Here is a 136,839-nt window from a genome sequence, read left to right on the forward strand (position 1 = left end):
TATTCAGAGGCATGTACTTTTCATCTTCTCACTCACACCTATGGTGAATGTAAGGTTTTTTGGAATGGAATGTGCATGGAGCTGGCACCAGAGAGAAACAGCTTAAGATTTTTAACCAGCTTAAAAGATTAAATGCAGATGTTGTCTTATTGCAAGAAACCCATAAATCAGCGACAACTGTAAGTGATCTTAACTCCCCTGAGTTCCCTGATGTGTTTGCAGCCTGCTATAACTCTAGACAGAGAGGAGTAGCTATTTTAATCCACAAAAACCTCAGTTTTACTTTATTAGACAAAATTATTGATCCTCATTCATTCATCATAATTAAAATATCTATTCATAACCAAAAGTTGTGTATTGTCAACATATATGGTCCAAATGTTGACGACCCCTCATTCTTCCACAAAGTTTTTCATGCACTTTCAAAGCACGGGGATTGAACTTTGGTCTAAATGGAGAAACAGACAGGTTGAGTATAACAGGGACTCAGTTGGCAATCATTAAATATAGTCAAACAATACATGAGTGATTTCAGTCTTTGCAATGCATGGCGATCTCTTCATCCTAACAGTAAGGAATACACTTTCTTTTCTAATGTCCATCATTCCTACTCTCGTTTGGACTATTTCCTAATCAGCAGCTCGCTGCTGTCTGATGTCTCAGATGCTGTAATCCATCCTATTGCTGTCAGTGATCATGCTCCTGTTACTTTAACCCTAATAAATAAAAGTTACAGACTCAATTGGTAATATATTACAGGATCCGGGGGGTATTGACAATGCCTTCCGAGTTTTCCATAAATCTTTATACACATCAGATAATGATATCAATCAATTTATGGTTAAAATAACTCTTCCTAAATTATCATAGAGTCAAAGAGCGACCTTGGACTCACCGCTGTCTACAGCTGAAGTTCAGGAAGCATTAAAAAGCCTGCTAAAACAATAAAGCGCCAGGTCCAGACGGGTTCCCTACTGAGTTCTACAAAGAGTTCTGGAACATTCTGGCCCCAACGTTCCACAGAATGCTGCAGGAAACTCAAGATAATGGCAAATTTCCAGTTAATATGAATTCTGCCACCATTAGTCTCCTGCCTAAACCAGGCAAAGATCCTATGTTTCTGACCAGCTATCGTCCCATATCCTTAATTAATGTGGATATTAAAATAATCTGTAAAGCTTTAGCAAAACAATTAGATAAAGTCACTCCTCTCATAATCCACCCAGATCAAACTGGTTTCATTAAAGGGAGGCAGTCAGCTGCTAACACACGCAGACTGCTGAATTTAATAGATTATTCCTACAGCAAAAATCTTAAATCCTATATATTGTCTTTAGATGCAGAAAAAGCATTCGATAGAGTAAACTGGACATTTTTATTTGCTACTCTACATTAATTTGGTTTTGGCGCTTCCTTTATAAATTGGTTAAAAATATTATACAGCTTCCCAACAGCCTGTGTCAGGACAAACAATCAAACATCTTCCAGCTTTTGTCTCCAGAGGGGCACCAGGCAGGGATGCCCGCTCTCCCCCTCACTTTTTGCTATTTTTATTGAGCCTCTGGCTGCAACAATCAGACAAACAAATATGATGTATTACTTTATCTCCAGCTCTCTAACACTCGCCTCTCTCAAGTGATTTGTTTACTAGAATCTTTCTCAAAAGTCTCAGAATACTCTATAAATTGGTCTAAATCTGTAATACTACCAATTAATTGCTCTCTACAGAATCCCTCAGGTCTACAATTGCAATCAGGAAATATCAAATATTTGGGAATTACTGTGTCATCTAAACTAGCTGAGTTACCATAACTCAACCACATCCCTCTTTTAAAGAAAATAGAAGAGGACCTAGAAAGATGGAAATCGCCTTCGATCTCCCTTTTGGGTCGGGTAGCCTCAATTAAAACGATGGTCTTACCCAGAATTAACTACCTATTTTCAATGATCCCAAATAAACCATCAACCGAATGGTTTAAATCTCTAGATTCTTCCATCTCTAGATAAACCCCCTCATATCAGCTTAAAGACACTACAGAACATTAAAGACAGAGGGGGACTAGATTTACCGTCCAACACTACTGCTTAGCAAATAGATTACAATACATCTCTAAATGGATAAAACATCATCCCTTAGATGAGCCCTGGATAGACACAGAACAGGAAATATGCAGATTTGTCGTTTATTAGCTCTAAGATCAAACGGCACCCATGTTTCAAAAATATTAACATCAGCTCTTTCCTGACAGCATGGTGGGAATTTCTAAAAATAACGAAGTCATCACTTATCCCGTGCAGTCGTACACCCATCTGGAATAACCCTGACATTCTACAAAACAATAATGTGATAAACTTTCCGAACTGGAAGAATAAAGGTATTACATATCTGGATCATTTATTTGAAGGTACGGAGTTTATCACATTTGCTAGATTAAATTTGCAATATGGCATTAACAAAAAAAAATTCTTAGAATATGAGCAAATTAAAGCTATAATTAGAAATTAATTTATTATAGATGGAGGTTTAAAAATTCTAACTATTTATATAATTAACCCCCCCCCAAACTACAGTCTAAATTATACAGGACACTGACTAAACTGGATGATCCAATATCTCTTCCTATTACTAAATGGGAGGAGGATTTATCAGTCAGCTTTGAACAAAACATCTGGGCTCAGATATGTCTAAGAACTTTTAACATGACTAGAAACCTCAATTTACAATTAATACAATACAAAATCCTCCACAGAGTGCACTATACAGGTCAAACATTATTCAAGATGGGTTTTGCTCAATCTAACATCTGTCCACAGTGCACAGGCAATCAACTTGATAATTATTTTCACGCGTTATGGTTATGTACGCCGGTTCAGAGGTTCTGGGTACAGGTCTGTAAGGATCTATCACTGTGCCTGGGTTGTAAAATTTCACTTTCCCCTTCAGTTTGCTTGCTGGGTGACTTTTAGGGAAGCTCTCTGGAAAATAAAAAATCAGTTTGCATGGCCTTTACTGCATTATGTATCGCGAAGAAAACTTTCCTCATGAATTGGAAAAGTAAGGATAAACTCAACATCAATCAGTACAGAGATCTGTTGTTGGATTATATTAATCTTCAGACAGCATCTGCATCCCCATCAGACCGATCCCTCTGGGCTCCCTTGATCGGCTCCATCACTTAGTGTAGTGGGGGGCTGTGGGGCGCATCCTACAGGGCGCGGGGGCTGGTTAAGAGGTCCTTGTGGTCCTTGTGCCCCAGCAGGGTGTCGGGGGTTTGGTTTTTGTGGAGAATGCTGTTTGGGGTCTGGGCCGGTGTACGCCTAGCTGTCCAGCCCTGCAGGGGCCTCTGGTGTCAGGACAAATAATCAAACATCTTCCAGCTTTTGTCTCCAGAGGGGCACCAGGCAGGGATGCCCGCTCTCCCCCTCACTTTTTGCCATTTTCATTGAGCCTCTAGCTGCTACAATCAAACCCCCCAAAGGAGGATGGAGGGAGGGGCGTGTAGCAATTGAGGGGAGGAAGTGGCTGGGTGAATTACATGGAGGGGTGGGTGGACTCTGGTTGTGGGGCCTGTGCGGGCATGTGGGCCCCAAACCCGGGGAGGCATTTGCTGGGGGTGGTCTTGTCCAGGTGCAGGGCAGGGGACCGGGCCAGGCCGGAGGCAGGAACGAGATGGGTTGGTGTGGCGTAGTCACCACTCCCCTGGTATTATTGGATGTGAGTGTTATGCGTGAATGTGTGTCCACGTTTTTTTGGCTCATCTCTACAGAGCCTGTGTGGTGGACGTGGGGGCACTAGGGTGGGAAGGCGTGATTGAGACTGTGAGATTTTTTTTTTTTTCAGGTTGGGGTCTGAACTGCTCCCTCTCCCAAGAACATTTCAAGTCTCCGCCAAGTGCGGAGCCCATTTCCCCCGTCCTGCTTTTCCTCCGCTGAATGGCGCCTGGGCTTGCCGGTGCACTGTTGGAGGTCGGGGGTTTGGGGGTGGATGCCCAGGTGGCTACTGGCTTATTTCTGGCAGTATCTCCGTGGGGCCTGGCCGGCTGGGGCCAGGCTGGGGCTCCCGCCCGGGAGTGGGGAGTCCCTGGGGCCTCGGATCCCTGGGTCCCATGGCTGGATTCACTTCATCGTGGCTGGCATGCCGGCCGGGGCTTCGGCATTGCAGTGGCATGGGGACCTCCTCAGTGCTGTCTCTCCCCCTCCCTTGGTGGGGGGTCGGATTTCCTGGGTTGGCCCCTCCTTGGCGCCTTCGCTCTTGGGGTCCCTTTGGGTGTCTGGGGCTTTGGGTCTCCCAGTACTGGACTCAGTGCTCTGGGAGGACACCTCTTCGGCTCTCCACAACCACTATTGAGCATTTTTTCTTTGGATAAACTTTACATGCACAAGTGCATTTTCACAAACAACTACAGGTGCTTGGTTCCAGGTACTTAGAGATTCACTTCCATACAGAAAGTCCATATTGTTATCTTCAGGTAACATATCAGATTAAATAATAGGACTTATGCTTCAGCCATAGTATCTGTGTTACTTTATGTCTTGTACCAAGTCCGTTGGTTGTGCTGTTCTTTTTACATCTCTTTGCATTCTCCTGGACATTCTCCTTGCATTCTTCCTGGACGGGGCCGCCTTTTACAGCTGCTTTTTGTATCTCTGCTTCTGTCTCCTTGAACCCCAGTCGGCCTCGGCAGATGGCCGCTCACACTGAGCCTGGTTCTGCTGGAGGTTTCTTCCTGTTAAAAGGGAGTTTTTCCTCTCCACTGTCGCTACAAGCATGCTTAGTGTGGGGGATTGTATTTGAGTCAATGAGTCGATGCAATCAACTGGTTTTCCTTAGATAGAAAACTTTGTATCAATTTGACTGTATGATCTGGTTGAACTGTAAAGTGCCTTGAGATGACATGTGTTGTGAATTTGGCGCTATATAAATAAACTGAATTGAATTGAAATTGAATTGCAGATGATGAAGCAGACTGAAAAAGTTGTATCATTATCTCCATTTTAACTCCTCTTTCTTTCATCTTCTGTCCTTTTTTTTCAGTTTTTCCTTTCCTGTTCTACTTACATTGCAGTGTCCATATAATCTGTAAATCTCCCTGCATAATTATAATAAATCAATTTATATGCATAAAATAGCGGAACACTATGGCGATAGCCGCACTGCTCCACTTGTGAAAGTAAAATCTGTTGGGCTCGTTTTGGCTTCACGACAATTATTCTTATTGCCACATCGCCAGACAGGATACTGTTCCACCCCTTTGGAATGAGGGTTGTTTGGCTTCTTGCATTACAACAATTGTCAAACCATTGTTGAAAAATTGAAGCTTTCAGAAATTAATCCTGCAGAACTACAGATCTATCTCAAACCTCCCATTCATTATTTCAATTATTTCAAAAAGTTGTGTTTCAACTATGTAGTAATTAGGGCGTACGTTCAGACAGAACCTCAGTGTCATGATGGACACATCGGCGCGGTTCTGAAGTCCTTCCACTGGCTCCCTATAGCTCAGAGAATAGACTTTAGAATCCTTCTGTTAGTCTAGAAATCCCTTAATAGATCAACACCTCAATCCATAACAGATCTGTTGTCAGTAGATCAACCTCCCAGACCACTCAGGTCTTCTAGTTCCAGCCTATTCTGTACACCCAGAACTAGAACCAAACAGAGACACATCATTTAGTTCCTATGCTCCAATCGTCTGGGACAAACTTCTAGAAGACTGTAAAAGAGGTGGAAGACTAATTTTTTTCTTAGTCAAAGTTAAAACTCTAAACTTTGTTAAGAGCTGCATATGATTTGATATTAGTTTAAGGTTGTGGTCCAACTGTTATATTTTCTGTTCTACCTGCTTTTTGTCATGTTTTTTATTATTTTATTCAGTTGTTTAATTTGTTTAATTAGTTTTACAAATGTTTTTGCTTTTATGTTTCTTAAATGTTATCTAATTAATTGAATTGTCCACGTACCGAATTGTGCTATACCAATAAACCTGCCTTGCCTTGCCATATTAGTGATTATAGCCTTATTTCACAAATCGACAATAACATAATGTTCATATGTATGAAAACTTTAGCTATATTATATGGACAGGCCAACTTCAGTAGCACGTTGTGTTATATATTAGCAGGTATTTGTGTGAAGACTGTGAGCATGGATGTCAGTCAGAGCTGGATTGAGCACTTTGAGATCATTAGAACATTTCACTCCAGGATGCATTCAGAGACTAATCAGAGTAATCACTTTAATGGGGCCTCTTTGTAAGCCAAACCACAGAACGCCAGGGAGCTTCAAACTTCCTGTGTGGTCTGTGTTTATTTTGCATAATGAGTTGAAAGTTGGAATTAAACCCAGACAAGCCAGAATGCTCTAGAAGAAAATACTTTTAATTTAATTCTAATACACCAGAATGGTAGAAAATGTGTGCCAATAATCTGTGTTATGTATGTTAATGTTGTGTTTTATGCACTTTACCTGTAGCGGTCAGTGAAAGTCTTCATGGTATGTCACCCTGATATGTTTTTTTGATGCTTATGCTTCAGAAAGTTTATATGTAATGGGCACATTTCATCAAACTTATTAATGATATTTTTTAATGTTAAAGGTTAGGGGTAGGCAGCTATTCTTCATTCACTTCTGTGCACTGTTTAGGGGGTTATGAAACAGTAACGCTACGGCCCAGTCCAGTTCCTTTCACTTTGCTCTGAGAACACTCCAGTGAGTTCCCTGCACAGTGAAGTCCACTTAATGAGGGAAGTACAAGATTTCCTCCCTCAAAAATGAGACACCACTTTCTTGTTTTTGGTAAAGCAAGTTTGTTTGCATATTACGTTTCAGCAACAAGATATGCTTCAACATTCTGCTTCTTCAGAAGTGTGAACTGAACAGATCAGAAACATTAATTCCTTTCAAAAATATATATTTAAAATTAAATGTATTTCAATATATTTCTTTCTTTAAGAATATATACAACAACTATATATATATATATATATATATATATATATATATATATATATATATATATATATATATATATATATATATATATATATATATATATATATATATATAAAAGGCATAATGTTCTGCGTATAAGAGAATTTTTTTTATAGGCAGAAGTTAAATTCCTTTTCTAATATTGACAACAGAATTAGGACAGTAGAGCAATGCATAAAGTATTGCTATTAAGAGCTTAACATGTGCTATTAAGCATGTAAAATGTCTTGCATCATATATGACACAATGCAAAGGTTGACTCTGTTGCAGACACAATGACTCAGAATCCATTTTAAGATGTTTTATTCAGTTCAAAGAAAGAATTGATAAGGGTGGTGTGGGAGTTCAACATAATGGTGGCTTAAACTGGAACTGCACAGGGAGAGAGATACTGGCTGTATTTGAAATCATCGGCTGCGTCCTCCAAGGAAGTGGTCTACCTGGACTGGTTCCTTTGACCTGTGAAATTAAGGGCAGTTTCCTATTCAATAGAAGGTGAGTATGGACTTGTGTCCTCACCAAGTATGTTCTTGAGAAGAACACAGGAAAGTGTGGACTTGGTGAGAACGGCAGCACACAGCATAAATATGGGTCAATTGGAACAGAAGGGTGACGTCACCACATGCCTGGCTCATCTAGAGCCGCATTTCACCTCCTGTTATTAATAGTCTCTATGTACCACGGGGGAAGAACCCGGATTGTTACCGAGGACGTGGCCCTAAAACCAACTAGTAGACCTCTAAAAATAACATCAAGTGGCCTAGGGTCTCCCAATTAAAAGTACATAGGTAGGTCTGGCTTAAAACGATGAAACAGAAATAGTATACAAAACATTTTTTATTTATACATTATTTTACAATAAGAAGAGAAACTGTATTATTCTAATTTAAAATCCAATAAGGCACAGGAACCCAGGACAAAACTAGAAGCAATCTGTAGACTCTAGAAATACACTGCAACCTAAATTAGTAACACACAAGGTAATGACACAAAATAATATTAAGTCAGAAACACAAATCTCACGTTGCTTCACCCAGTCCTGTAGAGCTGTGCCCAATCAGCTAATTCAGTAATGAATGGTCGTTTTGGTTCTGTAGTGCTTGTGCTACAACTCCAACTCTAGAGAAAACCTATTAGTCTGTTAGCCAAGAGCATCTATAAAGTTCCATTGGTGAGAGTATAATATGCAACAGCAGCAATTGTTAATAACCAAAAATGACAATAAACTGTCTGCCGACAATAATAAAGCAATAAGGTAAAATGAAAAAACATGTACCTTCATCAGCCACACAACCGGGTATATTCAGACTCTGTAGTGAAAACCCCCAATTCTTCCAGCAGCACGAATTTCCAGAATCCAAATCCTGCTGTAGGAGCACGGCTGCCAATGCTAATTTCACAGAAAATCTACTGCACTACAAATGGGCCGACTCTCATAGCTTGCTGGGCACACCAGGTGCCTATATACACTAATGAGCACGTCAATGCTGTAGACTTGAAGGTGGAGAAACAGGGCATTGATGCATTTAAGGGCCTGAAACGGGTGGAAATTTACACCTAATAAACCACCTGCTTTGGTTGAGTTTTGAGTACCCAAATGCAGAGGCAGAGGTAATTTCTTGCAGTTTTAATTAGTGAAAACAGTAAACAAAGACAGGAATCCAAAATCCAACTTGAAATGTAACACAAACCAGAATCATGGAGACCGTTACAGTACCCCCCACATAAGGGCCGATTCCAGACTCCCTAAAATGCCCAAAAACAAAAAAAAACAACCCACCACAGGGTAGGGGGAAGCAGGAAGGCGGGCAAGAAGGCAACCGAAAGACTCTGGAGGCCGGCCGTGGGGCCGGAGACGAGGCAGAGTTTCTGGAGGCCGGCCGTGGGGCCGGACACGAGGCAGAGTCTCTGGAGGTCGGCTGCGGGGCCATAGATGAGGCAGATGAGGCGACGGAGGAGGGCCTCTGGAGGGCGGCTGTGATGGCAGAGGCGACAGAGGAGGGCCTCTGGACGATGGCCCTGAGGCCGGCGATGAAGGAGGGCCTCTGGAGGACGCCATCTCTGCTGCAGGAGCCTAGGAGGATGCTGTCTCTGCTACAGGAGCCTTGGAAGACTGTGGCACAGGAACCTCGGTGGGGGCCACCTGGACCACCGCCTCGAGGACACAGAAGAGCAGACTTGAGGCGGGTCCACCTGGACCAGCAACCATTGCACCCTCGCAGGCTGGGGCACCAGCGACTGTCGCACCCTGGCCGGATGATTCAGAGGCAGCAGGAGCAAAACCCAAGGTATCTGCTAGACCCTTGGAGACAGGAGTGGAGGCGTCAGGCTGACCCGCCGGAGAGGGAGTGGAGGCGTCAGGCTGACCCGCCGGAGAGGGAGTGGAGGAGTCAGGCTGACCCGCCGGAGAGGCAGTGGAGGAGTCAGGCTGACCCGCCGGAGAGGCAGTGGAGGAGTCAGGCTGACCCGCCGGAGAGGCAGTGGAGGAGTCAGGCTGACCCGCCGGAGAGGCAGTGGAGGAGTCAGGCTGACCCGCCGTAGAGGCAGTGGAGGAGTCAGGCTGACCCGCCGGAGAGGCAGTGGAGGAGTCAGGCTGACCCGCCGTAGAGGGAGTGGAGGTGTCAGGCTGACCCGCCGTAGAGGGAGTGGAGGTGTCAGGCTGACCCGCTGGAGAGGCAGTGGAGGAGTCAGGCTAACCCGCCGTAGAGGGAGTGGAGGTGTCAGGCTGACCCGCCGTAGAGGGAGTGGAGGTGTCAGGCTGACCCGCTGGAGAGGCAGTGGAGGCGTCAGGCTGACCCGCTGGAGAGGCAGTGGAGGAGTCAGGCTGACCCGCCGTAGAGGGAGTGGAGGTGTCAGGCTGACCCGCCGTAGAGGGAGTGGAGGTGTCAGGCTGACCCGCCGTAGAGGCAGTGGAGGAGTCAGGCTGACCCGCCGTAGAGGGAGTGGAGGTGTCAGGCTGACCCGCCGTAGAGGGAGTGGAGGTGTCAGGCTGACCCGCTGGAGAGGCAGTGGAGGAGTCAGGCTGACCCGCTGGAGAGGCAGTGGAGGAGTCAGGCTGACCCGCCGTAGAGGGAGTGGAGGTGTCAGGCTGACCCGCCGTAGAGGGAGTGGAGGTGTCAGGCTGACCCGCCATAGAGGCAGTGGAGGTGTCAGGCTGACCCGCCGTAGAGGGAGTGGAGGTGTCAGGCTGACCCGCCGTAGAGGGAGTGGAGGTGTCAGGCTGACCCGCCGTAGAGGCAGTGGAGGTGTCAGGCTGACCCGCCGTAGAGGGAGTGGAGGCGTCAGGCTGACCCGCTGGAGAGGGAGTGGAGGAGTCAGGCTGACCCGCCGTAGAGGGAGTGGAGGTGTCAGGCTGACCTGCCGTAGAGGCAGTGGAGGCGTCAGGCTGACCCGCTGGAGAGGCAGTGGAGGCGTCAGGCTGACCTGCCGTAGAGGCAGTGGAGGCGTCAGGCTGACCCGCTGGAGAGGCAGTGGAGGCGTCAGGCTGACCCGCTGGAGAGGCAGTGGAGGAGTCAGGCTGACCCGCCGTAGAGGGAGTGGAGGTGTCAGGCTGACCTGCCGTAGAGGCAGTGGAGGAGTCAGGCTGACCCGCCGTAGAGGGAGTGGAGGTGTCAGGCTGACCTGCCGTAGAGGCAGTGGAGGCGTCAGGCTGACCCGCTGTAGAGGGAGTGGAGGAGTCAGGCTGACCTGCCGTAGAGGGAGTGGAGGAGTCAGGCTGACCCGCTGTAGAGGGAGTGGAGGAGTCAGGCTGACCCGCCGTAGAGGGAGTGGAGGTGTCAGGCTGACCTGCCGTAGAGGCAGTGGAGGCGTCAGGCTGACCCGCTGGAGAGGCAGTGGAGGCGTCAGGCTGACCCGCTGGAGAGGCAGTGGAGGAGTCAGGCTGACCCGCCGTAGAGGGAGTGGAGGTGTCAGGCTGACCCGCCGTAGAGGGAGTGGAGGTGTCAGGCTGACCCGCCATAGAGGCAGTGGAGGTGTCAGGCTGACCCGCTGGAGAGGCAGTGGAGGAGTCAGGCTGACCCGCCGTAGAGGCAGTGGAGGAGTCAGGCTGACCCGCTGGAGAGGGAGTGGAGGAGTCAGGCTGACCCGCCGTAGAGGGAGTGGAGGTGTCAGGCTGACCCGCCGTAGAGGGAGTGGAGGAGTCAGGCTGACCCGCCGTAGAGGGAGTGGAGGTGTCAGGCTGACCCGCCGTAGAGGGAGTGGAGGTGTCAGGCTGACCTGCCGTAGAGGCAGTGGAGGCGTCAGGCTGACCCGCTGGAGAGGCAGTGGAGGCGTCAGGCTGACCCGCTGGAGAGGCAGTGGAGGAGTCAGGCTGACCCGCCGTAGAGGGAGTGGAGGTGTCAGGCTGACCTGCCGTAGAGGCAGTGGAGGCGTCAGGCTGACCCGCTGGAGAGGCAGTGGAGGCGTCAGGCTGACCCGCTGGAGAGGCAGTGGAGGAGTTAGGCTGACCCGCCGTAGAGGCAGTGGAGGAGTCAGGCTGACCCGCTGGAGAGGGAGTGGAGGAGTCAGGCTGACCCGCCGTAGAGGGAGTGGAGGTGTCAGGCTGACCCGCCGTAGAGGGAGTGGAGGAGTCAGGCTGACCCGCCGTAGAGGGAGTGGAGGTGTCAGGCTGACCCGCCGTAGAGGGAGTGGAGGTGTCAGGCTGACCCGCCGTAGAGGCAGTGGAGGAGTCAGGCTGACCCGCCGTAGAGGGAGTGGAGGTGTCAGGCTGACCCGCCGTAGAGGCAGTGGAGGTGTCAGGCTGACCCGCCGTAGAGGCAGTGGAGGAGTCAGGCTGACCCGCCGTAGAGGGAGTGGAGGTGTCAGGCTGACCCGCCGTAGAGGCAGTGGAGGTGTCAGGCTGACCCGCCGTAGAGGCAGTGGAGGAGTCAGGCTGACCCGCCGTAGAGGGAGTGGAGGTGTCAGGCTGACCCGCCGTAGAGGCAGTGGAGGAGTCAGGCTGACCCGCCGTAGAGGGAGTGGAGGTGTCAGGCTGACCCGCCGTAGAGGGAGTGGAGGAGTCAGGCTGACCCGCCGTAGAGGCAGTGGAGGAGTCAGGCTGACCCGCCGTAGAGGGAGTGGAGGTGTCAGGCTGACCCGCCGTAGAGGCAGTGGAGGTGTCAGGCTGACCCGCCGTAGAGGCAGTGGAGGAGTCAGGCTGACCCGCCGTAGAGGGAGTGGAGGTGTCAGGCTGACCCGCCGTAGAGGGAGTGGAGGAGTCAGGCTGACCCGCCGTAGAGGGAGTGGAGGTGTCAGGCTGACCCGCTGGAGAGGCAGTGGAGGAGTCAGGCTGACCCGCTGTAGAGGGAGTGGAGGAGTCAGGCTGACCCGCCGTAGAGGGAGTGGAGGTGTCAGGCTGACCCGCCGTAGAGGGAGTGGAGGTGTCAGGCTGACCCGCCGTAGAGGGAGTGGAGGAGTCAGGCTGACCCGCCGTAGAGGGAGTGGAGGTGTCAGGCTGACCCGCTGGAGAGGCAGTGGAGGAGTCAGGCTGACCCGCTGGAGAGGGAGTGGAGGAGTCAGGCTGACCCGCTGGAGAGGGAGTGGAGGTGTCAGGCTGACCCGCTGGAGAGGCAGTGGAGGAGTCAGGCTGACCCGCTGGAGAGGCAGTGGAGGCGTCAGGCTGACCCGCTGGAGAGGCAGTGGAGGAGTCAGGCTGACCCGCTGGAGAGGCAGTGGAGGCGTCAGGCTGACCCGCTGGAGAGGCAGTGGAGGAGTCAGGCTGACCCGCTGGAGAGGCAGTGGAGGCGTCAGGCTGACCCGCTGGAGAGGCAGTGGAGGTGTCAGGCTGACCCGCCGTAGAGGCAGTGGAGGCGTCAGGCTGACCCGCCGTAGAGGGAGTGGAGGTGTCAGGCTGACCCGCTGGAGAGGCAGTGGAGGAGTCAGGCTGACCCGCCGTAGAGGCAGTGGAGGCGTCAGGCTGACCCGCCGTAGAGGCAGTGGAGGCGTCAGGCTGACCCGCCGTAGAGGCAGTGGAGGCGTCAGGCTGACCCGCTGGAGAGGCAGTGGAGGAGTCAGGCTGACCCGCCATAGAGGCAGTGGAGGCGTCAGGCTGACCCGCTGGAGAGGCAGTGGAGGCGTCAGGCTGACCCGCTGGAGAGGCAGTGGAGGCGTCAGGCTGACCCGCCGTAGAGGCAGTGGAGGCGTCAGGCTGACCCGCTGGAGAGGCAGTGGAGGAGTCAGGCTGACCCGCCGTAGAGGGAGTGGAGGTGTCAGGCTGACCCGCCGTAGAGGGAGTGGAGGTGTCAGGCTGACCCGCCCAAAAGGGAGTGGAGGTGTCAGGCTGACCCGCCGTAGAGGGAGTGGAGGTGTCAGGCTGACCCGCCGTAGAGGGAGTGGAGGTGTCAGGCTGACCCGCCCAAAAGGGAGTGGAGGTGTCAGGCTGACCCGCCCAAAAGGGAGTGGAGGTGTCAGGCTGACCCGCCGTAGAGGGAGTGGAGGTGTCAGGCTGACCCGCCCAAAAGGGAGTGGAGGTGTCAGGCTGACCTGCTGGAGAGGAACACTCTAAAAAATAATATGATGGTTCAACTTAAAAAAATTGAGGTAACAATTTGCATGGACCTTTTTAAGTACTTACAACTCAAGCATTATCAAGTATATATCAAGAAACTTTTATAGTTCAACAAACTTAATTTTTTTAGTATAACCAATATGATTTAGATTGATGTATAAATGCTTAATAATGCTGATTGAACTTATTACTAAAATTTTTGAAGGAAAATAAAGTTTTGGTGTTAGTTATATAAGCTATCATAACTTCTTTGCTTTGAGTCAATTCTACTCAGAAAGGTCTATGTAGATTGTTACCTCAATTATTTAGAGTACTATGAAATTGTTTCACCCAAGTTTGGGGGAAAAAAACAGGAAATTTTATTATTTTGCTCTTTTTATTGCAAAAAACGAACATGCATTCAAATGGTCATTTTCACCATAACCGTTTTTTTAAAATATAGTCTTTTTTTAAATCTTGAGGATGTCATGAGCAGCAGCAAAACGAGACAAAAAATCAGGTTAATCCAGGTTTATTAAAATTATTCTTAACATATTCAAATGAATTATCTGGATTTTGGTGAGATAATCTTAACTGAATCCAGCCATCTCCAGCTGGCTTTCAAACCATCCAGCCCAAGGAATATCTTCTGAAATGCTTCCAAAGTATTTTTAAGGACTTTTGGGTAGTTGAGGTTAAAGGTGTACATAAGTCCCATCAGTAATGCACAGGCTCTGGGTGGATCAAGGTCTTGAAGGACTTCTGTTCCCTCAATCACAATTTGTGCTCTGGCTCCGTCAGATGCTGTGGTCCCTCCAATGATTATCCTTATCACTTCACTCGTGATGCCCTCTTCATCCTAAGTCATAATCAGTATCAATATTTAAAGTCCATACATCTTTTAAGCCTGCTAAATACAGATTCAAATATCTACATTTACTAACAGTTGTGCTTGAAAGTTTACATTCTCTACCATTAAATAAAAGGCTAAAATCAACAATAGTAATTCAAATAACAAGAAACCGAAAGAAGTAATAATAGATAAACATCTGCTTTTCCTGATGTTTCAAACTTGCAATTTTTACATGTCCAATTCATAGAACAGTGTTTCTAAAACTTGAGTTTAACTTTAAAGTGACTGCTGTTTAAGTGTGATAATAAATCTAGATGACTTATCTAAAGCCCATATCGTCTCTCTTTTGACAATGGCAACATCTAAATGAAAGAAAAAAAACTATGGCTTTACAAAATGGCTTTGTGGGTGAAACTTAATGAAACTCTCAAGTGATTTAGAAAACAAAAATGTGCCAGCTGCCTCACTATGAAATGTAGATTATAATGCACAAACAAAACAGAACAAAAAAGATATGTAAAAATGAACTACTACCCTAAATGTTTAACAATTTAGGAAAACTAATCTTGAGACGGTTAAAATGAGAAGAAAAAAAAAAAACGTGTCAGTGTGCTGGCTTCACAAACTGCTTTCACTGACTTGAATACAGAATTTTGTTTCACAGGGATGTAAAAATCACTTTCAAAACAATGTGAGGTGCCACCACGTGCAAATTTGCACCATTTAGAAAGCTAAATCTAACCAACATGCTGCATACAGAATATGGCATGAACTAGCTAACATTTCTTCTGTGTTTCATGTGTATCGTAGCAACTGTGGATTAATATTGCGTGGCTTTTCAGAAATTTCAAAAAGACACTTACCAGAAATGTAGTATGACTTCAAATGATGCAAATAAAGCCTCTTTCGTTTCCCCGTCCTTCTGTTACAGGCGTGGTCTTGTCTGCAAGACGTGTCTGGGCAAACTAACCTTGTCTTCAGCTTTTTAAGTAAGCCTTGTAAAAATATGAGTTTTATCAACTTAATTATGTTACCTTGTTGAGTAAACTTAATTCTATTATCTTAAAAATGAGTAAATTATCAAGTTGAGACAGTTTATCTTCATTTCTATTTCGACTAACACCTTAAATCAAGTTAACAATTGAATAATATGTGTTCATCCAGCAAACATAATATTTTGTGTTGAAAATATTTATTATTAATTGAGCTTTGCATACTAACCACTTGAACCATTTCTTAGAGTGAAGTGGCCTTCTTCCCCCGGCGGCGGTGCTTCCACCTGGAGGAAGTAGATGGCAGAGAAGGACCAACAGCTGGCAATGGTGGAGGAACAGGATTGGAGGCAAGAAACAGCAGAGCAGGTTGGTGATGTAGTGATGATTTGGGGGTTGAAGGTTTATTGAAAAGCTGAGCAAAAGCATCCTGAATATTCAACTCAGCTTCGGCAATGTTACCAGCCTCAAGAAAAAATCTATGGAGCTCAGGAAAGTTCTCCATCTTCTTCTTCACCTGCTCCACTGCACTCGACTGCTTCCAAGGAGGACTGATGAAGGGGAGACTGTCCAGTGTGGATCTAATGAGTGAGAGTAATTTCTTGCCTTATTGGTTGGCTCTGCGGGGTCCATGATGGCTGGTTCCTTCTGTCAGGCTTTGGTTGAGGTTTAAGGACCCAAATGCAGAGGCAGGGAAGCAGAGGTGATTTCTTGTAGTTTTAATTAGTGAAAACCATGGAGACATCAGGGGAAACAATCATGAGGAGCCAGGGTAAGACAAGGAAAGACAAGGTATGACGAAGTAGGACGAGGAACCAGCACTGAGGAACTGCACAACTGCCATCAGAGCCAGCGGTCCTTTACACACTGCTATGCCGAGAGAGGACTGCTGCAGACAGGCAGGGATTAGCCCTGGCTGCCGTTAGCCTCGGAGGTCCGCTGGTTGCAACTTTGGAAATTTATTTTTTAAATTACGCATTAAATCTGTAAATGGACCATGTAGTGACACTTCAAAGTATAATATTCTCGCCTCAAATGATCTTAAAACATACTTTTATTGAAAAACAGCAACAGAAAAGAGAACCTTTTACTTTCAATGGAGCGCTCCATTGAAAGCTGGTGCTGCCGCAGTGCATGCTGGGAAAGCTGTCAATCTCAAGAGGAACAAAGAGCAGTTTAAGAAGTTTATTTAGGCTATACAGAAATATGAATACCTCACAAAGTGAGCTGCAGGCAAGGTTTGGAATGTCTGCGTTTGGAGCACTGCGGGAGGAAAGAGGATACTGCTTAACACTAAGATAGTAAGGGAGATCTGCGCTGATGCTGCTTCGCTTACCGCCACATACGGATAACCTATCCGGGGAGGGTAAGTGGATGAAAGGGTTCTGCAACTCACTGCTTTCCGACGGGAGGAGATGTGTCCAGATTTTTACTGAACTACCTGCTATAGCTCACTTAACTCCCCTCTGGAAGGGTTTCAAGACAAGTACAGCAGATACAACTCAAGTTGCTTTATGGATTTTTATTGTGCACACATTCACAATAAGCATCCACACACACTAGGTAGCTTAACTGCTAAACTACGCTAGCCTGTCGGCTTGATAATTAGTAAGTTAGTTAGCTACGTTAGTCAGGTTGTAAACCTGCAATGAAAACTGTCGAGTTCATAAAATGTAGGTTTTTTCTTAAAAAGAACTGAAATACACAATTTCTGGATACAATTCCTGCAGGAAGGAGAGACAGTTGAACCCCAGACTCAAACGTCTCCCACTGGACCTCCTCCGCAGAGCGTTTATTAACGGAACATGACACATGGTTACAAACAGAGTATTGTTCTGACAGAACAATTGATCAGTTCATGAAGACAGAATGCTCCATCAGAATGACAAGTCAGGATGGTCTCCTGAATCATGAGACAGGAGTGGAGCATCCCCTTACAAAAATGTTTCATAAGCACACATTAATTTTATAATCATCATTAAATAAACCTAACAAAAACATAAACGCAAAACCCGCAATTAACCAATGTCCTTATACAATTACTCATGAGATATTAATGCTTGATTTGGATTATCACTAATGCTAGTTTATAGCCACTCACCGGCAAGGCATACCAATCCTGACCATCAATCAAATGAAATGACGTAAAGACGAGCCACCTGCGCACCTTGACTACTAAAACATACACAGACACGCAGTCTGGAGACCAGGAATTATAATAAACAAACCTGTAGCCTGGTATGATTATAAAATATGTAAAATATAACATAGAATATGCATTAATTTAGAAGAAAGTGGTAAATGTACACACTTATTTTCTCAAGTACCCCAGGACATACTCATAACGCCCGCCACTTCTAATACATGTATACAAATATGTATTAGAAGTGATTGAAAGCTCCTCTTAAGCTCCAGCGAGAGCAATAAGGAGCCGCAGGTGTGGGGCCACGCCCACCTGTCAACAACAGCCCCCAGTGGAAGAGAATCAGCAAAGCACAGAACACAGAATCCAGACAACAACCACCGGGACAATGAACAAATAAAAGCAAATGTAATATAATCAAAATATGAACCTTTACCGGTTAAATAACCTGCTGCTGACATTTTGCTCATCTCTGATGATGCTGCTATTTTCGAATATCCATTATTGTAAAAATGTCCATAGATGTATATTGGTTATTTATTCTCCAGGTGCACAGTTTTATATTGTTAAAACACTTTACGGTATTTTATTGCTTATCTTTTAACTCTTCTCTGTTATGTTATTCTTATAATAAAATTTTTTTCTTATACAAGGTCGACATTTGTGTGACGATTTTATTCTATAATCTTTTTGCTGCTGTGACACCAGAATTTCCCCATTGTGGGACAATAAAGGGATTGTCTATTCTATTCTACTCTGTTCTATTCTATTCTATCCTCTAAAAGGGGTAGAAAGATATAAGTAAATCTAAACAATGTAGAAATAAAAGATATATATAAAAAATCTCTTATATTTAACAACAAAAAATACTTACATAAGCAGATTGTGCAAAATTGCAATAAAAAATAAAAATCCGATCAGATTTTTAGTCCCCACACTGTAGATATATTAGAATCTGTCCTTAAATTTCAGCCAAATCGAGACATTAACAGATAAAAACCTTTAGTAAAACCAAACATTACCCGCCATATAATTCAATAACCATTAAAACAACTATTTTCGTTCATTTTAGACGGATCTATTCACAGGCTTGTATTATAAAAAACTGAACTTCCAATATTCAACACTGTTCTGCACCAAGTACCTTTTTCCTCTAAATCACAGAGCAGCCGGCTTACTTGTTCTCGCAATGAGTCCTGGGATATCCAAGGCTACGTAGGATACATCGGACCGATCTTTCTAATCGGGCAAAAAACAAGGATGCATTTGTAGGCCGCATAATGAGGAGTCTTTGGCCGTTTCTCAATATGCGTTCTTGAGCGTTCTCGTGTACTCGTGACACGTCATCAGCCTCAGCCCGAGTACCGTTCTAATTCTCGAGAACGCCAGATCGAGAACGCATAAAATCCCCGGATGTTGTTCTGGCCCCGCCCTCTTTATCGAGCATGCATCAGAGCAGACTTGTGCGTTCTTCAGACTGGCCGCTTCCCCAGAATGCCCCGCGGCCGCAGCTTGATTCCAGACAGCGCTCACAGTGGTAAGTTAAACATTCCCTTTTCTGCTGCTGTTGTTCTTCAAAAGTACGTTTTTGAAATCGTTTGAGGCGATAACATTATACATTGAAGCCTCCCTGTGTGGCCTGTTTACAGAGTTAGTGATAAATTTTAAAAAAAAAGTCCGACGTTGAGCGGACCAGCGTGACCAGCAGACCTCCGAGGGTAACCGCAGCCAGGGCTAAATTTACCCCGTCTGTAGTGCACTTCCCTCGGTCTAGTTATGTATGAACTACCGCTCGTTCTGATGGCGGTTTTTTGCGGTTCGGTAATTTTTTTAAATGTTTTTTAAGCTTTAGAAATTAAAAATATTGTTTTCAAAATGTTTTGTGTAGGGAATAAATAGTTTTGACTGTTAAAGAAATGCTAAACAACGTTGCCTGTGATGATGTCACGAGTACGATTCTGCTCCAATACACATACGTGCTTGCGTGCTCGCGTTCTCGTCAAGTCCGATCTTCCTGCGTTCTCGCCAAGAACGGACTTGACGAGAACGCGAGTACGTACTCGCGTTCTCATCAAGTGAGAAACGCCCTGGGAATCCGACCCGACATCGGCACCGCGTTATGACGTAATCGGCCTTCAAATTTGACACAGTCCATAAATTAGAATTTAGACAAGAGGGATTGAGTTTGTTGACTGAGAGGGTGTAGCAGCTCAGCAGCATTCGAGGAAAGACCCAGCAGGATAGCGTGGAGGACATGGTGGAGGACCAACTTGGAGGTGACCAAACTGCAAGGGGGGAAGGAGGACAAGGTAAGTCTTCAATAAAAGCCTTATACTCTCAGAAGCTATGGAGCTAGCAGGTAGGTTACCACAGTGTGGATATTAACCGTCTGGCGTCTCTCCCAGGCAATCAACTCCTCTAAATATTGCCCTGTGAATGCATCCAGCTGGAAGTTCGCCTGGCCTGAAGATGTTCTGAGGAGGAGAAAAGTAAGACACCCTCACACAGCTCAGCACACAACCCTTTTTTTTTTCTTTAAGCCAGTTAAAAAGACATACAGTCATATCAATTTCATCATGCCATTTCTAGTTTACTAAAGCTTAGACTCTCTGTTTGGAATAAAGTGGATCAACCACAGTGTGGGAAGTGGAAGCTTATGCTCAGGTCAGAATTAGCTTCAATGTATCTCATTACTCAATTCACAATGTGAATGGGCTCAAAAGCATAAGCAATGCTCCAGTGTCCATTCAGCTTCCTCTTCCATCATATCAGATGTTGTAAAAGTTTTATGGTTGTGAGCTATCATCGGGACATCCAATGTATTCAATTCCTAGCTTTAGCATTAATCAGACCTGTGATGCCACCGTTTGAGGTACTACAACATGCCGGCGCCCTTACTAAAACATTTTAAAACAAAGCTTTTTTTTAATTACGTTTATATTTTTCATATTTGTAATATAATTATCGAAAATAGTAAAAAACATTCTCATGAATGAAGTTATTTTGGTTGAATGTTTCATTTCCCCTTAAGCCCAGTGTTAGGACTCCAGTCTGTGTTTTTGTGTGTTTGTCTTCCTTCCTCCACCAGGTGGCGCCTGGTTCTGATTCTCCTCCGCACACACCTGCAAGGGGTTACCTCGTTAACGGAGTCTTCTTAAGCTGCTGACTGCCAATAGCTCGACGCCAGAGTGTTTGCCAGTTTTGGGTTCTCTAGCCAAGCTTAGGTTTGCTGAGTCAAACTGAGTTTTTGTCAACCTGAGTCTTAGCGTTGTTATTTTGTTTTTGCCTCTCGGCAGGAAGTCATCCTGCAAACTGGATCCACTGAGCTTCAAACTGAGCTGGGGATACAAACCGGAGGTTTGGATCCACTTTTTCTCCGAGGAATCGTTTGAGCTTCACACTGAGCAAGGGATTCATCTGCACAACAGTCCTTTCAAGTACCGCAGGAAATCTGAGTGACAGTCAATCTTCTCCGTTCATCTACAAGCAAACGGATTCTGGGTAACCCTGTCTGCCCTCCACCGTATGAGACAAACACCAGAACACATTCCTCATCTACTGGAGTCTAAGAGTCAACCTAATCTCTGGAAACGTGAGTCTGCCTACCTTTTCTCCTCTTCAAGTTCGAGAATCAGTTCTCCCACTGAACCTGAACTAACCGCAGTGTCTTCTCCTCACCTTTCAGTTCCCGTTGAGCAGTGTTCAGAGCAACACTGGAATCTCCACAAAAACTTCTCAATAAACCTGTTAAACTTTTCCCCTTGTCTCTCTGGATTGGTTTATCTGCATGTGGGTCCGAGCTCTTGATAAAATCATGACACCCAGAATGTCTGAGGAGCAAATTCCACCTGAAATTACATATGTGACATAAAGAAACTTCCACTCCCAAACTATAAATTAGAAATACAATTGTTTGTATTTGTATGACAGAAAGGCATTGAGGAATATTTTTCAGGTGGAACCACTATTTTAAAGTTCAACATGTCTGAATGAATCTATTGAATAAATGAAAAATATTTAGCCTCGCCAAATTCTTTTCCAAAATAAACAATTCAAAACACCATGAAAGCTCATTAGAAACTTTGGAGGAACCCTCAGACTTTATAGATCCACATCTGGACTATAACTTAAACAAATTTGGACTGAATAAGGTGAAGGGTTTGTTCCACAAAGGTTTTAGTAGGAAGTGTGCTAGTGTGATTTTGGCACAATCTCAAAAGTGGCTAAATGCATTTTTCAACACATAAAAGGGAATCTGGACAGATAAATATGCTGATTTATATTATTGGAGACCTTCTGCATAAGGCAAAGCCTTTGCTCCTAAGATTTAGCCGTTGTTTCATTGAAATTTACCAATAATATCACCAAACTGAATAGAAAATAAGAATAGCAGAGCAAGCTTTTGTAGCACATGCCATTTACATAACCTGAAAGAGTCGCACAATTACCTCCAACCCCTCCATGGAAAAGTCTGAGCTTCTAGTTTCCAATTATACTGGCCATTAGGGGGTGTGGCTAAAAATTAATACCTGCTGTTGCATTAGTCCTGCAGCGTCAAACATGTCAGGTGGAATTTCAAATCTCATTTTAGTTGTTTACACAGGTATGGAAGATACATTTTTTGTGAAAAAACATGTTTTAGAAATTTGGAAGCCCTATTTGAAAGGCGTTGTGGATGAAACACCACGTGACCTTGTTTTGGCCATGTCTATAAATAGATAAACATGAGCAGGTGTCAGTTGGGCTCGGTACCGGGCCCACTGGGCTCAATCAAACGCTTCAGCATTAAATATGTGCTGTTCCATCAGGTTTCCACCTCTTTCATCAGATTCAGCTCTTATAGCCCCAGATGATGCTGCGATGTTGTGAAAGCTTCTCCTTTTAAATACCCAGATAAATAGACAATAAAATCTCAGTCGTAATAACATAAAAACTATTAGATTAGAGCTCTAATAATTGAGAAGAGCATACCTTAGAAGTGGTGCTGCTTCTTTAGTAGCCAACCAGCTTCCATGATTTGACCCTGATGACAGAGAGCACAGGGTGCTGGTCAAGTGACTTTTTTACCAACACATCCATCGTGTGGGCTTTGTAATTATGATGCCAAAGCTTCAGCTCCCTCACATAGTTAACCATATTAGGAGCACTGTCAGTAACCTTATTATATATCGCCCAATCCTCCATCATAGATGTTTTCACAAAAGCCATATTTTCAGCAGTGTGTGATTGGGGGAAATGACTGCACTCCCAGCAGCACTACATTGACCCTAATGTTGTCATCCAGAAAATGGCATGTTACAGCCAGGTAGGCACCCATGATGATGGATGTCCACATATCAGTAGTAAAGATAACAGCAGATACCTTTATACTTAGCTTTAGCCTTCTCCTTAAAGGGGTGATAGAATGATTCTATAGGGTATCTGGGGCTTGCAGGAAAACTGAAAATCTCTGGGACATCTAGTGTTAAGGTCTTTAAATAGGGTGTGTAACATTGGTTGGGCTGAAAATGGCATATTTGCTGTTATGTGAGCCCTAATGCAGCCTGGTTATAAGCCCTAGAATGAAATGGTAGGGTTTCTTCCTTTTAGATCATGAATATTTAGGTGAGCTGTGCGGTGATTGGTTGGTTTACAACGAGCGAAACTGCTGAATGCTCTATTCTCCCACTCTGCAGAATCTGTTAGTTCAATCTCTAACGTTCTGCTCTCTCTGCTTTTTCTCATAGTAGCTTCATCTGGTCTGTTCCTGTTTGGCTGTGACTCCATCCTGGAGAGAAATATCAGCTGTGCTGCTGCCATCAACACCTTTGTTTCTAGATGTTGGAGCTTGGCCTGTTTTCCAGTGTAGTCCTGTTTCTCTGACTATGACTAACTGGATGTGCTCTCTTCATCCTCTGACATGGGAGCTGGCTCGGAGCTCGTCTGCCTGGCTGTGTGTTTCCTGGACGGGGCCGCCTTTTACAGCTGCTTTTTGTATCTCTGCGTCTGTCTCCTTGAACCCCAGTGGGCCTCGGCAGATGGCTGAGCCTGGTTTTTCCTCTCCACTGTCGTTACAAGCATGCTTAGTGTGAGGGATTGTATTTGAATCAATGAGTCGATGCAATCAGCTGGTTTTCCTTAGATAGAAAGCTTTGAATCAATCTGACTGGAAGATCTGGTTGAACTGGAAAGTGCCTTGAGATGACATTTGTTCTGAATTGGCGCTATAGGAATAAACTGAATTGAAATTGAATTGAATTGGTTAAAAATAAATAAATACAGTGTCCATTACCTGTTTTGCTAGTTATTAGTTTGCGAACAAAATACAATCAAGAAAAATAGTGGTTGTGTGTGCATACAATTCTAATAACTTAGCAGTTATTAGTTATCAGTTAGCAGTTATTAGTTATCCAACGTACGTTCACTGGATAACAAAACTGACCATCTTCAACTCGAGCTCTCAGCAAAGAGGGAGTTTAGGGACTGTTGCGCTCTCATTCTGACAGAGACGTGGCTCACATCATCAACCCCGGACAACGCCATTAGCCTGGAGGGGCTAGCTACTTTCCGCGCCGACAGAAACAAAGAACTCAGCGGTAAGAGCCGAGGAGGCGGACTCTGTGTTTACATCAATAACAACTGGTGTAAAAATGCTAGAATAGTCTCAAGTTTTTGCTCTCCGGACATAGAGCTTCTGACTGTTAGCTGCAGACCCTTTTACCTGCCCAGAGAGTTCACTGTTGTTACCATCACAGCGGTGAATGTCCCCCCCAGCGCTGATACAAAGGAGGCCATGAGTGTTCTCTATCGGACTGTCTCTGAGCTGCAATCTACACACACAGAGGGCGTTTTCATCATTGCTGGAGATTTTAATCAGGCGAATATGAAAACTGTTCTCCCTCATTTTTATCAACACGTGGATTTTGCTACTCGTGGAGAGAACACTCTGGACTTAGTTTATACAAACATAAAAGACGCATTCAGAGCAGCCCCCCGCCCCCACATCGGCTCCTCAGACCACCTTTCTGTGATGCTAATTCCTGCATACAGACCCCTGCTGATCAGAGCAAAACCTACAGTGAAGCAGGTGAGGGTCTGGACGGAGGGGGCCATGGATGCACTCCAGGACTGCTTTGAATGCTCTGAATGGGACATGTTCAAATCAGCAGCAACATATGACAACAAGATCAATGTTGATGAGTACGCCATGACTGTTTCAGCCTACATCAACCACTGCATCGAGGACGTCAGCACAACAAAGACCATCACCACCCGAGCCAACCAACGGCCCTGGATGACTGAGGAGGTCCGCCACGCGCTAAAAGCACGGAACTCAGCCTTCAAGTCTGGTGACAAGGAGGCACTGAGGACAGCTAGAGCCACCCTGAACCGTGCCATCAGGTTAGCAAAGCGGAACCATAACCAGAAAATCCAGCATCTGTTCCACGACGCCAACAACACCAGGAGCATGTGGCAAGGCATACGGGCGATCACAGACTACAACACGCCCCCTGCCCCGGTGGATGAAGTTGATGCTGACTTCCTAAACGGACTAAATAACTTCTTTGGGAGGTTTGAGGCACTAAATCGCACTCCAGCAGTGAAGGCTGTCCCACATCAGGAAGAGGAGGTTCTCTGCCTTGACACAGCCGACGTGTGGAAGACTCTGAGGAGGGTCAACCCGCGGAAGGCCCCAGGTCCCGACAACATACCTGGGCGGGTGCTCAAGGAGTGTGCAGGTCAGCTAGCTGGTGTCCTCACGGACATTTTTAACACCTCGCTGGAGCAAGCCACAGTGCCAGCATGCTTCAAGTCTGCCTCCATCATCCCAGTGCCAAAGAAACCTCAAGTCACCTGCTACAACGACTACCGGCCCGTCGCACTGACTCCCATCATGATGAAGTGCTTTGAAAGGCTGGTAAAGGAACACATCATCTCCAGTCTCCCCCCAACACTCGACCCGTTCCAGTTTGCCTACCGGCGAAACCGCTCCACTGAGGACGCCATCTCCTCTGCTCTTCACCTGAGCCTGGCCCACCTGGAGGAGAAGAACACCCACGTGCGGATGCTGTTCCTGGACTTCAGTTCAGCGTTTAACACCATCATCCCACAGCACCTGGTGGGAAAGCTGGAACATCTGGGCTTCAACACACCCCTTCGAAACTGGCTGCTGGACTTCCTCACCAACAGACCTCAGTCAGTCCGGGTCGGTCAGAACACCTCTGATGTCATCACCCTCAGCACGGGCTCCCCTCAGGGCTGCGTCCTGAGCCCCCTGCTGTTCACCCTGATGACATATGACTGCGTCCCCAGGTTCACCACCAATCACATCGTGAAGTTTGCGGACGACACCACGGTGGTGGGCCTCATCAGGGACGACAACGACCGGGACTACAGAGAGGAGGTGGAGCAGCTGGTGGACTGGTGCAGTGAAAACAGTCTGATCCTGAACGTGGAGAAGACGAAGGAGATCATCGTCGACTTCAGGAAAAACCGCCCCCACCATGCTCCACTGCTCATCAACAGCTCAGCTGTGGAGGTGGTCAGCAGCACAAAGTTCCTGGGGGTGCACATCACGGACAACCTCACCTGGACTGTAAACACTTCATCTCTAGTGAAGAGGGCACAGAAGCGCTTGTACTTTCTGCGGAGGATGAGGAGAGCCCGCCTGCCCCCGCCCATCCTCACAACCTTCTACAGAAGCACCATAGAGAGCATTCTGACCAGCTGTCTCTCTCTGTGGTGTGGAGGCTGCAGAGCTTCTGACTGGAAGAATGTGAGGAGGGTGGTGAGGACAGCGGAAGGAATCATTGGGGCTCCTCTTCCCTCCATTAAGGACATTTCATCACAGCGCTGTGTGTCCCGAGCCCGTAATATCATCAAAGACCCCTCACACCCCCACCATGGACTGTTCTCCCTGCTGCCCTCTGGAAAGAGGTTCCGCAGCATCCGCTGCAGATCCACCAGGTTGTGCAACAGCTTCTTCCCCACTGCCATCAGACTGTTGAACCTTTGATCCACAATCCGAACTCTGCACCTATTGCACATTATCGGGCATCAAATGCTGCTGAACTTTTAACTTTTAGCCCTTTAAATTGTTCATCTCATTGTATTTTTCAATAACGCATTTTTTGCACAAATGCCATTTTGCACTGAACCACTGCAACTTGCACACTGTCTCTTATCCTCTGCACTGTTCACACTTTGACCACTGCTGCACTTTTTGTATTTTTCTATAACTCGTGCCATTTGAAATATCAATGCAACGTTCATAAGCTGTATGTAACGCAATTTCGTTCTGTATGCACCCTGTGCATACAAAATGACAAATAAAGAAGTCTAAGTCTAAGTTGCCTCCTTTTTCTCATGCAAGGCATGAGAGGAGTTATTGTATCCCAACTCGTTGGAACACAACAAACACTTCACCTACAACTATATGAGGAAGATGAAAATAAATTGTTGTCAAAAAAAATCAAATGAATCTTAAATGGGTTTGACTCAATATGTTTGCATTGCCTTAGTGGGAGAAAACAGGTTGAAATGCCACATAGGTGACACATAGGTGACATATCCTCCTCTTTCTCGCCAGCTCCATATTTATCCTCTCCACTATCTCCAAACTCTATCCAAACTCTCAACTGACTGCAACTCTCCCACATCTGTACTGAGTAATGAGGCTGTTAAAATGCCTGTTGAAGTTTGCAGGTGATTTGAATCTCTTTCCGAAGCCATCATGTGGTATGGCGGTAGCGAGGCTTTGGACGTCATCGATTTGGGCCCCTCCCCTACATTAACTAAGCCTCGATACGCACTTCGTGGAAACGCCCCCTCCACTTCCCAACGCACGCCTAGAAGCCTTGTTTTATCTCATAACATCACTAATTTCTGCACCCTCATCTCTGCAATTGGGTTCTTCACACATTGAACAATTCAAACATACATTTACACACTGGTGATGGCAAGATACACTGTAGCCACAGCTTCCCAGAGAGCAAGCCTGCCGACACAGAAACCACAAGACCCTTTGACAACCATCAATAGGCAATGAGGTATCGCGCCCCAAGACACAACAGCTGTGAAGAGGAGCAGGACTGTACTCTCCCAGTTGTGAAATGAACGTCTGCATTCTTGGCCATTGTTAACTCATAAACCTTCGAATTCGCTCATTTGCATCATTCTTAATAATCTTTTTAATTAAAACTTAAGTTCTTCATCTAGCCTAAACCATTAACATGTAGAAAGCGCTATTCTGTAGTGATATGCAAATGCTTTTCATGTTTCTAACAAATATTAAGAGCAGTAGAAGTCTAACCTTTGAAAAGGGTTCATTACCAAGTCTATCTTACATTATATTGTGAGGTACGCTTCAGTCATGAGTCCCTGAGAACTGCTTAGTAGTAGAGGGTGCAGGAGACAAAAATCAGTTTGAACTGTCCAGGACTAAATTAATTATCCAATTACTTCTAACCGAATGACTGTGCCACCCAGATAACTTCAGAGCTATTTACAACAGACTGACTTGCCAAGATAACAAAATGACCAGCTGCCCTTTGCATATTAAATGACTGGTGAAAATCCTTGAGACTGACAGAAACTACACAGACCTCTTAGAAGTTATAAATATATTGTACTTTTTCTCTGAGAAACCTGTACACAGTAATGTGGAAAGATACACAAACATAATTGAGACAATATAATTGAAAAACACAGGGGGATGATTTAATACGGCATTCTCTTACCCTGCCTCAACAGCCATTTTTAAGCTATCCTCAGCATTGTAGTCAGCTATTTCATTACCATTACAGCCATCCATTTCTTTTTATCTTTCACTGACGAGTAAAGAAGGAGCGGTAGAAAAAGAATGGCTGTGGAAACAAATACTGCTTGACAATGTAAACTCTTCATCCACTCATCACCTTGTAGGAGATAAAAGCAAGAACCCTTTAATCTGTTTTTTACTGCAGCCACGGTGGTAGGCCAGGCACAAAAAATACCACTAATGGAACAACCTTGATGAATCAAACTCAGAACAGTTGATACAGCCCTGCAAAGGTGCTTCTAATTTCTCAATAGAAATTCCTGCATTTAAAGTAACTAGAATGATCGTAATGGAAAGTCAACAGCGTTGTTGACAGTGTCCTTATTTCCTGCAATTGTTCCTTATTTTGGATTTTTCTTTCCCCTGTTAGTAGTACTAATTTCACTGTTTAGAAACCAAACTTTTATTGGGAAATTTAATGAAAGTAGTCTTGAAGACTATTCATTGGATTTTGAATCATTTGACTTAGTTGGCTTTTGTGTGTTTCATGTAACAGTACACCATAAACACGATGTCACATATACTGAACACATAGGTTTTTTGAGGTTTTTTTTACACCTGAATACATGCAAAATACCCTTGTATAAAATTAAGTGTGCAATGCTATCTAGAAAGTGGCACCAAACAGAAGCAAAAAGGACTCCTAGCTCTCACTAAGCAGAACATTGAGATTTTAGCTTAATGTTTCAGCTGCGCTGGAGGAAGACAGGTAGCCTCGTGAGACCATCCTGATCTTGCGAGCTTTCAAGGTTTCACTCGCAGATCACACTGGAGACTCTCCGTTAAAGAAAATTTGGAGCCATTCACGAAACGAACGTCCAATCAGTGTTGGCTTTGAGGCGGGTTGAGGTGTGACGCAACGAGAAGCGCAACAGTTCAGTTGAGTTGTTCAGTTCAGTTGAGTATTTCTTCACTGAAAGAAGAGCAAAACACTGCTCTGGAGGCTTTTCTCAGAGGAAAAGATGTCTTTGCTCTTCTCCCGACTGGTTTCTGCAAGAGTTTGATCTATCAATTGGCTCCTCTTCGTCGTCGCTCTGTTAGTACGTCATATGCTTCATTGATCTGATTGGTTTATTTGGCCCGTCTATCACCAACATAGGCCAATCAGCTAACCAGTATTTTTGCCCCTTCCCAAAATTACTTCAACGGAAGGTTTCCAGATGGATATGCGGAGCATAGGTGGACTTAACCGCAAAGTTTTCTCAGCTCAGCATTTAGCAGCCACTACTGTATGCAATACTGTATGTAGATACTATTTTGCCCAACAACTAACTGAATTAACTACCTTTATGCCAATCTAAATGTGCCACTGGTATTTATCAGAAAGCGCAGAATGTTGGACCCAGAATACAAGCCAACAGATCAGTTTTTGCAGCAAGCATTTATTTTAAAAAATGTGCGGCTGCTCGTCAGCTGGGTTAGGCTCACTGGATTCTCTGCAGAATACTCATGTAAGTGACTTTAGAACTCAAACGGGGGAGCAACAAATGAGCATGAAAGCAGAAAACCTGGCAAAGTTTAGTCTAAGCCCAGAAGAAGGAATGAAACAGAACATGCAAGGGAACCGATGGATCCAGAAGGACAAATCCATGTTATGGTCAGAAGACAGGTCCAAGGTCAACAACAGGCGGAATCCAGGTAACAGTCCGGAAAACAGGACAGGCAAACAGAGCAGAGCAGGGGCGGCCAAAACTCAGAAGTTCGAGGGGCAGAAGATGGTCAGAATTAGGCAGAACTAAACACAACATGGTACGCTAGAATTAGTCTCACTGGAAGCTCAAATAATCAGGCACCAATGCTTGGGAACAGGTGGATCTGCCAAGATCATGACAGTGTTAAAGAAAAACCAACTGATTTCCACATTCCAACCTGTACTGCTTGGACTCATATGCCTCTTCAAACTCTGTGCGTGGATGAGATGATAATCAGAGGAATCCCTGTTGATGAATCCAGATGAAGCTAACCCATTTCTTTGATTACAGGCATGTTTTGAAAAACATTAAAACCTGAATAACTTTCTGCTCCTGAATGCAGACAAAACAGAAGTTACAGTCTTTGGACCAGAGTCTTTGATAAAGAAGCTAATTAGCCAGGACCTGTCATTTAAATCGCATATCAAAACAAATGTCCAGCATTTGCTTACTTCATCTGCGGAATACTGCAAAAAATTTGAAATATCCTGTCCAGGGGCAAAGCTAAGACTTCTAGTCAATGCATTCATGTTTCCAAGTTGGAAGACATTTTGCTTCCTATCCAGGAAGCTTTTTCAATTCAAAATGTCAGAAATAGCGTTGAGTTTGAGTCTTTACAGACTATACTAGTCCATGCATTTGTTACTTCAAGGCTGGACTATTGTAATTCTTTACTATCAGGAAGTCCACGAACTGTAGTTAAAAGCCTTCAGCTGATCCAAAATGCTGCAGCCAGAGTTCTAATGAAAATTAAAAAGAGAGATCATATCACTCCTATCCTGGCTTCTCTTTATTGGCTTCCTGTTAAATCCAGAATAGAATTTAAAATCCTCCTTCTCACACTCACAAACATAACTGATTGCTTTTGAGTCAATGGGTCAATGTAATCAACTGGTTTTCCTTAGATAGAAAACTAATGAAAACTATTTGACTGTATGATCTGGTTGAACTTTAAAGTGCCTTGAGATGACATGCGTGTATTATTTATATAAGGACCACATGTCCTGAGAGGGCCGGAGGTAAATGAGACGTTGTTTATGTTACTCGTGCTGTAGCGGCTAAGTTGTTAGCTGGGAAGAACTTCACAGTACTGCGAACATTTATTTTGTTCCACAGGGTTGTTCCGTTACAGGAGTGATCCAAGGTTAAACCACGGTTGTCAATGTCCAAAGTTGGCTGATACTGCCCTAATAAACTTATAAAAACGGCTACGGCTACAGTACAAAAACTGTTTAGCCTCCGTCTCTACCCTTTACTTCCGGCGCATCCTGAAAGACAAACGCTGCCGAAAAGCATGTGAGGACAGTACGCAGGCCTCTTAAAGAAGCAGCAAACCAATAGTAGACTAATATAAGTCTAAATTAAACATTTCCTCAAACTTAATATATCAAAATAACACAGCAAATAATATTATTACTTTTTTTATTATTTTTGATATACTCTAATAATCCCAGAGGGAAATTACTTCTCTGCATTCAGCTGCCATTGTGAGGCACCCGGGGAGCAGGGTGAGGTTAAGGGTCTTGCTCAGGGACCCAGAGTGGCAGTCTATGGGAGTGTGGGATCAAACTCACAATCTCAGGATTGAAAGCCCTATGCCCTAACCGATAGGCTGCCACTCCCCCCTTATTACTGAAATCAGGCTCTTGACTGAATAAAACTGAACATATAAACACAATAAAGGTAAATATGAGCCTCTTACAAATGAAAATACCATTTAGTGGCTCCTATATGTCCTTAATGACAGTTGAGGATTTCAATTTCTTTAAAAACAATTAGTGCAACTCATAAACATTGATTTCTCTCAAAATTCTGAGACTTATGAAGAATCATAGGAGTATTACAGAAGAAACATGAAAACATGGATGGCTGTGTTTACATTCCTGTTGAAAGAATGTGCCTTAAGAAGAATCCAGCTTTGGAGGATTCTTAAGTGGATAAGGAAAGCGTTGGATTTCCTTTCTGGAGAAACCTCGGCCTTTCAACCCCAGCAAAAGTCCATTCTGGATTTGGTTGAAAGAGTGAGGGCTTTGCAACTGCTGAATCAGGAAAAGGAGTGGCTTTCTTGGAACGGTACACCAGAATGAATGATGTGATCATCACCGGACTGCGTGTCAGGCCTCTCTCTTATGCTGGCGCTGTGGCAAGGCCCTGTCTGGCTGGTGGGCTGTCACCCAGCAAAACAAAGTCCGCAGGGAACAGGTAGCCTCTTTTCTCTTGTTTAAGGGGATAAAGCTGGAGTGTGACTCCATTGAAGCGTGCCACCAGAGACAAGGGAACAACCACAGACCTGCGATTATCATGAGGTTCAGTGACAGGAAACAAAAAAGTGCTCTGCTGAAACAGGACAGGTTGCTAAAGGGGTCAGATGTGTTAATTAATGAGCACCTGACCAAAAAGAACACCAACATCGCAAGGAAGTCTCCTGAGGAAGCAGAAGAAGATCCAGTCCACATGGGCCACGAACTGTAGGGTCTTCCTCACGCTGAATTGAACACCGGAGGAGGCAAATGTTTTGGTCATTCGGAACATCACAGAGCTGGATAAATATGACTGAACTCTTTGAGGAACATTTGGAGCTCAGGTAATATCCAGGCGCGCTGGAAGCTGTTTCAAGCGAGGGGGGCTGATGGCTGGGTTGGAAAACACATGACGTCATTATGTTGAGGGCTGTGGCTGGCGTTTTTAACATAATATTGTAGGCCTACATTTGTCGCCAAAAACTGCCATTTAAAATGCATCGGAACAAAGCATGAACATTTTAAACTTTATTTCTTCTATTTTAATCATTCAAAACAAACAACAGCTCCCAATCAACAGGATCAGGAATGAAACATGGCCTAAATATAGCCTAAACTGAGCATTGAACGTCTTGAAAGTCCATTCGACTATGGATATGGGGAATGATTTCATTTCTGAAACAAAAAACACACACAAAAAAAATTAACTAATTTCATATTTTATCACTAAATAGCTTAATACAGACATAAAATTTAGTGATATGCAGCCTTATTCTATCGTAGACTTCTTCAGCCACAGGACTAAGATGAATAGGCACATAAATAACGCTAAATGCGGCAGTATAGGGGAATTAAAACCATTTCTTACCTCGAAATAGTCAGAAATACGTTTCTGCTGCCTATTGCTAGCCATGCCTGAACGAATGTGAGGTGGCGGAAGCTTCCGGGGGAGTAGCCTAGTTTTTTATGAAATATTAAAATAATGAATCATTAGTTTATATCTTATACACAGCCCATCATTTTAATCCCATATCAAACACAGTCTTTTAAAAAATAAATACATAAATAATTTCAGGTTTTTAAGTACAATATTATGTTACTCCACAGCCCCCCACCATGGGGGGCTGATGCTATGACGAGGGAGGCTGCAGCCCCCGCAGCACCCCCCTTCCTGTGCCACTGGTAATATCATGTACTTTCACCATGCAACAAGTTACAAGAACTGTTTTTTCTTCACTTATGGACACAACACTAACACTTACAACTGTTACTGCCGATAAACTGGAACTCAACATTTTCAGCTGTACGGATTATAAAAGTCCGGACATGGAAGACAATCGGGATCGAGTTAAAAACTTCTTCTAGGATGGATGAATTTTATTCTGTGTCTTTTTAGTTGTTTTTCTATCAGTTTGGTATTTCTTTAGTTTCTCTGTTGCCCCCTTGTGCCTGTTCCTTCCCCTTGACTCCCTCCTAGTTAGTCGTATTCACACCTGCTCCATATCAGCTCAGTAGCCAATTCTTTGTTCTGTTTGCCATATATACACCATCCCTGCAGCTCCTGTTTGCCGGTTCCTTGTTGTTTTGTTGCTTCCTCGTCTCCTGCTCCCAACCTGTATTTTCCCTGTTTATTGAATTTTGTTTGGTTTTCAGCATTTTCACATTTTTGTTGGATGTTTGCCTCAGTTGCCTGTTAGTCCTTAATCAGCAAAACTCATCTCAGCATGTGTGCCCTCTAAGCCTCCACCCAACCTGACAGTATTATAACAAAACTGGTTACCCCAGGTTCAATTATTAACAAACATTTTATATATTAAAAAATCCAGTTTTTTTATTGTTCATCAAAAGACATAAATGCACACAATTCACCTGCCCAATGAGTTATAAATGTTATCTTTCCTCAGTTGTAGAAAAAAAGGCAATTGTTTAGAAGAATAGCATCTCTAAACAAGAAATACGCTATCGACCCAGGGTCAAACATCTGAATTAATGTCAAATGGAAGGGGAGAGTTTCGCTGTAGAAACATGATTACTGTTTGACAACTGACCCTTCAAAAACAACCCAGCTCTGATGTGTATTCATGACTGTCAAGTACAAAGAGCAAAGGTCAGCGTGAAAGAGATTCCAGAGACACCTACACAAAGAAACAGATTTTAAAGTGGTTTATCTGCACTTGGTTGGCCTGACCCCTTCACAGCGCCTTGAGGCAATGTAGAAAACACATGTAGGGTGATCTTCACAATAACCCTGGCCTACCCTCTGAGACCAAAGCAAGGGAGGAGTAGGTGGAGAATCTCTGAATTGAAAATGAACACAGGGCATTTACACTCCGCACCCCCCAAGCATCCTTTGATTCATGTAGAAGCCTTAATTTAAAGCCAATCAGTGCCAGCTTTTCAAATTATTTTATCAATCATTTATTCTTTATGTCCTTACCGTGTAACATCAGATCTGTTCTTTGGTTTCTTTGGTTATTGTTGTTGCTTGGAAAACTTGTTCTTAAGCTTAGTTAGATTCAAGTCTTCTTCCTACACAATTCCCTTTCTTACATAGAAAATGCAGGAAGAGCTGAGCTCAAACAGGGGAATCTGCTGCCCCATTTAAGAGCCAAGACTGCAAAGAGTTAATGAAAAGTAATATGTTCTTGAAATAAATGTTTTGCTCCTAATATTAGTATGTCAGTAAAATGATCTGCTAATAGAAGGTTTGTCCACATAAAACGAGAGAAAATATAAACTCTCCAGTTTCTTGACCTGCATATAAAAGTATCTTATTTTAGGGGCCATTGTGCTCATCTCATTGGCAACATATTTTACTTACCTGCTTAAAAGGGTCTAATCTAATTATTCCAAGACAATGTTTATTAAGATTTTTATGTCTTCAGACATGCCTGTAATCTATGTAATGGGTTAGCTTCATCTGGATTATAGACAGATATAGCTGGGTATCATCAGCATAACAGTGAAAATTAATCCCATGCTGTCTAATAATTCTACCGATTGGGAGCAGGTATAAAGTAAAGAGAATTGGTCCTAGCACTGATCCCTGTGGTACTCCACAGGTAACCTTTGAGGAAGATCTGTCATTAACATGAACAAACTGAAATCGATCAGATAGATCAGATTTAAAACAATTTAGTGCTGTTCCTTTAATTCCTATGAAATATTAAAGTCTTTCTAGGTGAATATGACTAATGACTACAAAATAAGCAGAGATGGGAAGTAACGAAGTACAAATACTTCGTTACTGTACTCAAGTAGATTTTTCTGATATTTTTACTTTACTTTACTACTTATTTTTATGGCGACTTTTTACTTCTACTCCTTACATTTTAAAAAATTGGCTCGTTACTTTAGTTTTGAATCATTTCAATGGAGTTACCGTTATTATTTTTCACGTCATCAATACCAAATTCAATCTAATTGGATGGGAATCTACGTTGCATTTGACGCACCGCTACAAGATGAATCGACAGATTCGGCGGTATTCATTGGCGGCAAATCATTGCAGCTTGGTGGCGGTGGCGTTAGCATAGTAGCATGGACGACGAGATGATTGAAAATGAACACAACGGAGATCTAGTCCTATTGGCAGACATCCATTTAAAATGTAGGCAACGGCATGAAAAAAGTGGTTTCTACTTTTACTTTTATACTTTAAGTAAATTTACAAGCCTGTACTTTGTTACTTTTACTTGAGTAAAGAAGTTTAATCAGTACTTCCACTTTTACCAGAGTACTTTTTACCACAAGTATCTGTACTTTTACTCAAGTACGGAAAGTGAGTACTTTTACCATCTCTGAAAATAAGTCATGACCAAGGGGAAAACTAGAGGATAAGAGTAGGAACTGGAGATAACTGAAGCCATGGAAAAACACAAACTAAGGATAATAGTAAGAATAACAGACTTAAACTAGACTAAGAAATAAATAATAGCAGAAATGCTGAAAATAGAGTAACAAGGAAGACTAAAACTAAAAATTTTAAAATGATATAAATCTTGACGATACAGAAAAATAACTGAGAACCAAAAATGAAAGCTTAAACAGCACCAGAAAGTGTAGAATGGCAGATCATGACACTGCAGGACATGCAGCACTTTGTCAGCTGGCCACTTCTCCGCAGGGCCAGTAGTCTGCTTTGGGGTAGAAAAGTTGCAACGCTGGAGGAACCATTGGCCATTGCTCTCATACGAAAGAAAGATGGAACCTTAAGGTCCAAAACTTCACTTCCACTTCTCATTCTTATAGCCTGATGCAAGCTCTCCTCCTCGTTAGGACATGTGTATTCAATTTAGTTCAATTCATCTTATTCATATAGCGCCTTTTCATACAATATATAATCTCTGGGCACTTTATAGAGAGTTTAACCATTTCATACAGTCAGATTGGTTCAGAGTTTTCTATCTAAAGATCAAACAGCAAGTTTACCTCTACACCAGGCATCCCCAAAGTCGGTCCTCGAAGGCCGCTGTCCTGCAGGTTTTAGAGGTTTCCCTGCTCCAGCACAGCTGATTTACAGAACAGTGGGATAAAGGAGGGAATGCTAGATTTTATTATAGTATTCAAAAAAAGGTTGGAGAATTAAGAAAATGTAATAGAATTAAAAAAGAAGAAGATGTTATATCTAGACTAAGGTTTGGACATACAGGATTAAATAGTACTCTTAAAATAATGAATAAGCCTAATACAGGGTGTTGTATTTGTGGGAAATTAGAAACTGTCCAACATATTTCTTTAGAATGTAATAAATATACTCATGAAAGAGAGATGTTGCGTAGAGAGTTAGACAGGAATAAAAGTAAACTAGATATAAGGGAATTGTTTTAAAGGTCATCTGGGGATGTAGTTTTTGGGAGTATTTTTAATTTTCTAAGAAGAACGGGTATTTTAGGGAGAATATAATAGTTTGTCTGATCCATACTCCATTCTGGAAGGTGGCGGTAATGCACCTATAAGTTATGCACCTATATATGCACCTGACTGTATGAAATGCACCTATAAGCCAACCGCCATTAAAAAAAGAAGAAGAAGAAGACCTGCAGGACAGCGGCCCTCGAGGACCGACATTGGGGATGCCTGTTCTACACCTTTAACCTGCTCCAGCTGATAGTGAATTCATTCCTCTTTTTTCATCCAGATCAATCAATCAATTCATCAATCAATCAATCAACTTTATTGTCAAGTACAATTTACATTGCAATCAACATTTCAGTTTCAGTACAAACCGTTCATCACAATACATCACATACATTGAGGTGGGGGGGCTGAAAGGGGGAACAGATCTACTGAGGCCATGTATGCCACAGGATGCTGCCTTTGGCGCGCTCTTATGGCTTCCCAGGTCCCAGGCGGTTACCTGGCTTCCCATGTCCCAGGCCTACCTTTAGTGCTGACTTTATCTCTGTGGAAAGATAGGAGGCACATTGGGGAAGACAGGGGAAAAAGCATATTTCACACTTTATCCTTGACAGGATACAGTTTGAGATATCAAAATAGCCTAAGCACAAGAAAAACACATTTAACACGAGACAGACATTTTAGCAGAGAGTCACTAATCGGAGGTAGAGTCACATGAAGACATTTGAGACATTAGTTGTGTGTGTATGATGAGTGAGTTCAATTTGTCCTTGGATGCTGTCCACAAGCAATTTTCCTTGATGAGATGGAAGTTTATCAACAGTTCTGGGCACATCCTAAAATGTTTGTGGGTAGGGGGGCAGTTCTCCTGAGCCCTTTTGTCACATCCAGGGGAGGGGTGCTGAATCAAGAATAACCGTCAGCCTTCAGTCTTTTACTTGCTGGCTCTTACATGGCGGGTCTAGTAGTCCAGATTTGTTGTGCTTTTCTTCCTTGAAGCGAGCGTGCACATCCAGGATATTATCCCATCTCACCTTTGAGTTCAACCACTCCAGCCTGAGTTCAGTGGCACCCAGCATACGGCTCAGCTCCTGGTCGTTCACAGCCTTTATGAGGGTGTCCACTGCTGCCGGCAGCCTGATCGATGCCCAAATTTCCACCGACATCCTCTGTAATTGAAGAAACATCAGGTATCCTCCAAATCCAAACAGAACAAGTCTGAGTATCATAAATCCAAATATCTATACGTCTTCTACGTCCTCCACTGACATTGTAAAATACCCCATCCTCCAAGCCTTCCAGGAGTCCATGGTGTATCCCGTGAAGTATGTCCCGGCAGGACAGGACGGGTCCCCTTTTCCCTGACTTCTGTCCCTGCATTGAGAGACCAGATGACCAGATCCATTGTTTGAATTAGGGTGATATGAAGAGAGAGCTCAGAAAAGACAAGACACAGCAAGGCAGGGAAAGAGCAGGGAGGTGCAGGAGCAGCAGGAAAATGGGACTGCCTCCTTCAAGAGTCAGAACAGTTCTGTCCCTAGTTCCTGTTTTTCTTTTGACGTGTGCTAGAATATGTTAAGTTGCTACTTTGGTTGTTTACTCCTAAAAAAGCATGACAGTGGGAAGAAAATATGGATGACAATGCATAAATAGAACAACACACCAAAGAGCAGGTGAACGGGATAAATTAGGGTTCTAAGCTACGCCCCACAAAGATTTCAACATTGAATGTCTTTTTGGGAACATTATGTATTTTGAATTGAATTGAGTTGAAATGCAAAGAAAAAGGGGACAAAGGATAAATGTTGACCAAATAAAAATGAAGCAATGATGTTACAGGTGAGTGTGGTTGTTTAATTTGGGAAGTAAGTTCATCTTAAAGTATATCTAAAACAACTGGTATTTAAAAAAAACGATTTAACATTGCAGATCAGAGGAGTAGATCAATTGTTTTTCATAACATTTTAAATCCTTTTTTGAACAAATTATGAATTAATAACTTTTTAGACATGTGACTTTTAATGTTGTGTTAAAAAGCCTGGTTGTTTTCCAATTTAAGGCTGTTTTTCACACGCGTGTTAAATTGCTTCTGAATGTGGCACAGTTGGTAACGCTGTTGCCTTTCTGCAAGAAGGTTCTGGATTCTGCACATTGTTGGGCTGCATAGAGTTTGTGTGTTCTTCCTGTGCAAGAACCTGATAAAGAAGTGGAAACACCTCTGCAGGCCAAAAACAATTCAAACAACAAACATTTCAGAGGAGCAAATTCTTATTTTCAGAACAACATAAATTTTACAGTTTGGAAAGGAGCCTCAGCAAGTAGAGATTTTATCAGATACAACAAAAGGTCATAGAGACTCCATAGTTTGGAGTGTTGTTTTAAGAAGATGTAATGACATGTGTTGTATGGCGCTATAGAAATGAACTGAATTGAATTATTATTTTATATATATTATTTTATATATATATATATTTATATTATTTATTTCGAACACTTAATAAAAAGCAAATATAAGTAAATTATTAAAGTCATACAAAACAAAACAAACAAAAAAGAAGAAAAAGAAAGAAAAAAACATATGTACATCCCATCATGTTCGAAAAGGAGTAGGAAGAAGTAATAAAACTTATTAAATCCTACCCCTGTTCTATATTAACATCTACCTATGTTTAAGCATACATACATATCTATATATACACACACACACACACACACACACATACATATATACACACACACACACACATACATATATACATATATATATATATACATACACATACTCAGATACCTATACAATAATATACACACATGCATACTTACACATACACCCGTATCTCAAACACATACACACATATACATACACACCCCAATTACTATAGACAGTATACACATATCTCTATCTACATATACGTACACATATATCCATACATATCCATGGTAAATGGTAAATGGCATGTACTTATATAGCGCCTTTATTCAAGTTAGGAGACTTGACCAAAGCGCTTTACACTACATTAATTCACCCATTCACTCACACACTGATGGTGGCAAGCTACATTGTAGCCACAGCTGCCCGGGGGCACACTGACAGAAGCGAGGCTGCCGTACACTGGCGCCACCGGGCCCTCTGACCACCATCAGTAGACAATGCAGGTGAAGTGTCTTGCCCAAGGACACAACGACAATGAAAGTCGGAGTCGGGGCTTGAACCGTCAACCCTTCGATTACCGGGCAAACTCCTCCATCCAACGCCACTGTCGCCCTTTTTACATATCCATAAACCAAAAACCCTTTTCTCTCACCCTTTTTTTTAATTTTTTATTATTTCATCTCTCTTGACTTCTTATCGATTTTAATTCATAGTGGCAGAGCAAGTTCTATTCCCCCTCAAGTCCCCTCCTCCCTGTATCTTATAAAAATCATTTGTTTATATTTGTTTTTAAACTGGTTGATGTTTGGACATTGCTTCAAATCCATGCTCAGTCTGTTCCATAGCCTCACTCCACTATTTGTTATACAAAATCTTTTCCTTGCAGTTCTGTATCTTTGAATCTTAAAATTAGTTATCTCCCTTAAATCATACCCCCCCTCTCTCTCATAAAACAAATTTGTCAAGTGACTTGGTAATAGCTTATTTCTAGCTTTAAATAGAAATTGTGCTGTTTGGAATTCTATCATATCATAAAGCTTCATGATTTTAGACATTATAAATAGTGTGTTGGTGTGTTCTCGATATCCAACTTTATGAATTATTCTCATGGCTCTTTTTTGCAATATGAACAGTGGCTCTAGTGAACTTTTATATGTGCTTCCCCATGCCTCTATACAGTAAATTAAATGAGGTAAGACCAAAGAACAGAACAGAGCATGGAGTGATTTGTAATCTAAAAAATATCTTACTTTGGCTATTACAGAGATGCTTTTAGATATTTTAGTGCTGATGTATTTAATATGAGACTTCCAGCAAATCTTGTCATTTATTATCACCCCGAGAAATTTAGTTTCATATACTTTCTCTATATCAACCCCTCCTATCTGTACCCGTGCATGATGATTTATTTTTTTGTTACCAAATATCATATATTTTGTTTTACTCAAATTTAGTGACAGTTTATTTTTATTAGGCCAGTATTTAATATTAATGAATTCTGAGGCGATAGTGTCCAAAAGTTGCTGTAAATTCTCACCTGATCCTATTATATTTGTGTCATCCGCAAATAAAATAAATTTGAGTTTTTGTGATATCTTACATATGTCATTAATGTACATGATGAATAATTTAGGACTCAAGACCGACCCCTGTGGTACACCACACACAATGTCCAAACATCTTGACTGATGAGCTCCCATCTTCACAAATTGCTTCCTGTTTTTTAAATAACTTCTTACCCACTCTAGTGCCAGTCCCCTGATCCCATATTGCTCTAATTTGTTAATTAATATATCATGATTTATAGTATCAAATGCTTTTTTTAGATCAATAAAAACCCCAACAGAATATTTCTTGCTATCTATGGAATTTGTTGTTTCTTCTATTAGTTCAATTAATGCTTGTGATGTTGATCGATTTCTTCTGAATCCATATTGATTATCTGAGAGTAAATTATGTCTTTCTATGAAATTGTCTAACCTGTAATTGACAACTTTTTCCAGAATTTTTGAAAACTGTGGGAGAAGAGAAACCGGTCTGTAATTTGTGAAATGATGCTTGTCCCCAGTTTTGTACACAGGAATAACTTTAGCTATTTTCATATTATTGGGAAATTTACCGGTTTGTAATGATAAATTAAAAATATACATTAATGGTTTGGAGATCCCATGAATAACCTTTTTTTATTATTTTCATATCTATTTCATCATAATCAGTAGATGTCTTGCTTTTACACTCGCTAACAATATCTATGATTTCCTTCTCATCCACAGGTTTAAGGAACATTGTGCTTTGATTTCTATCTATTAGATTATCTTCATTGAATGTCACTGGATCTTCAATTTCATTTGCAAGTTTTGGTCCGACATTTACAAAAAACTCATTAAACTTGTTAACCGCATCATCTATGTTATTTATATTTTTTTCATTTTCTATAAAATACTGTGGATAATTAATATTTCTAGTTTTATTTCTAATTATACTATTTAAAATATCCCATATACCTTTTATATTGTGCTTATTCTCATCCAGTAACTTCTTGTAATAATCTTTCTTACAGTTCCTCATAATATTAGTTAACTTATTTCTATACTTCTTGTATTTATCTTCTGCTTCCTTAGTTCTATGTTTTATAAATTCTCTATATAGTGTATTTTTCTTTTTGCAAGCATTCCTCAGTCCCTTTGACATCCATTGATCATTCATATACTTTTGTTTTCTGTAGTATTGTTTAATTGGACAATTTTTATGATATGATATTTTAAATGTTCTTAAAAATTCATTGTATGCTTTATCAGTATCATTTTCTTGATATAAGAACTCCCAATCTTGTCTTAGTAACTAATTTTTGAATGCATCCATGGTTTCTTCAGACCTCACCCTTCTGTACAGTGTTATCTTACCCTGTTTATTTTTAATTTGATCATCATTATAGATTGTAAAGACTGGAAGGTGATCACTGATATCATTTACTAATAATCCGCTTACTGTATTATTATCCATTTCATTAGAAAATATATTATCAATTAACGTTGCGCAGTGAGTTGTGATTCGGCTGGGTCTGGTAATCTTGGGATGTAACCCAATACTATACATTGTATTTATAAATTCATCCGTCATCTTATGTTTATTTGGATTTATCAAATCTATATTAAAGTCGCCACCAATAAACATGACTTTATTGTTTGCACTTGTGTAGTGATCTTCCATCCAGTTTTTAAAAGTATCTATATTTGAACCTGGTGTTCTATATATACAGCTTACAATGATATTTTTCTTTTTTGTCCGACTTATTTCTATTGTTATACATTCAAGCACATTATCTATCACAGTTGACATATTTTCTATCACCTTATAATTATAATTCATATCCACATACATAGCTACACCACCACCATTTTTGTTCTTCCTGTTCACACACAACAACTCATATCCATCAAGTTCGAAATCCCAAAGCCCCTTTTTATTATTTTAAACCATGTTTTTCTGAACCAAAAATTTTATTAAAAAGGGCTGTGTAAAAATTTATTTAAATAGTCCCCCTTTAATTTTTACGAAGTTACTACAAGTTTTAAATATTGATTTTGGATTAATGAGATTTTTTTTTCAGCTTAAAATTTTTCCCTTATAAAATTTGGCCATCAGTATAAATTGGGGAGTCAAAAATTATTTAAAGAAAAAAATTTATATCTGGGTCAATATCAATTTGATTGGCCTGTGATTTTATGCCGTATTTTTTTTAAGAATTTTTAAATTTCCCGAAGGGTTTTTAACCCAAATTTTTTCCATTTTTGGATGGGGTAAAATTTAAGTGTCATAAAGAAAAGGTTTTTTCAACATACCCTTGTCCAATGTTCCCTTTTCATTGTTTTGGTTTTGCAAGTGCGTGGATGAAAAACCAATTTGGGCTAGAAAAGGGACAATGCCCCTCTCCTTTTGGCAGGCTTTCAGCTCAGGCATCACTCTTTCCCCTTTTGCTTTGACTTTTTGTCTGTGAAACCCCGTTGATTAGATTTTTTTCCTCTGAGAAATTTGCCCCTTGTAATTTCTCTCTTTTATCCCAAATTTCAAATTGGGGCCCAGGCCTTTGCCCCCGCCCTTTCCCCACGGGCCCCCTTTCCCCCAATTTTTTCTTACCCGATAATTCCCTTACCCTTTTCCCAAATTTTTCAAATGGTTTAAAAAACCTTGATAAAGGCCTTTTTAAAACTGGCCACCCCATTTGGCAACCAGAATTTCGTTTTAAAGGCCCCGGGTTTTCCTTTTGGGGCCTCAGGCTCCCCGAGGGGTTCCTCCCTTTCCCTTTTCCCAATTTCTTTTTTCGGACCCTTTCCCAAACCCCCTTTATTTCGGCCTGTTTTCCCCATTTTTGTCCCTTTTATAAACCTTTTTTAAATTTTTAAAAAGTAGGGGCCTTTTTTTGTTCCTTTTCGCCCCCCGGCCGGGTTTTTTCCCCTTTTTTGCGGTTTTTCTCCCATCCCCCTTTCTGTTGGGTTTTTGCCCAAACCGGTTAATTCTTCCCCCCCTTATTTTCCCTTCATTTCGCCGGATTCTTTGGGTGGCCCGGTAACCCGGGCCCTTTAAATTGGGGTTGGGGGGTTTTTGCCCCGGCCCTTCCAAGGGGATTCCTTTTATCCCCCTGGGGTTATTTTCCGGCCAACTTTCCAACAAACCCTTTGGGGGGGAACTGCTATGGGTGGTTTAACATCCGGCCCCTTAAGGGGTTTTTTTTCATGCCCGCCTTTAGGTCCTCCATTCTTTTGGGGGTGGGAACCCGTGGCCCCCCTTCCCTTTCAACCTTTTTTTTCCTTTGTAATGATTCCTCCCGGTGGGGGTTTCCTTCCGGGGGGCCAAATAATTTTCCCCTTTGAAAATTTTCCCCCGGGGGGTTGGGGGGAAACGGGGCCTCCTGGGGGTTTTATCCTGGGTGGGGTTGGGGGATCCTCCGGTTAAATTGGCCCGGGTGGGAACATCTCCTTTCATCCCGGCCTTTATTTCAGCCCTTTTGATTTCCTTTAAAGGTGGCCCCCCTTTTTAAGGGGTCCTGCCTTTGGGGGAAAGGGTTGGGCCGGGGGTGGTGGTGGAGTCCGATTTTCCTGGGCCGGTGGTGGGGGCTGGGTGCCTGGGCCCGGGGTTTGAAAGGGTGATGCCTGGGCCGGTGGTGGGGTCCCGATCCTGGCCCCGGTGGTGGGGCCCGATGCCTGGCCTGGTGGTGGAACTGATGCCTGGCCCCGGGGGGGAAACTGATGGGCCGGCCTGTGGGGAAGGGCTGTTTCCTGGCCTTGGGTTTAAGGCTGATGCCCGGCCTGGGGGGGGGGAGTCTGATGCCTGGCCTGGTGGTGGGTCGATTCCTGGCCTTTGGGGGTATTGGTTTGGGGTCTGATGCCTGGCCTTGGTGGAAACTGATGCCTGGCCTGGGGGGTGGAAAAGGGTGGGTGCCGGCCTGGTGGTGGGGAACCCGATGCCTGGGGCCCGGTGGTGGAAATCGATGCCTGGGGCCCGGTGGTGCCCGGCCGGGTGCCTTGGCCCCGGGGGTGAAAGGGTGATGCCTGGCCTTTTGGGGGGAAAACTGATGCCTGGCCTGGTGGGGGAGCTGATTCCTGGCCTGGTGGTGAAAAAATTATGCCTGGGCCTGGTGGGGAAAAGGGTGATGCCTGCCTGGGTGGGTTTAAGGGCCCTTTTATTTTGCCTGGCCTGGTGGTGGGAGTCCTTTGGGAAAGCCTGGCCTGGTGGTGGAGTCCCGATGCCGGGCCCGGTGGTGAAGGGTGATGCCTGTGGCCCAGGGGGGGTTTAAGGGCCTTTTATTTCCTGCCTGGTGGGGGGAAAAAGGGTGATGCCTGGCCTGGTTGGGGGGAGTCCCCGATGCCTGGCCCCGGTTTGGGGAAGGGGTGAAGCCCCCGGCCTGGTGGGGAAGGCTTTATGCCCTTTGGGGGCCTTTGGTGGTGGAGTCTATTGCCTGGCCTGGTGGTGGAGCTGATGCCTGGCCTGGGGGGGGGTGAAGGGCCCGAATTGGGGGGCCCGGCCTGGTGGTGGAGTCTGATGGGCCCGGCCTGGTTGGGGGAGTCTTTATTCCTGGCCTGGGGTGAAGGCGATGCCTGGGCCCGGGTTTGGGGAAACTGATCCTGGCCCCGGTGGTGGGTCGATTTCCTTTCCTGGGGTGAAAAGGGTGATGCCTGGCCGGTGGTGGAGTCTGATGCCTGGGCCTGGTGGGGGGCTGATGCCTGGCCCGGTGGTGAAGGCTGAAGCCCGGCCTGTGTGGGAAAAAATTCCCCGGATTTGGGGCCCGGCCTGTGTGGGGGATCTGAAAGCCGGCCTTGGGGGTAAAGGCTGATGCCTGGGGCCCGGTGGTGAAGGCTGAAAGCCTTGGGGCCCGGTGGTGAAAAGGCTGATGCCTGGCCTGGTGGTGGAGTCTGATGCCTGGCCTGGTGGTGGAGTCTGATGCCTGGCCTGGTGGTGAAGGCTGATGCCTGGCCTGGTGGTGAAGGCTGATGCCTGGCCTGGTGGTGGAGTCTGATGCCTGGCCTGGTGGTGAAGGCTGATGCCTGGCCTGGTGGTGGAGTCTGATGCCTGGCCTGGTGGTGGAGTCTGATGCCTGGCCTGGTGGTGAAGGCTGATGCCTGGCCTGGTGGTGAAGGCTGATGCCTGGCCTGGTGGTGAAGGCTGATGCCTGGCCTGGTGGTGGAGTCTGATGCCTGGCCTGGTGGTGAAGGCTGATGCCTGGCCTGGTGGTGAAGGCTGATGCCTGGCCTGGTGGTGAAGGCTGATGCCTGGCCTGGTGGTGGAGTCTGATGCCTGGCCTGGTGGTGAAGGCTGATGCCTGGCCTGGTGGTGGAGTCTGATGCCTGGCCTGGTGGTGGAGTCTGATGCCTGGCCTGGTGGTGAAGGCTGATGCCTGGCCTGGTGGTGGAGTCTGATGCCTGGCCTGGTGGTGGAGTCTGATGCCTGGCCTGGTGGTGGAGTCTGATGCCTGGCCTGGTGGTGAAGGCTGATGCCTGGCCTGGTGGTGGAGTCTGATGCCTGGCCTGGTGGTGAAGGCTGATGCCTGGCCTGGTGGTGGAGTCTGATGCCTGGCCTGGTGGTGGAGTCTGATGCCTGGCCTGGAGGTGAAGGCTGATGCCTGGCCTGGTGGTGGAGTCTGATGCCTGGCCTGGTGGTGAAGGCTGATGCCTGGCCTGGTGGTGGAGTCTGATGCCTGGCCTGGTGGTGGAGTCTGATGCCTGGCCTGGTGGTGAAGGCTGATGCCTGGCCTGGTGGTGAAGGCTGATGCCTGGCCTGGTGGTGGAGTCTGATGCCTGGCCTGGTGGTGAAGGCTGATGCCTGGCCTGGTGGTGAAGGCTGATGCCTGGCCTGGTGGTGGAGTCTGATGCCTGGCCTGGAGGTGAAGGCTGATGCCTGGCCTGGTGGTGGAGTCTGATGCCTGGCCTGGTGGTGGAGTCTGATGCCTGGCCTGGTGGTGAAGGCTGATGCCTGGCCTGGTGGTGGAGTCTGATGCCTGGCCTACATTAAAAAAATTAGATATCCTGTCCAGGAGTGATGCTGAGAAACTAGTTGCTGTATTTGTTACTTCAAGACTGGGATATCATTATCCTTTACTATCAGCAAGTCCAACTGCAGTTGAAACAAGCTAATCAAAAATTAAAAGTTTAGATGGAAAATTTTATATTTCTATAGCTTCCTTCATTGGCTTCCTGATCAATCCTAAATAGAATTTAAAGATACTCCTTCTTGCATATATAGCCCTAAATAATCAAGCTCCATCTGATATCAGGGATCTGATTGTTTCATATAATCCTAACAGAGCACTTTGCTTACTGCTTACACACCAAGGTTGGGTATAGGTCTCTGAATCCAGTGTGATAAAGATGTACTTACAACTCTTATAGAAGTCCCTTGACATTGCTATGCCTCGGAGAATTCTGTTGTTGTTATTTTATGTTAAATTATATTCCCAGCCAACTGGAAATTAATATTTCTGATACTTTAGGATGTTTATTGCCCTCCCCGGTAGGGGTGGTAAATATCTTATTTAATCAGATATTATTTCAGCTGTTATATACTGTTTATGACACCCAGTCCTACTAACTGTGTGTTAGAACAATAGATGAAAGAGTGATTCGAGCACTAATCATGGTCAAACAGTTATTTCTGCACATACATGGAATAAATTCACCACAACTTCTGTTCAAAATATAAGATTTTATTAACAAAATTCATTCAGCTCCAAGTCAAACATATTCCAGTTTAACTTTCTCAACTAAGACTAGTAAAACTGAACTAAACTAAACTACTATATACAAAGAAGAAGGGAAACATGGTTGAAAACCAGATTACAGTTTAAGATGGATTTTGTGTTTGAAAACCAAAGTTTTTCTGGAAGAATTTGGGATCTGATCAAATTAGCTCTTCACTAATTGAGAAAAATTGGAATGTTTTCAGACCAATTCACAATGCAAATCCATGAGGTGAATAAAACATTATTTGGCCAAATAATGTTTTATTAAAGGATTTGCTTAATCAAGAACCAATAACCTTCAGTTAAATGAGCGGTCCTCTTTGTGGATAACTGCAAAGATCTGCCTAGTACTTCACAATAAAGCTTGTATCATTTTAAAGATTTTTTGGCGGTTTATGGGGAATGTTAACTGGGTTTTTTCAATTGTACCTTTAAGATGTTTTTTATTTGCAAGTATTCTAACTAAAGATAGATGGTTTTGACTATAAGCAGCAGATTAGAATATCCTGACACATTCTGAATATTTAGGCCTGACAATGTAGGCCTTTACTAAATCTGTTTCCATGGTTGTGCCTTTACTCACTCCCTGCACTCCCCAGCAGCCAGAATTAATAAGTGAAAGCAGTACCTGTAACAAGAATGCCAGAGCACATTAAGGTTGCATCCCAATCCCAGTAAGCAACAGTGAGGGTTGCAGTCTGCTTCAATGAAGAGCATCAGATCGGGGGAGCTGGAGAGCAGATAAAGGTGGAGAGGGAGAAGACTTTGAAGGGATCAAGCTGATAACAAAGAAAATCTAATGCAAACACCACCTGCAGGCCAAAAACAATTCAAACATTTCAGAGCAGCAAAGAACAGAAAAAAAACATACATTTTACAGTTTAGAAGAGAGCCTCAGCAAGTGGAGATTTTATCAAAAACAACAAAAGGCCATAGGGACATTGAATTTGGAGGATTGTTTTGTAAGACTATTCATGCTACACATATTTGAAAATACATGAAAAATATCTAAAACCATGACTTTTAGTGTCGTCCAGTCAGTCGAGTCCCATTGGCTGTTTTTATTGCATCCCATCAGACAAATGAAAACAAGGTGAAATAAAGCACAAACATTTTCTCACTATTGGTGTCATTTTGATTGTTTAGCAGCACTAACGATGTACAAAGATGATAAATATGTGTACCACTGTTTTAATTATTTTCTTTTATAAACCATTTTCGACCCAAAGCCAGCAATAAGGCTGGGACTTTAATGTTTAGATTTCAATAATTTAATTAGAAACATTTCAAAGTGTTTAAAAATTAACACACTTAATTGCATTTTTCTAAATAGATACAAACAGAGGGCTGTGACTCATAAAATCATGTATAAATGAAATATTTTATGTTTAGGTTTTCCTTTTTTAACATAACAGTAGGCTGTACACAGTGGCTGGTTTATTTTCCTGAAAATCTCTCTCCGTCACGTTACTGTTTAACAAAGCTAGTTAGCAAAGTGGACTAACCTTCAGAGGGTGTAGAACTGGTCCAGAGAGCCAAGCTGGTGGAGTTTTCTCCAAAGACATGTTATCACAGCAGTATATTTGAATGCCACAACAACAACAAAAAAACATTATATAAACACATCATGAAAACAAAACATTGTTTCATGCACAGGTTTAGTATGTGTACAGAAATCTTTCCCTTCTGAGGCTTTGTGAAGGTAAATCTGTGTTTTGCATCGTCTAATGTTCGGTACACCAAGCAAAAAAAATAATATACCAGTTTGATAATGGAGAAGGTATTAGCCAGCTTTATATTCTTTTAATGTATAAAAACTATTTATTTTCTGAGAATGTATTTATTTAAGCAACTATTCAAATTAATAAACATTATTTTCCATGTGAATCCCAAATTGTTTATTCTTCTTTGCCTTTTCTAAAAAGTGCTTTAAATCAGTCCTAGCTGTCTTTATCCATGCTGGATCAGATCCTGACATTTGAAAAAGGAGGCAGGAAAAGCAGAATAAAGCCTTAGCCTCGCTGCATGCAGTTAGCCTAGCCTTGGAGCTAAACCAGGTCCTGGAAAAAGACGTTTCTCGCAGCATTTCTCTCACTCTCCAATGCGTCTCCAACTCCCACAACTTGACCCATCAATCAACCTCAAAACATCTGCGCTGTGGTGAGAAGTGGTGAGCAAATACACTTCCTGTCACCTCAGGTCGCTGCTTAGCTGGGCCCTGGGCCAGCCTATGTTTGTATTGCAGAGGAACTACTGCGGATGTACAACTTTTAACGAGTCACTGGGTAAAAATTCTTTCACCCTCTCGTGGAAATATGTCACCAATCCGAGAAAAAATGAAATGACACTTTACTCGTCAATAAAGATTATTTTTTGTTTTGCACATCTAAAACGTATATATCAATATATTTTGAAACATTGTAAATAAATAAAAAAAATATCTATATATATTCTATGTCTGCTTCTGTCTCCTTGAACCCCAGTGGGCCTCAGCAGATGGCCGCTCACACTGAGCCTGGTTCTGCTGGAGGTTTCTTCCTGTTCAAAGGGAGTTTTTCCTCTCCACTGTCACTGCAAGCATGCTATGTGTGAGGGATTGTCTTTGAATCGATGCATTCAACTGCATTCCTTAGACAGAAAACTTTGAATCAACTTGGCTTGAGATGGTGCTACTGTATATAAATAAACTGATTTGAATTGATCTGCTTGAATTGTCTCTGTAAGGTGCCCTGAGGTGGGACGTGTTGTGAATTTAGCACCATAGGAAAAAACTGAATTGAATAGGTCCTGCTACAATGGTATTTAGTCCAAAATAAGGTTATGTTTCCTGTAGTTGGTTCTGATTGAGCCCAGTTTGCATTCATAGCAAAAATAAAGTTTATCAGAGTCTGGAGGCCCAGTTTAAAGCGGGGCCTTGGTTCACTGGAGAATATTCTCACCTAAACAAGTCAGAACCAAAGGAAACAAACTCTGATCCAAAACTAGCAGGTTAAAAAAATAACAAATCCTGCGCAGATCAGGGGAACAAACTCACTCAGATTAGGAAATCATTTCTTTATTGGATCAAACCTAAATACATAAAGTAAAATACACTATGCAAGGCTGAGGAAATGTACAGTACAATATTTATAAAGACTTATTTACATTGAACAAGATTGTGTTTCCATCAGCATTCCAGCAAGGAACTGAAAACAACACTTAAACATTAACCGATAAAACAAATAAACGCCCGATTTCCCTTTAGAGAAGAAAAGGAAGGATGCAACACATTCATCATCACATTGGAAACCTTCTTCAGCATGATTATTTTCATCAGTATCATAAGGAATGTATAAAGGTTTCACTGTTTTATGGCACTGCAAGCAGAACATTTGGGCGAAAACAAATAAAAAAGGTTTCACTCCGAATATTGATGGTCAGAACACAGCAAAACATCAAATACAGTACGACTCTGTGAAGTCATCCACATGACACCATGTGTGGAGTTTGATGGGAGAGCTCCAGGGGCTGTGGAGAACACTTTGGACCCCCATCAACACAGTGCACAGCCCATCGTCTCCATCACAGTTAAATGTTCGGTCTCTAGAAACGGCCAGAAGATTTTCAGTCAGAAATAAATGGAGAGATTGAGTTAAACGGCCTCATTTCTGTCTGCAAAATGTTCTGTAGACGGAAATAGCAAAGTTTAGGTATAAAAAGGTATATTTACAGCTCAACAGCAGCAAAACAGAAGCCATTCTCATTGGCACCCCACACCAAACCAAGTCCTTCTCCCTAAACAGTATCCCTATCTTCGGTCAAAACATCCCTCTGTCCTCATCTGTCACAAACCTTGGTGTCAAATTGGATCCACATCTCACGTTTGACTCCCACATACGTCACCTCTGCAAGGTCTCTTTCCTCCACCTCAGAAACATCGCCAAACTCCGCCCCTCCCTTTCCCAACCCGACGCAGAAAAGCTAATCCATGCCTTTGTCTCCTCCAGATTGGACTACTGTAATGCCCTCCTCGTCGGGGTCCCTGGCAAAAGTCTACAAAAGCTGCAGCACATCCAGAACTGTGCTGCCCGGGTCCTGACGAGGAGGCGCAAACACGAACACATCACTCCAGTCCTCAGGTCCCTTCATTGGCTGCCCATCCAACACAGAATAGATTACAAACTTTGCCTCCTCACTCACCAGTGCATACATGGAACTGCCCCTGCTTACCTCAAGGAACTCCTCACACCTCACACCGCCTCCAGAACCCTCCGCTCCACCACCTCCACCCACCGACTGCACCAGCCAAGAGTCAAGCTCTGCACAATGGGAGATAGGGCCTTCCAGGCAGTTGCCCCACCACTCTGGAATGGCCTCCCAGAGTCCCTTAGGGTCCCACAGAGTGTGGAGGCCTTCAAGAAAGGCCTCAAGACATTTTTATTTAAAAAAGCCTATGAACATTAGTTAGTATTTTATCTGTGTGGTTTTATGGTTATTTTACTGTTTTGTTTTTACTACGTATGTTATTTTACTGTAATGTCTCATTTTAACTATGTATACCGTTTTTATTATACGGTTTTGTTTTAACTATGAATTTTGTAGCACTTTGAGATTTTTTTTAAATGTAAAGTGCAATACAAATAAAATGTATTATTATTATTATTATAAACATAATGACTGATGTTTGATCGGTGCTGAGATGTGTTTAGTTTTATGTTTTATACTTAAGCTTTGCTGCTTTTCAAAGATTAATTTAATGTAAGGGCCAAACTGCTTCATTCTACACTGGCACCCAAGGCAGAACTTTGTTTCTGTTAATTAAAAAACCCTCCTTGAATAACTTTGCTGCTTCACTGCAAATATTAAAATCTAGATAAGTATTTTTTTCTTAAACTAAGTGCATTTTTTCTTGAATTGAGGAGGTAAGTGAGACACTTTGCCATTGGAACAAGACAATTTACATTTAAAATAAGAAACATACATACCACACTGGAAAAAATCAAAATCTAGATAAGTCCCTTTTTCTTAAAATAAGTGCATTTGTTCTCGAATTGAGAAGGTAAAAGAGACCTTTTGCCAATAGAACAAGACAATTTACATTTAAAATAATGAAACATAGTTGCATTTTCTTATTTCAAGTGCATTTTATCTAATTATCCTATTTTAAGAGTTAAAATACTCATTGCATTGGCAAATCATCTCATTTACCTACTCAAATTAAGGGTAAATACACTTAATTTAAGAATTTCTTACTAATTTCTAGATTGTTTTTCCAGTGTATTCAATTATCTTATTTTTAAGATTTAAAATACTCATTCCATTGGCTAATTATCCTATTTACCTACTAAAATGAATCAAAAATACAGTTGATTTAAGACATTTCTACTTATTTCTGGCTTGTTTTTTTGCAGTGTGCCGATCTGATCCAAATCAAAGGAACAGGCTTCGTGTTAAATGACGATGGGGAAAACGTTTCTTAAGCTCAGTGAATAAACCGCCTCTTGGATTGAGTGGTAAGAACAGACAAATCTTCTCAGACAGGTTAAGGATGAGTTGGACCAATTTTCTGAATAACTTTAATTTAAAAAAAAAATAAAAAAATCAGCATTTTTCTTCCATCCATGTTGTCCCTTTGTTCTTCACATCTTTGCAATTTGAGTAATTTTCCACTGCAAAACTTTAACTTAAAGACAGTTAAGAAGAAAAAACTAACTTTTAAATATGTGCATTTTCCCGTCCTTTGACAGTTAAGTAAACCATCTCCCAGAGAAATTAGTATTTCGGCCCCAATTATAACAATATAGACACTAGAAATGAGATAATGGAGATTTTTTATTTATTTATTTTTTCTAAACTTTTTTCCATTTTAGATACGTTTAGTTCACTTTTTGTGGTGTTCAAGATTTGTCAAACCAGGATTAAATATGTTTTTTTTCTCTTCCTCCTGCAGAATACTTTACATTTAGTCCATAATGGAAAATAGTGATACAGTATTTTAAACGTACAGATCATAAACAGTTTCATTATTCATTCAGCGCCCTAGTTTCACATGTAATTTTTCATCGTTACTCTGTGGACCAACCTTTCAGTTATCTTTTTAACAAAAATGTATCTAAAGAAGTATGCATGACAGTAAGAACACATGAAAATAATGTTAAAAATAGACAAGGTGGGCAAACAGGGGGAATATTGGTCATAAATAGAAGTAGGAAGGGACACAATGTTAATGCTAGGGTGAAGGGGCAAAATCACGTGAAAACAGTCCCTATGTAATAGTTTTGGCAACTGACTTGGTTTTACAATAGCAAACAGTTTAACTTATATGGAATGAAAACATTTTTTTTTTTTTTTTAAACCTGGTTTCCCGGCAATGTTTTAAAGTTGAATTCTTTTTCCACTGTAGTAGAAACGGTTAGAAACAAACAAGATTCCCTTTGTTCTGTTATTTTGGCTAAAGCTCCTATTAGCTCAAACCTTTAATATGACGAAGCTGTAATGATTGGACAGACGACTGACCACCTCCTGGAACATACAGAATCCTCTTCAAACACATTTAGCATCATTCCTTCTAATGCTGATACACCTTAAGTGATAAATAAGTGATGTAAACAATACTAACTGATGAGTAAATAAAATTAACAAATAATAGGATTCAAGTTCTGGCACAGATGTGTGCAGATTTTCAGTTTTCCCAGCATTTTGTTACAACTTAATGATAATAACAGTGATAATAATAATAACAGTACAAGCAAATATGAAGAAGATGAAAACCTAGCAGCATGGGATGTTTAGGCCATGGTGTAGCCATAGCTCCCACAGTGCAGAGCCACCAGTAGTCTGTCTCTGAGGACGTCCTGGCTTGGGTATTCTGGCAGTTTCAGCATGTTGATGCTAAGAAAAAAAAAAGCATCATAGGTTATAAAGTGATACATGAGAGAAACTTTTTTTTTTTTTTACCTTTATTTTTAAAGGAAAAGTTCTTAATGCCTGAAAGTGGAGTAACCACTTAGGAAAAGGGAAGTAGGGCTAAAATAAATACAGTAATACGTACATAAAATACAATATAACACTAGATGTCCCGGAGAATTCCAGTTTTCCTGCAAGCCCCCCTCCCCTCTTCTAGTTTGTGTATTCACTCTACCTTTCTAAATGTCCTTGTTGTGATGGTAATAACCTGTGATATGACCAGCCCTTCTACATGAGACTGAATAAAGGCTGAAACAAACTGGCATCATATAGAGAGAGGAGAGATTGCTTGAGTTATATTTCCCCCCAAATAAATAATGCTCATTATCGTATAAATATTGTTGCTTTCTACAGCGTTCCAGCTCATGCAGCTATTTTCATTGTACGGATCAGTTATCGTCTGATCGCTGCGCTGGTGGCTGCACTGAAATCATTGCACTGTTGGGGACACTGATGACGTAGAACTAGTTATAATTAATTACAAATATGATCCCCCCCCCCCCGCTCTCGGGTAAAACACTCTCAAAGAGAGAGACTTTAGCTAAAACCGAAACTGAAGGGGGTGGAATGGTTCTACACCCGCAGCGATAATGGGGCATTTACATCTGAAAAGGATTCATGAGTTGATAAGTACTGCGGGGGGATTGCAGGCTGTCAAAAATTCTCGTATCTGTGGGATTTCTAGTGTTAAAATACAACAGAGAACCCAAAAATGATTATTTAAAGAAGCAGCTGCAGATGTGAACAAGGATGATAGAGTTGTTTTGAAGGATGAAATTGAACTTAGTTTATCCAGGTTAAGAATATTTAGCAGAGCGTTCCAAGACCAAAAGTAGTGTTGGTTTTTGGAATAAGTAATACTATGTTCAGACTGCAAGCAGCAGAGGCAGAAGAAGTAGCTGGTTTACATGCAAAGTCAATGGTTGACGCGCATAAAGATGCAGAAAAAGTTGGAGTTGGAGAAATGTAACTTTAGCTGCTGGACGCGCCGCATCAACCAATGAGAGAAGCTGATCTGGGAGCTGGCAGGGAGTCAGACGCAGCCCTGCTGATGCAGAGCGCTATGATCACTCCTCTGAAACAGTTTATTAACGCCTAAATTAACTTCAAATGTAGAAACCTGCCGAAAAATATGTTCGATATTATTATTCTGCTGCCTGCAGTTTGGATTATGTACGTGAAAAACGGCTTCCAGTCGCTGCAAACATAACGGGAATCCCAGTGACAGCTCACCACCGGTTTACAGGGGTCTGAGCGGCTCGGACCAAAAAAAATTAATAAATGAGAGCAGGATGGTAATCTTTATGAACTGACTGCACAGACCATGTTTTCAGGTGAACTTCCTCACTTCAACATAGATTCTAACTGCTTTTTACCCGCTGATCACAGCTAATATAGCTGCCATTGTTCCAGGCAGAGAAAGGATAGCTCCGCCCAATGCGCATCAGACCCACTTTTCGACCACAATGCCAGAGTAGTAAAGATACCAGCTGCACGTCAGAACTAAACTTGGACAGGCATCAGAAATGAAGCAACATGTGTGTTTTTGCTGCTTCTGCTGCGTGCGCTCTGAATGTAGCATAATTGCAGATGAAGTGAGGACCGGGTGTTGGTGTGACAGGCTTTGCTTGCAGCATGTGACCTAATAATGAAAATGAACCAGTGGAATTTGCATTGTTGTGAAGGGAGGGCCAGTTGACAGATCAATACAGGTCGCAGGTGTGTGTATTGAAAGGAGCATTTATGGGAAACCTGATGGCGGAATGGTGCAGACAGTCAAGGTTTGATAAAGTGGACTTCCAAGCAACCCTTCATATATATAGTGTCTACATAGTCTAAAATGGGTAGAATGGTCATTTGGATAAAGGTAAGTTTCACAGAAGTGATGAAGGAAGAGCGGTTTCTGTAAAGGAAGCTTTACATTCTGCTCTCTCTGCTTTTTCTCATCGTAGTTTCGCCTCGTTTGTTCCTGTTTGGCTGTCAGCTGTGCTGCTGCCATCAACACCTTTGTTTCTAGATGTTGGAGCTTGGCCTGTTTTCCAGTGTAGTCCTGTTTCTCTGACTGTGACTAACTGGATGTGCTCTCTTCATCCTCTGACATGGGAGCTGGCTCGGAGCTCGTCTGCCTGGCTGTGTGTTTCCTGGACGGGGCCGCCTGTGGAGCTGGTTGACAGTTGCCTTTTGTATCTATGCTTCTTTTTCTATGTCTGCTTCTGTCTCCTTGAACCCCAGTGGGCCTCAGCAGATGGCCGCTCACACTGAGCCTGGTTCTGCTGGAGGTTTCTTCCTGTTCAAAGGGAGTTTTTCCTCTCCACTGTCGCTACAAGCATGCTTAGTGTGAGGGATTGCTGAAGAGTCAATGAGTCGATGCAATCAGCTGGTTTTCCTTAGATAGAAAATGTTGAACTAATCTGACTGGATGATCTGGTGAACTGGAAAGTGCTTCAGATGACATATGTTGTGAATTGGCGCTATAGAAATAAACTGAACTGAATTACGTAGCCAGAGCTTAGAAACTCTGGATTCTCTCTCCTTTCCAACGATCACCACCAAGATAAATGGAAACGGTCAGACTTGAGAAGTTTTTAGTTTTGCTTCGCAGCTGGCAGCATGTAAACTGTTACCATAGATCTATATTAAACCTCCATAAAGACAAAGTGGAAGATGTTTACCAATGATGGCGTTTATAGCGATTCATACCAAAGATTTTATTTTATAGAAGCACTATCATTAACCATCAGAATTAGACAAAGTTCTGCCAAATGAACTAATTAAATATCCAAATGCGTGTCTAAAGCATGCGCTACATTACATAAACATAACTATTTAATTCAGGGTCAGTGTGATTGTAGATATCAATCCAATCTTCCAGAATAAAAGAAAAAGAAATCCTTTCATCTGGTTTTAGCAGAGAATCAGTCAATCTGTCATTCAAAAGACATTTGACTGAAACTGACATCTGATTTTGTTTTAAGCTGATTTTAGACTCGTCCACAGAGATGAGTCTAACAGATTATCAATTATTTCTATAGAGGTCCTTGAAAAGTTGCTGCTGCTAGATTGCAGATGTGAAATTCAAGAATGTCACTCTGGGTCCTTAACCTCACATTACGCCTCCCGGAAGACTCAGAGTGGCAGCACACTACTCCCGAAGGTACGGCGTAAATTCAGAGGAGAAATTCCCCCATTAATGGACTTTCAAGGGATCTTAATTTATCGCAACTGTTTCTACTCTTTATTTTGACCTTTTTCAGCATGATTAAATAAACAAGACAAACAATAAAGAGATTAAATATAAAAAAAGGAAATTGTAGTGAGAATTTTAGTTCAGTCAAAGCCGTAAAAATAAAAGTCTTCAAGTTTTTGGCCTTTTTGGTAGATCCAATTAAAGGCATTCAATTCAAATCTTCATTACTTCCATCCGTTGCTTTACCTAAGGTGGCTTCTTTTTCACCCAGTTCCCTGTGATAGCTTCCTTCAGAGCCACAATCATTATTTTTTTAAAGGCTTTTTTTAATCATACCCTCTGGGATAACTCCACGGCATAGAAGCTGTGGGGCTTTACACAGAGGAAGCCAATCAATTAACCCAACAGCATCAGAAGAGAATTGCTCTAATTCATCACATGACCAGAAAACATGCAGGTGAAAGGAATTAATGTGACCACATCCGCTCCAGCACTGTTGGTCTGCTTCAGATAGCTTTAATCTTTTAAAAGTTTGTAGTCAGCTTTTGTTCCTTTTTATTAAAACTATACTTGACTTGTTTTTATGTGAATAATGCCAAACTAGATGATTAGCGGGGGGGAGAGCAGGACTGAAATTTTAAGCAGTTTCTGGTAGCCAGGACATGTGCCTGCTAAAAAACTTTCTTTAAAATATCTTCTGAACAACTTGGCGTGTGCAACAATGAACTCTACATCATTGTGTGCAGGAATCCATGCAACCGTTGACCAGCCATTAAAATGTGCAGCAGCTAAACCCGGGCTCTACTCAATTCTATATAAATCAGGGGGGCATCAAACAAGATTTTTTTTTTTTTTAGTTAAACCCTAACAGTTACACTGAAACGCATTCAACTTCATCCAATATCGTAACGCATCACAAACAATAATGGAAACAACTTCAGTTGGATGTAAACTGTACTTAAAACTGGATTCGACAGTATACAGGGCCCGATCTCCCGGGGCAAGTCCTTTCTATTGTTGGGAGAGTACAAATGCGATCATTACACTTGCCCGATAGCAAAAAAATTATTTATCACTCAAAGTTACTTTAAAATCACCGACATTCGATGAAAACGACCCAGAAGCGCTGCCGGCGCCATTTTTGTTGTTTTGTACACATTCTCGCGTGATTTGAAAAAGCCGGGTGATTTTCCGCCAGTGTGATTTTTGTCCAACTAGCGGTAATTTTGATGTAGTTACCCAAACGACAAACAAGCTAGAAAGCGCTATCATGTGGCAGCCTTCTGTACAGTGATGCAGGTCATACAGTAAAAAATGTTCATTAAATTTTTGTCTCTTAGACATTGGAGAGGTGCATTTAAATGTTATAGAGCTAAACATGTTAGATTGGTGACCTGTTATGTTATTATTATTGTCTTGTCGCTGCATTTACTTTGTCAGGGAAAACTGATCCTGAGTCAGTTAAAAGTCAGGGAATTCTGAAATGATGTCAGACTGTGGAAACCCTGAATAAAATAACCATCTATAATGATTCTCTAGAAAAGTCACATTATATTAATAGTATTATCTTGTATAAACATACCGTGACTCTAAAATAAGTTATTCATTTGTGACATTGACTTCTGTCTTGTGATTTATCTTAAGTTTTTAACCTGTCAAGTTTTTTTATAGATTTTTAACATTACAATTTATATTTTTTCAAGCACACAACAGTTTAAAGAAAAGTTTAGTTTGAAAAGAATGTGCAGGAAGGATTGAAAAGCATGTTAACACGGTAATGTAGGCTTGAGTTCATTATCTGACGCATGCAGATACACACCAGGAACCTGGAAACTTAAAAAATACTGAATTACAAAAAACATTAAAAAAACAAACATGTTTCATTGATATACATACAAAAATTTATATTAGGAACTAGAATTATCAAACATTATACTGGGCAAGTAAAAGTTGTTTCTGGGCAAATGAAATGTGAAAGTCACTTGCCCGAAGGGCAAGTGGTAAAAATCCTTAACGTCACCCCCTGGTATAAATAAAAATGCTGAAGCTGTAAACTTCCCTTTGATTCTGTCTTTAAATCAGTTAGTATGCGTCAAACTGAGAAGAAATTCAAAATTATAGGCAGGCAGAGTAAAAATGTCATTCCAACAGTGTTGTATAAGGGTAAAGTGTATGATGACATATGCATGCGGTTCTGTATGTCTGAGTTTTTTAGATTTACAAGTTTCTGAATCTTTCATCTCCACCTCTTAGCATGAAAGCTGAAGGTTCTTTTGTACGTGATGCCCCCACCTGCAAACCAAACATCCAGCAGACCTTGAAATATTCAGGCTAATCCACTAAAAGTGAGAAGGTTACGGAACAATCTGAAATAATCTAGATTTAATTAAATGCTGCTTTATGCTGTTTTTTTTTAAATAAAAAAAAAGAAGAAGACTGATTATTTAATGAAAACTATGAACTGAAAATGTGAATACCATGTGCTGGAAGTAGGCAGCAGGTTGGAGGTATATGGCACTGCAGCGATGGTGAACTTCTGCAAACCGCTGCCCCCCATCAGATAGGCGAAGCCCCCATGAGGAACCCTGGAACTGATACAGATCATTTAGTTATTTTACACCCAAAGCAAGACGTTACTGATACTGAATGAAGAGAACCGCAGTAGCCTGACCTCCCAGTGACGAACTGAAGCAGTAAAACGTGTTCCTCCTGGGTGAGGCTCCTCACCACCAACCAAAACCACTGCAGAAAATAGGGACAGTCAGCTGCTAGCATAACAAGGAGGGACCAGAAATCATGCTGGTTTACAGGTTTTCCGTCTCTTTCTAAGGAGTAAAGTTACCGTTTTCCAGAAGATTGAGATACTAGAGCTTATAAGTAGGTCTTAGACACATGAACATCTCAGATCATCTCGTCTTAGACCACATTTCCACTACCCTTAAAAAACCGATCCATGCCGAGACCGGTCCGAGCTCGGATCAGTTAACCAGGTCGAGCTCGGTTCTGACGACCGTTTACACAACACGCTATCTCGGTTCCTCGCCTCCTAGTGACGATCTGCGGTATTACTGCCAGTATTGAAGGAGGAAATCCAGCTGTTGGTGGCGGGAATGTTCCAAAAGTTTTTTGCCAACCGCCATAAAACAGAAGAAGAAGGAGGGAATCAAGCAAATCAAAATGGCGGCGCCTGTCATATTCAGAAAGTTATGCTTGAGTATTATTGTTGTACTTCGGTGTTATTATTTAAAATGCCATTATTTAAAATGTTGCGTGGAAAAGATTTCGATTGTTGTTTATAGTTGAAGAAGTTGTTGTTGTTCTTCTGTTTCCGGAGGGGCATTACCACCAACTACTGGAATGGAGTGTGAATCGGGATGTGCAGCCAGACGGAGATGACGCGTTCTGCTCATGCGCTCTTGTTATCAGAGAACCGAGCCAGGGAAAAACCGAGCAGAGCCCACCTCTGGATCTGGTCTGCAGTTAGCGGTCCGGTTGTGTCTAGCTCGGTTCAGTTCAGTTTTTGCTTTCCATTTACATACGATAAGTTATCTCAGTTACTGAGCTCAGACCGGTTTTTCAATGGTAGGGTAAATGGGGTAATAATGACCTGTCTCTTCTTTTAAAATCCATGTTTGCATTTTTTAAAAACATCAGATTACGTATTCACTTCCTGCCCAGTATCACAGTCAATGGTCATAATGTTTTGGCTTTTTCCTTATGCTCATGTTCACCGATTGCATCGCTGCTTTATAGAACTGAATTTAAAGCATCATTGTTTGTAAGAAATGATTGAACATCATTTAATAAAACTGGTCTGTAGGAAGGAATGAGCCCTGAAGGAAAAGGTCGCTTCACCAAACCTCACTGGATCAGTCAGTCAGGTGAAAGCACAGCAGCCTACCTGGATGACAGGATCCTCGGGGTCATAGCCGCTGGTGTACTCCGTGTTTCTGCACCAATCCTCCACATCGATCTCTGGCATTCCTGACAGCAGCAGCTCCTGTAAACACCCAGACAAAAACAAGCTAGGACATTTAAAAACAGAAAACCAGGAACAAACAAGGCAATCGGACAGAGAACGGACATTTATGCTGCGTTCACACCTAACCTGATTTCAGCAGCAAAAAAACACGTGATTACATATTAAGGTCAGACGCGCCTCAAGTTAATCTTTGATGCTTCAGAAGAACATCCAGTAAAGTGTGTCGAGATGCGTCTGATGCTCCTGCTGCTCCTGTGCTCAGTGGCAGAGAGCAGCTTTGCTATATTAGCTGCGGGTAGAAAGTAGTTAGAATCTATGTTGAAGTGAGAAAGTCCTCCTAAAAACATGGTCTGTGCAGTCAGTTCATCCAGATTACCATCCTGCCTTCAAAGATTATTTCTCTGTGGGAGCCGCTCAGACCCCCACATACCGGCGCTGCGCTGTCACTGGGAATCCCCAGCAGCAGCTGCCTCAGGCCCGCTCGCCTCTCCAGGGTTTTCCCCTCCTGTTGGTGGCGGCTGGAAGTAGATGTTAGCGTTTTTCAGGTCTGTGCTACATATTCTGCCGGCAGGTTTCTACATTTTAATAAACTGTTCCAGAGCAGTGATCATAGCGCTCTGCATCAGCAGTGCTGCGTCTGACTCCCTGCCAGCTCCCAGATCAGCTTCTCTCATTGGTTGATGAGGCGCGTCCAGCAGCAAAAATTTAATTTCTCCAACTCCAGCAGCTGCTGCTTCTGAAGCCCGTCACGCGCCTCAGATTCCCTGCAGGACCTTTGATGCACATCAACCAGCGACTTTGCATATAAACCGGCTGCTTCTTCAATCGCGTGCGGTGTGAACAGAGCATAAGGCTACGTTCACTCTGCAGCCTGAAGTGACCCAAATCCGATTTTTTGCCCATAGGCGACCTGGATCTGATCTTTTCATGATAGCCTGAACATATCAGATTTTTTTCCAATGCGACCCAGACCACTTGGCTCTTCACCAGCATCTCTGGTGAAGGTGATATATTTTATTTTCATGCTTTATGCTCTTATTTTATCTGGTAATTTGATACACATTGAATCTGAACGGCTACTGATGATGTAAATACGGTAGAACTGTGGTTATAGAGTAGAGGATTGAGGTTGTCTTAACTTGGCTTCTTGCTGAATGGATCTTTGCATTCACCCTCACACCAATCTTCCTCTTGGTTATACCTGTCCTTTTAATATTTTACATTTGAATACTATTGGTGGTTTCTCTTATTAAAATGTGAAAGTGGTGATATTAACCCCTTGACAAACATTGCTGCAAATTGACGTCCAAATTGGACGTTAAGGGATATGAAGTAGATTAAGTTGAGGTGTTCACTGAAGGCCCAGGTACGATATGCCCCGCCCACCACTGGTCAAATGATTAAAAATTTCTGTCCTTTCCTCGATGGGCCCTTGGCTGGTCCCCTACAATTCCTTTTTAAACATCAATCTTTGTACTAAAATATTCTCTCATGATTTGTGGTAGTGTTGCACCGATACCAGTATCGGACGGGGCCCCTATACTGCCCTAAAATGGTGGTATCGGTATCGGCGAGTACCAACAAATAGGGCACCGATACCATTTTGAGAGCCATAAGTTTATTCAACTATTGTCACCCACTCCTGGTAGGCAATAAAAAGTTCTACTGGATTCAATTTGTATTAGATTTTTTCCTGCTTCACAAAGGAAGGCAGCAGCTTGACAAAGCCATGATGGCAATTATTTTACATTATTATGGTATCGGTATCGGCCGATACTGCACAGCCAGGTATCGGGTATCGGCATCGGGGCCAAAAAATGGCATCGGCGCAACACTAATTTGTGGACATTAAGATCTAAAGAAAGGCGCCATCTTCTGGTCAGACCCTGTAATTCAGTGAAAGGGTGGAGTCAGAGTAAAACAATATGCACACCCAGAAGAATGAGGGGGGGCTCCAGTGGCTGGAAGTTGGAGGGGATTTTGCAGGAGATGAAGGGAAGATTATGTTGGCGTTTGATCGGGAAGGGCCATGTTGATTGGCTGCTACTGTAAATACATGCAAATAAGATGAAGATGACAATAAGTTGCAGGAGAATCTAACTGTATAATATTCTTTTTTTTTTTTTACTTAATTTAAACACTTAAAGCTGTGTTGATGTTTGTTAAATAGCAGAATATGGACAAAGTTTTATAGACATTTTTAATGGAAAAACAGTTAGAGACATACAGGAAAAACAATGCGCATTTAGACATTAACCGAAACTTAGAGTAACTTGTTAGTCATGTTTTTGAACAGGCCGGAGTACCCAGAGAGAAGCAACGCATGTAGGGAAAAAACATGCAAACAACAGGCTGGGATTGGAACCCACAACCTCAATGCTGGAACATAACAGCACTGGCGTTCATTCCACACGACACAGTTCTAAGCCTTATATGGTTTTACAAGTTTTGTTATGGTGGAAATATGACACTGCAACTTTACAGTTATTTTATATTCATGCTTAAAAAATTTATTCAAGCTGAGATGAAATTTTAGCTGGAAAACAGAAAACCCTACCATCTCGGTGCTTTAAATTCAAAGCAGCATGTGAGTGCTAAAAGCAGCCAGTCAGAGGGAAAATGGAAAAGCTGCTGCGAGGTGAAAACACTAAATTGACTGCTGGGTTGCCCTGAAAACATGTCACCATTCCAGGCTGGAATATATGTCGTGCTGCACAGGGATCCATGCATGATGTGGCATTTGCCAACACAAAAACACAAAATAGAGAAAAGACCCCAAATGGGGTTGAAGAGAAACAGGCGCCAAGGTGACACAGAAGGCCCCTCCCCCCCACATGGCTAATCAATCCCTCATCAGATGTGAGAGGTGTCACGCAGAGGGGAGCAAGGACAACAGCAGCAGTAAAAGGTGATACATGAAAGCAGAGAGGGGGAGGAGAGGCACGTACCAATTCATATTCGTCAAAAAGCTGTATGAGCGATGGGGGGATGAAGGTGTGGAATCCTTGTAAGAAGGCGTTTATCTGAGGCTGGATGGCTCGTGTCATCCTCAGCTCCGTCACCAGCTGGACGTACTCCGCCTGAGAAAAACATTCACTCACTGATCAAAACCTCTACAAATACAGATGGACAAGAGAAGGACGAAGTTCATGAATAGTTATTCTTTCCCCAGGGGGCTTTTCAGAGCCTTACAATACAGCACCACCTACAGGAGTAATGTAGAATTACAAGGCATTTGAAAAGGGATCAATGCTTTTCTGACATTTTAAAAAACATTGAGCTTATGCTTTGAATGACCATCTATATAAATAACTTTGACTGACCGTCACACACTGGTATGTTTTCCAACTGGGGATATGGTAGCTGGAATCCATATTTATAAATATAGATTCAGGAGAAAATGGAAAAGAACGCGACCTTAAAAAGCAGTACTGTTTATAAAGACCAGAAAAATGGCAGTGAGATGTCTTCAGCAATATCTCAACTGCGTGCTTTAAAATGACCCTTCATCATCAGCCATGTTAAAGGAAAAATCTGCTCACATTCAGAATTCAAACTTCTGAAAGTTCTTTAAATCTGAAATGATTCCATCCTGTCCAATAAATGATCAGTGTTTTTAATTCAGAGTCATTTTCATGTGAATGTGCTTTACTGGAGGCATCCATGTTTGTCAAAGAACACTACTGCCACCTACTGGTTAGTGACATTGTCACGGTGCGGTATCGGCTGTTGATCAAGTCCCAGTGCTGTATCTGGTGTTTGTCACAACGCGCTATTATCCAAGTCATCTTGAAAACATTCTTCTTCCAAATGTTGGCTACATATTACGGGTTTTTTCTCTGGCCAGAAGTTCGATGGCAAATCCTCCCTCTTCAAGTTGGCGATCCAACGACCAACCCGTCCGTGGAGGATCAGGAATCAGAAAGGAGGAATAACTCTTTTTTTCACTTTTACCCGATGTATTCCAGCATCCAGCTGCCATGCACGTGGGCATTGTCAGTTTCACTATAGCTCTGGTGAATTTCAATGGTGAAGTCCTCTGGAAATCTTCAATAATTGTTGTTGATTGCAGATGTGTCTAGTAGTTCCCATTGATTTAGCTTGGAAAGCGGGGAGAATGGCGCTAGGCTTACCGCACCGTGACGTCACTGCTGGAAGATGGCAGGAGGGAGGGGCTACTATATTTGGGCAAAAATGTCCACTCCCTGACTTTTATGAATTTACAATAAATTTATAAAATCACCTCAAACGTATTAGTTTTAGGTATAGATAATGATCCATTGATCATTCCTTGCTGACCGGACTTCTGCTTTAACAGAAAAAAAAAGAGCAAAAATGCGAGGAGTCTGTGCGATGATCAAATATTTAAAAAAAAAAGAAAAGAAAAATACAAGAAAACTCCAAATTCTTTTTTGCAGTGTTAGTTTATATAGATTTTCATTCATTTAAATATATTCTGACAGTAGGGTTGGGGTTGTCCGTTCAACACCTGGCTGAGGCTTTCAGTTTGGTCTCTTTCAGCAAAACACTTAAATCGCACTGCGTACTGATGGTGCCAGCTGCCTCACTTCTGTCAGTGATGTCACTGTGGCCATAGCTGCCCTGGCAGCGTGCCACCATCAGTGTGTGAGTGAATGACTGAATGTAGTGTAAAGCACTACAAATCTCAAGTCTTGAAAAAGTGTTACACAAGTACAGGCCCTTTACCATATGATGAAAAAAGTTTGTTTACGAAAGTAAAGAAGTGGCTGGAAGTTGGAGGGGATTTTGGGGATCTCATTAAAGACAATTCAATATTAAAGGAGTTTGATAAAACAAACTTTGAATAAAATCTAAACATCTAAACTGTTCTCATAACCGCTCTACAGCCGGTTTCAGCTGGTATTATAATAATTTATTTATCTTGGGTGATTGGTTCCTAAGTCTATCAAGCATCTTTGACTAAATTTTAAGAGAATCTATGGAAGAAACCAAAGATTAATGACAAGTTTAAAAAGAAATATTGCTCTAAACCAAAGTCTGGCATTGGTACAAATCATCTTCAATTTGATTCAGTTTAATTCAAAGGAACGGTGAGAGTACCGTCCCCTGTTTGTCAGGTAGTCTTTGATCCAGGTGATTGTTGATGCCTCCACCTTAGTCTTCTGGAGTTTCTCACAAAGTAAGTCAGGCTGAATGTATTTTTTTCCCCAGCATTTTATTGTCATTAAACTGTCACAAGTACAGAGCAAGGAAATGAACTTTCTTTGGCAAGAAAACAAGGCTGGAGGTTTTCTACATTACTGGAACTATCGCCAGGGTCAGACCAAAGGGCTCATAATCCTAACCTGACTCCGCCAGATGGATTTGCTCCGCATATCCATCTGGAAACCTTCCGTAGAAGTAATTTTGGGAAGGGGCGAAAATACTGGTTAGCTGATTGTCCTATGTTGGTGATAGACGGGCCAAATAAACCAATCAGATCAACGAAGCATATGACGTACTAACAGAGCGACGACGAAAACCACAAGCCAGGCTACTCTTGCTGAAACCAGTCGGGAGAAGAGCAAAAACATCTTTTCCTCTGAGAAAAGCCTCCAGAGCAGTGTTTTGCTCTTCTTTCAGTGAAGAAATACTCTGTAATTCCCATAAAACTTGCTCGATAGCCACGCTAACGCTAGTTTCATCGGCTGAAGCCGCCATGTTCTTTAGACTGAACTGTCGCGCTTCTCGTTGCGTCACACCTCAACCCGCCTCAAAGCCAACGCTGATTGGACGTTCGTTTGGTGAACGGCTCCAAATTTTCTTTAACCGAGAGTCTCCAGACTGATTAGCGAGTGAAACCTTGAAAGCTCGCGAGATCAGGATGGCCTCACGAGGCTATCATAATGCATGACCGACGGACATTTTGCGTGGAAAATGAGCCGTCCCTCCCAGCGTCTGCAGCATTATAGTCTGTGTAGGTTTCCCCCATTCTGGTTGGCTCCAGGGGGTGTGTGTCTAGCACAGCTGGAAGCTGAGAAGAACACACTTCATGCAGTTCAGGAGGGACAGTTGTTTCTTTCCACAATGTTTTGATGGTGGTGAGCTAAATCATTGGAAGTCCATAGATGTTTGCAAACCCTCGCCGCAGGGGAGGGTTCATCAGCTCTGTCCAGACTTCCATCTGTCTGATCATCCTTCTGCTTGAAGCATGTGATCTTCTTCATCTCTGATAGTGTTGCCGGAGGTTGTTTTCCAGCCTTTTCCTGTATACCTCCTTGCTTTCTCTGATCTTGACCTTAAGTTGCTTCTGTATTATCTTCATTAATTCCCTGTCTACCTTCATAAAAGCTTTTTATTGTTAGACAGTTCCTTCATATCACTTGTGATCCCTGGTTTAATATTTGGGAAGCAGTCCAGTGCTCTGTAGGGATGGTGTTATCCACACAGAGGTTTATGTAGTCAGTCACGCACCCAGTCATTGCACTGATGTCCTCTCCATGTGGATGACAGTGCATCCCAATCTGAAGTCTCAAAAAAGAAAACCTGCAGGGCTTCTTCAGCTTTCTGTGACCATCTTCTGTTATCCAAGAGGAGTTCTTACTTGTCCTTAACGTTTGCATAAAATTAGTGCAAAGTTTTGTTTTCTATGCATTGTCTACTGATGGTGGTCAGAGGGCCCGGTGGCGCCAGTGTACGGCAGCCCCGCTTCTGTCAGTGAGCCCCAGGGCAGCTGTGGCTACAATGTAGCTTGCCACCATCAGTGTGTGAGTGTGTGCATGAATGGGTGAATGAATGTAGTGTAAAGTGCTTTGGTCAGGTCTCCTGACTTGAATAAAGGTGCTATATAAGTACATGCCATTTGCCATTTACCATTCAATGGTGCAGCAGCTAAAAAACCTATTGAAATGTTAGCAGTGTAGCAGGGAGGTTGGCGTGATTAAAATAAACATTTATTGCCACAGATGCATTTGGCTGCTACATCTATAGCTTAAGCCTCTGTCACACCTTGGCGATTTAGCCAGCGTATGCTTGACTTGCCCAAAATCTGGTAAAAACGCTGGCATACATTGGATAAGTCATAATTTATAAGTCAGTTATCACATGTCGACTAGCACACATCGACATATGGCAAACAAGTCGAGAAATATTTAGCATGGTCAAAATTTCCCAACGTATGCCAGCGTATGCCATAAGTTACAGATGAGTTATCTGGACCGGCCCCGGAGCTGATGGCTCGGTTTAAATGCCCGGTCCAGTCCAGTCAGTGGCCAGCAGCCCATCTAATTCTTGTAGAAGTAAATCCAACTGTAGGCTTAACAGCTAAACTGCTGTCTTACATCTACCTCTATTGATGTTCTTGGACGAGTGAACAAGTGGGCTGGTCTGGATGTCAATTTTGTTGGACTTGGGCGTGACAAAAGTACAGGCAGGAAACAAATAAGGCAACATCCCCGAATTGATGTCAACTCGGGGCTACTTTGGATCCGCCCGTTTTATGGTGGAAGTTTAGAATAGTGAGATTTGCAGAGAAAGGAGGTGCTGATGGGGTTTGAACTTCTCTGTACGTCCATTTCACCCACTGAACTATCGTTATTCATCTATGACAATGGAAACTCGGCTTTGCATTCAATGGCCCCTTTAAAGCGTAATTAACCGATAAGTCGTGGAATCTACCTTATTGAAAACCTATGAGTAACTTGTACATAACTTCTGCGTAACTTATGAAGAACGCACATCAACATATCTGACATGTTCCAGACGAGCGCTGAACATGTTTCTAACTTACAGCTATTGTTTAATGGCATATTGGCAGGATCCTCCCTGCGTTTACACTCATGGCCAACAAATGTTCTAGCAGATATGAATCTGCTGTGACTGCAAAACTTATTTAATAAGGCAATCAAATAAATCTCTTTATGCAGGCTTGGCGCATCTGGGTGCATCGCTGCCCCCCTCAGGACACTGGCTTGGGCATCATTTCATTGGCATTACGCTGCTGTGCGTTATGCAGAAGTTAGGCTGTCGTTGGACATAAGTTCTGGACTCCTTATGAATACTATATGTATACGCTAAAAATTGAAAAAAATAAATAGAAAGTTCAGCATATAGCAGTGTTTTAGGAGATTCTGGCCCGTCAGACCTACGCTGGATAAATAATCAAAGTGTGACAGGTGCTTTAGCAGCAATGGAAGTGATTTTGTTAAATGCAGTGTATGGCCAAAGGTGGAATGTAAACCATTGCTAACAGAACACTGGTAAACCATCTGGTTAAATAATATGGATGAAAACCAACTGCCAAAAGTTCAATATCTGGGCTGCAGTGATGAATCTTCACATTAATATGTCCTGGATGACAAACAATGCCAACCCACCTCCCTGGAGTCAGAGACAAGATCCTATGACAAGGTTTCAGTAAAAAACACAATGCTGAATTCCTGATAGCGTGGCCGGGTCCTAACTAGGGAGTAATTCTGAGAAGTGTGTTTTGTAGTAACCAACCTTGTTGTCTTGGGTGACCAGGATGCTGCTCCCTCCAGGTTTAAGGGGCACTTCCTCCATCGCTCCAAAAACATCCGTCTCAACAGAGAAGGTTAACTCCAGACCCAGATCACTGATGTCATTATCCAAGATCCACTGCAGGTTTTTAGCGTACTCTGGATCGATAGAGGAAACATCCTGGTAGTTTACTGGAATACCTGAGAACCAAAGTAAAACATAAGCGTTGATAGAAAAATGACATGACACTTAAAGCAATATGTGACAGTTGTTTTTACAGTAAAAAAGGATGACAAAAGAAATTACATTTTGATCAGGAGTTTAACTAAATTAAGTTCTAGGAACCTCAGCAGCATCATCATTTTGAAGAAGTAAATCTGTAGAGTCTAAATTTACTAAGTTGAGCAAACTGAGTGCCACTAAATTAAAAAGACAAAAAAAATTAAAAGTTTTCTGTCCTATAAATGAACTAAAGGATCCCAGAGATCTTTAACATACCTTGGACATCAATGGAATAGATTCATGGATTTACTATTTATGCTTTACTGTAGCTTAAATATTGAAGACGAACAAAAAACTGTTTGATATCCGACAAGAAAAACCAACCTAAATGAGAAAATGAATCAAACCCTTAACCTTCACATGTGGAAATGACGCTTTTAGATCCCTACAGGTAATGTAGGGCAATGGTTGGTCAGAAGGTTTGTCCTTTACCCGGTGGGTTGTCGGTTCAAATACCCACTTGTTTGGTTCTCGGTTGTTGCGTTCTTGAGCAAGATACTTGAACTTTTTCCCATGCTGATGGTGTTAAGGGGGCCATGTGGTATGAACTGTATGACAGCTCCCCTACAGTCAGTTTCCTCCCTAGCAGATGTGGCTAAAACATAGCCTACCACCGTCAATTCAATTTATTTCTATAGCGCCAATTAAAAACACGTCGTCTCAAGGCACTTTACAGTTCAACCAGATCATACAGTCAAATTGATCTAAGGAAAACCAGCTGATTGCATCGACTCATTGACTCTTCAGCAATCCCTCACACTAAGCATGCTTGTAGTGAGAGTGGAGAGGAAAAACTCCCTTTGAACAGGAAGAAACCTCCAGCAGAACCAGGCTCAGTGTGAGCGGCCATCTGCTGAGGCCCACTGGGGTTCAAGGAGACAGAAGCAGACATAGAAAAAGAAGCATAGATACAAAAGGCAACTGTCAACCAGCTCCACAGGCGGCCCCGTCCAGGAAACACACAGCCAGGCAGACGAGCTCCGAGCCAGCTCCCATGTCAGAGGATGAAGAGAGCACATCCAGTTAGTCACAGTCAGAGAAACAGGACTACACTGGAAAACAGGCCAAGCTCCAACATCTAGAAACAAAGGTGTTGATGGCAGCAAATGGGTAAATGACTGTTGGTGGTTTTACATGCTTTGCAGTCCTCAGGCTTTATAAAAGGTTCATACAACTGAAGGTCAAACATATCTTTTTTTTTACAGAGTTGTTTTTATCGAGCCATACTAAAGGGTTTTCAAACATTTTTGCTGTTCAGTCACGGCAACACATATCGATTTGATTCCGTTACAGCTGCTTCAAAAATCTTCATTTTGTAGTTTTTTTGCTCCTTATAGATGTTATAGTGTAATTCTAACTGATGGGAGACTTTCTCCTTCAGGGTTTTTGCAGTAAAATTCAGAACCCCCCCCACACACACACACAGCCCTCTTTAATGTCTCTAGAATGCAAAGATTGTGGGGAGTGTTGGCCAAGTGGTGAGAGTAGTCCACTTGTGCTCTGAGAAGGTTGCAAGTCCCAGTTCGATCCACACAGTCTCCACTCGGGTCTCTGAGCAAGACCCTTAACCCCACACTACTCTGCAGGCGCCACACAATGAAGGCCCACTGCTCCCTAAGGGGACGGGTTTAATGCAGAGGTAAATTTCTCAAGGGTGAGATCAATGAAGTTCAACTATTATTATGTAAAACAGCTCCTATGTAAGCGATTTCTGAATGTAGCTTAATGAGGGTTGGGTCTGGCTAAAAGTTACTCTAAAATTAATAGAGTAAAAGAAGCCGTTCACCGTATTTTCAGGACCATAAGGCGCACCGTACTATAAGGCGCAGTCTCATTTATGTGTGCCATTACTGTATTTAACACACACATAAGGCGCACCGGACTATAGGGCGCGGGTTTTATATACCGGTACATGTCCTCTACTACGTTTAAATACCTCTACTGCGTATTTAAAAATAGAGCGGGAGCAAAACTGAGTGTGATTGTGCTTTATTCATGTATTTAGTACAAAGTATTAATCAAGCTGGCCGTGAGACAGAGACATCGCTGATGATCAGAGCTCTATGATCACTCCTCTGAAACAGTTTATTGACGAATAAATTAACTTAAAATGCAGAAATCTGCCGGCAGAATATGTTGGCTTTTATTATCCTGCTGCCTGTGGTTTAGATTATTTAGATGAAAAACACCTACCAGCCGCCGCGGTGAACCGCGAGGAGGCGACCCGGCCAGAGGCTGCTGTTGAATGGGATTCCTACTGACAGCGCGCCGCTGGTATGTGGGGGTCTGAGCGGCTCCGACAGAAATAATATTGCAAGGCAGGATGGTAATCTCAGTTTCCAGGTGGATTTTTCCAGGTGGATTTTCTCACTTAAAAACATATTAAAACTACTTTTTTTCCACTGATCACAGCAAATATAGCTGCAAGGCAGAGAAAGGATAGAGTAGCTCCGCCCACTGCGCGTCAGACACACTTTTGCACCGCGCAGCCAGAGCAGCAAAGCTGCTTCAGCCACGCGTCAGAACTAACTGGTACATGCAGCAAAAATGAAGCAGCAGACGCCATTTTGCTGCTCTTGCTGCGTCCGGTGAACGTAGCCTTACTTTGAACGGCCGGTTCACACCGATGTCGAGCGGTTGAAGTTCCTTTGTCAGACCTCCCGGGATAACGGCGAGCACAGCGTTCATTTGTTTCCCCATGTTTTTCACATCAGCTGTGAGATGGGCACGCATGGAGTCACAGAGTAACAGCGATGGTGATGCGTGGAAAAAAACCACCTGGTCTCCTTACATTCACCTCCCTCAGCCACTCTTTCATCGTCTCCTCAATGAGGAGATGAGGAGTTCTGCATAAAGCACATAACTGTTTTTTTATACACAATCCACGCCCACACTTCCCCCTTTAACGTTCTCATGGTGGTCTCAACCACGTCCGCAGTAACAACACACATAGGGCGCGCCGGACATTTTGAGGGGAAAAAAAAGACGTTTATATGCGCCTTATAGTCGTGAAAACACTGTATATTCAGATAGATTTTTAGCAAATATAAACTTTGGTTATACTTGAATAAAATTTAAAGTACGCCGAAAAAACAAACCAAAAATATAAGTCATCAAATTTAACGGGTAAACATGACAAACAGCAGATTGGAATAGCAATTCTAATATTTGCAACAGAGTTACTCTCTAATTCTTTCCATTTCTACATCTCACCCTTTTTGTATCACACCATGCGAAGGTGTGATAGCTGATTCACTAACTGCACCACTGGCCTTTGGTTTACTTTTGTTCACTTTACATATGAACGGGTCCCCCCCTTTGGAATGGGGGTTGTTTGGTTTCTTTTGTTACCCTGCAATGCCCCATACCGGTCTATGTCTCTGAAAGGGAATTGTGGGCCCGGCTGAATAGGCGAGGTCTTCTGTTCCCCTATAAAGGGGTCCGGGTTGCGATGACAGCGGGAAGGAATCAACTCAGGCTGAACATGTAGCAAGTTAAAACTTTTACACTTTCTCGGAACATCTAGACATCTTTATGTTTTTCCATTGTTGTTTTACCCAGTATGTGTTTGTAGAAGGAGCGGGTGAAGTAGATGTTGACCAACTGCCGGTGGTACAGAGCCAGACCTAAAATCTGACCCGCAAACTGGAAGTAGTTCAGATGGTCCGGATTTACTGAGGAGTTGCTGTTTGGCTGGAAGGTTGTTCCTAGGCAAAAAAAAAAAAAAATGTCTAAATTAGCTTTTTTATGTATGACAGAAACCAGCTGATGCTCCAACAGCAAGAAGCTTTCCATATACCATCAGCTGACTGGGTGAACAGAGCATAATCTGGGTTGATGATCTCATTGGACAGGATGTCGAACCATTCCCGAACCACTCCCTGGCCCTGGAACAGAAAGACACGAGCAACACCAGCTTAATTCCAAAAAAGGTTAAAAAAACAATCCACTGGAGTTTGTTTCCAAGTTTGAAGACATTTTGCTTTGCTTAATGTTCTTGTTCCTCCTCCTTTGCTCCTGCATCAGCTATTAGCTGCAGAAGAAGTTGAGGTATTATTTCGGCTTTAAAAAACGTTAATGAGATATTCCAATCAATCAACTTCCTATTGTTATACCTCATAACAAGTTTTCAAAAAGGGGCAAAAAATATCAGTAAAAATCATTCCAGTTTCACAGCATTTAACACTAGAAGCAAAAAACATTAGAAAAAGAAACTCTGATGGACAAATTAAGTAAAATTCTCTTATAAAGAATATTATTAAGGAGAGAGACTTGTTAACAACACTTATTCAAGTAGATTTATTTAAGAATAAAAGAGGTTTCTTCCTTATAAGGTAAAGAAATATTCACGCAGCTGTCCGATGAAACAACACGACTTCAATGGTTCTGACATTCATCACTTCTTAAAACAGCATGATAGCCATGACTAATGGCTGAGCAGACCATTCATTTAGGATTCACCAGGCTTATTTTCCTCCAACTATCAAATGTCTGTGAATTTAAATATACTCACCATTCCTTCTTCACCATGGAAGCGAACTGCTATGCCCTGTTTGAGCTTTTCATTGGTGGACTTGGAAACCATCTCACAGCTGCTCCTGAATATGGAGTCTGTGTTTGGAACACAGGAGAAGCATAAGGTTGGCCTTTAATAGAGAGCCTGGAGAAGCACCCATAGATACCGTGTAGTCAAAGATTTCACATCCTGCTCTATGAGGATTTTCGCATTGCAAAGCGAAATTCAATGAAATAAGTGTTTTTGCACTTGACATTAGTTGAAAGGTAAAGTGATCTGCAAGTGGAATATAGTGGAAGGGTTGAGAAAAAAAAATTGCATTGTTATATTTCAATTGCAGTATGTATAATAATCTTATTCAAAGGGCCAAAACACTAATCCTATTTATTTATTTAGCAGCTTCTAATGTGAATGTCCGTCTTATGTGTCATTATTGATGCAGCTCAATGAAATCCAAGGTCTGCATGTATTCTAGTATATATATATATACTAGATATGTATATATATATATATATATATATATATTATGTTTGAATTAAAGCTAAACACATAAATATAGTATATATATTAGTTGAATTTGATTTATAGTCAAACTTGATTTCAATAAGGCAATAAATGCTGGTGATCTAGTGATGAATGAGATTTACTATTGAAATCCTGAGCTTTGCAATAAGTTAACCATGGCTGTAAAAGACATTTGCATAAGGAGCATTTGGACATAGATGATGGCGGTGGGATGGTTGTGCAGATTCTGGGTACCTCTGTGGATGAGAAGGATGTCGCTCTCGTTAACAGGACGATGAACCATGTCTGAGTCCGGCTGGCCAGCCAGCAGATGCTCGTAAAACCACTCACAGCGATCCTTAAAAGGCTGGAGGGAACAACAAAGACTTCACTTTAACGAAGGCCGCGCTGCACTTTTCCAAGCTAATTACCACGCTGCTGCGCCGTCAACTTTCAGGCTGAGGATATTTCAGTGCTGGTGGGTCGAAGAGGCTTTGGAGGTGAAACACTCATCTCTAATACAGAGATGAGGATTGAGTCTATTTGCATAATACATGCCTCTGTGCCCCAAGCCTTAGAGGTAGACTGAAGGATGAGCACGAGAGAAAAAGACAAAGGCTTCTCCCTCAGGGCTGTGGGGCAAACTGGAAACGAATCAGCAGATGAAATCAAATTCAGCAGGTTAAAGTCTGTAATTAAAACAAGGGCCTACTCCCAACTGAGCTATAATCCATGGGTAACGAGGCACAAATACTACGGCTCATATATAAATACTGAAGAGAGAGAAACTCAGAGCAGCACTTAAAATGCATGAATCAATATAAATTTAACTTAAGACAAGTGTTACCACCATAGATGTAATACTGTTAAATCATGCTGAAGTGAAGACAGGAGACTTTCAAACTCATTTCTCATAAAGTAGTTAAGAAATAGGGAACACATAAAGACAAAGCTGAGTGCATCTGATGCCTAAACTGATGGACAAATGAAGAATCTCTGCCTTAATGTCTGAAATGCTACTGAATGAGATTTTGAGCAGATTTCTGAAGATCCCAAATTCATTAGAACACATTCAGTCCAAGGAAAAATCTAGAAACGTAGAAACTCTAACATGTGGAGGTTTAACCATCAGGCAATACTAGGCAGTTACCTAGGGCCCAAAGTTCCTGGGGGCCCCATAAAATTCTGTTTCCATGTATGGTTAATACAACTATTCCTTATTTGTGCACATTAATTATGTTTTTGATAAAAAATCCTTTCACCCCCCCTTCAGTGTCCACCATATTGGATCAGTCCATTTGTTGCACATGTTCAGAAAGGTCCAAACAGACAGCAGCAAACCATTTGAAAACAAACCATGCAAAGAGCAGTGTTGCCAACTTAGCGCTTTAGTCGCTATATTTAGCCACTTTTCAGACCCCTCTAGCACTTTGATTTCTAAAAAGCTCCTAGCGCCAAATCTAGAGACTTTTTTCTGCTACTGGAGACTTTGGAGACAACATCTAAAAGCAGCGAACTCTGCTCTCCAGAGCGAGTAGATTGGTAACCCTGCCTCCTGCTCTCCTCTATCTTGTCTGCTGTCATGATTCATGCAGCTATTATTTCATCCAAATGAAAAATGGAGAACAGATAAGCAGATCATGGCTTGTCTACAGTGAAAAGAAGGACTGGGTTATTTACTTTGGCCTTTTTGGAAACACAGGAAGGAGCAATCAGCTAAGTGAGCTTAGTGCTTGGAAAAAATCTTTCATTCCTTTAGAGACAGCATGAAAAGTCAGCTGAGTACAAAACATAGAGAGGAAAACAAGAAGAAAAGGGACAAGAAGAGAGGGACACAACCTAGAACAGATAATGGATGTCTATTCTATTAACATTTCTCTATCTGGAGAATGGGGCTGTTTGATGTGTTTTCCTCTCAGTTCAGAGGGCCCCCTGCCTGTCTTTGCCTAGGGTCCCAAATTTCCTAACTCTGCCCCTGGTTTAACCAATCTAATGGCTTCTGGTGATAAAAAGTGTCCTAGGGGGTCTCATGCCTCAGGAGCGGTCTCAGGGTTGGTTTAAATCAAAAAGGACAGACAACAATCTGCAGAGGGAAATGGTTAAAGAACTGCATTTCTAAAGAAGTACAATCATACACAGACTGGGGAGGGGCGGCCTAGTGGTTCGGGCATAGAGCTTCGATTCCTGAGGTTCTGAGTTTGAGCCCCAAAGTTGGAATCAAACTCACAACCTTGTAATATTTAGGAATCTACTGTTACCCCCAATGAGCTACAGCTGCTCCATGTTGAACTCATGTTGTCATCAAGGTTTTGGGGGCATTCCTGTATCATAATGTAATTGAGTTTTGATGTATGGCTTTTAAAGTATTTTCAATAAGAGGTTAAAGAACGTTCTGGAGTGATTGGGCTTCTCTCACTGTGTAGAACAGTATTAGTTTCAGGATGATTGCATCAACTCCTTGAAGCCCGTGTGCTAAAGCAAAAACTGCTTGGCTGGAGGAGTGCCAAATGACCGGCTTCATATGGCGATGGAACATCTCAAGCCTGTAACATCGGAAGCTAAAATAATGTCAACTTCTTTTGCACAGCACAAAAACCAATCAGTGAAGGTTTCACTCAAACAATTGCATCATGGAGAAAAATCCTCATTTTATCTGTGTCCGACTTCCCAAAATATTATTTCAGTTAACTCTAGTAAAATCTTCTGACTCCTCATCCTTGGTGCGTCGTCCATGAAGAACTGCTTTAAAATGTCAAAATGTCTCAGATTTTATGATCAATCAAATTTCTTGAACACACCTTAGTGAGTGATTTGCCAGAGATAGGGACTCAAGTTTGGGACTCGGACTGGAGTCGCATTTAAGTTGCATATTTAAAGGAAAAGTCGCTCATATTCAGAATCCAAACTTCTGAAAGTTCTTTAAATGTGAAATGATTCCATCCTGTTCAATAAATGATCAGTGTTTTTAATTCAGAGTCATTTTCATGTGAATGTGCTTTACTGGAGGCATCCATGTTTGTCAAAGAACACTACTGCCACCTACTGGTTAGTGACATTGTCACGGTGCGGTATCGGCTGTTGATCAAGTCCCAGTGCTGTATCTGGTGTTTGTCACAACGCGCTATTATCCAAGTCATCTTGAAAACATTCTTCTTCCAAATGTTGGCTACATATTACGGGTTTTTTCTCTGGCCAGAAGTTCGATGGCAAATCCTCCCTCTTCAAGTTGGCGATCCAACGACCAACCCGTCCGTGGAGGATCAGGAATCAGAAAGGTGGAATAACTCTTTCTTTCACTTTTCCCCGATGTATTCCAGCATCCAGCTGCCATGCACGTGGGCATTGTCAGTTTCACTATAGCTCTGGTGAATTTCAATGGTGAAGTCCTCTGGAAATCTTCAATAATTGTTGTTGATTGCAGATGTGTCTAGTAGTTCCCATTGATTTAGCTTGGAAAGCGGTTAAATCACAGCGAATGTTTTAGTTTTTGGTATAGATAATGATCCATTGATTATTCCTTTCTGACCAACTTTTCTTTTAATTACTTCAGACTTGAATTCTTGTTTTCAGACTTTTATTTCTAAATGTTTTTTTTTTTGTTTTTTTTACTACTTTGACTGTCAAATTAAACAGTCACTGTCGAAGCTCCACCTTGTGTCCAAGTATTGAAATGAAACAAATAAATGTACAGATGGCATCACTGTAACTAAAATGACCTGTAATGGAGCAAAGCACAACTACAGGTGCTAGGCTTCAGGTACTTAGAGATTCACTTCCAAACAGAAACCCCACATTCATATCTTCAGGTAACACAGAGTACATGTCAGACTTAATAATATTACTTTAGCGATAGTTTCAAGGTGTTTGCTTTATTGTATGTCTCGTACCGTGTCTTTTGGTTGTGCTGTTCTTTTTTCATCTCGTTGCAGGTGATGAAGCAGACTGGAAATGTTTGGTCATTGTCTCCTTTCTATCTCTTCTTTCTTTCATCTTTTCTCTTTCTTTTTTCCTTTTCTTCTTCTGTTTTTCTGCTCTATTTACATTGCAGTGTCCATATAAACTGTAAAACTCCCTGCATAATTATAATAAAGCAATTTATATGCATGAAACAAGTGGAGCAGTATGGCAATTGCCATACTGCTCCACTTGTGAAAGTAAAATCTGTTGGGCTCCTTTTGGCATCAAGACAATTATTCTTATTGCCACATTGCCAGACAGGACACTGTAAAAAAAAAAAAAAAAAAAAAACCTACAATGACCAACTGTTAGCAGCAGCAGTAGGAATAATTGTTTCCTCCTTTTTAGAAATGTGATAAAAATCACATAAATGTTTATCTTTTTTTAATCGATTTTGTATAACTTTAGGCTAGGCTAGGTAATACCACGAAAGCCTCATTCTCAGTTTGGCACAATTTTATGACAATTGGGAATTTCTTTAAAAATAAAAAACTGACTAAAAGTTTACAAAATGTGTACAAACTTGCAGATGTATAGTATTATGAGATGATGTGTTATGTTTTGTACCTGGTTCTTTATAATGTGCATAAAACGTGACATCAATTCTGGACACTCAAGCAGAAAATGGAAATGATTAAAGATGATCTTTGGATTCCTGGAGAGAGAAGACAGTGAAAGAGACAACAGTGGAAACAAATTAGGACAAAAAAAGCAGAGTGATCGATATTTCATCTCTAATGCGATGTGGGCCTGATGAACAGCCAAGGGACATATTGACTCACCTGGTTACAAAACATTTCAGCACCTCGTCGTGCTTGCAGAGAAACTCTATAAAGCGAGGGGAGGTCATTCTGAATAGGCAAAGACAGCAATGAGAGCAATATGACAATTATTACTTGTGCAGAAACTAAAAGTGTTTCTAAGCTAAAAAAATTAAATAAAAACAAGAGTGAAAACATAGACTGATTAGGATTAAATCCACATGTTTCAGTCAGCAACTGAATTGTTGATTCTAACAGTGTTGTTGTAGATGGTGGTACTTTGATGATATGCTGCTACCACAAGATGGTGCTAATGAGCTGAAGAAAAGAAAAGAAAGGAAGGAAGGAAGGAAGGAAGGAAGGAAGGAAGGAAGGAAGGAAGGAAGGAAGGAAGGAAGGAAGGAAGGAAGGAAGGAAGGAAGGAAGGAAGGAAGGAAGGAAGGAACCAGGATGCAGAGCACTGACCCTTGTGGCATCTGACACGAGCAGCACATATAGAAGGCCTGGATCACAGCACTGAGCCTGTTTGCCGTCATGGAGATCACATCCTCCCCGTCAACACAGACCTCTGCCTCCATGACAATCTGCTGTTCGAGCCCAGAGAGCTTCGGCGCGGTGCCGTAGTTCTCTGGGTCTCGCTGCTTCCGCAGAAGGGAGGCTATCTCACTGCTAGAGGAGGAGGAGGAAGGATTCTCCCTGGTTCTTTCAAGCTCTGTAGAGATGAGCATCAGCCACTCGTCCAGTGAGTGCCAAAGCAGCTCCAGGGGCTACAGAGACACAGACATTAAGAAAGACCAATGTAGGAACAAAAATAATGTCATCTATCAGACTATGCAGAGATTATGCAGGAACATTTGCTCGACTATAAATAGAGACATAAACCTTTGCTCGTCTGATTTTCTTTTTTAAGTGATGTAGAAAGTGCTGTTTGTGCATTAAAAGACGTAACTGCTGCCTATTTATTAAAATTAGGAGCTATTTTTGGAGAGCCGTCACCTGAGCCAATAGAAACATGTTAACAGCAACTGCAGTTTAGTCTATTGAATGATGCATATTCGAGAAAGAATTCATGGCTAACAATTCAAGAATCAAGTCATAAATAGCTTCCAACAAAGTGCTTTAAAATATTGAAATCTAGTGGATTCTTTTCTCACGTGGGTCATTTTACACAAACCTCAAAAACTGATGTAATGAAAACCTTTTATCTCTGGATTATTTAACAATAAACATAAAAAGGTCCATATCTATTCAAAAATGTGTCCATTTGACCATTTTTCTCTGGCACGTATTCAGTCACACCACAGCACTGAGATCAGAACGATAAAGATTTGAAACTATAAAGTTCATAATGCATTTTAAGCTACATTCACACTGCAGGCCTTGAGGCACATTTCCGATTTTTTTACGTGGTCGTTCACATAGCTGAATCTATGCGACTTGTATGTGATCTCCTGTGTGAACTGCATTCACACAACTGAAGTGCCCTGCATCCGCAGTAGAGGTCGCAATGACGTCACAAGCGAGTGTGCTCTGTGTTTACGGAAGTAAACATGGAAGATCGTGCTGGAGCGCGTCTAGCAGTCCTTAGTTTCTTTCCCGACCTTCGCAGGTGCATTATCAATAAAATCTTGAAAATAAAGACTGCTCTCCGCATCATCGTCCGCCATGGTTGTTGCTTTTCTTCCCGCTTCTGTGTAGCAAGAAGCAGAATATTGAGTATTAATTGCGATCGGGTCGATGACTGCGACCTGGCCATTCAGACACAGGTGGCATCTAAAAAGATCAGATTCATATCAGTTTCAGGACCACATAGCCAAGTGGCCTGGGTCGCATGGGAACAAAAATCAGATCTGTTGTTCAGACTGTCCATGAAGAGATCAGATCCAGGTCGCATATGGGTGAAAAAAATCGGATTCGGGCCACTTCAGGCTGCAGTGTGAACGTAGTCTTAGACTTCTGTCTAGTGCCCTGTAAACTGTTCTTGTAGGGATGGGCTGGATCAGATCCTTACTGTTCGATTGGTTCTTGCTGTAAAGAAATAACTTTACACCAAAACAACAACCGAGACCTCTGCCCTGTTTGACTGCTGTCAGAATCTAAGTAGATGAGGAGCACCTGGACAGCTCATTGAAGACCCTAGGATAGGGATGGGGATCGTTAATATTTATTGATATCGATACCTTTATCGATACTCCTTATCGATCCGAGTCTTTATCGATACCACTATCGATACTTTTCTGTTATTTGGTGGAAAGACGATGCGACAATATGTTTTTAACAGACAGAAAGGAAGGCGGAAAAAAATTTATTTGAAGAAATGTCTTCTTTTGGTTTAAAAAATATATATAAATTTTCACAATTGTTGCTTAATGTATTGTCTACTGTCACTTTTCATCATGTTTTTAGTGATTAGGAAAATATTTAGCAAATAAATAATTGTATTTTAAAGTAAATGTAATTTTTAATAAATGTTGGCATCAGTAGTTTAATTATATATTCTAAAATAATTAGAGCAATATACAACTGTATTACTCATGTTTCTCGCCAAAATCTCAATTTCCCTTTTCTTTACGTTACACTTGAATGCATCATGATAACCTAATTGTCGTTTTACTGAGCCAATCTGAACACATCATGACGCAGCACGTCTGAAACTTTATTTACTTTTCAAGCTAACTAGCTTGTATGCTGCCGATTACAAGACGGATTTCACAATTACTATTTTTAACTGACCGGACAAGCTACAAAGTCTGTGTGCGCTTACCAGTGGTTCTCTGAGTGGATGATTAAGACGGGCCCGGCTGTGGTGCGGCGGCAGCAGCAGGAGTAGGAGGAGTCTTTTCAACCCGGAGACAGTGGAAGGTACTGCATTTGGCCTTTATTTGATGCACAATATTAATGTGCTTGGCCATTGAGGTTGTGTTCCCCCCTTTAAAAGAGATGATTTTGCAACATAAGTTGCATTTCACTTCTTCTTTATCTTTGAGCTTGGTAAAATGAAGCCAAACTTTAGACCTTTTCGTCCGTTCATTCATCCTCGAGTCGCGAGCCAAGTTAAGTGCCAGACTTCACTTGTTTTACTTTTAATGTCTGTTTGCTTACAATTTCATTCCAAAACATTGGTGGACATGCTGCAGTGATCGGATTGATTAGATTTAAATGCTGTGACGCGACTCGAGGGACACACAATTATGTTGTGTGTCCCTGTTATGTATTAGGACCTCCAGGAGAAAAAAAAAAACGACCAGACTCGATAGTGGTATCGATAAGCCCAAACGTTATTGATTTTCGGGTTTTGAAAAAAGTGGAACCGGGTCCTTGATAGAACCGGGTTTCGATCCCCATCCCTACCCTAGGATATCTAAGAATAATGCTGCGTTCACACCGGGGGCAGCTGGCGCGACAGAAGCAGCGAGTTTACATGCAAAGTCAATGGTTGACGCGCGTCAAGGCGCAGCAAAAGGTCCCGCGGCGCATTTTGAGCAGCAGGCGCAGCGCGTCTGAGCAGCTGAAGCAGCGCGTCGGGCGCATTTAAGCATCTGACGCAAACGCGTTGCTGCTCGAGATGGAAAAATTGAATTTTTGCTGCTCGACGCGCCGCGTCAACCAATCAGAGAAGCTGATCTGGGAGCTGGCAGGGAGAGAGACACAGCGCTGATGACACAGACCGCTCTGATTACTCCTCTTAAACAGTTTATTAATGCATAATTAACTTAAAATATATACATCTGCCGGCAGAATATGTTCGCTTTTATTATCCTGGTGCCTGCAGATCGGATTATTCAGATGAAAAACACCTACCAGCCGCCGCGGTAAACCGCGATGAGGCGACCCGCCAGAGGCTGCTGATGAATGGATTCCTTCTGTCGGCGCACCGCAGGTATGTGGGGGTCTGAGCGGCTCTGACAGAAATAATATTGGGAGGCAGGATTGTAATCTGGATGAACTGACTCCACTGATGAAGTTTTCAGGTGTATTTTCTCACTTAAAAACATATTAAAACTACTTTATTCCCACTGATCACAGCAAATATAGCTGCAAGGCAGAGAAAGGATAGTGAAGCTCCGCCCAACGCGCGTCAGAGCCACTTTTGGACCGCGCAGGCAGAGCAGCAAAGCTGCTTCAGCCGCGCGTCAGAACTAACTGGTACAAGCAGCAAAAATGAAGCAGCAGACGCCATTTTGCTGCTTTTGCAGCGTCCGGTGTGAACGTAGCATAAGAGCTAGAGCATATGCTAAGGTGCGCTATTGATACCTATTGCTATCTAATATGAGTGCAAAATAATTCATTATGTGATGATGATACTTATTAAAAATGCTATGATTTATGAAGCTGTCCCCTGTTAGGACAGTTCCTATCTTCAGATATACAGTTATCATCTTCATTCTGCATGTGGCAAAGAATTGGGAATGGAATGAGAGCGGTGTCCTTCAGCTAAGAACAAACTTTAATACAGTAGTAGCCATTTAAAACTTCCCCACTTTTCTTGATGGACCCTTGGCTGATCCCCTAAGATTCCTTTTCTAAACATCAATCTTTGCACTAAATTGTTCTGTCATGATTAGTGGACATTAAGATCTAAAGGGAAGCGTTGGATGGGATTTCGCTGGGAACTGCAGGGAAGTGGGCTGCCATTCGGCTGGCGTTTGACTGGGAACGGACATTCTGATTGGCTGCTACTGTATGATGTAATGATGTGATGATGTGGCAGACTGGTTGTATAAAATGCTTCTTTAACAGTGAATCGTGGCAGCTTCTCGAGATGTGAGCCCGGTTGGTAAGCAGCTGCCTTCTTTAACCCTAAGCAACTTCTCTGATCTGAGAAAAGATTATAATTTCTATCAAAATCTGTTGTCATGTCTCCTGGTTATTTAATATATTTCTATTATGACGTATTATTTAAATAGATTGTCCCCAGTGATCTCTTTTCAGGAAAAACAACCAGAGAGGAAACGTTTCAAGAGCTTCAGAGCTTTCCATTAACACCCTGAACCGAAGCAAAGAAAAGTTGGAAAAGTTAGTCACCCCATCATTCTCTGATTGGTAAAAAAGAAATTTTTTTACAGAAACTTAGTTCTTATATTCTGATTGAGTAACTAGAAAAGAAGAAAGGATAGTCTGGAACTGTGCAAAACTGACTCAGTTATTTTATGAAAGAATATAAACACTCTACTACTCCGTCTACTTGCTTTGTTATTCAAAAAATACACAAATATGAACAAATATAACAGCATATAAAATCTATAATCTTATGACAGTTACTGGCTTACACTGTGACCACAGTCAACTACAGTAACTGTACGGGTTTTCTAAAGTATCCGTGAGTATCGTGTTTGCTAAGTTAGGTTCACACAAGTCCAGTCCTGAAAAAAAGAAGATAGACGCCTCATCCTGATGAGCAGCAGCTCAAACTGGCCACAGCACAGCTCTGCAGGACCCAAGAGACGAAACATTCAGGGCCAGCCCTCACAAGATTCCAGGAAAGGTGTTAAACCCATGCGTTGGTGTTTTTACAGACATCTTTAACATTTTACTGGGACGTACAGCACTCAGTTGCTGGTAAAACCCATCTATAACACCCTGTCAGCTGTTCCCTTTGCTCTACAATTGCTTTGCAATCCACCTGAGGACATATAAAGTACACCTGGAATTAAATAACGATAAAGTAAAACAAATACATCTAAAACCAGGGGCCGGCTGGCCATAGAAAGATTTGCTGGGATATCCTGGATGGTGGCCATGTTGTTTTTATCCCCTAAACCTCAGCTGACTAGAACAGAATTGAGCTTCTAAAGGTTGCTTTACATTGGAGTAGCTCTACTAGCTTGACTCCGACATTATTTTTTGCAAGAAGTTTAGTTTCTCCGTTTGTGGATTCCAATTTCTTTTTTTCTGATGTTTTTTGCTTCTGGTGTTAAATGCTTTGGGACCGAAAATTCTCTTAAACTGATAGTTTTTTTCCTTTTCAGATACTTCGTAAGGCTGGTAATGCTCAGAAACGAGGTCGTCTGCGTGTGTTGCATTGAACTCAGATATGCCCCGCCCCCTTCGCAGACACTCTGGGCACCTCTCCAAAATTGTAGATGACCGCAGACAGAACGCCTCTGACTGGTCAAATCAACATCCGCTCTACATTATGTGTATTTCCTGTTTGCTACCTTAATGGCTTGTTTTGTTTACATGACCACCATTGTGGAAAATGACTCGTGAAGATGAACCAGCGAGAAGAGTGAGGTGCGTGAGAACGCCAGGACCCTTTTTCCACCTTGATCCCGGCTCTTTTTCTGTTATGCATCTGGTGTATTTACTGCTTCACTCTGTGCTACACTGCTAGCGCTCCAATAGTTTGTCAGCTGCTGCTACCGGAGAAAACAAAACTTTGGAATTGTTTTATGCAAATGTCAAGGAATTTTTGTAGTAAGATCTCTTCTTCAGATCAAAACACTGTTTTTCTCAGTTGAGACTTTAAACGGGACAACTTGCATTTAAAAAGAAGCGTAAGAAGAGGGTCACAGGAAGCTGTACAAGAAAGGACTTTGATGCAATTACTGAGTGTGTGACTGACTACATACTGTTGTAAAAACCTTCTGTTGTAGGTTGTTGACAACTGCTCTCAAAAACCTACAATGCAGCGGCCAATAATCACCTCAATGACTCCCATTATTAAGGGGTGGAGATGGTTTACCAGCTTTAATTTGCATGTTTTCTAAGCCTTTACAAGGCTTTTGTTGGGCTACTCTAAAAACGCCTGAAACGCTAATCCAGAGATTTTGAATTGAGAAAGCTTCCTGGATGGCCAGAGAAACATCTTCAAACTTTGAAAACAATATCCAGTTGTTTGTTTTTTAACTTTAAATTTTTAGAATGACTATGACCTGGACAATTGAGAATCTCCACCAGCAAGTCCAGCTCTGTTCTAGGAACTCCTCTAAAACCTCTGGGGACTATTTCCCAATGAACAGTTCTTCATAAAGTAACGAACATCATGGAAACGGTGAGAATCCTCTACAGGAGATTTTAAACAACAACAGAGTGTCTTCAGTCAGAGGCTTCCCCAGACCAGGAGCAAGACAGACCACTACATACGGTCCTTACAGCCTACAGCTATCAACACCTAACCTGACTCCGCCAGATGGATTTGCTCCACATTTTGGGAAGGGGCGAAAATACTGGTTAGCTGATCGGCCTATGTTGGTGATAGACGGGCCAAATAAACCAATCAGATCAACGAAGCATATGACGTACTAACAGAGCGACGAAGAGGAGCCAATTGATAGATCAAACTCTTGCCGAAACCAGTCGGGAGAAGAGCAAAAACATATTTTCCTCTGAGAAAAGCCTCCAGAGCAGTGTTTTGCTCTTCTTTCAGTGAAGAAATACTCTGTAATTCCGATAAAACTTGCTCGATAGCCACGCTAACGCTAGTTTCATCGGCTGAAGCCGCCATGTTCTTTAGACTGAACTGTCGCGCTTCTCGTTGCGTCACACCTCAACCCGCCTCAAAGCCAACGCTGATTGGACGTTCGTTTGGTGAACGGCTCCAAACTTTCTTTAACAGAGAGTCTCCAGACTGATCTGCGAGTGAAACCTTGACAACTCGCGAAATCAGGATGGTCTCACGAGGCTAATCAACACCTACCTTAGAAAAAACAAAAAAAACTAAGAGGTACTGCAGTATTTAATAAATCTTTGGGATTAATAAAGTATTTTTGAAATTAATTCAACTGAATTTAAGAGACTTGATCAATCTGATATTTTACACATTAAGAGGAGCTTTAAATGACTCCTCCAAATATGAAACATGAAAAATGGGAAATAAACAAATTTCTTTTAAATTGGCAACAATTCTTAAAGTTTATATCTTTTATAAACTGAAAGATGACAGTATAAAGAAAGTTGAGAAAAGATGCAGCCAGTATGCAAAAATAACCAAATTCCTTTTTTGGAGAAAGCAAAGGCCCGTGTAACGAGAGTCGGTCGGTAAGGGACCCCATCAGACCCACAGCAAGACGACGCAGGTCATAGGAGGAGCAATGAGGAAGAATAGGAGAAGGAAGAGAAGAGGAGGAGAAGGAGAAGAGAGGAGCAAGAACCACCAGCAAACAGTGCCTGGTAGGGATCCAGTGTGCTCGGCTGGCTTTGTCTTTACATAATACTAGATTACACCTCTTGAGGTGATAATGATTCATTTTATATCTGTCGTATTTTTCAGGATGTTTAAACGAATAACTAGAAAAAAATGTTTATAAAAAGTTTGTAAAGTATTAATTTAAAATGTGGGGTTCATTCATATCTGTTGTGTGATTAGATATAAGGCCTCTCCAACGTAAGCTACCAAGCTGAATTTTAAGCAGAGCCCACCCACCGCTGTCCTTCGTCTCTAAACAATCAATTTTATGTTGTGAGGAACAAAACTTTCCACATACCAAGTTTTCAGCCCACTGCAAGTTCTGCTCCAAGACCAACGGCTTGAAAACCTGAGGTGCAGAAATCTGGCTACATTAAATCAGGACTGGAAACATCACCATCTACTGCAGCTTACCCACACAGAAAAACAGGACTTTATCAGCTGGAACTTATGTACCTCAACTTCTTAACATTTCTTTTTTGGGTGGTTGTGTTTCATGTTTGAGGCTGCAGTGTTAATTTTTCCATCTTCTGGATGCATCGGGTGCTTTTCATTCTCACTCCAATTATCTGTTATTCCTGTGCAGCACTTTAATTAACCCATCAATTAATCATCATCTTCATTCCCAAAGGAGTCAATTGGCGTGCAGCACAGCTGATATACAGGTGCTGGTCATAAAATTAGAATATCATGAAAAAGTAGATTGATTTCAGTAATTCCATTTAAAAAGTGAAACTTGTATATTATATTCATACATTACATACAAACTCATATATTTCAGATGTTTATTTTGTTTAATTTTGATGATTACAAATGACAACAAATGAAAATCTCAAATTCATCATATCAGAAAATTAGAATATTGTGAAAAGGTTCAAAATTGATGGCCCCTGGTGCCACACTCTAATCAGCTATTTAACTCAAACCACCTGCAAAAGCCTTTAAATGGTCTTTCAGTCTAGTTCTATAGGCTACACAATCATGGGGAAGACTGCTGACTTGACAGTTGTCCAAAAGACGACCATCGACACCTTGCACAAGGAGGGCAAGACACAAAAGGTCATCGCTAAAGAGGCTGGCTGTTCACAGAGCTCAGTGTCCAAGCACATTAATAGAGAGGCGAAGGGAAGGAAAAGATGTGGTCGAAAAAAGTGTACAAGCAGGAGAGATAACCGCACCCTGGAGAGGATTGTGAAACAAAACCCCTTCAAAAATGTGGGGGAGATTCACAAAGAGTGGACTGCAGCTGGAGTGAGTGCTTCAAGAACCACCACACACAGACGTATGAAAGACATGGGTTTCTGCTGTCGCATTCCTTGTGTCAAGCCACTCTTGAACCACAGACAGCGTCAGAAGCGTCTAAAGAGAAACAGGACTGGACTGCTGGTGAGTGGACCAAAGTCATGTTCTCTGATGAAAGTAAATTTTGCATTTCCTTTGGAAATCAAGGTCCCAGAGTCTGGAGGAAAAGAAGAGAGGCACTTCATCCACGTTGCTTGAAGTCCAGTGTAAAGTTTCCACAGTCAGTGATGGTTTGGGGTGCCATGTCATCTGCTGGTGTTGGTCCATTGTGTTTTCTGAGGTCCAGGGTCAACGCAGCCACATACCAGGAAGTTTTAGAGCACTTCATGCTTCCTGCAGCTGACCAACTTTTTGGAGATGCAGATTTCATTTTCCAACAGGACTTGGCACCTGCACACAGTGCCAAAGCTACCAGTACCTGGTTGAAGGACCATGGTATCCCTGTTCTTAATTGGCCAGCAAACTCTCCTGACCTTAACCCCAAAGAAAATCTATGGGGTATTGTGAAGAAGAAGATGCAATACACCAGACCCAACAATTCAGAAGAGCTAAAAGCCACTATTAGAGCAACCTGGGCTATCATAACACCTGAGCAGTGCCACAGACTGATCGACTCCATGCCACGCCGCATTGCTGCAGTAATACAGGCCAAAGGAGGCCCAACTAAATACTGAGTGCTGTACATGCTCATACTTTTCATGTTCATACTTTTCAGTTGGCCAACATTTCTATAAATCCTTTGTTTTTATTGGTCTTCAGTAATATTCTAATTTTCTGATATGATGAATTTGAGATTTTCATTTGTTGTCATTTGTAATCATCAAAATTAAACAAAATAAACATCTGAAATATATGAGTTTGTATGTAATGTATGAATATAATATACAAGTTTCACTTTTTAAATGGAATTACTGAAATCAATCTACTTTTTCATGATATTCTAATTTTATGACCAGCACCTGTAAAACTCACTCAGGCAGACATAACGCCAAACCAAGATGGATGACCCATCTTTAAATTCGTTTTATTTCAAAAGATCATCAAGAGATTTTATAACTGTGGGTAAATGTGCAACACAAATATAGTAACTAAACTAAAGGCATTTGTTTCCATTTTAAAAGCTTTAGACAATCATTATGAATTAACCCCTTAAGCCCGGCGGGCCTGCTACCGGGCCCATTTTTAAAAATGGCCAAAACACAGTCACGTGGTGTTTCTTCCACACGGCTTTCAAATGGGGCTTTAAAATGTCTAAAATATGTTTAAAAATATTTTTAACAAATACTTGTTTTAAAGCTGTGTAAACAAATAAAATTAGATTTAAAATTCCACCTGAAATATGTGACTCTGCAGGAGTAATGCAACAACAGGTATTCATTTTTAGCCACACCCCCTAATGCGGGCTCATCATTGGAAACTAGAGGCTCAGGCCCCGTCCACACGAAGCCAAACCCTGGCCTAAACGCACAAATTTTTCACCAAACCAGCCTCTCATCCACACGAAGCCGGCGTTTCGGGGGTCTGTAAACAATCTTTTTTTTTATTAAGCCTTCAGAGTGGGAAGATTCTGAAACGCCGTTTTCGCGTTTCCATCTTTAAGCTCTAACCGCATTTTTTTTCTTACACGCATGCGTCATAGCGTCGCCTCTAAACACGCATGCGCGACACAGTATCACAACAACAATGGCGCCGTACTGTGTTGAATGGTTGCTGCTCATGCTACTCACCCTGCTGTCGGGCTTACAACAGAATCTTCTTCTTCTGGAATATCTCCAGGAAGAACAGAGCAATATCGACCACATAGTTCAGCACCTGAATTTGACTGAACCACCAAAATGGACCCGCAGGGCAACCATGTATAAATATTAGTGCGCATGCCCAACATTTCGCTGCCTGTTTTCGCCTATTTTTGCTTTGGCACTTTGGCACCACAGCGCCACTTACAGGCCTGGCATACATTTTGCAGCGTTTTCATGCATTCGTGTGGACGATCACATTTATTTTACGTCTCCGTCTTTACGACAAACGTTCTGGAAAATATTAGCGTTTCGTGTTCGTTTTGACTTCGTGTGGACGGCGCCTCAGACCTTTCCAAGGAGGGGTCAGAGGTCATTGTGCGACCATTTCTGGTGATGTAACCGGCATGCGTTACATAAGCTGCTCTGTTATTCTTATTTTCTATTCAGTTTGGTGATTTTATTGGTAAATTAAACGACAGCTAAATCTGAGGAGCAAAGGCTTTTCCTGATGCAGAAGGTCTCAAATAATGTAAATCAGCATATTTGTCTGACCAGATTTTCTTTTATAAGGGCAATTTTTGGCACTTTTGGCATTGTGCCAAAGTCCCATTTCCGCCTAGCACACTGCCCACTAAAATCTAAATAGTTTTTAAAAATGATGAAATTTGACACTGCTACTACTAGCTATAAAACTAAAAAAATGAAGTCTAAGGAGATTATCATCCAGAATTGTAGAACTTCTTTCTTTAATAGGGTAGTGCAGTGAAGCTTCTGACCCATTACTTTTATACTTAAAGTAGTATACTCCAACTTCTACAAGTGCTTTTAAACAGTCAGATTTCTACTTTTACTTAAATAATAAACTTTAAAACTTTTGACACCTCTGAAAATATTGGGATTTTAGTAGATAGCCACAAAAATCTGACAAAAAAAACTCTATGAAAGCAGTTCATTGTGAGTGGGAGTGATAAAGACATGCTATGTAATTCTTTCAGTTTGAAACTACATAAGCTATTTATATAATGATAGATCCAGGTTTGTTTTATTCAGGAAAAGCCAGTCTCTTAAAATCAAGTAATTTAGAAGAAGGCAGATGTGAGAAGACCCATTTCCAGTTCACTGCATCAGCCTGATGTTTTGCTTAAATAGTAAATGCTTCATACATACGTAGCATATTTTAAATATTTAGTTTTTATTTTTAATACAGCCTGGTGTTAATGTTGCAACTATTAGGATTACAATGATTGACTATGGAGAAAGATTATTGCTTCCTTAAACACTGGCAACCTTTAACCTCCAAAGAGACGTTTGGAGCCACTTTCAATGGAAAAGGAAGCTGTAAATTCTTTCTGACATGTAAAATAAAGACAACTGTGATATTAAAAGGTTTTTTTTTCCTTTATACTTCGTATAAATAGCTGCACTGTTTGACTTTTGAAAATGTGCCGGCAAAATGTCGTTTTGTCTAGCAGCGAGGATGAAGGAACAACATGGCATGCAGCGCCTTCCAGAGGCTCTTAAAAAAGAGGCAGGCAGGTACATAAGCTGTTAAAAAAAGCTGCTGCTGATCAGACTGCCTTGTAGAGTGACTCCTAAATATTTATTATTTCAATTGCTTTAGATTATCACAGCAGTTAGATTCTCAATAAATTATTGAGCTTATAATTATGGTTGTAGTATTGAACCCAGAGCACTTAATTTGAAAATCTCTTAAGCCGACCCACAGTCGAACTGCAGGGCCTCTTGAGTTTCAGCCCATATATTTTTTTTTTTTTTTGGGGTGGAGTGAAAGGCCCGTTCAAATAATCGGGCCTGTGGAGAGTCGGCTCTACAGTCTCAGCTGTGGCATATTTTGAATTTTGTCAACATGGAGCAAAGCTTTTAATGTGAAAGTTCATTCCTGTGATGTAATTTCTTCAACTAGATCATATATGATAAAGTATTCACTACTACTTACTAACCTTAAAGACTTGGCTGCGAGGGGTCTTGTTTCCATTGTAGCCCATATCATTCCCATTATTGGGTGAAGAAGGCCCAAGGCGGAATACATGGCAGAAAATACGAACAATCCTCAGAAGACTTTTCATCTGAGCTTCATAACTACTGGACAGGCTGACAGAGGGATGAAAACAACAAACGTGAAGTTAGTGAAACATTTAAAAGAATATACTTACAACATAGCTGGAAAGATCATTTTGACATATGAAGGATGGATTCAATGGAAACGAGGGGTTTGTTCTTTTTTTGTCACTTATACACTATATTGCCAAAAGTATTTGCTCACCCATCCAAATTATTGGAATCAGGTGTTCCAATCACTTCCATGGCCACAGGTGTATAAATTCAAGCACCTAGGCATGCAGACTGTTTTTACAAACATTTGTGAAAGAATGGGTCGCTCTCAGGAGCTCAGTGAATTCCAGCGTGGAACTGTGATAGGATGCCACCTGTGCAACAAATCCAGTCGTGAAATTTCCTCCCTCCTAAATATTCCACAGTCAACTGTCAGCTGTATTATAAGAAAATGGAAGTGTTTGGGAACGACAGCAACTCAGCCACGAAGTGGTAGGCCACGTAAACTGACGGAGCGGGGTCAGCGGATGCTGACGTGCATAGTGCGAAGAGGTCGCCAACTTTCTGCAGAGTCAATCACTACAGACCTCCAAACTTCATGTGGCCTTCAGATTAGCTCAAGAACAGTGCGCAGAGAGCTTCATGGAATGGGTTTCCATGGTCGAGCAGCTGCATCCAAGCCATACATCACCAAGTGCAATGCAAAGCGTCGGATGCGGTGGTGTAAAGCACGCCGCCACTGGACTCTAGAGCAGTGGAGACGCGTTCTCTGGAGTGACGAATCGCGCTTCTCCATCTGGCAATCTGATGGACGGGTCTGGGTTTGGCGGTTGCCAGGAGAACGGTACTTGTCTGACTGCATTGTGCCAAGTGTAAAGTTTGGTGGAGGGGGGATTATGGTGTGGGGTTGTTTTTCAGGAGCTGGGCTTGGCCCCTTAGTTCCAGTGAAAGGAACTCTGAATGCTTCAGCATACCAAGACATTTTGGACAATTCCATGCTCCCAACTTTGTGGGAACAGTTTGGAGCTGGCCCCTTCCTCTTCCAACATGACTGTGCACCAGTGCACAAAGCAAGGTCCATAAAGACATGGATGACAGAGTCTGGTGTGGATGAACTTGACTGGCCTGCACAGAGTCCTGACCTCAACCCGATAGAACACCTTTGGGATGAATTAGAGCGGAGACTGAGAGCCAGGCCTTCTCGTCCAACATCAGTGTGCGACCTCACAAATGCGCTTCTGGAAGAATGGTCAAAAATTCCCATAAACACGCTCCTAAACCTTGTGGACAGCCTTCCCAGAAGAGTTGAAGCTGTTCTAGCTGCAAAGGGTGGACCGACGTCATATTGAACCCTATGGATTAGGAACGGGATGTCACTTAAGCTCATATGTGAGTCAAAGCAGGTGAGCAAATACTTTTGGCAATATAGTGTATTTTATGAGTCTTTTCAAGCATATACATGACATGGAATATAGAACAGAATAAGAAAAAAGAAAATACATTTTTTATTCTTTTGTCCCTTAGTGCTTCCTGTAGTCTTAGTCTATATGTTAACCTTTCCATTACAGGTATGCCTCCTATTGTTATCCATTGATCCTTCGTTGGCACCTCGATCTTCATCCATTTCCTCGTGATACACTTTTGAACTACTTTATCAAAGATTCATTATTTTATAAATTGTGCCGTCAGTGAGGTTACACAAATATAGCAGTTCAGGTTTAAATGGTACTTTTGCACTAAATCTTGATATTCAATAAGAGCTTATGAACATATTCCAGTATTGTACAAGTTTAGAACATTTCCAGAATATATGTTCTTTATTCTTTCCAACATGGTTGTTGCGACTTTAAACTGCTTGTTTTTGATATATTGTTTGATAGAAACTGATAAAGTTTTTCCATGAAAACTCCCTCCATGTATGTTTGTAGTAGCATGGTGATACTTACACATATTTAACTAGTCACTGTATATATATATATATATATATATATATATATATATATATATATATATATATATATATATATATATATATATATATATATATATATATATATATATAAAAGCATCAGTTGCCTCTTTAGTTCATGTTCTTTTCTCGCGGCCTGCAGATTTAGGTGAAGGGTCATGTGTTGGTAGATGGGATTTGGGCAAACATAACTTTTCACAGATATTAGTAAAACAATGTAGAATTTTCCTTGCAGTTCACAATCGTGCAACACTTTGTGTTTAACATGTAACTTTACCTGAGAAGCTTATGTCCATTGGTGGTGGCCACCTCTGCTAGACCAGTCAGAACCCTCTGGTAGTGACTGTCACTCTGCTGGGAGACGTGCTCCAGTACCTGCCTGAGCTGCATAAACAACAAAGACATTATTATTACTTTATGCTTTAGAGACATGCTCTCTAAAAACCAACTCATTTCAGTAATACCGTATTTTCGCGACTGTAAGGCGCATATAAATGTCTTTTTCTGACGCGCAGCTGCAAAAGTGTGTCTGACGCGCGTTGGGTGGAGCTACTCTATCCTTTCTCTGCCTTGCAGCTATATTTGCTGTGATCAGTGGGAATAAAGTAGTTTTAATATGTTTTTAAGTGTGAAAATCCACCCGAAAACTTAATCAGTGCAGTCAGTTCATCCAGATTACCATCCTGCCTTCTAATACTAGTTCTGTCGGAGCCGCTCAGACCCCCACATACCAGCGGCGCGCTGTCAGTAGGAATCCCTTCATCAGCAGCCTCTGGCCGGGTCGCCTCCTCGCGGTTCACCGCGGCGGCTGGTAGGTGTTTTTCATCTGAATAATCCAAACTGCAGGCAGCAGGATAATAAAAGCGAACATATTCTGCCTGCAGATTTCTGCATTTTAAGTTAATTTATGCGTCAATAAACTGTTTCAGAGGAGTGATCATAGCGCTCTGCATCAGCAGCGATGTGTCTCTCTCTGCCAGCTCCCAGGTTTGATTAATACTTTGTAATAAATACATGAATAAAGCACAATCATACTCAGTTTTGCTCCCGCTCTATTTTTAAATGCGCAGTAGAGGTATTTAAACGTAGTAGAGGACATGTACCTGTATATAAAACCTGCGCCCTATAATCCGGTGCGCCTTATGTGTGTGTTAAATACAGTAATGGCACACATAACTGAGACTGCGCCTTTTAGTACGGTGCGCCTTATGGTCCTGAAAATATGGTAGTTTTCTTTTACAGTCTTTATCAAACCTCGCCTGCCTTTACTACTCAACATTTTCCCATCTTTCAATGATACCACAGTGTGTGTTACTGTTTTTAAAACATTTTGGGCCCATTTTCTGGAAAAAAAACAGCAGATTGTGTGGATCCACTGCTCCTTTTGGGGCCCGATGTCTGGACCAGTTATGGTTAAGTTTAAGGAAAGGGTCAGAGATCAGAGACAAGCTGGAAAAATCTACTATTTGTAATAAATCTAAGGATACATTTTAAAAGATCATTAATATATAATACATACACTCAGTGTGTGTGTATGCAAAGCAATAAACTGCTGCACTTTGAGTCAAGATAAAAATAATTACCATATTCTCTTTAACGTCCTCATTCTGTGTCATCTGGATTAGCATCAGGAACAGTCTAGCATGGTGCTGGATGAGAATCTCACACGTCTCCCCATATCCCCCCTAAGCAGCAAAAAATGAGTTAACAAAAGGAAACATGCTCTATTACAGTGAATGGACCTGAATCAGCCACCTGCACACAAAGATCCAAAGGCGTGATTCCATTTTTGTCAGCAAGGTATTTGGCCCCGCGGGAGAGCAGGATCTGTGCGGTGTCTCTCTGGCCATGGCTGAGGAGCAACACAAGATTTGCTTATGGTCCAACAAGAACAGCCAGAACAATCTGAAAATGGCTGAGATCCATGTTTTAGTTTGAGTAATATTGAGAATAGAAGCAGGACAGCGAGGAGAGAATCCTGATACTCCTGCTGAATAGGCTTAGATTTTACTTTGCAACATGTTTTCCTTTTACCTGCAAGCGAAGTAAAGGGGTGTTGCTCCAGAGACATTTGGCCGGTTGATGTCCGCTCCACTGTCCAGTAGACACAACACCGTCTGTGTGAAAAAGTTCACTTTAACATCACATCCTGAGAAGCATTTCTCCTAAACACCAGGGCCCCTTTTCTCAAGGAGTCCTCAGAAAAAAAAGTGGCTCCTGGTCAAATCATTTCAGGACGATTCAGAGAATTTTTCCGATCCTCATATTGTATTTTCTCCAATTTTCCCTGTAAGATAAAAGCTATTCACAAAGAGTTTTAAGCCTTCATAGAGCATCTAAAGTATACAGATGTTAAAGGCAGGAGGAGGATTTTAAGTGAGCAAAAAGTTTCTAAAACAGAGGAGACGGGAAACAGAAGGATTGCTGGATCCACATCCTAAAAAGTGAAATATGTGAGCACATTAAACTCTAGAACAATCATCTTGCCCTAAAGCCGGGCATACACTGCAATTTTTTTCCATCGTTGCACGCAGCTACAGCTCACACTGTACAACAAAACCACAGGGTTTAAAAGTTCACAGCTCACGATGTTTGTTCTCTCACTGTGCGACCAGACGCTCTGATGCAATCTACCTGCTCACACTTAACGTCTAAAAACCAGGTGGGACTCAGCGCCACAGTGAGACTACTTGGACTCGTCTATCCGGAAGCCAAACGAGTAGAAGAGGAACATGAAGCTCACTAGAGTGAAACGCGCTGCCTTGGAAATTTTGTGCCCTAACAAGAGAAGGTGACGACGTATTTGGACAAAGACATGGCTGAGCAAACGTGCCTACAATGGTCTGTCAGTTTTACAGAAAGAAATCCATGTCACTCGCATCCCGCCATGCTTCTGTGTTTTCCTCTGAGTGGAGGAAGAAGAAGAAGAATCCTTGTTTGCGCAATGAGAGATTTGCCCACAACCACGTTATGACGGCTGACTGAATTTCAACATGTTTGATTTTCTCCTGACCTCAGGATTCCTGGTCGTGAGAGGCTGATTGCCCCTCGTTACCCACTGTACACTACATGACACAAGACGCACAATCAGGCTGAAAGTCGCCCCGATTGAAAAATTCTCGCCCGGCTGGATAATCAACCTGAAAACGGGCAAAAAATCATAAAGTGTAAGCCGGGGTTAGGTGGACACTGCATCGGTCTGATGGGGTTAAAAAAGGAGCCTAGCCAGTTTACCAGCGAGCCAACGTCCCTCTCCTCCCGCAGGGCCGTCAACTCTAGATCATGACAAAAAGTTGAGACTGTGGAGACAAATGGCGGAAACAAGCTTCTTCCTCATGGAGGCTGACACTCCCTAGGGCGAGGTCATTAGGGAGGGGCTTGAATTAGAGCCACCTGTCCTCCACAACCAATGGAATCAGCTGAGGTGAATCCAACCAGGAGGAAGCCCAGATCGACCTGGAGGGACCATGGCTGCAGCTCTGGATGCTCAGTTCAATTTCTTTTTGAGAAGAAGAAGAAGAAGAAATGTGATTTTTTTTTCTGCATGGTCCTTCAGATTACTGCTCTAATGTGGCTACCATCAGACTCCCCGTTTCACAGCCCAATGTGACCTGCATGCACCGAGGGACAGCGTGGACACCCAGCAGTGTAAAGTTTAACCCCTTGATATGTATTTATTCTTCCTATGCAGAATATCTGCAGAAGCGATGACAGCTTGCAGGTAGAGTCCATCTCCCCAAAGTACTCCTGGATCAGCTTTTCTGATTGGTTGACGCTCTGGGGTCCAGAGGAAAAAACTTAATTTACTGAAACGCTCGGATGCTTGGACACCAGAACACTCGTATGCGTCGCTCCCGATGCTCAAACGCGTCGCTGAACCCCTGGATGCCACCCCCCATAGACTTTGCATGTAAACCAGACTTTTTGAAGCACAGGACGTGCCCGTTAGCCTGGTGAGACCATCCTGATCTCGCGAGCTTTCAAGGTTTCACTCGCAGATCAGCCTGGAGACTCTCCGTTGAAGAAAATTTGGAGCCGTTCACCAAACGAACGTCCAATCAGCGTTGGCTTTGAGGCAGGTTGAGGTGTGACGCAACGAGAAGCGCAACAGTTCAGGCTAAAGAACATGGCGGCTTCAGCCGATGAAACTAGCGTTAGCGTGGCTATCGAGCAAGTTTTATGGGAATTACAGAGTATTTCTTCAATGAAAGAAGAGCAAAACACTGCTCTGGAGGCTTTTCTCAGAGGAAAAGATGTTTTTGCTCTTCTCCCGACTGGTTTCGGCAAGAGTAGCGTGGCTTGTGGTTGTGTTTTCGTCGTCAGTCTGTTAGTACGCCATATGCTTGGTTGATCTGATTGGTTTATTTGGCCCGTCTATCACCAACGTAGGCCAATCAGCTAACCAGTATTTTTGCCCCTTCCCAAAATTACTTCTACGGAAGGTTTCCAGATGGACATGCGGAGCAAATCCATCTGGCGGAGTCAGGTTACGTGCCCGTTAAGTGAAGTTGGGCCAGCTAAAAGAGCGAGGTGTGCGAAAACGCTGGGACCTTTTTCCACCTGGATCCCCTCTTTTTTGGCCCTCATGTCCCTCTATTGTCGCTTGCCCCCTTGTCCTCACCGCCTCTGCCGTATCTAGACCCACAGCTAGTTCCTGATTGTCCCTCTGGCGTTGTGGCGTGGAATAACATAGCGCAGACCACGCTTTAATATTGGGCAACAATATCTGCTACAGGAGGATAACCTGCCCTTAAGTGTTGTTAGTGTGACCAGATAATCCAAACTTTACATCAAACTTTTATGGCTATCTACATTTAAATTAGTTAATTTACCAATATTTGAGCCATATTTTGGAGTTTTTGTATTTATTTTCCTATTTGCTGTAATACAGAAAAGTGGGTGGATTTATCGGTTTTAAATGGAGTCACAGGTAGTCCCAGGCAGGTGTGCTGATTGCAGCGAAAACAAACAGTTTTTTGACCGTTGTCATCTTTGCCGGTTGTTTGTAGGTTTAGTTTTTCTGTTACTTATTACTGTGTTGCGGCAAATGTAAGATCCTTTGGTTGTAAGCCAGTGGGAAAAAGTTAAAGTTTGCTTTTTGTGAGGTCGTCGGATCAATTAATGTAACCTGACAACAGCCAGATGCATGTCTCGCTCCGCCAAGCTCCACTCACATACATCTGGGAACCCGCTCATTGAAAGTGATTTCCCCAAACAAATTTATGGTCTGGCCAATCAGGACGCAGGGTGGGTGTGTCCTGGAGTGGAGAAGCGACCGTGAGATTCCAACAACAATGGCGGCTCGCATTGAGGAAGCAAGCGTTAGCATTGATGCTGCCATTTCTTCTGTGTTGTCCAATCTATCTGATATTGTTTCATTAAAAGAACATCAGAGAACGGCTTTGAAGGCTTTTGTTGGTGGAAACGCTCTCACAGCGTCACGGGTTAGCTTCGGTGTGAGTGGTTGAAATAGCACGTCAATAAAGATGACAGACAAGTGGCTTATCCAATCATATGCAAGGAGTTTTGATAAGGCCCAGCCTTCAGTAAAGGCAATTCCTATGGCGGGTTCCCAGATGTATGTGAGTGGAGCTAGGCGGAGCGAGACATGCATCTGGCTGTTGTCAGGTTACAATAAATGCTCTGCAAGCCAAGAACCTGAAGGTTTACTCATTTAATATAAGAGTGCCGGTCAGCAGCCTGATCGTGGCTTAGGTTCTTTTTTTTTTTTTTTTTTTGTTGAGAACAAGTCACTACAACCAAAAACCCAAGAACCCTCTTTTAACAGTTCAGAAAGATCTTCTTTAATCGGCTCACTGTTTTGTGTCCATTCTGACATGCTACGTGTAGCGCGGTTTGCCCCATAGCGTCCTCCACGTCCACATTAGACACGTGCTGGACCAGATCGTGCAGAAGCTCCGTCCGCCCATTAACAGCCAGCCAGTGGATCTGCAGTAGAGGATGACAGTCTGATTCAGAGAGGGAGAGGTGGAAAGCATGAAACATTATCAACCAACAACAACTCACAGCAGTCAGGCCTTCATTGTTGCAGATGTTGACATCAGCGTTATATTCCATTAGTTTGCCCATGCACTTCTTCTGCCTGAGGAAACAGTGGAGGACAAAGTTTGGTTAAAATTCTGCGATATGAATATAATTAATCAGGGCTGAGGGTTTAATCACAATCATTTAAAAAAAATAAGATTTCCTTAAACCAGAGCTGCCAAAATCAGACAGAATATTGTTTGCTTCTCCTCTAAATACGCTTTTTTTATTTTTTTATTGTCATTCCACTGTCACAAGTACAGAGCAATGAAATTAACTCTCTGCTTTCAACCCATCCCCTCGGGGAGCAGTGTGGGGTTAGAGGTCTTTGCTCAGGGAGCCAGCGTACAGGCTGTGGAAGTGGGGCTCGAACTCAGAACCTCAGGATTCCAAGCTCTATGCCCTAACCGCTGGGCCGACACTCCCATGCTAGGTTAGCGTGAATGATGTCACCAGTGCGACAGGAATCAGGATAATTGAACTTTATTGATCTCACAGGAGAAATGCGTTTAACCCCTCCCCTCGAGGAGCAGTGGGCTGCCATCATGGGGCTACTGGGGAGCAATCGGGGGTTAAGATTGGCCTTAAAGCTGCAGTGTGTCATTTATTTCCAGATATCTGATGATTGGATAAAAAAAGCCTTCTGCAACGTCCGCATCTTCTATTTCGTCGTGACAAGGTTTGATTACGTAGATAATTTTTTAAATGGTATTTTATTAGTCTGTGTAGGATATAGATTTTATCTATGCATAATACAGCAAATATACACATTACTTGTTCCACATCGTTGTCATGTTTTAATGAGCTGCTTAGCATAGTTATATAACCAGACTGATTTTAGATGTTTAGTGTTAGGTTAAGTGATAAAAATAATCCTAAACCAAAAGGTCTTCTGTTGGTTTAGGATTATTTTATCAGGTAGGATCCGTCTTACTGTTGTTGTTACTCTATACTTGCCCCAGTCACATTAGAGCGTAATGGTGATCCCTATAGTGACTAGCTTAGCTCTATGCTGCCATAGTGCAAAAGTGTCTGCCTCTGTAAATGCTAGACCTGCTCCTATGGAATTGTAAATAGCATTTTCTTTTCACCTGTATTTTATTATTTCTAAAAGTTACAAATAATATCAAGCAGAACAATTTAGAAAGAACAGGTGGCCAGTAATCATTAATATACATCGTCCATTTTTTCCAAAGATCTTCATATTTTGCCTATTGTCTAAACCTTATTATAGAAGTGAGTCTTTCCATGGTGTGACTTTCTTCTACAACGTCTTTTATGAAACCGTCCGAACCGTTCGGTTCGACTGTCTCGGTTCTGTGTTGCGTCCGGTTCATGCGCTGCTCCTTTTTCTCATAGGCGAAGCGTTTACACTCCAGAGCAGAAGGTGGCGGTACTGCGACCAAAGCCAACCACCAGTAGTAAACAAGAAGAAGAAGAAGCGAAGCAGCGTAGCCGGGTGTAGCAGGGAAAAAAATCAGTTGTTGTGGAGAATTGTGTGAGTATGGCGAGTGGGAAAGAACAGGAGCTGGAAGACGCGCCAGCAGCACTTTATAGGTCTGCTGTATGGGACCACTTTGCATTTAGAGTGACCTACGATGACGGCGGAAAGAAAGCTGTGGATAAAAGTGCAACAGTGTGCAAGCATTGTGCAACACGTGTTATACTATACAAGACACAATAGATTTTCCTAACAATCAAAATATACCGAACCAAACCGAAAACCGTGAACCGAACCGTGGATTTTGTGAACCTTTCCACCCCTAGTCCATCCAGTCTTTATCTGTAGGGGTTCTTGTTGGTAGGGTTTTTATCAGTAAAGGTCCTTCTTCTGAATCTAAGCTCTCTTTACATAACTGAAATATAATGTCAGTATCGTTCTTGGGGTGCTGTACACAGTGGTGAAAGTAAGCCGGTGTTCTGTCAGGTGAGCATACCTTGTCATAGCAGCATACCCATAGTCTATACCCATCAGATTTGCATTTATCCTTTAAGTTTTGTATGAAAAATAGACTTTAAACTACCTCGACAGCCATGGATCGCTGTAGTCATGTACAAAAAAACAAACATTTTAAGGTCAGGTCGCCATACGCTTACAAAAAACACCAAAAAATAAGTAATCAAATAGTTTTTTTGTACATCACTAACAGGATACACGTCCGTTGAGGTAGTTTAAAGTGTATCTTTTGTACAAAACTAAAGGGATAAACCAAAGCGATAAACAGGGATAAACTAAAGGGATAGGTGTTGATAGGTTCCTGTAAAGAGAAAGGCATCTATGGAGATGCTTTTAGTCGCCTCAATCCGAAGGTTTCTGGGGCTGCATCCCATTGGGTGGAGCTCCCAGACTCTCCACAGCGGCTAAGTATTTGTTATGATTTATTTATAAAGGGAAGATATAATAAATAAATATGAAAGCATGGTAAACATGTAACATGATAGCGTAAAAAATTAAATCCTTTCCCTCAGGAGTAAAAACCAAGCAAAAAACAAAAATACATTACCATTAAAAAATTCAAATATAACCACATAATAAAAGCTAAAAATAATTAAGACACCATTTCTTCAAACTACTTTTTTTTTTTAAACAGTTAATTATTTTAATGACGATCTAATGAATTCAGATTCAAAGGAGAATAAAATCAATCTGGTAGATTTTTACCAATTAACAAGTTCAAAACTGTAAAAGCAATTAGAGATAAAGCCAGAGTGGGCGGATGGATCAGGAACCAATCATTCCTACCCATTCCGAGCAGCGAGGTGCAGAGGGGTACATCCAGAGATGTCTTGATAGTTTGGATTGGCTCCTCTCTTCAGCAGCAGAACCAAACACTCCAATGACCCACAGCTGCACAAAACAAGAAAACAGAGTTTTTTTTTTTTTTTAAGCTAAAACCATAAAAGGAGGCAAAATTCTTGGCAAGGTAAGGAAAATAACTGAGTTAGAAACATCAAATACATCAGAGTGCAGCTGTTCACAAACTCCAGTGACAATTATGTTCAACCTCAGACTGCATCACTCTTTACTCCATCCAGACAGCGTCTTACCCACAACCAAAATCTAAACAAATTAGCAAAGAACGTTCTGCTCTCTCTGCTTTTTCTCATAGTAGCTTCATCTGGTCTGTTCCTGTTTGGCTGTGACTCCATCCTGGAGAGAAATATCAGCTGTGCTGCTGCCATCAACACCTTTGTTTCTAGATGTTGGAGCTTGGCCTGTTTTCCAGTGTAGTCCTGTTTCTCTGACTGTGGATGGGGTCGCCTTTTACAGTTGCCTTTTGTATCTATGCCTCTTTTTCTATGTCTGCTTCTGTCTCCTTGAACCCCAGTGGGCCTCAGCAGATGGCCGCTCACACTGAGCCTGGTTCTGCTGGAGGTTTCTTCCTGTTCAAAGGGAGTTTTTCCTCTCCGCTGTCGCTACAAGCATGCTTAGTGTGAGGGATTGCTGAAGAGTCAATGAGTCGATGCAATCAGCTGGTTTTCCTTAGATAGAAAACTTTGAATCATCTGACTGGATGACCTGATGAACTATAAAATGACCTGAGATGACATGTTGTGAGCTGGCGCTATAGAAATAAACTGAATTGAATTGAATCAAAGAAACTCACTGAAGAACTGAGATCCTGGGAAACAATTTAAGAGCTTAAATTACAGATCCTGCAGTTTTGAACATTTGTATTTCTTTTTCATCTTTATATGCGGTTTTTCAATACAAGCAGGACATTGAACTGGCACCCACTCACAGACCAAATGCTCAGGAAGTTCTGTGATTGGTGGGTTAAACTATCAATCTACTTGCCACATTGGTAGGCTGCCAAAAAAACCAAGACAGCACTGAGCAAGTGTTGTTGACCAATGGCGTAGCATATTATTTTTTTAAAGAAAGCCCCAGGCTTGCAACAGACTCATTTTAATTCATGAGATGAAATTAATGAAACAGGAAATATATCCCACAGGGTTAAGGGTCGGTCAGGCATTAAAAGCTTCAAACATCTTTTTGATAAAACACTGACAGACGCATCATTTAGAAACAACCAGAAACACGATACAGACGGTTCAAAAGGATTCAAAGTATTTTCCTTCAGGTTTCAACATCCTTCCTTTGAAATAATCAACACCTTTGTTTAATGATGCTGGAGATGGACCTGTTTTTCAGTGTAGTCCTGTTTCTCTGACTGTGACAGACGGTGCAGAAGTATTCACACCCTTGAAAGCCATCAGTTATTTATCATGCACAAACGTAGATGTTCAAGGAAGTTCTTAGAGGACAGAACAACACAAAGTGGTTCCTTTTTGCAAACAAAAAGAGTCAGAAAATTTTATTATTTTCTTTAGGAATAAAAATGTGTAGAGCCACCTTTAGCTGCATCTACAGCTACAGGAAGTGATGAGTCCGATGAGTCAGCGGACTACAAGCGTGTGTCTGGCATTGCAGGCAGATGTCTTGCAAAGTACAAAACATTGCAAAGTCATTTGTACTAAGAATTACATTAAAGATATCTGAAATGTTCATTTTAGATAGGAAGAATGTTAATTTATATATTCATTATGATGAGTAAGAAATGCATTTGAGACATCTGAAATATCTATTCAGTCAACCTAATACATGTCAAATCAGCCACTTAAAATCTGTAGAGATATGTAGGTATTTAAATGTTTATTCCTTACTAGTACAATTATATTTTTGGCATTCTGAAATCGCATTTGTGCTGTAATTTAGGATATCTATATGAACATTTCTGGCTAGAAGAAATTTATTTTTGACCAGGAAGAGATCAAGAAATGGAACAAGAGAGAGGAAAGCGCTTCTAATAAATGCCAAAACCGTCTGCCATAGTCACCAGTTTGCCACCGGTTTGCAGGTGAACTGATGAACTGGTGAACAAGCGGCAGCAAAAAAACTGCCAGTTCCCTAATCACATGTATTTGTGTCGGGATTGCAAGGCTCAAAAATAAATGTTAATAAAAACAAATCAATGACCATCTGTTCCTGCAGACATAGCAGTTTCAAAGTACACAGTAAATTCCAAAGTGTTAAATATTACTCCTTATTTAGAGTTATTTAAACATTAAAACTTGAGTAAAAAATACACTACGTAGAGTTCTAATTTGACACTATTTCCAAGTGGGACCAAATGCACTCTAGAGTGTTAGAGTGAAAAAAACACGTTCAAATCATCCCTTCGTTTGTTTCTTGGATTCAGACTCTGCATCATAAAGATAAATCATGATCTTTCTGAAACCATATTCTGAATGTTACACAAATAACTATTAATGATTCCTTTTTATACTACAGACTAAAACAAAACAAAAAATCCTAATCACAAAGCTTGTTTGACATTTATTGTCCACTTGATGGCGCCATAATCCAATGAAGCATCACTGGCTGCATGTCCCACTGCACTGATTTCACTAGAGGTACAAACAGGGTGAAATATTTTAGCTTTCATTTCTTTTATTCTTAAAAAAAAAGCTAATGATTGTTTTGCAACTATTAATCTGTTGTTTTTTTTTAGATTAATCGGTTGTTAATCAGATAGAAAAAGGTTCCTTAAAGAAGACTTTTTGCTAAATTAAACCAGGTGAAATAAAATTTTAAAATTTTATTTGAGGAGTTCTGGATAAAGCAGGTTGATAGACAAAAACGATTTTTATCTTAAATGTAAAATGTTTGTATATTTTGCATTTATCTTGGTATAATTGCACTCTGTCAGCTAAAGGCATGCTTTAGCGTCTCTATACTCCAGTTAATGTTTAATCAATTATTTAATTTGTTGATTTTTTTAATAATGAACTAATCACAATTAATCTCATTGTTTCAGCCCCACTGGAGAAATCAGGGGAAGCAGTAAAAGCAGAGAACAGCAGAGACATTGCAGCAAGAAGAGATGGAAAATAAGGAAAAAATCTTCATCACTGTAAATTTCCTCATTTTGGTCAATCTAATGTCATTTCCACACGAATACAGAAAAAAATAAAAGCTTCAAGCAAAAAAAATTCTGAAAATTATTTTACCAAGTTTATAAAACTCCTCTAATATAAGCATTTAAAAATATTTGCTTTAAAAAACAGAACAAATTTAAAAAAAACTCGGAACGTCAGTTATTGACAAACACTGTAAATAATTCACTGTAATGTTTATTGAAATATCAGAAACGGGTTTAGTAGTCAAGTCACGAATAATGAATAAAACTACATTTTATTCATTATTAGTGAGCAATGAATAATGATAATAATAGCTTTGCGTGGCGCCCTGTAACACTTTCTCTTCCCATCCAGGAAGCTTTTTCAATTCAAAATGTCAGAATTAGCGTTGATTTCCAGGTTTGGAATAATGAAAGAAGACATTTTGGGAAGGGGCGAAAATACTGGTTAGCTGATTGGCCTATGTTGGTGATAGACGGGCCAAATAAACCAATCAGATCAACGAAGCATATGACGTACTAACAGAGCGACGACGAAGAGGAGCCAATTGATAGATCAAACTCTTGCCGAAACCAGTCTGGAGAAGAGCAAAAACATGTTTTCCTCTGAGAAAAGCCTCCAGAGCAGTGTTTTGCTCTTCTTTCAGTGAAGAAATACTCTGTAATTCCCATAAAACTTGCTCGATAGCCACGCTAACGCTAGTTTCTTCGGCTGAAGCCGCCATGTTCTTTAGACTGAACTGTCGCGCTTCTCGTTGCGTCATATAGAAAAAAAGCTTATCGATAAAAAAAAAAGCATATTGATCGATATCGATAATTATTGAAAAGATTTGAAACCATATTTTATGTTCAGCTCTGCCTGGACTTTTTATAATATTGCTAAATGATTTAATTTTAATAAAAAACACAAACACAGACTTCCAATTAAATCTTTATTTAACCAATTTTTTTAACCATAACAGAATTGTTTTAAAGAAAAATAACTTAAGAGACCTGGGTTATGTTATTAAATACTGACAAAGAATAAAATAAAGTGACCAGAAAAGTGACCAAAATAAATATAATAAATAAATAAATGCCCCCCCACCGCCGCCCCCGTTTCCTGCTTTAACCTGAGTTATTACTTTGAAGTTTCTGGCCCCTCAGCATTTTTATCTCAATTGTTAGAACTACGTGGGAAACTGCCCAGAGCTGAAAATATATATATATATATATTTTCCGAAGATTCCTCGGAGGAGAGCCGCGTCGGGGCCTACACAGCTCGTACTCCTGCGGGCTAGATTTAGTCATCAATTCTCATCAAACTATCTGGGCTTGTTAATGTGATTACTTCATTTAATAGGGCAATTGTTAGCTTAATGTTAGTATGTGACGGTATGGCGAGGTGCTCTATAACCCGCAGATTCTACTTCCTCCTTCACCTCCTTCATGTTAATCAAGGAGAACTGATCCGCATCCACCGCTACTCCTCTGCACGTCACCGTCCATGTACGTCTTCTCTGTCCGTCACCGTTAAAATACGGAGCCAAGCTATTTTTTGCTCCGGTTTCGCCAGGTGCAATCACACCAAACAGAAAAAAGAACATTGAGGAGATCCTCAATGAGCAGAACATTGGGAAGATGAGGAGGCGTCCATGGCTCCAGCCTTATCAAAATATTACACTTCTTAGATCAATTACACCGTCTCATTCCATTCCCAAATCTTTGCCTCGTGCAGAATGAAGATCATAACCGTATATCTGGACAGAGGAACTGTCCTCATTAGAGAAACTACTTGGAAAACAGATCTGACAGGCAGGTAATGTTAGGGATATACAGACTCACACGTCATCAATAAGAACAATCCTAACAACAGCATGGAACGCAGCTCAGCCAATCATATCCAAGACTGGGAAACACGTCTTTAAAAAAAAGATAATGAATAATTGTCCATCGCTAACATCAAGATGCATTTTCTCCTTTCCACTGAAATGAAAACAGAGTGGCAGAGTCTTACTTGGCAGCGATGTGGAGTAAACTCCTCTGTACTCGTTCAAAGGCGTAGTTCACATCAAAGTTGGAGTTGAGGAGCAGCTCTGACACAGATCTTTCAGAGAAAGGAGAGAAATAAACATCAACTCTGTGTTGGGGAATCGTCTTCCGTGTGGCGTTCAGATGGACACTCACCGATGCTGGTCAGCCATGACCATTGGCACCAGGATGTAGACCGCGGTCTCATTGTCTGTGGGCATAAATAAAAGAGACAAACAGAACAATAAGCCAAAACAAGACAGAATAAAGCATTCAGTATGTTGGTTTGTTAAGAATAGCCTTTGTTTCTAGATGCTGGAGATCAGCCTGTTTTCCAGTGTAGTCCTGTTTCTCTGACTGTGACTAACTGGATGTGCTCTCTTCATCCTCTGACATGGGAGCTGGCTCGGAGCTCGTCTGCCTGGCTGTGTGTTTCCTGGACGGGGCCGCCTGTGGAGCTGATTGACAGTTGCCTTTTGTATCTATGCTTCTTTTTCTATGTCTGCTTCTGTCTCCTTGAACCCCAGTGGGCCTCAGCAGATGGCCGCTCACACTGAGCCTGGTTCTGCTGGAGGTTTCTTCCTGTTCAAAGGGAGTTTTTCCTCTCCACTGTCGCTACAAGCATGCTTAGTGTGAGGGATTGCTGAAGAGTCAATGAGTCGATGCAATCAGCTGGTTTTCCTTAGATAGAAAACTTTGAATCAATCTGACTGGATGATCTGGTTGAACTGTCTCTGGAAAGTGACCTGAGATGACGTGTTGTGAATTGGCGCTATAGAAATAAACTGAATTGAATAAAAAGTATCTCTGCTCAGAATAAAGTGCTACAGTGGAGGATTACTCCTCATTTTGCCAAATCCTGGAGGAAAAAGGCAACTGGAGCACAGACTGGGCTTTCTGGAAATATTACCAAATAAATATAAATATATTTTAAGTCCACCATGGATAAAGTTTAAAGGCTTCCTCAATTAATACCTCACTTTCCTAATTAATTTGTATTTGAATGACTTGGGAGAGTAAATTAGGTAGAGCTCACAGAAAGAACATCCTGAGTTTGAGTCCAAATCTGGAGCTTTATGTTACCTTTCCTTACATAGAAAGTATTCATGGATCAGTGCTTCTGAGTTAGTTTTTTTGTGTCTGCTTCTGTCTCTAAACTCCCTAAATGCCGTTTGTAAATGGCCACCCACACTCATCCTTAAGTTTTTACTCTCCACTGTTCCTGCATGCATGCTTGGTGTGAAGAATCTCTGTAACTTCAACGAAACAGTGAATGTCTACTGTCGCCCAAACTCACCAATGAGGAAAAGCTGGATGGAATCAACTGGTGTTTACTGGAAAGAAAACTTTTTACCAAACTGATGGATCATCTGATTGAACTGTTTCTGCAAAGGGTCTTCAGAGGACATGCTGTGAACTGCTGCTACAGAAATAAACTGAACTGAGTTACATATTCTCCCTCTGAATGAGTGGGTTTTATGTGGGTACTGCAGTTTTCTTCCACATTCCAGAGACATGGATGTTAGGATATCTGGTCTCTCTAAAGGTGAGTGCATCTTAGTGAAGGACAGAGCACACCAGCTCTCACCTCTCCTTTTCACACTCTATCCATGCTGAGGTAGCAGCATTGGTTTATTAATGCTGGATAATGCTGTTTTGGAATAATCATGTGAACATATGCACATGGAGGGAGGGATTTACAATAAGGCAATACTAGGCAGTTGCCCAGTGCCCCAATTTCCTGGGGGACCAATAAAACTTGGTTTACATGTATGGCTAATAAAACTATTCCTTATTTGGGCAAAAATCCTCTCACCAAAATGCCATCAGAACGCTTCTAATATTAAGTGTGTGACCCCTGTAGCACTTTCACAAAAAAGCTCCTAGCGCCAAATCTAGAGACTTTTTACTGCTACTGGAGACTTTGGAGACAACATCTAAAAGCAGCGAACTCTGCTCTCCAGAGCCAGTAGATTGGTAACCCCGCCTCCTGCTCTCCTCTATCTTGTCTGCTGTCATGATTCATGCAGCTATTATTTCATCCAAATGAAAAATGGAGAACAGATAAGCAGATCATGGCTTGTCTACAGTGAAAAGAAGGACTGGGTTATTTACTTTGGCCTTTTTGGAAACACAGGAAGGAGCAATCAGCTAAGTGAGCTTAGTGCTTGGAAAAAATCTTTCATTCCTTTAGAGACAGCATGAAAAGTCAGCTGAGTACAAAACATAGAGAGGAAAACAAGAAGAAAAGGGACAAGAAGAGAGGGACACAACCTAGAACAGATAATGGATGTCTATTCTATTAACATTTCTACATCTGTAGGATCTGTTTGATGTGTTGTCCTCTCAGTTCAGAGGGCCCCCTGCCTGTCTTTGCCTAGGGCCCCACATTTCCTACATCCTCCCCTGTAGCACTCAAAGGTTTCCCTTTAGGTTTTACTGCTGTAGTCGATCAGCTCATAATCCAGGTAATCTGTTCATCTGATCAGAATATAAACAAAGAAAGAAGCAGCAGTTCCGCTGGTTTCTACAGGTGGAGACTAAACCTCAGCTCAGTCCAGCAGTCTAAAGCTCAGCTCAGTCCAGCAGTCTAAAGCTCAGCTCAGTCCAGCAGTCTAAAGCTCAGCTCAGTCCAGCAGTCTAAAGCTCAGCTCAGTCCAGCAGTCTAAAGCTCAGCTCAGTCCAGCAGTCTAAAGCTCAGCTCAGTCTAAAGCTCAGCTCAGCCCAGCAGTCTAAAGCTCAGCTCAGTCTAAAGCTCAGCTCAGCCCAGCAGTCTAAAGCTCAGCTCAGTCCAGCAGTCTAAAGCTCAGCTCAGTCCAGCAGTCTAAAGCTCAGCTCAGTCTAAAGCTCAGCTCAGTCCAGCAGTCTAAAGCTCAGCTCAGCCCAGCAGTCTAAAGCTCAGCTCAGCCCAGCAGTCTAAAGCTCAGCTCAGCCCAGCAGTCTAAAGCTCAGCTCAGTCCAGCAGTCTAAAGCTCAGCTCAGCCCAGCAGTCTAAAGCTCAGCTCAGCCCAGCAGTCTAAAGCTCAGCTCAGTCCAGCAGTCTAAAGCTCAGCTCAGTCCAGCAGTCTAAAGCTCAGCTCAGTCCAGCAGTCTAAAGCTCAGCTCAGTCCAGCAGTCTAAAGCTCAGCTCAGTCTAAAGCTCAGCTCAGCCCAGCAGTCTAAAGCTCAGCTCAGTCCAGCAGTCTAAAGCTCAGCTCAGTCCAGCAGTCTAAAGCTCAGCTCAGTCTAAAGCTCAGCTCAGTCCAGCAGTCTAAAGCTCAGCTCAGCCCAGCAGTCTAAAGCTCAGCTCAGCCCAGCAGTCTAAAGCTCAGCTCAGCCCAGCAGTCTAAAGCTCAGCTCAGTCCAGCAGTCTAAAGCTCAGCTCAGCCCAGCAGTCTAAAGCTCAGCTCAGCCCAGCAGTCTAAAGCTCAGCTCAGTCCAGCAGTCTAAAGCTCAGCTCAGTCCAGCAGTCTAAAGCTCAGCTCAGTCCAGCAGTCTAAAGCTCAGCTCAGCCCAGCAGTCTAAAGCTCAGCTCAGTCCAGCAGTCTAAAGCTCAGCTCAGTCCAGCAGTCTAAAGCTCAGCTCAGTAGTCTAAAGCTCAGCTCAGCCCAGCAGTCTAAAGCTCAGCTCAGTCCAGCAGTCTAAAGCTCAGCTCAGTCTAAAGCTCAGCTCAGTCCAGCAGTCTAAAGCTCAGCTCAGCCCAGAAGTCTAAAGCTCAGCTCAGCCCAGCAGTCTAAAGCTCAGCTCAGCCCAGCAGTCTAAAGCTCAGCTCAGCCCAGCAGTCTAAAGCTCAGCTCAGCCCAGCAGTCTAAAGCTCAGCTCAGCCCAGCAGTCTAAAGCTCAGCTCAGCCCAGCAGTCTAAAGCTCAGCTCAGTCCAGCAGTCTAAAGCTCAGCTCAGTCCAGCAGTCTAAAGCTCAGCTCAGTCCAGCAGTCTAAAGCTCAGCTCAGTCCAGCAGTCTAAAGCTCAGCTCAGTCTAAAGCTCAGCTCAGCCCAGCAGTCTAAAGCTCAGCTCAGTCCAGCAGTCTAAAGCTCAGCTCAGTCCAGCAGTCTAAAGCTCAGCTCAGTCTAAAGCTCAGCTCAGTCCAGCAGTCTAAAGCTCAGCTCAGTCTAAAGCTCAGCTCAGTCCAGCAGTCTAAAGCTCAGCTCAGCCCAGCAGTCTAAAGCTCAGCTCAGCCCAGCAGTCTAAAGCTCAGCTCAGCCCAGCAGTCTAAAGCTCAGCTCAGTCCAGCAGTCTAAAGCTCAGCTCAGCCCAGCAGTCTAAAGCTCAGCTCAGTCCAGCAGTCTAAAGCTCAGCTCAGTCCAGCAGTCTAAAGCTCAGCTCAGTCCAGCAGACTAAAGCTCAGCTCAGTCTAAAGCTCAGCTCAGTCCAGCAGACTAAAGCTCAGCTCAGTCTAAAGCTCAGCTCAGCCCAGCAGTCTAAAGCTCAGCTCAGTCCAGCAGTCTAAAGCTCAGCTCAGTCCAGCAGACTAAAGCTCAGCTCAGTCCAGCAGTCTAAAGCTCAGCTCAGTCCAGCAGTCTAAAGCTCAGCTCAGTCCAGCAGACTAAAGCTCAGCTCAGTCCAGCAGTCTAAAGCTCAGCTCAGTCCAGCAGTCTAAAGCTCAGCTCAGCCCAGCAGTCTAAAGCTCAGCTCAGTCCAGCAGTCTAAAGCTCAGCTCAGTCCAGCAGTCTAAAGCTCAGCTCAGTCCAGCAGTCTAAAGCTCAGCTCAGCCCAGCAGTCTAAAGCTCAGCTCAGTCCAGCAGTCTAAAGCTCAGCTCAGTCCAGCAGTCTAAAGCTCAGCTCAGTAGTCTAAAGCTCAGCTCAGCCCAGCAGTCTAAAGCTCAGCTCAGTCCAGCAGTCTAAAGCTCAGCTCAGTCTAAAGCTCAGCTCAGTCCAGCAGTCTAAAGCTCAGCTCAGCCCAGAAGTCTAAAGCTCAGCTCAGCCCAGCAGTCTAAAGCTCAGCTCAGCCCAGCAGTCTAAAGCTCAGCTCAGCCCAGCAGTCTAAAGCTCAGCTCAGCCCAGCAGTCTAAAGCTCAGCTCAGTCCAGCAGTCTAAAGCTCAGCTCAGCCCAGCAGTCTAAAGCTCAGCTCAGCCCAGCAGTCTAAAGCTCAGCTCAGCCCAGCAGTCTAAAGCTCAGCTCAGCCCAGCAGTCTAAAGCTCAGCTCAGCCCAGCAGTCTAAAGCTCAGCTCAGTCCAGCAGTCTAAAGCTCAGCTCAGTCCAGCAGTCTAAAGCTCAGCTCAGTCCAGCAGTCTAAAGCTCAGCTCAGTCCAGCAGTCTAAAGCTCAGCTCAGTCCAGCAGTCTAAAGCTCAGCTCAGTCTAAAGCTCAGCTCAGCCCAGCAGTCTAAAGCTCAGCTCAGTCCAGCAGTCTAAAGCTCAGCTCAGTCTAAAGCTCAGCTCAGTCCAGCAGTCTAAAGCTCAGCTCAGTCTAAAGCTCAGCTCAGTCCAGCAGTCTAAAGCTCAGCTCAGCCCAGCAGTCTAAAGCTCAGCTCAGCCCAGCAGTCTAAAGCTCAGCTCAGCCCAGCAGTCTAAAGCTCAGCTCAGTCCAGCAGTCTAAAGCTCAGCTCAGCCCAGCAGTCTAAAGCTCAGCTCAGCCCAGCAGTCTAAAGCTCAGCTCAGTCCAGCAGTCTAAAGCTCAGCTCAGTCCAGCAGTCTAAAGCTCAGCTCAGTCCAGCAGACTAAAGCTCAGCTCAGTCTAAAGCTCAGCTCAGTCCAGCAGACTAAAGCTCAGCTCAGTCTAAAGCTCAGCTCAGCCCAGCAGTCTAAAGCTCAGCTCAGTCCAGCAGTCTAAAGCTCAGCTCAGTCCAGCAGACTAAAGCTCAGCTCAGTCCAGCAGTCTAAAGCTCAGCTCAGTCCAGCAGTCTAAAGCTCAGCTCAGTCCAGCAGACTAAAGCTCAGCTCAGTCCAGCAGTCTAAAGCTCAGCTCAGTCCAGCAGTCTAAAGCTCAGCTCAGCCCAGCAGTCTAAAGCTCAGCTCAGTCCAGCAGTCTAAAGCTCAGCTCAGCCCAGCAGTCTAAAGCTCAGCTCAGTCCAGCAGACTAAAGCTCAGCTCAGTCCAGCAGTCTAAAGCTCAGCTCAGTCCAGCAGTCTAAAGCTCAGCTCAGTCCAGCAGACTAAAGCTCAGCTCAGTCCAGCAGACTAAAGCTCAGCTCAGTCTAAAGCTCAGCTCAGTCCAGCAGACTAAAGCTCAGCTCAGTCTAAAGCTCAGCTCAGCCCAGCAGTCTAAAGCTCAGCTCAGTCCAGCAGTCTAAAGCTCAGCTCAGTCCAGCAGACTAAAGCTCAGCTCAGTCCAGCAGTCTAAAGCTCAGCTCAGTCCAGCAGTCTAAAGCTCAGCTCAGTCCAGCAGACTAAAGCTCAGCTCAGTCCAGCAGTCTAAAGCTCAGCTCAGTCCAGCAGTCTAAAGCTCAGCTCAGCCCAGCAGTCTAAAGCTCAGCTCAGTCCAGCAGTCTAAAGCTCAGCTCAGTCCAGCAGTCTAAAGCTCAGCTCAGTCCAGCAGTCTAAAGCTCAGCTCAGCCCAGCAGTCTAAAGCTCAGCTCAGTCCAGCAGTCTAAAGCTCAGCTCAGTCCAGCAGTCTAAAGCTCAGCTCAGTAGTCTAAAGCTCAGCTCAGCCCAGCAGTCTAAAGCTCAGCTCAGTCCAGCAGTCTAAAGCTCAGCTCAGTCTAAAGCTCAGCTCAGTCCAGCAGTCTAAAGCTCAGCTCAGCCCAGAAGTCTAAAGCTCAGCTCAGCCCAGCAGTCTAAAGCTCAGCTCAGCCCAGCAGTCTAAAGCTCAGCTCAGCCCAGCAGTCTAAAGCTCAGCTCAGTCCAGCAGTCTAAAGCTCAGCTCAGCCCAGCAGTCTAAAGCTCAGCTCAGCCCAGCAGTCTAAAGCTCAGCTCAGCCCAGCAGTCTAAAGCTCAGCTCAGTCCAGCAGTCTAAAGCTCAGCTCAGTCCAGCAGTCTAAAGCTCAGCTCAGTCCAGCAGTCTAAAGCTCAGCTCAGTCCAGCAGTCTAAAGCTCAGCTCAGTCCAGCAGTCTAAAGCTCAGCTCAGTCTAAAGCTCAGCTCAGCCCAGCAGTCTAAAGCTCAGCTCAGTCCAGCAGTCTAAAGCTCAGCTCAGTCCAGCAGTCTAAAGCTCAGCTCAGTCTAAAGCTCAGCTCAGTCCAGCAGTCTAAAGCTCAGCTCAGTCTAAAGCTCAGCTCAGTCCAGCAGTCTAAAGCTCAGCTCAGCCCAGCAGTCTAAAGCTCAGCTCAGCCCAGCAGTCTAAAGCTCAGCTCAGCCCAGCAGTCTAAAGCTCAGCTCAGTCCAGCAGTCTAAAGCTCAGCTCAGCCCAGCAGTCTAAAGCTCAGCTCAGCCCAGCAGTCTAAAGCTCAGCTCAGTCCAGCAGTCTAAAGCTCAGCTCAGTCCAGCAGTCTAAAGCTCAGCTCAGTCCAGCAGACTAAAGCTCAGCTCAGTCTAAAGCTCAGCTCAGTCCAGCAGACTAAAGCTCAGCTCAGTCTAAAGCTCAGCTCAGCCCAGCAGTCTAAAGCTCAGCTCAGTCCAGCAGTCTAAAGCTCAGCTCAGTCCAGCAGACTAAAGCTCAGCTCAGTCCAGCAGTCTAAAGCTCAGCTCAGTCCAGCAGTCTAAAGCTCAGCTCAGTCCAGCAGACTAAAGCTCAGCTCAGTCCAGCAGTCTAAAGCTCAGCTCAGTCCAGCAGTCTAAAGCTCAGCTCAGCCCAGCAGTCTAAAGCTCAGCTCAGTCCAGCAGTCTAAAGCTCAGCTCAGTCCAGCAGACTAAAGCTCAGCTCAGTCCAGCAGTCTAAAGCTTAGCTCAGTCCAGCAGTCTAAAGCTCAGCTCAGTCCAGCAGTCTAAAGCTCAGCTCAGCCCAGCAGTCTAAAGCTCAGCTCAGTCCAGCAGACTAAAGCTCAGCTCAGTCCAGCAGTCTAAAGCTCAGCTCAGTTCCTAGAACTGATCTGTTTGGGTTTAAAGCTCAGTTCCACTTAGAGCAGATCTATAGAGCTGAACCTAGACCAGACATTACTCAGGCTAGATGCCTGTGGCTCGGCGCAGCAAAGCTTAGAAAACATGTGATAGAAAATAAAACTGAAAATAATGAGAACATGTTACCCTGTGGAAGTTCTACGGTCCTGGCCCGGCGCAGGGAGCGGGTCAGCCGGCTGAGCTGTACATTTAGCTGCTCCATGGCCCGCTCCATCATAGGAGAGCAGCGGACTTATTGGTTCCTAACAGGCCGCTGGAGTTCCTGGATCATCTCCTCTGAAGCCCAAACCATTTCTAACACTGACTGGACGTTTAAATGGCTCCCTGAGCCTGGCGCGGCTGTCCAGCTTCTCCTGCTTCCTGTTATGATGACGTATGTGTGACGTGATTTTAAAGAGCACGGCGCGCAAAGGGAAACGCCTCAGATACAACATGAACAAAACAAATGAAACCGCTTTATCATTTATTGAACACATTTAACTTTATTTATATTTCATCTAACGATACTTTAAAGGGTCTCAGATATATCAAATAATAAAGATAAATTAGTTATCTACCCCCATAGGCATCGCAAACTTAGACCCTGTGGTATTTTTCCTGAAGTCAGGCCCGCCTCCAAATGCCATTAGCATTCTTCTGGTGTTCCTGCCATCTTTGCATGACCATTGCATCAACATTTAGAGTGCATTTTAATTTAATGGATACAACAGGAATAAAGAAAATCCCAATGTCTTTGTACAAAGTAAAAGAAAATAACTTTATTTAATCACAGTTGTACGGAGGAGGATTGGGGCCACTGAAAAAAGAAAGTTAACTGATTTTTAAATTTTATTTCAGTTTAACATGGGAAAAAAAGTCAGAATTCTGTTGTAGTTTTTTTTCTCAGAATTCTGACTTTAATCTCAGAATTGTGGATCTTAATGTAGATGGGCACCATGAAGGAAGATGTGGGAGCGCTCAGCTTCACTGACAAAGATGTGATTTATTTGAGAGGGCCAGTGACACATTGGTGAAACATGACGGAATTAGGCAACGTTTTACGTGCCCAAGGGGTCGCCTCATTCATAGAGGAGCAGAAAACAAGAGAGCTAGTCTCTAAAACAGACATGGATATGGCTTGATGCTAACATGTTTGTTATCTGTCAAAATCCTGAGATAAAAGTCAGAATTCTGAGATTAAAGTCAGAATTCTGACTTTTTTTCCCATGTTAAACTGAAATAAAATTTAAAAATCAGTTCACTTTTTTTTTTTTCAGTGGCCCTAATCCTCCTCCGTAGAGTTAATTTCTACACTATGAATTTTTAACTTAATAATAAAATGAAATTTTCTGTTTTACGGGTATTTCTTTAAATATTTAATATACAAATATATGCAAACAAAACAAATTGTATACATTTTTACTAGTAGAGAATTTTCTTAGCTTTTAAATGTTATTATTGCCAATTTTGTAAGTCTTTTTTTACAGTTATAGAAATGAATATGAAGGCTTTTCATTATCTAAACGGTTATAACTTGAGGGCCTTTGGGGCAGGCATAAGCATTGTCTGAGAACAAAATGATTATTGTGATTATTGGGTTTGTTTGAAATCGTCCGGTCTGCTATGAAAATCAGAAATTGTTATTTTTTTCAGGAGGTTTAGTCAGGCATACACGATGAAGTTGCTTGAAGTGGCTTGGGCTTTTCAAAATAAAAGCTCCATGTTTAGCATGTTTAACCGTCTGGTTTAAAAAAAACATCTTGTGCTTTCCAGCGAATATGAAAGTATGAGAATAATTTTGTTGTTTTTATTATTATTTTAGTTTTCTCTAGATGTTTCTAGATCATTTGTATCTAAGTTGCTGTCATATTTCTAAGAAACACACTGTTTCCAGTTAATAATCACTTTTGGTTGATAGTAAAACACCCCTAATTGCTGTTCACCTAAAGTCATCAAGGTCTGATATGGAATTTTAAATTGAAGCATCATCAAGACAAAATTGGTGTCCTTTATCTTAGTTGCTGTCAATGTTGCCACTAAACTGTGCTTCCAGTCAGTTGATTTGCTTGATTTCAGAGGCTGCATCCTCAAAGGATCTGGTCTACCTGCACTGGTCCTGTAAGGTCTGTGAAAAAAATGAGGATAGAAGAGTTTTGGCTCAGGATTCAAACAGGTCCAGCCTTCTCCTGCTTTCACCGCTGGTACGGTCTGCCGCCTGGAAACCATGACAGTTGACACACAAAGCAGGAAAACAATGGATACCGAGCTTCTCACTGCTGTTCTGGGTGCTAATAACATTTCTGAGGAGCTTCAGCAGCAGTGCATCATCTCAGATTAATCATTTTCAGATTTATAGTCCCCCCACTGATATTGGAATCTCAACTTAAATGTCAGCCAGACCCATTAACACAGGAACAAAGAAAACCTTTCAATAAATCAAACATTACCGCCACATATCTGACTCAATAACTATTTAAAACAATTATTTTCATTCATTTCAGACAGAACTATTCACATACTTGTATTATAATAAACTGAACTTACATCGTCTATTGTTGTTTTTTCTTTAGAGGTAGATATTATTCTTTTTATATTAATAGCCAACATTCTCTATCTGGTCTGGTTTATGGAATGGAAATGTTCATTTACTGTCTGAAAAGTTGTACTAAATGAAATGTCGTCAATAAAAGTTGTCTAGGTCTAAGTTGAAATGCTGCACAGTTTTGATAGGTGGGGCTTTGCTTTATAGCCCCGACAGTGTTTTGTTTTTTCCTAATCTGCACAGATCTGCCCATCCTGCCTATAATCCGAGCCTCTCTATATGCAGTCAGTGTGACAAAGAAAAACATCAGATCAGAGGTTCAAAGGTTGTACGCAGTGGGTGTGTTCAGGCCTTAATGCTCACTGAGCCTGACTGTGAACAATCTGTTCTGTGTTAAAGTCTGCTTATGTTTCTTTTCTTTTTGTCTGGCTGTCATGGTTCTGCCCTCCGCTTGGGTTTACTTTAAAGTGTTTTTGTGTTCTGTGTCTTTATAGTTTATTTCTACCAGTGCTGAGTTCTTTATTTACCCTCTGTGCTTGTTTTCCTTTCCCCTTGAATTCCCTCTTGTTGGTTCTGGCCACACCTGCTCCCTATCTGCTAATTAGCCTGTCTTGGTTCAGTCTCCCAATATATACACCACCTCTGCAGTCACTCAGCGCTGGTTTGTTGCTTTGTTTCTTCCTTGTCTCTGGTTCCCCATATGAGTTTTCCGCAACGTTTTGGTTTTTGGTTCTTTATATTTAAGTTTCAAATTTACCTTAGTTGCCTCATTAATATTGCAAGACTCACCTCTGCCTCCTGGTCTCTGCATTTGGGCCCTCAAGAACCTCCACTCAGCCCTTGACATAGTGTTGTTGAAAAATTTAGATTTCTCTTCTATTATATACAGTGGGGCAAAAAAGTATTTAGTCAGCCACCAATAGTGCAAGTTCTCCTACTTAAAAAGATGAGAGAGGCCGGTAATTTTCATCATAGATATACCTCAACTATGAGAGACAAAATGAGAAGAAAAAAATCCAGAAAATCACATTGTCTGATTTTTAAAGAATTTATTTGCAAAATATGGTGGAAAATAAGTATTTGGTCAGTTACAAACAAGCAGGATTTCTGGCTCTCACAGACCTGTAACTTCTTCTGTAAGAGGCTCCTCTGTCCTCCACTCGTTACCTTCATTAATGGCACCTGTTTGAACCCGTTATCGGTATAAAAGACACCTGTCCACAACCTCAAACAGTCACACTCTAAACTCCACCATGGCCAAAACTAGAGAGCTGTCAAAGGACACCCGGAACTAAATGATAGACCTGCACCAGGCTGGGAAGTCTGAATCTGCAATAGGTAAACAGCTTGGTGTGAAGAAATCAACTGTGGGATCAATTATTAAAAATGGAAAACACACAAGAGCACTGATAATCTTCCTCGATCTGGGGCTCCACGCAAGATCTCACCCCGTGGGGTCAAAATGATCACAAGAACGGTGAGTAAAAATCCCAGAAGCACACGGGGGGACCTAGTGAATGACCTGCAGAGAGCTGGGACCAAAGTAACAAAGGCTACCATCAGTAACACACTACGCCGCCAGGGACTCAAATCCTGCAGTGCCAGACGTGTCCCCCTGCTTAAGCCAGTACATGTCAAGGCCCGTCTCAAGTTTGCTAGAGAGCATTTGGATGATCCAGACGATGACTGGGAGAATAGAATATGGTCAGATGAAACCAAAATAGAACTTTTTGGTAAAAACTCTACTCGTCGTGTTTGGAGGAGAGAGAATGCTGAGTTGCATCCAAAGAACACCATACCTACAGTGAAGCATGGGGGTGGAAACATCATGCTTTGGGGCTGTTTTTCTGCTAAGGGACCAGGACCACTGATCCGTGTGAAGGAAAGAATGAATGGGGCCATGTATCGTCACATTTTGAGTGAAAACCTCCTTCCATCAGCAAGGGCATTGAAGATGAAACGTGGCTGGGTCTTTCAGCATGACAATGATTCCAAACACACCGCCCGGGTAACGAAGGAGCGGCTTCGTAAGAAGCATTTCAAGGTCCTGGAGTGGCCTAGCCAGTCTCCAGATCTCAACCCCATAGAAAATCTTTGGAGGGAGTTGAAAGTCCGTGTTGCCCAGCGACAGCCCCAGAACATCACTGCTCTAGAGGAGATCTGCATGGAGGAATGGGCCAAAATACCAGCAACAGTGTGTGAAAACCTTGTAAAGACTTACAGAAAACGTTTGATCTCTGTCATTGCCAACAAAGGGTATATAACAAAGTATTGAGATGAACTTTTGTTATTGACCAAATACTTATTTTCTACCATTTTTTGCAAATAAATTCTTTAAAAATCAGACAATGTGATTTTCTGGATTTTTTTTTCTCATTTTGTCTCTCATAGTTGAGGTATATCTATGATGAAAATTACCGGCCTCTCTCATCTTTTTAAGTGGGAGAACTTGCACTATTGGTGGCTGACTAAATACTTTTTTGCCCCACTGTATTAATTTCTCCCCTTTAACTCACTATAAAAGTTTTCACTCAGTCTGTTTCACCTTGAAGGCCACTCATTTCTCTGCAGGATGGTGTTTGCAGACCAGACGTAGCTTCTTCCCATAACAATCCAGATTCTTTCTAAAGGTTTATTCATAACATGTTACTGTTTAACCAAAGTGTCTGTAATTTGTATTGACTCTGACTACTTTCAATTGTTGTAAGTAAGGAGGAACGGACGCTGCTCTAGCAGAACAGGGCAGAATGCTGTGCTATAAGGGCTGTATGATGATCTGTTCTCTCTTTGCAAAGATATGAATAAATGTGCCGACTGAGTGAAATCCATCGATCTTCGTTTATTTAACCAGGATGAATAGTTGAATACTTTTTTCCCACGACACACAGCGTGCTAGGGTTGGACTGACTAGCATTGTTAGCTCTTAACTACCTAATCTTCGGGTAGCGGCCATTTTGTGAGTTTATGACATATTGTTCTACCTGAGCCCCAACATCATCTGAACTAACCTATTTTACAGCATTGCTGCTAAATATTAATGCATTTCTGATTCATTGTTCATCTTTCACTGTAATACAGGTAAGACGTCACGGTTTTGAGGACATTTAATATCTCTGTAAGTTTTATTCACATCTGCTGCTATTTAAGCGACACTTTAAATGCATAAATCTTTCAAACGTGAACATTCCTCAGACTCTTCCAACGGACACTTAAACGCCTCCTTTTTCCTTTCTATTACTATTTTATTTACCTTTTGTTTGTGTTCAGTGTTTGCGTAGTTAAGAGATACAATAACACAGTGATAGGGATTATTAGATAATAAAGGTACCAATGTTTTAACCCGTGGTCTCTCGAGGTTATTATGCAGTGATTGATTTATCACCCAGAGCCAAATCAACCCTCTTTTGTCAAATCAAAGAAACAGAAACAATTTATTTGGTTGGCAATTAATAGCTGTGCTGATAACCATAGTCTAAATTACTAAATTGATGAAAGAAAGCTGGATTTGAACAGCCAGTCCAGTAGTCCAAGCTTGAGTAAAGACTAAAGAACCTTGGTGAATATCAGTGATATCAGTTATAATCATTTAACTAATCATTAATTGATGTTATAATTGATTTGAATGTATTATTAATTATCTATAACTCCCAGTTATAGTTATTTATAATATTTACAATCTTCTGGTAAAATAGCACAACACTAATTTAAATATAATCCAAGCAAAATAATGTATCCGCAGGATGAAATGGAGAAAACAAAACTTCCTGTAATTAAATGAAAGAAACTCCCTCAAAAATATGCTTTGCTTCTGTGAAAATGTTTATTTAAATGACCAGAAACATTAAAAATACTTCTTGAAATCTTTGATTTTATTTCACTAGTAGACCGCTTTTGTATTCAGTTTTTTTGACAGACCTCAAATTATTTCAGTTTGAACATTATTTAGTGCTACTGTACATTTGTGAAGATTTTTTATTTTACAAGAGAAAATGGCTTGGAGTTGGTAGGGCCTTCTACAATACTCTACCTTTCAGGGGAAAATAACATATTTTACTGTGACTTAAAAGAAAATAAAAAATCAAGTGGATGACAAATAAATGACCCAATTTTCATTTTGCACTAATATAAATTCCAACAGAGCATTAAAATGGTGCAAAGGCTTAAAAAGACAAATCTCTGCAGAATACAAGAAATCTGCAAATTATGAAAACAAAGCTTACAAAGAAGTTTAGGAAATCCTAAATACAAATACCTTAAGTTTTGGCAGTAGAATAATATTTATATGCATCCCATCAAACCATGAAGATCTTTTGTTTTGGTTTTTAAACAAAAAAAGGAAGATCTAAACAGTAAAAACTACACAAGTAGAAAGAAAATCAAGTCATGCACTCCGATTAACAAACTCTGAAGATGTTAATGCTGTCTATGAATAAAATCTAATTTTCATACTATTAAGGGACATTTTATTTATTGACAATGGCAGAATATGAGAAAAGCAGTCAGGCTCTAAAGGAGGCTGTAGAAAAGCTGGTGATCCTGGTTGTTCTTCACCTGCCTGCTACACATCTTTGTGATAAGCTTTTTCCTGCTGCAGAGAGGAGGAAGAGTCTTCAAAAACATCGTCCTCCATGCTTTCCTCTATAGGCTTCATCTTAGTCGAAGACTTGGTTTCCGGTGACTTTTCTGGAAAAATAAGTGTTGTAATGAGAGGAGAGAACTACTTAAAATGCAGATTTCACATGCACAATGGGTTAAAGCAAAAGCACTCTTGAGACTTTAAGATGATCAGAGGCCGCCCTCGGCGCTGGGAGTGCGTCTGCCTTACAAGATGAAGAAACTTTTTATGGAAGGTGTAACTCACCTCACATGGTGTTTTTTATAGAGTAATGTTCCAACGTACATTTTTTTTGTATGTGGAATTTAAATATATATTTTTAGTTACTTAAAAGCTTTGTTTCTAATAGGATATGAGACAGTGATATGTTCAAAAGATAATTATTATACAATTATACGTATTAAGTTGTTTGCATTTTGAATAAAAACTAGATTTACTAAAAAAGGTGTGATGAAAACGATTACAACCTTTGCACTTTACAGAACTCTCTTTCTAAAATGCTGACATGCGTTGGGTATTTGGCCTGTATAAATACATAGAATTTTCTATGAACATTGGATAAATCTCTATATTTATAGCAACATTCAAAGCCTTATTGGGCAATGGCAGCTTTCGAGGTAAGCACCCCTCTGTCCGTCTAACCCCCAGATTCCACATACTCGGTCAGCGCTCCGCCCCGCTTACGTACATCCTGCGGAGTACTTGTCTGTCATTTAATCAATGAGAGCTGTCCCACGTCCACCGCTATATGGCGAGCCAAGAATGGCGCTATTCGCATCTAATTATCACGTTAAGATTGAAATTCACCCGCTAAAAATGCCCTTTTTTCCTAAATGTTTTTATTTGGGCAGAAACTGAACACATGCTGGATGATGGTGGGGATTTTTTTTAATATGTCAAATTAAATTAAGCGCTCACAGGGTTCATACAGGAATGAGTAACTCTAATTTGATGCTTTTTAATGCTCTTTTAAGGCCATTAGAAATAATTTTAATGCTGTCAACAAGAACCATGTACACAAGTTATTAGTGTACATGACATATGAAGGAGATGTAAGCACAGTTCCAAGACTCTTGTATGTATGTATATATATATATATATATATATATATATATATGTATATATATAAAAAACACGACAAAATCAATCATTTTTACTGTCGACAGGCTGCAGCCATATCCTGAATTCCTCGTTTTTCAGCCACTTTTGTTTAAATTTGCATTTCCCCATTCTCTAGCTTATTCTCCGCCTCATTCTTCTTTTCCAAACAACTGCTTTACGATCAACTGCAAGCAGTTCTGCTCGAATTAATGGCAATATAACATATCTGATGAAACTTTTTTTATAAACTTTTTTTTTCAATAATCTATTTCAAATGCCAGGATAATCACTTTTAATGAATTTTAGTGCCAATTAAGGCCTTAATCAAAAAATAATAATTTAATGAGTTTTAATGATTTTTAATGATCCGCGGAAACGCTGGTTCATTTCTCCATGTTTGCTGCTTTGAATTTAATAATATAGCCCACGCTCTCCTCAAACTCCGAGGAAGTCAGAGCGGATCAAGATGAGAGAAGCAGCGGAAGCTGTAGGCTTTGCTTTGCGCAGATTGTCTTGAGCGCATTTGGGCGGAGCCTGGCGGTGACGGAGGATGTGGGATTTCGGGGTAAGGCGTTGCATCAGTGGGCAAGAACCTTCACTTGCCTTGCCTGCTATCGGTGGTCTGAGTGCCCAATGGCTACAAATTAAGAGTTGCCTTTCTCTCCATCAGTATGCCATATAGCAGATGTGGATACGGCATCAGTTTTTGGCTTGAAAACTTTTTTTTGTGTAACTTATAGGAAAATAAATCATTTCATAAACCCAATGTAGTTGTAATCTTTCATTCCAAACAGTGAAAGTTCTGCCAACCTTTATACTTTTGTTGTGAAATGCAGTAAAGACAAATTTGGGAGATGGCTTTTTAGTTTCAGCAGCAGCCATTCAAAATGACCCTTTCCTCATCGCCAGCCGAATGGCCGCCCGCTTCCATCCCACTATCAGCGAAATCCCCTCCAACTTCCAGCCACTGGAGTGACCCCCATCATGCATATTTCTTTACTCTGACTCCACCCTTTCACTGAATTACAGGGTCTGATCAGCAGATGACGCTTCTCTTTAGATATTAATGTCCAAATTATGACAGAAAACATACTTTATAAGAAATATTGATGTTTAAAAAGGAATTGTATGGGACCAACCAAGGGCCATCAAGGAAAGTGAGGAAATGTTTAATGGCTACTACTGTAAAGCCTCACTGTGCTTGAACACAGACATCCCAAGTACCAAAAACAAATTTCCGGGAGATTATCATTAAATTACCCCCCCACACGAGCTGCACAGCTTTCACAGCTTTCCTTGGCTCTCGTTTGTTGTTCCTGCGTAATATCAGTAGTTCTAATCTACACATGGTGCACAAATTATTGTATTGCCTGCTCACCCTCACTCGTACTAATAAAAAAAACACCACCTCGCAGAGTCTAAAATCCGGGATAATTTACCCGACTCGCGGGCATCCGTGAACAACTATCGATTTCATGGAAACTCCTGGAACTTCCGGGAGACTTGGAATGTCTGTAGAGATTAAAGTTCAATTTCAACAACAAAAAATGCTGCTAAAGAGATGTTAACAAATTAAATTGCTATGAACTTTTCTTTACCAGAACAGGTAAATTAAATTAGCTCAGAGTAGTGACAAATGTGAAGCTAAACTCCGTAAACCTTCAGTTACGCCAAATCAAATATGTTTAAATCATATCACTGTGTGGCAGTATTTCACCCAGTGTAGATGACAGTACTTCTCTAAATGTTTGTCACCATCCATTAATGATCTAAGAGGAAGAAATGATTGGTTTCTGATTGGTGTCTTCACTGACTGAGCAGATACAGGAACTAGCTAACATTAACCCTGGCTGTTAGCTTGGGAGCAGGATAGCTGCTCAGAATAAATTACCCTGGAAACTAATTATCTTACTGCTTTCATTAAACAAAGTTGCGAGTTAATTTGGCCATCATATCCGAAAAATCCTGACTTAAAACTTTATCTTGGTTTCCTAAAATAGGGGCCACTTACATGAATTAAAACAAAGATTAAAGGTATTTGAGTATAAATTACAAACCTAAGTCCACTGGTTTGTATAGGACAAAGAGCATGTTTCCTAGCACACAGGTCAGGCGGACTCTGGCTTTGGCTCAGTACTGGGAATGCATTAGTATGCATTCCTCTTTATCCACATGTTGGATGATCAATCAGCTTGGGTTATTCACCAATGTTCAGAGGTTGCCACAGTAAAGCATTATCACTTACTCACTTACCTGTAAAAGTTTGATCTCTTTTTGTCCTGCACAACCTGAAATCAAACCCTAGTCCCCCGCTTTATTATTATACATTTCAACCATTACACTATAGTGCCATTGGCATGTACCTGAAAAATTCAAGACCCTTTGTAAGAATCATGTACAGCCTTGAAATTGAATCAAACTGTTTAAAGTAATCATAAATCTGATGAACAAGACACATCAACAGCAATGTTGATGCACTAAATCTGCACTACATGTAGCGGCCCTATAGAGCGGCCATGTTGGAGAAATATCAGTGTGAAAAATGTATTTAGCTTCTGACAGGACATTAGAAGGTCGGCCTGTTTGGTCTCAAAAATGCATTGTATGACTCAGAACTGGTTACTGACGGCTGCAACAACGCTTCGCCAAAACAACAATAAATCTGTCCACTGAGGTCACTGCACCTAAGAGAAAGCTGGAGATGATGGGCTGTGCGAATGGATGAGGAAAAAGAGTTGAAATGTTCAAGGTTCAAGGACTTTAAGGAGGATGATGACATAACCATTTCAACTATTAAAGGAAATATTGTTTCTAACAAGGCGTTGGGCAATGTGGGGCCCTAGGCAAAGACAGGCAGGGGGCCCTCTGAATGGAGAAGACATAGAACAGCCCCATTCTCCAGATAGAGAAATGTTAATAGAATAGACATCCATTATCTGTTCTAGGTTGTGTCCCTCTCTTCTTGTCCCTTTTCTTCTTGTTTTCCTCTCTATGTTTTGTACTCAGCTGACTTTTCATGCTGTCTCTAAAGGAATGAAAGATTTTTTCCAAGCACTAAGCTCACTTAGCTGATTGCTCCTTCCTGTGTTTCCAAAAAGGCCAAAGTAAATAACCCAGTCCTTCTTTTCACTGTAGACAAGCCATGATCTGCTTATCTGTTCTCCATTTTTCATTTGGATGAAATAATAGCTGCATGAATCATGACAGCAGACAAGATAGAGGAGAGCAGGAGGCGGGGTTACCAATCTACTGGCTCTGGAGAGCAGAGTTCGCTGCTTTTAGATGTTGTCTCCAAAGTCTCCAGTAGCAGAAAAAAGTCTCTAGATTTGGCGCTAGGAGCTTTTTAGAAATCAAAGTGCTAGAGGGGTCTGAAAAGTGGCTAAATATAGCGACTAAAGCGCTAAGTTGGCAACACTGCTCTTTGCATGGTTTGTTTTCAAATGGTTTGCTGCTGTCTGTTTGGACCTTTCTGAACATGTGCAGCAAATGGACTGATCCAATATGGTGGACACTGAAGGGGGGGGGCTGAGACACGCTTAACATTATAAGTGTTCTGGTGACAAAAGGATTTTTATCAAAAACATAATTAATTTGCACAAATAAGGAATAATACACCTAAAAAAGAGTTTTATGAGGCCCCTAGGAATTTGGGCCCCTAGACAACTGCCTAGTATTGCCTAATGGTAAATCCCCCCCTGTTCACCTGTCATCAGAGAGGCAGGACGTCCTGCTTGATCTCTTCTCTGATCACACAATACAGATTAATAGTTCTCTTCATGTGCACTGTAAAGTTCTGGTTGTTAGTAGCAACTGATTGTCAAAAGCTGCAACTGACGTACTGTTTACATTGGCATCCACATTTCAGTCTGCATGGACATACCTGAAAAACAATTTAAGCTCACGACTCCTCAGAGTTTAGAGTGATCTCTGTGTATATAATCTAATATAAAGCAAAGAATACAGCTGCTCTGTTCAAACAAGCAAGCCCAGACATTACATTAGATCAGGGGTCTTCAACGTTTTCCAGGCCAAGGACCCCCAAACTGATGGCGAGATGGAGCGGTGACCCCCTAATTATATATATTGTATGAAATTGTGTTATATCAAACTGGTCCTATATCACTCTATTAAATATTAGTATTGTAACGAAAGTAATTTCGCCCTGGGATTATTAAAGTATTTCTGATTCTGATTCCTGGTTGATGGGACAGGTGTTGTGAATGAAACGGTGTCCAGCTTGAAAGAGCTCCTGTGTGTCTCTGAATGTGAGCATTGATGACTGAAAGACATCTTCTGCCTCCATTTATCTGTTCACTACTGTGTGTTGAAGTCATGTTAAAGTGGATTTAAAAACATTTCAATTAGTAGAAAAAAATAGCAGGAGGAATATAAAAAAAAGCCTAATAAATCAAAACTCTTGCGACCCCCATGCAGTACCTCCAAGGACCCCCTAGGGGTCACGGACCCCCTGTTGAAGACCTCTGCATTAAATAGTTGCACTAAAAGACTCTTGACCAGGAAGTTCTAGTTATACTTATAGTGTGTTTTGTTCAAGTTTACCACATGCTGTATAATTTTATTTAAAGAAAGAAAGTTTGCATTATTTGTTAACATTTTAGCTGTAAAATGATGGGGTATAGCAGCAAGTTAGCCTCTTGATACTGTGGGCAGCAGCACAAGTTAAATTGGGCCTGTAGACGTTGGGAAAAATACATGGTCTGACATTCCATTCTGCACTTTTAAGGGACCAAAGCCAGATGTGCAGCAGAGATAGTCATGTAGACATTTTTGTGACCTAATATGTACATTTGCACAGCATTTAGCAGCCAATTTGATGCCAAAAGCTAAAGGTGCTCTTGGTGATCTAGACACTGGATAGAATATGTCATGTGGCATTGTATTCGACACAAAGACGAGCAGCGGTGACCTGAAAGACATCATATAGATGTGCTCTGCACAGTGGGTATATATCTATAGACCTCCCTCTTTTAATTATTGTCAAATAATAAAAAGAGTCATTTGGAAAAGCATTTCCAGGGAAGGCTAAATATGCAGCCCACCACCAAGCTGGGAGTGACAGAAAAAGTGTGATTACAGAACTTCTGGATAACTCAGAGGAGCGCAAAGATATATTTAAGAAGTGGATTGCGTCTCTAAACTGAACTAATGCTGCAACTTTGGTTGCAAGCATAGAAAACTGTCCACAGATCCAACACAGGGAGGGGAACTTTCTTCAGTTTTTTTCCCCAAATCCTCAAAATAAAAATCAGACCAAGGAATTCTGGTGACGGAGGATGTGGGATTTCAGGGTTAGTCACTTCCTGCTTGGTTCCTCATGACTCAATCAGCTCCTCCCAACAGAAACATGTTCACCATAGAAAGATTCCTTTATTGTGTTTCTATAATTTCATCAATGCAAACCTAAACCGGGCGGTAACGTGGCACGTAGTGAATTCCACGCAGTGAGAGCGTTCACTGCTCATCCCTGCCCTCCTGCTACTATGTGACATTTGCTCCAGGATAAACATTTAGTCATGAATGCTTATTATATATTTAAGCCCACATAGTCCTTTTCTATAGTGGGATAAAACACTTAGAGCCTGTGTTGCCATACAAGGCTTATAGAAGACTTTTACATTTTTGCAGCTCCAGACAGATTTTTTTGGTCCAATATAGCTCTTTGAGCAGTTTGGGTTGCCGACCCCTGACCTGGATGTAACACTGACCCCAGTTTGTGAGACTGAAAAATTGTGTGTGTAACCAGGTGGTCAGCAGCAGAAAGGCTCAGCAGTGGACCGTATTCTCACCATTGATTTTTACTTTATGCACCTCTCACTTTCAGTACAAGAAAGCCCACTAGATGATTCTGTGGTCATTGGGTGCATCAGATTAGGACAGGGACTACAGAGAGCTGATGGAAGGCTTTGTGGAATGGTGGGGTAAGTTTATGTTTGTCATGATCTGGCCTGATAGCTCACCTTAATTGTTAATTTTACTCACCAGCCTAGCTCTGCTTGGTTTTCTAATTATCCCTGATCTCATCCAGCTGCATCTGTTTCTTTATATTTGGTTCAACGTGAGCGATCATGGCCAGATGATTGTTTGATTTCTGTTTGTTCCCTGTTTGCCCTTTTTGTTAGTGGCCTGTCTGTTAGTTTTAGATCTATTTCCAAGGTTCATGTCCCTGCTACAGTCAGAAGTTTAATCTCAGGCCAATGTCCTCAGGCGAGCTATTCCGTAACCAGTGCTGAGAGCTTTTCAGCGTTTCCCGATTGATTCTGTTTTCCTGATTCCGTTCCCTCTCATCCACTGGGCCAGTCTGATCTGTTCGCCTGAACCGCGGTTGGACTCCTGCTGGATTCTGCCTTCCAGGTGCGTTTTGTTCTGAGCTGGATCCTCGACGCACGGGACTCTGAACCTTCCTTCCTCTGAAAGATTCCTGGAACCCGGATCTGTCCATTCCTGAGTGGATCGGAACCCCTGACTGGACTGCAGACTCCTGGATTCCAGTTCTACTCGAGTCTGACCTTAATCCCTGTCCTGGTTTGGAGTCTGCTTGCTCACTGGGGCTGCTGCATGGGGGACGCTCTGGACGGCGGATCCTGCCTATGATTGAGAGGATGGACTGTATTGTTAAACCAGGTCAGTGACTCATTCTGATAATCATCTCCTGTTCAGATGATTGTGGTCACTTACCTGTGTTTCTCTTTAACCAGAGTATCAGTGATTGGGTGGTGTCCCGCGTCCTACCTGCAGCAGCTCCACAGCAGCATGCTTCTGTTCTGTTCTGTTTTTTAATAAACGTTTAAACTTTCCTTCTGGCTGTCTCACCTTGAATACTGGGTCCATCTGTCCCGTTTATGACAATGTTCCTACCTCTGGGGTGGGTACATAGCATAACGGCACGATTCTTTTAGGGTGGAAGTAACATGTCACAATCCGTTAACCGGTGGAAAGAAACACGTCACCACTGACAACAAAGGCAGGATAAAAAACAAACACCTTTTCCAATGAAATCAAATGCATAAAATGAATCCTGCTAAAAACAGTTGAGCCTGTGGATGACCACGTTGTCGTCATGCAGATATGATGCTAGATTTGGAATTGGGTTAAACCCTTGTATGTCCAGCGGCAGAGAAAACTTCAGACAACCCAGACCATATAACTCAGTGGTAATGTGCTTTTTCAGTCCCGACCCCATATTTGTTTTCTAAGGTATGCAAAAAAACACTGAAACAGACACTTCACCTGCATTGTCTACTGATGGTGGTCAGAGGGCCCGGTGGCGCCAGTGTACGGCAGCCTCGCTTCTGTCAGTGAGCCCCAGGGCAGCTGTGGCTACAATGTAGCTTGCCACCATCAGTGTGTGCGTTTGTGCAGGAATGGGTGAATGAATGTAGTGTAAAGCGCTTTGGTCAAGTCTCCTGACTTGAAAAAGGCGCTATATAAGAACATGCCATTTACTTATTTATCATATTTAGTTATTTTAAAACAATTGTTTCCTGTTGGAAGGGTAGGACATGAAAAAAACGTATCTAAATATAATTTAGTAGATGCCAAAAACGTTTGCATCATTTCTTTCAGAGAATGAATAGCTGAAAGGGAGGAATGATAAAATAACCTGACCTGATATTACCACCCCCTGATCACGGGACTTGCCTTAATTAAATCCCTTTTAGTGTATTTTTGACAATATTAAATGTTAATGGCAAAAACGGGTTATGATGAGACTGTTAAACAAGGCAAAAAGTAGGCTTCAAGGGGCTAAATGGTGAAATGATATGAAGTTGTGAGGGTTTGACAGTAAAACAAAAAATGTTAATCAGGTCAGAGTTGGGGATGGTGTTTGTTAGGGGAAAATAAAAGAGGTGCTCTTACAACTTTTCCAAGGAAGTGCTCTGTCTGAGGGAGGGGTCACAGCTGAAGGCAGGACAGGAAGAACACTGTCAGAGAAACACTACATCTAGACGGGAGTTGAAAACACTAGTGTTCACAGGGGTGGGGGGGGGGGTGTATGTTTGAAAATCAAATGGGAATATTAGAGATCAGCTAAACTAGTATCCGTAGAAAGTAAAAGAAAACTGTTTTACAGATCTTGTTTATTTAGGATGAAACGCTTATAAAGCAGGCTTCAGACGATAATGAAACTTTATTGATCTCACACTGGAAACATTTACCTCTACATTTAACCCTTGGGGAGCAGTGGGCTGCCATTGTGTATCGCCCAGTGAGCAGTGTGGGGTTAAGTGTCTTTGTTCAGGGACCCAGAGTGGCAATCCGTGGGAGTGGACTATCTACCTAACCACTAGGCCCCACCCCCAGGTAACAGGGAGCTTAACAAGTTGAAGCAAATCTTCTCTGTTTTAAACTTAAAGATGCCAAAACTGTTATCATGTCGGTCGAAAAATGTTGGCAATTCTTTTTGGGACATTTCAAAATGACATTTAAATTCTACAGAGAATGGATAAATAGACAATTAGTTAGGCAAAATTAACCACGGAAAACAGCTGATACCAACATCTTTAATCTCATCTACATTTTGTATTTGTTTTGAATAATTAATTCTTTCCATTGCAGAATTGGAAATTACATCATTCTGTCTATCAAAGACAGTCCGTCTGATATATAACCAATAATCTATCATTGCAGAAAGGCTGCTTAAAGCGGAACAATGTTTGTTTTTTACATTGGGCCCTTGATTATACGTTATTAAAATCAAGGGCTCAATGCGCGCAGATGACATCATACACACTCCGCTTTGTTTTAATATAAATATAAAAACTATAACCGCGGATGTCTGGGGGACAGTGATTGGCCTCCATGTTCTGAATGCTGGCGTACCATAAAGAATAAATGATGAACAGTTTAGTTTGTGCCTTCAAGTCGTTGCCCATAGGAAGACGTTACTGGATATAACCTAACGGAATATCTTCAGAACGGCTCCAAATGACATGATGGAATAACGTAAAATCAAGGGCCCAATGTAAAAAAAAAAATGGCGTTCCCCCAGTGGAGAATATAATACATAGTAGCTCCTCAGGGCTGTTTTTTTTTATTAGCTTTACAAAGCTGCTATTTAGTTTTAATGATGTAATGTTGCAGTTTAACTTCACAAGGTGTGAGCAAAATGAAAACTGTTACCAATATTCAGAAATTTAAAAGTCTATATATACTAAGATGTGCAGTCATTTGTTTTGTTTGTTTTCTTCCTAGTCATTTATAAAGTAAGCTGTTTTTAAGAATTGTTTTATTTAGATTAAACATTTTGATTGTTATGACACTAACATTTAAAACTTATTTTAACAACAGTAGGAATTAAACATAAATGGACAAACTTGTTAGTATCTCTTAATATTCAAAGAAATAACTTGAACCTGACAAAGATAGAAATAAATAAGACTTTGGAAATGAACAAATGAAAGTCGGATATTGATTTTCAAACATGCCTCAACAGAAGCCTGAAATAGATGATGGTATCCTTACCTTAAAGGTCTCATATTATAATACATTTCAAAATAAAAGTATTAACAATGAGGCCCCCAGAGCATGTTTATCTCTGCTTGAGCAGGACAGATCCTCCCAGATTCAGCAGACAGAACAAACCAGTAACCTCCTCATTCAGTCCTCGTCTACATGAGCTGTTTTCACTTTCCATGCCCTCATCCTGCCCCCACAACCCGCAACCATGACGACCAGTCTGCATTCGTAACGATGCCGGCGTTCTGTCAGATGAGCATAAAAATGGCTTTAAATTCCTTTCAGAAGTTTTAATTCTCGATATAACCGGACTTTTCAAACAAGTCAACAAATCTCACAGATAATGCAAATAACATGCACAAAAAGCTTATAAACATCCTTCGCTCTCTGCTTTTTGTAGGAACAACTAGCATCAGCGACCCGGGCCAGTGAGCAATAATTGGCTGAAAAGACGACATAGTTTACATCCAAGAGACATCAACATTTGGTTGACAAGTGAAAGATGATTTCAGATTGTTTGAAACTAATATGAAAAGACGATGAAAACTAACCTTTATGGAAGCAAGACAAATATGTTTTTGATTATCAATGTCAACAATGAAAAATATTTAATTACCGTATTTTCACGACCATAAGGCGCACCGTACTAAAAGGCGCAGTCTCAGTCGTGTGCCATTACTGTATTTAACACACACATAAGAAGCACCGGACTATAGGGCACGTTTTTTATATACAGGTTAATGTCCTCTACTACCTTTAAATACCTCTACTGCGTATTTAAAAATACAGCGGGGGCAAAACTGAGTATGACTGTGCTTTATTCATGTATTTATTACAAAGTATTAATCAAACCTATCAAAGTCATCATCCTCTGTTTCTGAATTAAACAGCTGCGCTAAATCAGACATGCCAATTTCCCCTTCTTCGCTGTCAGAGTCACTTTCCGTGCCGGGCGGCTCCTCAGAAATAATGCCGGCTTTTGCGAAAGCTTGAACAACAGAGCCAGCAGACACGTTAGTCCTAGCATCTACAATCCATCCGCTAACGGTGGCGTAATTTGCCCGGCGCTGCCTTCCACTTTTCGTGAAACTGTGGTCTCCGTCTGTCATCCGTCGCTCCCACGCCGCTCGCAGCCTTACTTTGAACGGCCGCTTCACACCGATCTTGAGCGGTTGAAGTTCCTTTGTCAGACCCCCCGGGATAACGGCGAGCACAGCGTTTATTTGTTTCCCCATGTTTTTCACATCGGCTGTGAGATGGGCACGCATGGAGTCACAGATTAACAGAGATGGTGATGAGTGGAAAAAACCACCTGGTCTCCTTACATTCAGCCACTCTTTCATCATCTCCTCAATGAGGTGGTCTCAAAAGTCGCAGTTGCAACACACATATGGTGCACCGCACATTTTGAGGGAAAAAAAAGACGTTTATGTGCGCCTTATAGTCGTGAAAATACGGTATGCATTTATAATAAAAAGTCAATTTCTTTATCTAATGCATTCAATATTTAATGTAA

The 136,839-nt window shown here is 42.1% G+C and overlaps 2 protein-coding genes across 5 annotated transcripts in view; both read right to left on the reverse strand.

Moving 5' to 3' along the window:
* Window positions 1–54,198: 54,198 nt before the first annotated feature.
* hace1 (HECT domain and ankyrin repeat containing E3 ubiquitin protein ligase 1) lies at window positions 54,199–117,974 on the reverse strand. Of its 2 annotated transcripts, XM_038274748.1 has the most exons (25): window positions 117,736–117,974; window positions 109,858–109,912; window positions 109,688–109,777; window positions 104,511–104,615; window positions 101,750–101,825; window positions 101,540–101,671; window positions 97,757–97,839; window positions 97,478–97,574; window positions 97,306–97,407; window positions 96,000–96,106; window positions 93,642–93,792; window positions 88,938–88,988; window positions 80,977–81,278; window positions 80,533–80,601; window positions 80,318–80,405; window positions 76,049–76,160; window positions 75,287–75,384; window positions 74,573–74,660; window positions 74,331–74,480; window positions 70,495–70,691; window positions 64,980–65,111; window positions 61,951–62,049; window positions 60,721–60,791; window positions 60,527–60,640; window positions 54,199–54,787 (listed from the first exon to the last, which is right to left on the reverse strand). In XM_038274748.1, exons 1-25 carry the CDS (start codon window positions 117,824–117,826, stop codon window positions 54,685–54,687), a joined length of 2,763 nt encoding a protein of 920 aa, XP_038130676.1. In that variant the 5' UTR covers window positions 117,827–117,974; the 3' UTR covers window positions 54,199–54,684. The 2 variants fall into 2 exon arrangements, with proteins under 2 accessions (XP_038130676.1, XP_038130677.1); XM_038274749.1 differs by lacking the exon at window positions 88,938–88,988 and having other exon boundaries at window positions 117,736–117,826.
* Window positions 117,975–124,166: 6,192 nt separating this feature from the next.
* Window positions 124,167–136,839, reverse strand: part of bves (blood vessel epicardial substance) — a 31,268-nt gene continuing 18,595 nt past the window's right edge. For 2 of the 3 annotated variants that reach the window (XM_038274751.1, XM_038274752.1), the window contains exon 8: window positions 124,167–124,813. In XM_038274751.1, the coding sequence (XP_038130679.1) occupies window positions 124,689–124,813 (125 nt within the window). In that variant the 3' untranslated portion in view covers window positions 124,167–124,688. Of the gene's footprint in view, window positions 124,814–133,724; window positions 133,767–136,839 lie in introns of all 3 variants that reach the window. The other variant, XM_038274753.1, reaches the window with a different exon arrangement.

This window comes from Cyprinodon tularosa, unplaced genomic scaffold (assembly GCF_016077235.1).
Source record: "Cyprinodon tularosa strain WSP-4 unplaced genomic scaffold, ASM1607723v1 ctg929, whole genome shotgun sequence".
Lineage (NCBI taxonomy): Eukaryota > Metazoa > Chordata > Actinopteri > Cyprinodontiformes > Cyprinodontidae > Cyprinodon > Cyprinodon tularosa.

What these genes read in the sequence shown, in the direction of transcription:
- hace1 (XM_038274748.1), bottom strand. Translation starts at nt 117,826, where the DNA reads ATGATGGAGCGGGCCATGGAGCAGCTAAATGTACAGCTCAGCCGGCTG. An exon ending in GTCAGAATGGACACAAAACA is followed by an intron (nt 97,840 to 101,539) that starts GTGAGCCGATTA and finishes TTTTTCACACAG; the next exon opens with ACGGTGTTGTGTCTACTGGA. An exon ending in TCGTGTCAGATGCCACAAGG is followed by an intron (nt 80,602 to 80,976) that starts GTCAGTGCTCTG and finishes TTGCCTATTCAG; the next exon opens with AATGACCTCCCCTCGCTTTA.